Raw genomic sequence first — 144,179 nt, forward strand, 5'->3', positions numbered from 1 at the left:
AGGTCAGAGTACTGGTGCCTGACCTGCTCACCAGTCTGAGGAGCGCCAGTGGCACTGGTGAGATCACGAGCTAGACAGTTCCAGGCCTCCGTTTTGTATTGGGTGCCCTGGTACTGGCCCTGCAGGAGTCTTTCCTCATGATTGTGGACAAGGAGCCAAACCATTACTTTGGTCTCCTCAATGCCCCAATGTTGTGCTTGAAATCAAGTGCCTTCTCCAACACCAGCCATGCTGACTGCAGAAGGGAGCTACAACCAGTTATGGCAAGTATTCCCACCTGTGGAGCTTAAATATGCCTCATTTCCCACACTTATTTGTGATTGGCCAGTTTTGAAAAAACTCAGCTGTAGGCAGACCTGCTTAGCTGATGTTAGCAATGTTTAATATTCCTTTTATAGATATGTGTCTGTTAAAAGTGCAAGGTTATGAAATACTGTCATGGCTTAGTTGTTATGTACTGTGACTATAGTGCACAGTATCCCGGGTTCGAGCCCTGTCACTGTTTTTTATTTTCCTACTGGCCAGACCTGAATGGTTAAGGTACAGTAAAGGATGTGTGGCCATGTTTAGCCGACTTTGCTCAACTTTGCCAGACTTTGCTCAGCGTTGCTCGTTGTTGCCTGCCATTGCCCGACGGTGCTCGATGTTGCCCAACATTGCGCTGGTTAGCGTGGTGCGCAGCTCCACGCAAACATTTTCTGTTTGTGCTAGTTTGCGCAATGTGCAGCTCCACGCAAAGACATTGCACTAGTTAACGCAGTGCTCAGCTATGAGCAATTAAATATAAATATGCTCAATACTGGTAAAATATGCTTAGCAGTGCTTTACATTGCTTAAAATAAGTTACTCATGCATCAGTATGCATAACCATTTCACCTTCCCATATATATATATATATATATATATATATATATATATATATATATTAAATTCGTTCACTAATACATATAACATTTAAATGCTTTTTTATAAAACTTTAAATAATACATGTCAGGAAATATTTTTGTATACAGATTTCCAACAGAAAATGAAAAGTGTAGTGGTGGGACTCGAACCGGGAATTGCCTTCTCTTTGTGCGAAGGCTCTAACCACTACTCTATCGCTATTTCACTTAATTTGCATATATTTTTCTTATTATCCTCTTCGGTGTCTAAACTGCTAACTGTAGCTAAGCAATGGGCAATCCCGAGCAAACACGCGCAAATACGGGCAGCTATATCAGAAATGAAAAAAAAAACATCTCTTTTACTTTTTATATTTGTACTGGGTTTACTATATGGGGGAGTGTAATGTTAGAATGTACAAATGTGAGCGGACTCGCTCATGTAACTAGACATTTCCCGAGTTTCAAACTTGTAGGGGTGTGGATTTTTGGACTGATCAGCAGTCCGACACGTCCCCTACACTCGTCCACGCTCCGTGTTAGTTTTAGAGTTGAAGCAGCGTGCCCTCATTAATATGCATGGTGCGCTGCCATCTTACTCTTAGACTGGCTCTTCAACGTAAGACTAATTTAGTCTTACATGGAAGATTAATGAATCCTGGGGGTATACTTTCCAAGTAACAAAGTCACAAAAATATTCTTAAGAGTAATGATTCTTGTGTTAGCTCCAAGAACTGAAAGGCACACATATATGCAAGTAATAATGCTCCCCATGCCATCACTTTTTAAGCTGGAAGAGCTGATGGCATACTTGCTGCATTCTAAAAGTATTCACAAAAGTAATCATTTTGGGAGCATGTCAAAGTACTGAAGAATTACCTGGAGACCGTATGTTCAAAGAGAGATGAGTGATTTTCACAGTTGGAACACATAGTTGCTGAAGGTGGAAATGAGGGATCCAGTGTTGTAGACACCACATGGCAGAATATACAAGCACCATATCATGTACACATAAGGTAAGCCGCACAAGCATACATGCACAGTGCTAAACTGTTGAAAGAGATTCGGAAAACAACCATGCAGGAAAATAAGAACAAAAGACAGGCAACAGCCTACTGCACATCAGGTATCTCAAAATATGGTGTAGTTATGCCCCTGTAAGCAACATTCACATAATGGTAGCTAGGCAGGCATCATCCCAATAACAGTAATAAACAACATTGTGAGTGGTCATGGTGCATGAATACACATGGTGGGAAATAGATGCAACATTAAAATGGAGGACAAGAAAGACATAGAAGATGGGATCAACAAATATTGTGAACCAACCAGGGGCCTCCAGCACAAATAGCCACATATACAGCTTTTTTGAAAGCTAGAAGGAAAAACAATTACCCCACATTAATGGATACTTTTGTAACAAAGTAAAAAAATAGTGAAGGGTTAATCCTACTAGGCCTATCAGATAAAGGCCTCAGAAAAGTGCAAAGAACAGGCAGTGAGCATAGTGGCAGAAGCACTAAAAATACCATATATATTTACCGCACAGCATCACTCATCTGATGCTAGTGAAGCATCCTCATACATTCTCCCAGCTAACTAGAGACAATTAGCTGTTTGTAACTAAGATCCACCCTTTCAGTTGTTGCAAGACCTCTGTGGTCCATGGGATGCAGGAATCAAAGTACACATGCCACCACATACAGTGCTTGTCTAGAGAATACACTACTTTTGTAGAGCTGCCAAAGTGGGTCCACTTGGAATAGATTATCATATCAGACATGTTCATACACCAGTACCATAGGGAAGATCATAGTGAGGTGAAAATCCTTCTCACAACATAAGACAGCTTAAAGGACCTTAGTACATCAGTTCAGTGGTCTTTGGATGGCACATTCTTGACAAAGGGGAAGATAATGAGACAACTTTAGAGTTTCCATGGACTGCTGTCATTCCAAGACACTATCATACCACTGCCTTTAGTTTACATTGTCATGTCACACAAGACCCCGAGGGCAAGAGGAGTATGCTGCTTAATACAATGTAGTTGTAGCTGTCAGCCTTAGTTCAGTACATTCTATCTGAATTCAGAGCTTAGGCATTCTGTAGTATAAATGCAAACTTTTAGAACAGCAGGTCTAAGGGTTGCCTATTCTGCTGTTTGCAATGGGTATGGCCTGATATACATGTATGAGTCCAATACAATGTTTCAACAAGGATGGCAGTATCTGCTTGTTTTTGCCTTTTAACAGCCCAAAGGCATTCCATTAGACTTTTCTGCCCTGAAGGGGTTTTTCTCACATAGTGCTGTACTCCTTATATTTATCCTGAGTTGTAAGACATTTGTCACATGGTCCTCCTGTGCTCTTCTTCTGCTTCTTGCTTATCATCTAGATTTGTGGTGTGTGTCCAGTATGCACTCCGGGATTGTTGAGGCATGACATTGGCATGCTCAGTGCCTATTCAGGAAATCCATGAAGATCCCCATGTAATGTTTGGCATCTTGCAAGGAAAGTAAAACCCAGTACATTTGTTGTGAGGAGGGTGGTTACTGGGATTTCCTGTACACTGACACATCATTTTATCCATGCTTTGAATAATTTGCTCAGAATTATTGATCACACAGAGGAATATGAGTCCTTGGTCTTTTTTTTCTAAATGTTGCCACCTGTTTAAAGTCATAATTCACTGTCACTTGGACACTGTGGTTGTGGCTTTCTTTTGGTTTTGGGGTTAGCTATGTGCTTCTTTGTGCAGTAATGAAGTCACAACCATACTTTGTGATGAACTGGACATATAGGTAAGCAGTGTTAGGTGCTTTACTCTATACTGGAACACTATTAGTCTATGGGCCATCCTTTCCCAACCTCACTAATTATCTCCTGTATGTTTCTGGCACTGCCTGCAAACTGCTTACATAAATAAACCAGCATGTTCTATGCCTTCTCTATTCTGCATTGTTTCTTCCACTCCATTTTCCTCCTCCATTTACTCCTTGTTCCATTTTTGCTGTATATTATCCTGAGAGTTTATCCTTACATGCCCCTTCTTGTCTTCCTGTACTCCTTTTTTTCAGCCACCTTCACTGACAATCTCTGATTATAAAGTGGTATGTCTCTCTTTCTGCTAATTGTGTTCACAATGATGCCTTTGTGATCTGTGACATCCATGTTACCACTCACAAACATGTTTTTGGTCTTTGCAACAGGAGAGATTTTTCTTTAAGTTGAGCAGCATGATTCCATTGTTTTGCTGGTAACTCTCAAGAAATAGAAATAAAAACATATATGGAAGCAGAAATGTTCCACTCACCCATTATTTTTCTTAAGATGGTTTAGCTGATAGAATGGTTTATACATTTAATTAACTGAGTTTCTATATTCAATGTGAGCCTTTTTTTTCTATTTTAATATGCATTTCCATTCCTGCAGTATTTTACTTTTGTTTTCTGTATCTTTGCCTCCTTAGTAGAATAATGTCTAACAGAGTTTTTCTACTGTATTAGTTTGTGGTATATGTGGGGGGGTGTAATTTGACTCTTAAGTTAGATGCGCTGTTTTCTGTTGACACAATGGCTGTTTTTGCTACATGTTATTCAAGTCCTATCTCTTCCAGCACTGCTTTATTTCCTGTATGAAGATAAATGCACCCATTTTCATCAGGAGGTTATTTCGTTCTTTTTTTTTACCTTTTTGCCTGTGTTTTACTTTTCCTGATTAGGTGATATACTTACATTTTAGTTTATGTGCTTTTATTGCTGCAAAATGCATTTTATTTCTGCCATAATCCTGATTACAGTCTTATTCCTTTTCTTCTTTATTATTAATTTGATACATACTTATGGATGTGCTCAATTTGGAGTGTGTTTCTGTTTGTTTTTTTATTTATTTATTTACCTACCTTTTGGGGCATTTCTGTGTTTGGCAGTCTATCACTAATAAATGGCTTTTCAAGTTGATGGCATTTTGTTGGATTTTGAAGTTTGTGAGGGACAAGGGATCTATGACTGAATGGGAGGTCTAGGTGGCACCAGCTTTCTACTGTGCATAGAAAGATTTGATGCACAGGTAGTTGTCACTCTGATTGGTCAGGTTTCCTTGTCAATTTTATTATGCTGTTTTAATGATTACTTTTAGCTTAAGTTATTATCTCATAAAAGGAGAATGCTCTTCTTGATTATCTTTTTATTAAAGAAAGAGAAAAGGGACCATGAGCTGAGAATGGTTGCAGGATGTAGGCAATCTGTGTGTACAACTTATGTACCTGTCAGCAGAATAACATTATAATGATAGGAGCAAATTCATCTGCTGATGTAGAAAAGAGCTATAAAGAGATTCTGAAGACTTTGCAGGTCAAAATGATAATGATATCACTAGGTCTTAGATTGTCTTTCACAAAAAGTTTTTAGATATGATAAGTAAAACAGAGATGGGTTAATTCAGTTTTACTTGGATTATAATTTTGCTTGCCAAGTTTATAGCCTACTGGCCTCCAAGAAGTTTAATTGATAGAACATCATGTTGTCTTTGAAGGAAGTTAAGTAATTGCTTGTTCTGATTGTAAGGACTTTATTTCATAGTCTTGGAAGACACTCCAGGAAGCCTGTCATTTTGTTTTCTATTACTGATGATAATTTTTTGTACTAGGCTACAATTCTGGGGTTAGTTCCCCAGTGATACATTCCGCACATGAACTTAACAATAGAACTGAATCCATCATTGCATTATGGACCAAACAGAGGTCACTTTTATGTAACCTATAGGATGTACAATATAATAACACTTCCTGAAATCTTTCCAAATAGTTAAAAGTTTTTCAGCCTTATGATTTATTTTCAATGGGATCATTGTAGAATTTTAAGTAATTTCAGGATGTTTTGCTAAGGTTGCAAAATACTATAATATTTTAAATAATGTGCCAGATTACTGAGGTATAAGATGGTGTAGCAATCCTCCAGGAATGACTAGACATGCTTAGAATTACAAAGGCTACAGAATGTGCTTTTCTGGCTTTGGTATATGCTCTCTACTCTATGATTAAATTATTGTCTACCCTTGTCCCTAAATTGTATTTGCAATTATAATGTATAGCTTTTTGTGTGAAGTTACATGATGGTACATAAACTGACATTAAATGTAAGGTTATTACTGGTGAACTAGGTAGATAATTCTGTATACCATCTTGGAGAACTTCTGTATGTTTCAGTGAAGTAGCTATGATAAACCAATTTGCAATTATTAGTTATCCAGATCCAACTTCCCATCTTTATATTTAAACAGAATACAACAAAAAGGGAGTCTCAGTACAGACTGCAGAGGGACACCACTGGCAACCCCACTGAAATTGGTAATCAGAGCTGTAGCTGGATCATCTAACACCCAGTGCTGGTCCCCAAACTGGCACCCCTCAATTCTATGATGAGGAGCAAAAAGCAAAAAAAGCCAATTCTCCAATAAGGCATGCCAAATCTAATGTGCTGCTCAACTGGAGGAGAAAAGAAAAAAAAAGAAGTATATTACTTTGAAAAATTACAGTAAACTACTTGTTACATGTTATACCACACACAAAATAGTGAAGAAAGTGCTTTTGTCCTGACCACAAAAGCAGCATTCTGAATGATGATATGCAAATACATATAAGCAGATAGTCACCGACTGGCATGTGACAATTGCTCCACTTAACAGCTTGTGAGTTGGGGGGGTGCTCCTTCACCCCAACCTAGCAATGCCTCTGTGAGCAGGTAATATTGCCACCTTGACTTTTTGCATCTTTTTACTTAAACAGTTTTTCCCATTGACCCTTGCATGGATTGACACATACTGAGTTTAATTTATCAAATATTTCTTTATGTGTCATTATGCTAAATACTTTAGCAAGGCCAATGTAAGGAGCTTATACTGTCAGTCCTTCATAAAGTTATATTTTTACATATTCAAAAAGCACCATGACTTTTAAAAGGCAAGAAACTCCTTAACAAACACAAATCATTCCATACCTTAAAGAAGCAGACCCTGATGTCATAGAGAAATTCTGTTATTAGCTTTGCCATGATTTGACAAAAACACTGGACAAGTTGATGTATCTATAATTATTTTGGTTAGTTGCAGCACCATCATTGTGAATTGGTACTGCTACATCTATCATTGTAAGTTAGGACTGTGTCTATGCACTAACATTATGTGGATTTGTTTATTTGTCTGTTTCTCTGTCTGTTTGCTTGATGTGTTGTTGGTCAGGTTAGTCTCACTAGGCTTATGGCCTATGCTTAAGGGAGATAAAGATGGTAGTCATACTAATTATGATTATGACTATAACTTTAATAATGTTGATAGGTATTTTATTATGTTTTCCTTGATTCTGTGAAGCTAAGCACCCAGTATGTTGTCTGGTACATCATGGACTTTGATTTTAAATTTATTTCTGGCAAAAGTTATTATCTTAGTTACATAAGAAATTTCTCTTCTGTATAAAACACTCTGATTTATGTCTAGGTTTATAGTAAAGTTTACATTTTCTACAAGTAAATGTATTATGTCCTACAACTTCCTTCAGTAATTATTGATAACATGTAATGTTCATTTTTTTTTCTTTTAATTTTTGTGTAATAATACCACATTATTTCTTTCAACTTTTCAGAGCAGGCTGAATTGCTATTTAGAACAGGAAGTAGTTTCTATACTGCATTTTTATAGCTAAGTTAATTTATGAAAGCAAAGCAGTCACTCCTTTTCTTTTATTTATTTATTTATTTATTACTCGGGGTAGAAAAACTGATTTAACATGTCATGTTTTTCATTCTTATTTCAAACTATTAACATGTATATAAAACTGTATTTAAGCTATATTTAATGTGTAATATGTATTTCTGGGTCATAGGTGTGACAATAGGATAGGCGGTTCTGCCAGCCATGCCAGGAGAGTGGAAGCATGACTTGTGCCAGCACACCTAGCTGGAATTTTGTAAATAATTATATGTCATGTGTATATCAAACTGATTTGTACAGATACTTGTGCCGAAAATGTATTTGTGAGGTTTGCCTGTGTTAAAATGTATCAACAGTGCAACCTGCTGGAATGAAAAGAAATGTACATGTATTATTGTAACTGAATTAAATGTATATGGTATAATAGAGGATACTTGGACAGCAGAGGTTAACCAGCTAGCTTACTTTAAGAAAAATAAGGGAAATGTAAAAGAGCTACTAAACCATTAAAATGGTACCCCATAGTACTGAATAGGACTAGAGACTGTGGGTCTGGAAGAAGCGTTTGTTAATTAGCTCAGTAAAAAGAGGGGAAGCCCCAGGCATTGCCAGAAATATTTAGATGTGTATTGTAGTCATCTATGCTAAATTCCTGTCTCAGCTACAAAAAAAAAACTGTAAAAACCTAGAGTTGGGTGACCAAATGAGGTCATTCTGCACCCCATCTTAAATATTATATTTTACAGGGAGTAATCTTTCATTATTGAGTATTCTTTTTGGGAGAACCTGACTAGAAAGACTACTCACATATTTCACTGTGCCTTACTCTATCAAGTAATTTATTAGGGAACATTAATACTCCTAGATTCAGTCAGGAATATCATGAAGCTTAGTTTAGAGATTGTTTTTCTTTTTTTGTATGAGTCTGTCCATCAGTGTTATTTTCAATACTTCCAGTGATTTGAACTCTGTGGTTTAATGTAAATATATATTTAATATTTTCTTGTACTTTTTTATTATCTATTTATTTATTTTACATTTGTTAACTGGGTTAGTCTGTCTGAGCCAGTGGCCCGTTTTCACTGGAAACCCGAAGAGAAAAGCTCCAGAATACAAACATAAAAAGAGAACATAGTAGGCAATATACAAAATCTAAGAAAAATAGTGCAGCAACACAACATAAACAACAATTACATATACAGTAATCAGTGAAACAAATAACTGTAATAAAAATAAAATTATTATTAACACTATTAAATATTAAAATTATTTAATATATTTAAACTTTTTATTGTGACTGGTCCTTTTTAGAATGTACTTAACCTTTGAGAGTGCTTATATTTATTTGGTGACAATGTGTGGGCCACTCCAGAAGGCCTGTCTTGGTCAACGGTCAATGGTAGTCCATTTGTATTAGTATTAATATTACACAGTATAATTAGACACTCTTTATTAAGGGACTTAAAGTAGCTGATTGTGAAGTGTCTGGTGGCAGTGATAACTACCTTATACCCTGGGTGGAAGGGGGCACAGCAGGTAAATCTGTACCAGCCTTTCCCATATATTTGTGTGTGTGTGTGTGTGTGTGTGTGTGTGTGTGTGTGTGTGTGTGGAAAATCAAATCTCACAGTGTGCATGTGTCAGCTACTTAGGGCAGGGACACAAAGCACTGCTCTTGCAGAGAGGGTGCTGGAGGACTTGGCTTGGACAATCCAGCTGAGGACCTAATTCTACTGCTGTACCAGTGGGGAGTCTTACTGAAGACCTGGAGGGAGACAGGTATAGAAAAATTCAGACCCCATGCTGAGTCTGTTCCTTGTGTGCTCTTAAGTGAAATTGTTCTTGTTGCAGAGAGGTCTGCATCTAGAAATACTGACTGTATCCATTTATATTTTAAGTGCACATCCTTCTCTCGTTTCAGTGATGAGGATTCAGGCACCTTGATTACTGGCCCAGTGTGGTGACATCACGATAGGAACATATGACTTTCTGACTTTTCTCTGTAAGTGGAAACAAACAACAAAACGATGTAAGGAAACTGCATGACATTTGCATTTTAAAAGTAAAAATGCCGTGTCTTGGTTTTCCTGTGTCAGGAAACCAGGGGTCATAAAAATGCAATTGAAAGACTCTTCAAAGAACCTATGTGCCCAGAACTGCGAAAGAGCCAGATGTAAACAATTGATTTTATTTTATTTATTTATCTGAAGTTTGTTTGCCATGATGGTCCATTGGGCCAGAAAAGCCCATTTTCAATGGAGTCCTGGGGAGAAAACTCCATAGAGACAATGTATATAATAACAAGTTATTATTAATATAGTACAACAAACGTGCAAGTAAAAACATAGCATTTGGTGATACAATTTAGTAAAATGCAAAAACAGAAATTATAGAAACCATAAGTAAATATTTACAAATATGTAGTTCCTATCATTGAAAAACAGAAGTTAAATCTATTACAACTATAAGTAGATATTTAAAAATATATATGTTCCTACTGAGGAAATATAACAGTAGGGGGAAGGGTTATATAGGTTACATGTGGCAAGGGAGAGATGAGTTAGGGGAAGAGGAGAGTAAAGAAAGAAGTGGGGAGGTAGATAGTTTACAGTAGGGGGAAAAGGAGAGAGAGGGAGGGTAAGAAATAATAAGGTGAGTTACTGGGGAATGTATGTAGGATGGGAACAGGAACATTCCCAGAGGGATGTTAAGTGTGAATGAAGCAAGGTTTTAAAAGTAGAGAGGCCGCTAGTGGTGCAGATGTGAGGTGGCAGGTAGTTCCAGAGATGTGCTAAGAAGAAGGATAGTAGAAATTTGCCAGGTGGATGGACAGGCTTGTGCAGTTCAATCAGATTATGGGTATTGGTTCTTAGAAGTCTATTGGTTAGGTACATTTTAAAGGTTGAGACAAGGGAGGGGCAAAGAGAGGGAATGAAGATGAGTTTGTGAGCATGGGTGAGTTGAATGTAGGTAAGATAATTGGGTAACTCTAGCTAATTTAGTTTGTGAAGGGCAGTACAGTGTTGGGTGGAGGATCTGTAGCCAATGGCAAACTTGGTGATTTTGTTGTAACAGGAAGAGAGTTTTGTCTTGAGAAAAGATTGCAGGTTAGTTAGGTGTGGGGCACCATGAAGGAGAGAAGGGATGAGATATGTGGTAGAGAGAACAAACCTGGTAGAGGGAGTGAGGTAGTGATTGTGGCGGTAGAGCATACCAACTTTCTGGTGCTTTTTTTAATATTAGTTTGTAGGTGGGTATCCAGCTTAAGCTGATCATCAGTGAGTACTCCTAGCAATTTTGCACTGGATACTATTTTGAGAGGTGTATTATTCCGACTGGTGATGGAGAATGAGTTTTTATCAATGACTGTAGTTTTAGAAGGGGTGCATATCATAAGTTTGTTTTTTGATGCATTGAGTGCCAGGTGGTTTTCTAACATCCATTGTTCAGTGAAGGACAAGGCATCTTGGATTCATTTTATGAGAGTGGAGGTGGAGGTGACAGAACAGATAACTGTTGAGTCATTGGCGTATTAGATATTTTTTTGTATTAGTGATGGTGCGGTGAAAGTCATTTATGAAAATATTGAACAGTAGGGGACCTAATATGGAACCCTGGGGTACACCAATTTGAGTGTTGAGGAATGGGGAGATGTTTTTTTTTCCATTTGACTGCTTGTTGCTGATTAGATTTGAGAGTTTAGTTAGGAGAAGGTTGTGAAGGATGGTATTGAAGGGCTTAGAAAGGTCTAGAAGGTGGGTAGACACAGTACAGCTGGAGTTACGGGCTTTATTCACAGTTTTGAGGGAGGAGAGGAGGGCAGTAGTGGTGCTTTGACCAGGCCTGAATCCATGTTGGATGGGTGTTAGCAGGTAGTTGTCTATGAGACAGGGTAAACGATGTAGGTGGATACACTTTTCAAGAAGTTTAGAGGTGGGGGATAAGATGGTGATAGGTTGGAAATTAAGGATATTATTGTTGTTCCCCACTTTGTGAAGGGGAATAATAAAGGCCTTTTTCCAAAGTTGAGGTACATGGTCTTCTTGGATTGATCGATTTATAAGAATGCGGCTGGGGAAGGCAATGGCTTCTGCAGCTCTTTAGAAAGTAGGAAGAAATATTATCAGGGGCATTGGAACATAGTTTTATGTTCTGAAGGAGTTTTTTTATAGTTGATATGGGGATGGGTTTCATAGAGAATAGAGGAAGTTGGGAGGAGCTTGAGGAGGAAGATATAGGGGAAGGTAGAGGTGAGGATGTAGGATTATTTGTGAAGGATGATGTTAGTTTAGTTATGGAGTCAATGAAGAAAGAGTTAAATTGGGCAGCTAAATCCATGTCGGAGGCATTAGGATTGGGGCAAGGGGTTTCCTTTCTACCTGGGTTAAAGAGAGAGGTGATACCATCCCAGAATTTGTTAGGGTTTGTCTTATGATTATTTTGGAGTGTGGAGAAATAGGATTTACAGTCTGAAGTAATAAGATTTTTAACTCTGTTACAAAGTATTTTGTATTTATTTAGGGTGATGGGAGTTTTATTTTTATGGTGATGTTTCAAGGCTTTGTCTCGGAGACGCATGACAGCTAAAGTATCTTTGCTTAACCAAGAATGGTGTTTCTTTTAATTCTTTACTAATGCAAACAGTAGTTAGAAGTAAGGTGAGAAATTATGTGTCTTGTATATTCTATTACATTATGTGTGTAGGGAAGGACTCGTAAATTGCCATTAGTCAGTCTAATCACACCTGTTTTTCTGTATGAAAAGATCGATGTGCTAAAATATATATATGTTAACTGGGGTATAGCTTTGAACCACATAGACCTTTTTCAGTCTCATCTCAGTAACATTATCTAATTAAATGACTTGATGAGAGTCACACAGTTGGGCAAAAGGATGTCTATGCAATCAAACCCTGGACTACAGGAAGTAGCTTATTAACACTTGCTTGTATACTTTTAGAACTTAGAGCCATAAAGATTCAGTATTATGCCAATTAGATATAACTAGGTTACTTAATAAGTTTAATTAGACACTTTCTTTAAATATTCTGTCTTATACAACTGATTATTATTTTTCTCCTCTATTTGAAAACTATTTGTGTCTGAATGTTTAATCTGTATTAGCATTTTCTTTCTTCTGTAAGTAAAGATTTATTTCTTCAGTTTAAAGATCTTGTGGCTGGTATTTATTTATTTAACTATTATTCATTATCTGAGGTTATGGTATTATTTATCATTGTGGCTTGGCAAGCTATGATGGCTATCTTCAGCAAAGACAGGTTTTCTAGCCCATTACTGGTGAGCTATATATTTTGCGATTTACATTTGGATAAGTCAAGAGTGGTTTGGAAACTAGTATGATTAGTCATATCTTGAGTGTTGGCAGAGCTACTTTGCCAGGAAAAAAGGCTAGCGTGTGTGTGTGTGTGTGTGTGTGTGTGTGTGTGTGTGTGTGTGTGTGTGTGTAAGTAAATAATTTATTTGATTGGCTGTTGCCATGGGTAAGGGGCACTGGAAGACACTGTGATTCATAGGGAAAGTTGTGAAAATGTCCTGGGGTTCTAGGCCAAAGACTCAACTTTGCATGTTGTCAGTGTGTTGTCAAAATCTTCCTGTGGATGCTGGATGACCTTAACCAGGACAACAGTCCATATTCCCTTTTTGCACTGGATAAAGGTTGCATTTGATAAACTGTTTTTTTTTATTCAGATTTTTATGTACTTTTCTTTTTTCACTTTAACTTATTAGGTACCAGTGATGCGACTTGTGAGACGATCTCTCTAGTGCCCAGCTGACAGATCTATTGGTAAGCAGCAGAGTGGATCCAAAGTCCATAGACACTGTCCCACATACACCTGGATGGTATACTATTTAGAAGTGTTGGGATTCAATCCCCTCTTCAGTGGTAGCCAAGGAGTTCACCTTAGTGGCAGTGGTGGGATGATTCAAATACCCTACAGTACTTGCCTAGTCCTCCATACTGAGTGTAAACACATCGCAGTCACTAACAGATTATCTAGGTTTCAGTTTCATCAATATTTTTATACTATCCCAGTTGAGATGTTGAATTTGAGTAGTGTTAGGATATTTTGTCCATGAATGATGTTTTGCATGGGAGATAGGAACTTCACCCCGGGATCATGTCAGTCACCCTGCTAGACAGGGGACCAGGGAAGTAAATATTCTGGGAAGAAATATACAGGGAATTCTTATGGCTAGGCTTGTATAGGCCCTAGGGCCGATAGCCTACCACCATGTTATGAACCTATGTAGGAGCATTTAAGGATTTGGGAGTGAGTAATACATGCTGGTGTGGAAGATTTAATGGAATTACTTGATGTCCCTGAGATTTTATGAATGTCTCTGTGGGTCCCTGACAAAAGACTGAATGCTCAAACAAGTGAATACTAAGAATTCAAACCCACATAGCCAAAATCCCAGAGGCTTGAACACTGTGCCAGGATCACAAAAGCTGCACCTCCTACACACCCTGCTAATTATATATACAAACTCTTATATCGCTTTACAGTGCGCAAAGGGGCAAAACCCCAATGGCCCATGCAGTTCAAGCTTCCTGTCTTTTGATAATGTGGGTTTGGTGTTTTAACATACGCTGTTATGAACATTTGATCTTTAGTCAGGGATCCATATACATATATGTGTGTGTGTGTGTGTGTGTGTGTGTGTGTGTGTGTGTGTGTGTGTGTGTGTGTGTGTGTGTGTGTGTGTGTGTAGAAAATTTAGTGCAGCCAGTTAACCATCACGGTTTTGGAATGTGATGTGGGAGGAAAATGGAGTATTCAGAGAGCACCACATATGCACATATGCAAAACTCCAGACAGAGACTCACCAGACATCATGATTCAATCCCAGGCTGTGGAACTGTGCTACTAATCCACTGTATTGCTGATGAAATAGAAACATTCTATATAATTATGTCTTTTCAGACTTGCTAGTTGTTGTTGCTAGTTGTTGCTGAAGTACCTACCAGGGGGAGAAAATGCTGAGAGAAGAAAAGGAGCCACTTTTGTGATTTTAAGTATTTTCTTCTGATTTTTTGTTAAGTTTTACTGCTTTGCCGCCTACTTTTTGGCATTTTCCGGCTTGCTAAAGTTTATATCTGTAACAGTAACAGTACTTGGAACACATCTAGAGCCTGTTTACTGCATTTCCTGTGTTGCACTTAATTTAAAATCGTTTTTTTCTCTAAAAACTACATTTTACCTGATTTTGGCCTAGCACTCAAGTGTGGGGTCAGTTATTGCACTGTTGTGATTATTTTGCTGCTTGTGTATCTCTGCTACCTTAAAACTACAACAAAAAGAAAAAAAAAATCTTGCTTTTTTTCCCCACTTTCTGAAAGTTAAGAAAGTTCAGTTACAGATTTGCTGTTCTGAACTGTTTGGAAGTTTCTAGAAGGCCAGTGCTTGCTTGGGCTAAAGGGAAGTCTCTGTGCTCACCAGTGGGAGTGGTTAACACTGAACAGCCTGCCTGTCCCTGGAGGAGTGGTTACTACCTAGAAGCTGTAGTTTTATTGGCCATTTTGGGTCAATTCTAAACTCCTTGATCTCTCTCTTTTAAAACCGTACAACTCTATTTTTGCGCGGTTTTGCGCACTGAGCAGCGTCGGGCAGCGCCACCTAAACAGGTTTAAACTATTCCAGGCTCCACAAAGTCTGCTCTTCACTTTTTCCCTTAGAACTGTTCAAACTCTCAAAGTAATCACTCTATTCTCTTTCTAATGCCCTGCACTTGTTCAGCTCTTATAAGGAAACACTAACTAACTAAAGCACTACACCCTCCTTGACTTCTCATAAGTATTAGGCTCCCGATTGGTCCTTCCTGATCAAGTGAAAAATCAGTTCCCTTCCCTAATCTGATCAGTAAAAAACAGTTCCCTATACTAATTTGGTATGTCCAAGGGTAAGTTTCAAGGTTAATCTCCAGTCCAGCTGGTGAATCTGGGAATTTTAAGGCAATGTTACAACTGCCTTATGTACACAGACAACCCTCTCCTCCTTCCAACAAACTCTAATACATGTGAGAGATGCAGTTATACAGCCAAATTGGAGGCAGAGCTCTCACAACCCAAGACTGGCACAATCAGTCAGGAGGAAAAGGTAACCACCCACACCACAAATCCAGTCTCACACAGACCTATTGCATCTGCATACCCAACACATAAACACACAAAAATATACTCGGAGGCTCTAAATAAAAATCTGCCTAAACAACAAAGACCTCCTAAGCAGATATCCAAGCAACAGCCACCCCTCAACAATACCCATGAATCACATATCTCACAAAATAAGTGTGCCTCACAGTCACAGCCCTTAAGGCCAAACAACACACCAAATACACTTGTTATAGGGGACTCTTGTCCGGCACACTGACGTCCCACTCAGCAGAATGAACAAGGAGAAGGTCACTGTAAGCTGCCTGTCGGGTGCCAGGATCCGCCACATAATGCAAGCACTCAGGTCACTCCAAAGCAAGTATAAGTATGACTCCGTCATTGTCCATGCTGGTGTGAATGACCTGAGATGTACCTCCCTGGACTACATGAAAAGAGACATAGAGGAGCTCTCTGACCATGTAGCCCAGGCTGGTATGACCCTGACCTTGAGTAGCATCTTGCCCTCACCAAGAATGATGCCACAGTATAAAGACAAAATGATCAGTTTCAAAAATTGGCTAAAGTATTGGTGTCATTCAAAAGGGACCCAGTGTCTGTCAGCCTGGGATGACATGCTCGACAAGCTACGTTGCTTCGCTAGGGATGGCTTGCACCTGTCACCCTTAGGCTTTCATATACTGGCCAAGGCTCTTGCCACCCCCATAGTGCCTTTTTTAGGCAAGGCTCAAAGGACAAACCCACCTCCATAGACAATCCAAGGATAAAAAAACTAAATGTAATGCTACTCAATGCCAGAAGTCTAAACCTCAAGATGCATGCACCTGAGGCTCTCCTCAGTATGGAGAAAATCGATGTCTGTGCAGTAACAGAAACCTGGTTCAAGGCTCCTGAGAGCACCCCAGCACTACCAGGTTATAACTCATACCATGCATTTCGGCCCCAAAACTCGGACCGAAGCACAAAAGGAGGGGGAGTATCTATATTCATCAAAGATACCTACACCTCCAGGTTAGTGGCACTGCACGAAGCATCAGAAACCATCCATGTGCAACTAACAGTGGGCAAAACTGCCTTTCAGTTTGTAGCCTGCTACAGAATACCCTCCCTATTACAGGAACCCCACTTGGCATTCTTGAGAACACTGGAGAATATGAAGGTCTCTCAAAACACTATGTTATTGGGTGGCTTCAACTACCCAAACATTGACTGGGAAAACTACTCAAGCCCAAACACCCTCGCCCAACGGTTCCTTAAATTTATAAACTCTAATGCAATGGAACAACTGGTCACTGCTCCCACAAGAGGGAACAACATATTGGACCTGGTCATCACCAACATGGGGACTCTATGTTCCACACCAGAGGTAAACCCCTCATTGGTAAGATCAGACCATAAACAAATTTCCCTGGACATCCATATCCCGTCCCCACCCCCAGCCAAGGAAATCACTGTAAAGAATTTCTCAAAAGCCAACTTTGCACTTCTCAAGACTGAGGTGGAATCCTTCAAAGCCCCTGGGCCAGAGAATAATACAGCCCAATCTGCAGAATCCTTTACAAATGCATTCTATGAGCACCTGCAGGTATGCATGGATCATGCTATCCCAAATAAAACCAAGACTCACTCCTCTAAAAACAGGAGACTGGTCTGGTGGACCCCGGCCATAAATAAACTATACAACAGAAGGAGGACGCTACTACATGACAGAGCAAAATCCCAAAAAGGGAAGGCATCTCTGATCAGTATTAGCAAGAAACTTCGATCCCTCATAAAATCATCAAAGGCCAGTTTCGAAAGAAAAATTGCCCTAGACACTAAAGATAATCACAAGGCCTTCTTTAGTTATGTCAGGAACATGGGCTGAAACTCCCAGATATGCTCTGAATTGTTGCATAATGGTACAAAATATACCAAACCTACAGACATAGCCAACATCCTGGCAGACAGATTCAGCACAAACTTCTCCCCCTCTTCCCCCCAAAGGAGCAAATGCCTATCCCAACTGAATGTAACCTCCCTGACATCACAGATGCACAGGTGAAAGCTGCCCTCTCCAAAGCAAAAAACACAGCATCTATGGGACCGGACAGTGTCCCAGGCTGTGTGTTACATGAGCTCCAAGAAGAACTGAACCCTCACATTAAGTCACTGTTCAAACTTAGCCTTACTACAGGATATTTACCCAAAGAATAGCGTACAGCTACAGTGGTCCCACTCCACAAAGGTGGTGCCACAACGGACCCCGGAAACTATTGCCCCATAAGCCTGACTAGTCTGGTCTGTAAAGCTATGGAGCATATTATCATGGAACTCATAAACAAAGACATTGGGAGCCTCCAGACACTGGACCCTACCCAATTCGGCTTTGTTAAGGGCAGATCTTGCCTCTTAAACCTAGTTGATTTCTTTGAAGCAGTTACCAAAGCCATAGATGAGGGCAAGGTAGTTCACACAGCCTACCCAGACCTCACAAAAGCCTTCGACACAATATCCCACTCGGGCATCATAAATAAGCTTACCAGCTTAAATATCAACCCCTATATCACAAGATGGGTTGCAAACTGGCTCAGAGATAGAACCCACATGGTCAGAATCACAGGTGCCATGTCCGAATACAAACCAGTTACAAGTGGCATCCCACAGGGCTCAGTTCTGGGACCTCTCTTGTTTGGTATATACTTCTCTGAGATTCAGGCTAACACGGGAGGGATTATGGCTGACAAAGTTCGCAGATGACTGCAAACTGAGGGCCATAATCGAATCTCCAGCTGACACAAGCATCCTCCAAAAGGGTCTCGCAGAGATGGATGCTTGGTGCCAGAGCCACGGCCTCAAGCTAAATGCTAAAAAGTGCATAGTCATCCCCTTTGAGAAAAACAAGGTGCCCACAAATTACCACATAGGTGGTAATCCATTAAGTACGGAAGAAGTAATTAGAGATTTGGGGACCAACATAGATAGAAATCTCTCCTTTGATAATCACGTTGCCAAAGTGGTTAGAAAGACCTTCTATATAGCCCACCTTATCATGAAAGGGTTCGCATCTAAATCAAGAGAGGTCATTGTGCCCCTCTACTCATCACTCATCAGGCCCATAATTGAATACAATGCCCCTTTTGGGATGTACTTTACCCGACACCTGCAGCAACTGGAGAGACCCCAAAAGTACCTCACCAAGAGGATCATGGGCTACAAACAGATGTCCTATGCAGCTCGACTAAAGAAACTCCAGCTCTACTCAGTTGCTTACCGCCTACTCAGAGGCGATCTATGCCTGATGTACAAAGCCATGTCAAACCCAGAATTAATGGACATGCTCCACCTCAAAAAATCCAAGTCCCTTAGAGCTACACGCTCCAGGGACCTAAACCTCAGCACAAAAATAAATAGGACATGCTGGAGGGACAGATTCATTTCCCAGAGGCTCCCCAATTCATGTTAGACATAGCCCCTCGCTGACCCTCTTCAAGCAAAATCTGGACGCGTGGATGGGAAATCGCAAATTCACCCCTGGGATCTCTTCTGTGTCCTTGCTAGACAGAGGCACAGTAAACTAATCTTAAAAGGGTACCTTCTGAGACCTACTTTACAGAGGCACAGTAGGCTAATCTAATAGGGAGGCGGAAGCCAAATACACTCTGGCTAGACTTATAAATGCCCTAGGGCAGATAGCCTAGTATCTACCTATGAACCTATGAACCTATAAGATATTTATGGGATGTGCGAAATGTCAGCCTAACTAGCGTGATCTGCAAGGCCATGGAATGGGTTATCATGGACCTCATTAACAGGGACATTGTCAACCTCTAAACACTTGACCCCACATAGTTAGGCTTTGTCAAGGGCAGGTCATGTCTGTTAAATCTAGTCAACTTTTTTGAGACAGTCACCAAAGCCATGGACAAGAGGAAGACGTTGCACACCGCCTACCTTGACCTGACCAAAGCCTTTGACACTATTCCCCACTCAGGCATAATAGATAAACTCTCTCAACTAGGCATCAATCCATATGTTACAAAAAAAAAGTCCAAATGATACACTGTGAAGTAGTAGGAAACACTTTCAGTGAGCCAAACTCTTCAATCCAAGCTTTTTTATTCTTCCAACTTACACTGTGAAGCAGAAGGAAACACTACCAGTCAGCCAAACTCTTCAGTCCAAGCTGTTTTTATTCTTCCAACATACAAAGACACAGATTGAGCACTTTCATCCACTAAAACTGGGGACTTCATCAGAATCTTACTGCACTTCATAGTACAACCTTTAAATACTAAAAAGAAACAAAAGGCAGAGAAACCAAGGTATAAATTCAACCAAGCTCAAAAAAATAGCGTAACCAATAAATTTTAATATCCGCTTTCGTCCTTGGACTTCATCAGAATAATTAAAACATAAAAAAACTCACGTTTAAATACAAAACTAGTAAATCACTAACAGTAGCTGATTGGTCAAACAATAAAATTGCTAAATGAAAAGAGCCATGATTAATAAAAAGCTGATTGCTAAGTTAAAAACATTAAATTGTTTTATACAAAAAATGTAGAAATAGAAACATTATCTTTGTTTATACTAGACAAGTCATTGTTTAAAAAACATTTAATGTTGACTGCCTCATTTAGACCAGGGGCTTGATCAGCAAAAAGTTTTATCTGCCACCTGGCTTCTCTCTGTTCAACCAACTTTTTAAAATCCCCCCCTCTCAAGTCAGAATGAACTACCTCTAACACTGTAAACAGAAATTTTCTGATATTCATGAATATGTAACATGTAAGACCAAGGGGGTAGTTTATTTAGGTCTTTGTAGTTCATGCCCTGCATTTTATGTAGGGATGACTACAAGGAGCTTACACACCCGTATTACGGAACATGTTTATAACATCAAAACAAAAAATGAAAACAGTGCACTTTTCAAACATTCCATTCAATGCTTGAATTTCAGAAAATTTCTGTTTACAGTGTTAGAGGTAGTTCATTCTGACTTGAGAGGGGGGGATTTTAAAAAGTTGGTTGAACAGAGAGAAGCCAGGTGGCAGATAAAACTTTTTGCTGATCAAGCCCCTGGTCTAAATGAGGCAGTCAACATTAAATGTTTTTTAAATAATGACTTGTCTAGTATAAACAAAGATAATGTTTCTATTTCTACATTTTTTGTATAAAACAAATTTAATGTTTTTAATCTAGCAATCAGCTTTTTATTGATCATGGCTCTTTTCATTCAGCAATTTTATTGTTTGACCAATCAGCTACTGCTAGTGATTTACCAGTTTTGTATTTAAATGTGAGTTTTTTCATGTTTTAATTATTCTGATGAAGTCCAAGGACGAAAGCGGATATTAAAATTTATTGGTTACGCTATTTTTTGAGCTTGGTTGAATTTATACCTTGGTTTCTCTGCCTTTTGTTTCTTTTTGGTTACGTGTATTTGTGGTTTTCCGGTAACCTTTAAATACTGTTAAAATTGAGTGATGTCATTACCCTTCACAATCTTTTAAGATACAACTACCTTAGTGCTCAAATGAAATGCACTACAAACATCTTTTGACACAAAACATTTTAACTAACATCATTTATAAAAAAGAACTTTTCAAATTCCAAGACATTCTTCAAATGTAAACTTAAAATTGTTTAAGATAAAAAAATCTACCACATTTTATCCATTGACTTACTTTAAAACATATATAAACTGTGCAGTTAAACCACCCCTGACAGACACACACACACACACACACACACACACACACACACACACACACACACACACACACACACACACACACACACACACACAGACACACACACACACAAACTAAGATACACAGTACTTCTGAGGTAGCTTTCATCACTAATATTGGTTTTAAGGATACCATTTCATTATGACCCGGTGCATTGGTCACAACTAGTTTTATTTGCCACTTAATGTCCCTTTCCTCTATATAATTTCTGTAATCTCTCCCTCTAGGATTTGCCCCCAGATTTACTATTTTGCCATGCAGGACTAGCTTAGTCCTGCATGGAAGCAGCCATTTAGGAGCAGGACAGCAGTGCGCCATGCATATCAATGAAGACATGCTGCCCGAGCTCCTAATCTTACATGGAGCATGTAAGAGTGCAGGGGGCATGTCTGAGAGCAGAACTCTCAGAATATACACATCCCCACAATGAAGAACAACAGAAAGGCCAAAGGAATGAGTGAGACTGTTCATAGGTGTCCGCATATCCCCAGCAACATCCCCCCAGGTATAGAACAGCAATAATAAATACATATAAAATAAACAAACCATTTTTTTTTTTTATGAATCCGATTAAAGCTAACCGTAAGTGCGCGGGTGTGCCCATCACTTAGCTTTGGTTAATGCAGCTTAAATGACTGAAGATGATAACAAGGAAGATATATGCAAATGAAGCAGTACAGCAATGGTGTAGTGGCAGAGCATTCGCCTTATAAGCAGGTATTCCCGGTTCAAATCCCACTGCAACTCATTCTATTTTCCATGGCAAATCACATTATGACCAATATTTTAGTTGCATAACCTACTAAATAACATATATTTGTGAACTGGAGTACTGCATTAAATGCAGATGTGAGGTATCAGTGTCATAATGTTGCAAAGTCCACAGATAAGCATATGTATCCCATACAGTATATGTACACAGGAATCATGGATACAAATGGAAGGTAAAATGTGTAATGAATGACAACTCTATACAGTTTCCAAATCCTCCACTTTCTCAAGAACAATTAGATATGACTGTCTAAATCAGTGCAATTCTAAGCTGGAGTAAGCACTAGTAAGCAAGTGTAAGCACCAATAAGCAGTTGTAAGCATATTTAAACACTAGTAAGTGGGTTTAAGCCCATTTGTTTGGGGGTAAGCAATGCGCACACAGGTTAAGCAAGTTTTAAGCTAACTCTCTGTAAGCATATTTAACCAGAGGTTAGCATTGCTTACCATCGCGTAAATCCATGCAAACCCACTTACAACTGCTAAAAAGTGCCTTAATCACTCTGTATCCAATGGCCCTTGTTCTGCCCATCCACAAAATAAACAGCCCAGCAGGTCCTGAACCCAGGACCCTATACACTATAGTCACAGTAGTTAACCACCAAGCCATCACAGCAGTACAGAAGAATGAGGTATCACCAAACAAGTCCCCAGTATAGTAAAATCAAACTGAATGTGTGAAAGGAATCAGTATACAGTCATATGTTATATAACCCACTTGTTGTTGTTGTGTCTTTCAGCTTTTCCCGGTTAGGGTTCGCCACAGCGGAACTCCGGTCCGCTAATGATTGGCAGTAGATTTTTACGTACTGAGTTGCCAGCTCTGATGCAAACCTTCAACGAAGGCATGCCCACTCATGGATGTCTCCACACAGAAGATGCTTTAGCTGAGAATCGAACAGGACAACGTCTTACTGTGAGGCGACAATGCTACCACAGCACCACCATTGCAGTAGGCATGTTATATAACCCACTACATAATGTAAATATGTGAAGTGGAGTACAGCAGTAAGCCCAGAAGTGAAGTGCAATTGTAATAGAGTGTTGAAGTCCCCAATAAAACACAAGGACCCCATACAGTGTACATACACATGAATCATGGATACCAGGCATATATTTATATATATATATATATATATATATATATATATATATATATATATATATGTATGTGTATATATATATATATATATATATATATATATATATATATAGATATATATATAAGATGTAATGAATAATAAATCAATGCCAAAAAGAAAATATAATGCAAAACCTAATGTAAGTGATGCTAAGCATAGCACAAGCCAGCTTGGGAGGTGTAAACAATGTGTAGGCCAGCTAACTCAATATGCCCAGTGTTATACCCCTTTAAACAATGCCAACCTTAGGTAAGCAGGTTTGCCCATAGCCTAGCCTTTTCAAAACTGGCCAATCACGGAAAAGTTCAGGAAATTGGCCCTACTTAAACCCAACAGGCAGGAATACATCTCATAACTGGTTGTAGCTTCCCCTTGCAGGCACAATGGTAGTAAGGGGAGAAGGTGTGCACTTCTGAGCGCAGCGCTGGTGCAGGAGTCCAGAGTCATGACAGGACTCCTTATCAAAGACCATGAGCAGAGACTGCTGCAGGGCCAGTACCAAGGTTCCCAATGTAAAGCGGAAGTTTGGGACTGTCTAGCCTGTGACCTCACCAGTGCCACTGTTATACCCCAAACTGGTGAGCAGGTCAGCCATCACTATGCTGACCTGAAGTGCCGTAAGGGGTAGCTCTTGGAGCAGTTGATCCAAGAGGCTAGAACAGCAGGGGCTGTCCCAGCTGGGTGTAAGTATCACTCCACTATGTGTGTAATAATTGACAGCTCATATCTATCATGGATAGGTATGGCTAAATATTCCTCTTATCTCCTTCACAGCAGCAACTGAGCAGGCCGAGAACCAGGAAGCCTATGGGTGTCACCTGAAGAGGTTGTGACACGAGGCAGGTTAGTAATACTCTTGCATGTACTGTCATAGGAAATAAATCTAAGAGTATTAGTAAATTAATTGCCTGTATAAAACCTGTACTGTGTAAGGCAAGTACTGCATACACTGGAGAATATGGCAGGAAGAGTCCCACATAGTTTGTATGTAAATAAAAGCATAATAGCCTGACAACAAAGGTCTAATTGCTGGACTTCATGTGTATACTCTGGTATCATATGGTAATGTAGATTTGCAATCACATAATAGTAATGTTGTATTAAGCACTGTTACTCACTCTGTGGACCATAAATAGAATGTGTAGGAATGCCTGTATATGACTGGTGTAATCCACAGGGGCCATTTAGTACAACCGAGAGACACATAGACAGAAAACAGGGAAAAGGCAGACAACAAAACCTGAATAGCACATGCAACTGAGACATGAACTGTTTTAGCACACACAGCCATGGTTCAAATTCTGGCAGTGGTAGTAGTCTGCATACAGAAGCATACCCCACAGCTGTACAGATATGTCCAGAATGTCCAGTAAAGTGACCCATATCTGTTGTCTGTCAACCTGTGCCCCTGGGAAATCAGTGGGATGATCCCAGATGTATAGACAGCAAACAGGAAATACAACTGATTGACACACATCTATGAGAACAAAGGTGGTACACTAGCAACTCCCCAAAACCTTATGAGAGCAAGAAGCCACGTATGTCCCATTTACACCCCCATTTTGTCAAGCTGTGGCCAGAGTGTGTACAGTAACAGCGTGAGACGTATGTGCATAATAGTAATGTGAAATCTGGTACTGTGTGTGTGGCAGCATTCAGGTAGTGCTAACAAACATTCCTCCCACAGGTCTGTCGTATACCAACACTGTGCTCAGAAATACAAGAATGACACCCTATACTGGTACTGTTTACTTTGGCATTGTATGACATTGTGACTGATGCAGTTGCTCTGAATAATAAGGTATTACTCTTCACTGTTGCCCACACTGTCCTACAAAATATAACTGTCTAGGAAAACCTGTATAAGAGTGCTGCAATACAAGGTCAGAATGCAAAACTGCAGGAGAATTATAAGACAGGAGGCAGATAGGAGATATACAGCATTATCTATATAGCCCACACAACTCTGATGGACAGTGTTTAAGTTGTAGCAGACACAGCCATGGTCTGACTCCTGGGAGTGGAAGTTGGCTGCATACAGAATCATACCCCACAACTATACAGATAAGACCAGAATGTCCAGTATATGGGCCCATATCTGTGGCCTGCCACCCTGTCCCCCTGGGAAGTCTGTGGGTTGATCCCAGATGTTTAGGAAGCAAACAGGGAATACAACTGATTCTCACACATCTATGAGAACAAACCTGGCACTCTAGCAACTCAAGAAACAGTTATGAGAGTAATAAGCCAAGTATGTCCTATCTACACCCCCATGTTGTCATGCTGTGACCAGAGTGTGTATACTAACAGAGTGAGATTTATGTGCATAATACTAATGTGTAATCTGGAACTTTGTGTGGCAACATTCAGGTAGTGGTAACAAACATAGCTCCTACAGGTACGATGGATACGAACACTGTCCTGAGAAATAAAAACCTTGATACCCTGTACTGGTACTGTTTGCTCTAGTATTATATGGAATTGTGAGTGTTGCAGTTGCTCTCAATAATAAAGGATCACTGATCACTGTCACCCACACTGTGCTACATAATATGACTGTGTAGGAAAGCATGCATATGTGTGTGGTAAGTCAGTAAAGGTTGAAGAAGGAAATAGTCTAGATATGTCCTGGTACACCTGCATGTGGTTAAGACATGGCCAGAGTCTGTGCAGAAAGAGATGGACAGCTATGTGCACAACATCAACCCAGAATCTGGGAGTATGTGTAGAAACAGTTAGTGTTAACAAAAATTTCCTCCACAGGTATACTGTATACTGCAGGTAAAACCAGTTAATGTATAACATTGATGACAGCCATATCACTGTCCAAACTAAGGCTATAGGGCAGTGTAGTAATACTTGTACAGAAAACATCACTGACTAGGAATGTAATGTGGACTACAGGAATATACTAGTTGTTAATTGACATCTTTCTCTTCCCCCACCATATCTCCAACAATAAACCTCATACCCACCTCAAATGGTATGTAATGACTCCACTGTTCTGATTATGTCCTATTGGTTGATAAATATTTAAATTTGTTTCCATGCATGTGTATATTGAATTATTCCAATATTGGTAGCATGGTGCCATCAACGTACCTGCATGCTGTTGATATTACCACTGTGGTCCCATATATGCATGTGTTCCATTTGCTATGCAACTGTTCCATATCTGGTGTCTGGGTTAATGGGAATATCTATGCATGCTGTTATACCTAATCTTGGAATGTGTTGATTATTACTAACCCAAATATGATGATAAAATCTAAACACTATAGCATGTTTGGGAAGGCCGCTCCCAGCGGACCCATCTGGCCCACCTCAGCTGGCCGTGGCACCAGGCAGCAGCATGTCTGGGGCCCAACCCGGGACCTTCTCATCTGTTGGTCCTGCACCATCTTCAGGTGGAACCACCTCAGGCAATGGGGCTTGTCCCCCCAGGGAGCGGGCACGGACAGGAAAGTCACCAGTTGCCAGGTCCGGGTCGTGGTGTGTAGTGAGCTCAATCAGCAGTTTGGTGATCTGCTAAGCCAGCTTGAGGGCCATGTGTTGTGACTAGAGGGTCAGCCTACCTCTGTGACTCAGCTCCCAGCACAGCCACCTTCAGGGCTGTGAAGGTGCAGTGATGACTGCCCATGGGTGGGGACCTCAGTCCCACTGTTTCCACTAGGGGGATCCTGGGCTTCCGATTGTCCAACACCCCTCCCCATCAAAGTGTTTACCCCCACATGTGTCATATACCACCCCTGTATGCATCTTGTTTGTCTTGACTGTTAAACTACCCAACCTACCTCCTCAAACATACCTACTATCCCTCCCCAACATCCCACTCTCACCTGAAAAAAAAAAGGGGGGCAATCTGTTCCCCAAAAAAAATCTCACCTCATACATAGCTGTCTATTTCACACACATGCCCACTGGACACATGTAATCTGGTCTAATTGGCATCACAACTTATTATTGTTGTCCTCACCCATCTCCCAGGGGGTTGGGTGTCCAAATCTACCTCCAAATTCAGTATATATGCACAGCTGTTGCTGTAGAAGAAATGGGCAGCTATGGACCTTCCCTACACCCTTCCTGCACATCCCTAGCTATTTTCCCTACTGTCTTTCCCTCTTTGTGCCATTTTTTCACCACTTTCCTATCAACCCTTTTTTCTTTACTTTTAAATAAATTAGCACAGGGGTAAGTAGGAGTAAGTACTTTTAAGCAGCAGTAAGTGGGTTTAAGCCTGTTTGCGTGGGGGTAAGCAATGCCTACACAGGTTAAGCAATTTGGAAGCTGAGTATAAGAAACTGTAACCGGAAGTTAGCAGTGCTTACCTCCACGCAAACACACGCAAACCCACTTAAAAGTGCCTTAATCACTCTATCCAATGGGCCTTGTTCTGCCCAGCAACAAAATAAACAGCCTCTACAAGGCTCAAACCCAGGATCCTGCATGCCATAGACAAAGTGATTTACCACCATGTCCTATATACATAACTCTGATGTTTTCACGAACATATCATCCAGCCCAGTCATTCAACAGTGCAGGGAATGTATTCCAACATGTAGATGTATGTGTGTGTGTGTGCATATATATTAATATCTAAATAGATATAACATATCTATATATGTAGATATAGATATATATAGAAATATATACATATATATATATATATATATATATATATATATATATATATATATATACATATATATATAAACATACATATGCATGCATCTATAGATATATATGTCTACATCTATATATATATATATATATATATATATATATATATATATATATATATATATATATATATATATATATATACAGATATATATATCTATATAGGTATATACAGACATACATCTTTGGATAAAAATGGGAAAATAACAAAAACATATATGTCCACAAGCACTGTTAATGGGGTTTAGAGGCCTCAAACAACATACATCTTGTATGAATAGGTATTCCCCCCACAGACAAACACATCTGCCCTGCAGTACACTACCAACTGTTGCAGACCCTTGTATTGCCTAATGAGCAGGATTCAAAATAAAGACACTTTTCACCAAAAGTTAACTAATACAAACTTTATTTCTACCAAAAAGACTAACAAGCTAATAAGCTTTATTTGTCTGTTAGAAATAGAAAAGTAAATCCACTCTATGCTATTAAAATAAAAAGTTTAACAGAAAGAAAGATTAGACAATACATTTAAAGAAAGTTATACATCACCGATAGAGGGAAAACTTCATCTTGTCTTCAGTCTCGACTGGGAAGCCCCGTTGCAGTCAGGCAGGAGTCTTCATCGAGAAAACAGTCCTGGGCAGTGCGTCCACTCCACAGGTGAGGCTTCTACCTGAATGCAGAGAATCCCGTCTATATATAATCAAGTTGTTTACCACAAGTCATGAGAATCAGTACTTTCCAGTGTAAGCTGGATCTTGCTAGAGCATTCTGTGATGTTGGCCACCCACCCCAGAAGGAACAGCAAATCCTGCCAAGTACAATGATTCTGCAAATTTCGAGTACTACACTGGAATATTCCAATAACCTTGTAAGTTTTAGTACATTACTAGAAAATTCCAGACAAGTCATGTTTCATAACTAAAAGTAGTAAACAAAGTATGTTTCGTAATCAAATGTAACTTGCTGAAATCATCAGAATGTTCGGGAACAGAGTATCATCACTTATGCCTACCCAGAAGACTAGAATGTTTCAGAAAATAACATCATTCTATATATCAAAAAGAAATAAGAAAGAATAAAAGAAAGAATAAAATAAATGTCGAGGTATAGTGAGGCAACAGTCAAAATAATCACACTCTCCCAATGTTCCCCTCTTTCGTATCACATTCGGCCCCTTAACTATTTACTCACTTATATCCGACATTTAAAACCATATTTGCCTTATTATAAACACAATATGTTAAGCCACAATTCCAAAATGTCAACAAAATCAAAACAATCATTAAAATTAATATTGGACGTATTAACCAATTCAACAGTTTGGTACCAGATGTTGACCATCCACAGTAAATATATCCCACCAATTGTGTGCAGTGTCGGATTCTGTCTTCTTGGCCAAACTAACCAATTTATTCTCTATAATAATGCTTGTCATTCCATGATGTAAAATACTATGATTTACTACCTTTAAATGTTTTTCAAGATGTTGAGTATTATTTAATACTTTCTGTAAAGGATTTAAGCTAAATGTCAAATTATGATATTTCAGCTTGTCTGGTAACCAAGTATGAAATACATTAACATGTGTCTCAGGAGAAAATACATAAGTTTCATTGTGCCAATGTAAATGAGTTACATTATCTAAACAGCCTACAAAAGGATGCATTAAAGTATATAATAATGTTTGGTTTATTACTAAGCATATAAATTGTGGTGCTATTTCTACAAACATTTCAAACGTAGGAGGTAATACAGTCCATTTGCAGATGCTGATGGAATGTTGAAGAAAACACGGTTCATATATAGGAGAAAGCTGTCCACAGATAGGTCCATCCATTGTTTCAGTACAGCGTTCCAGTTTGTGCATTTGGTTTGAGAAATCAACATAATTGCCTTCTACGTGGGGTAGCCAATACTGGAATGGATACACAGGAGGTCCGAATACCAATGGCAAGGTTACAAATTGACACATCATTTTCGCATTTGTGATATTATAATGCATGATATAACCTGTACAAAAATCATCTGTGAATCTTGTTTTTTCAGAAAACAACCTTATCCAATTAGTATTAGGTATCCATTTGTGAAATAATTGTCTCCACATATGTTCATTATTAAGCATTAACTTTGTCTGCACAAAATTCTTCTGTATTGAAACATAAAAAGATTGTAAAGTACATGTTGTCCAGTTTACAAACTTAGTAACATTTTTATCAGTTTTTAAATTATGAGCTACAGAAGCATTAAATTGATCCAAAAATTATTTTTCATAACTAACTAGCTGTTTTTGAGTATGCCAAACTGGAGGATTCCATTGTGCTTGCAGATGTATAATTTGTGAAACATCCTGAACTACAGTTTTGATCGTATTAGCTAAAACGTCAACATCAATGGCATTTAAAGTTCCTAGTCCTGTACCAATCCCCCCCATAAGGTGCTATACCAAGCTCGTTTTTGTCTACATTTGCCTGTTTTTTGGAAAAGTGACATTAAAATATAATACAGTTTTTTGATATGTTTGTCCTACATATTTACATGTGGAAGGCACTTTACTTATTTGGTCAAAATGAGCCTCGGGGTGGTTGTTCAATATAGTTATTTGAGAGGCCCATATTCCATTTATAATCTGAGTTGCATTCATGCAAAACAGTACTGTAATGTTCTGTAAATCAATTGATTTATTATAAATATCAGTTCCGTTCTGGCAAGAATAGTAATTTTCTCTGTATGTCTGTTCATATTTACAATTACAACATCTTACGTCTGTGTAATTTTGAATTATTACCATAGCTTGTCTGTCGTCTAATAACTGGACATAAAGATGCCCCCTTCTTAACCTCCAAATGGTTAAATTTCCTTCAAAAGTCAAATTGATAGTAGGATATCCTTGCCCAGCGGGACAGGTAAAATTCCCTCGTGTTCTATTTCGTGTACTAGCAGCCCATCCCAACTGGAGTACCGTTGAATTAATTTTAACTGCTTTTACTCCTGGTGTTACGCACTCCATTGAAGGGACTCCATACAATACGAAAGCAGCAACAATTAGCACTGGAATTGAAATCTAAAATCAGGAATAAAAGTAGTATGATTATTCTCACAAATAACACCAATCCACTGGTATATATTCCCATTTTTCCTTTCCTGGTTTGATAATTAAAACAGTATTATTGTTCCCAGCAGCAATAACTTCTGCTTGTTCAGGTTGTTTATTGGGTTCATGGACCCATATTTTTGCACCTGAATTGATTTCATGCATACTAGATATCTGCTCCCTCTCGAAGGTGGTAACAGGCGGTGACTGCTCTCTGGTGATGGAACCGCCTAACTCAGGTACAATAAATATTTGGGCTACCCTATCCTTTTTCTGTACATGAACATTCCCATCTGAAGTATTTAACAGAATAATTTTAAGTTCCCCTTGATAATCTGCTTCAATAACTCCATTTACAATCTGAACACCATTCAAAGCAAGTGTTGTCTGAGGCATTATCCAACCAAAATGCTTTGTTGGAATTTGAATTCCAATCCCAGTCTGAATCAGCTGAACTGTCCTTGGCAGTATTTTACAAGCATTCATTGAATATAGACTCAATCCCGCAGTCTCAGGTGTAGCTCTAGTAGGAGCTAATGCACCTACTTGAGTTTCCCAGTATTTAATTGTTTCATTCGTCACATATGGTTTGATCTGCAACGCTGGAGTTAACATTCTCATTAATGGTGTTTCTGTTTCTGAAATCGGTCTATTATTTAAAATCTATAATGCCACATTCAAATTATCTCTCCAGTTTTGCAGAGTTCCATTTCCTAATTTTCTTAATTGATCTTTAAGTAAGCCATTCATTCTTTCAATTAACTCTGCTTCCTGCGGGTAATAGGGTATATGAAATACCCATTCAATATTATGTTGTTTTGCAAAATCCTGTACCATTTTTCCCTTAAAATGTAATCCGTTGTCACTCTGTATTTGCAAAGGCATTCCATAATACAAAATGATTAAATCTAAAGTTCTTAAAGTACTTCCCTGTATTGCTCGTCGGCATGAAAAACCAATAAGATACCCAGAATAAATATCTGCCGCTGTACATATATATTGACAGCCTTTATTTAATGGTAAAGGACCAACATAATCAATTTGCCATATGTGTCCTGGCAACTTTCCTCATCCTATATGCCCCTGAACTATATGAGGTATGGATCTTTGTTGAGTATGCTGACATATCGGGCATTGTAATATAACAGTTTTAATTAAGTCTAATGAAGGCGTAATTCCTCTTGTTTGTGCCCACCTGTAAGTGGCTTTTTCTCCTAAGTGTCCGCACTTCTGATGTGCCCATTTTGCCATCCCCATTTGCTCAGAATCATCTGGTATATTAGCTTCCATTCTAGAGAATCTGCAGAACAATGTGCATCAACATGATAAACTGTTACAGTACCTTGATTTTTCATTTCCCAAATCAATTGCCATAGTTCTTTTCCCCAAATTTCTTTTGAATGAATTTTCCAGTCATTCTTCTGCCAGGTAGGCAACCAAGTTGCCAATCCATTTGCCACTGACCAAGAGTCAGTATAAATATGACATATATCTGGCATCTCCCGTTTCAGTGCTTGATATAAAGCATATATTTCTGCATACTGACTACTTTTACCACTCCCTGAAGATATTAAAACTCTCTTAGTCACTGGATTATAGGCTACAGCTTTCCAACATCTTTTATTTCCTACATATTTTGCTAACTCATCAGTAAACCAAACATGTTTGCGTTGTTCTAATGGCATACCCCATTGTACCGGAGACTCACTGACTGGTTCAGCCTTGTCAGTAACAGATAGTTGTTGCTCTATTGGTATTTGAGCCACTTTTTCATGTAGCATCACCACCCCATTAATTCCAGGTTTGGCCCTATCCTGAATACACCATTTCCATTTAATCATGCTTGCTTCATGCGCATGACCTATTCTATGTGTCTTGGGTGAACTCATTACCCACTGCATTATAGGTATTTCTGGTCGCAAAAGTACAGTATGTCCTATTGTCATTTATTCAGTGTCTACCAGTGCCCAGTAACATGCTTGTAATTGCTTCTCAAAAGGAGAATACCTTTCTCCTGCATCTGGTAATTTCCTAGTCCAGAATCCTAGTGGCACCCGCTTTGATCCCTGTTTCTGCCAAAGGCTCCAATTAGCATAATGATTCTGCATGGATACATGTAACTCTACTTCCCCGTCCTGTAGGGGCCATAAATCTAAAGCCTTTTGAATAGCTTGCTTTGCTTGTTCAAAAGCTTTTTGCTGATCATCCCCCCAAACAAACTCATATTTTTTCCTAGTCACTTTATACGATGGGGAAAGTATTTGACTTAAATGGGGAATATGCTATCTCCAAAATCCAAATAATCCTTTAAAATGCTGTGCCTCCGTTTTGTCTTGAGGGGTTGGAAATTCTAAAATCTTTTGCTTTGCCTTAGGTAGAATTTCTCTTTGTCCCTGATGCCACTGAATTCCCAAAAATGTTACTGTTTGAGCTGGTCCCTGAATCTTATTGGGATTTATTTCCCAGCCCTTTATTCTCATATGATTTATAAATACTCACTCACTTCTTGTTCAGAATTCCCTTGAATAAGAATATCATCAATGTAATGTGAAATTTGCATATTCTGAGGCAACCTTATTTCGTCTAAATTTTCTGCCACTATTTTGTGACAGATAGTAGGGCTATGCAAAAGTCCTTGTGGTAACCGAGTAAATGTATATTGTCGTCCCTGCCAGGTAAAAGCAAATTGATCATAATTCTCTTCTGCGATTGGTATGGTAAAGAAAGCATTTGCAAAGTCTATTACTGCATACCAAGTACCTTGGTGTTTCTGTATATTTTCTATTAATGTAATTGTATCTAGAACCACCGCTGTGGCGGAGTATATTTATTCAATTCTCGGTAATCTACTGTCTTTACCCAAGAACCGTCCGACTTTTTGACAGGCCAAACTGGATTATTCCATGCTGTCATAGTAGTTTTCAAGACACCTGCATTTAATAAATCCTGAATTGTTTCACCTATCTCCTTATACACACTAGGGATTCTATATTGCTTCAAACTAATTACCTTCTCTGCTGAAGGTAATTCTACTGGTGGCATTTTAACTTTCCCTATTATAACTGTTTTGACTGAAAAATATGGCTTAATGCCAAGTTGATACTGTCCGTCCGATAAATTCAATGTCAACCCTTTTAAAATGTCAATTCCTATTATATATTCAGGAACAGGTACTGTTAGGACAGAGTACTTTTTCCGTGGCAATTGACCTATTTTCATTTCTAACATTGTCTGAACAGCTTTAATTTGCTTTCCACCAAGTCCTGTAATAGTAACTTGTCACCCTTTAAATAAACTCAGATTCCCATAAATTAATGAGGCCTTCGCTCCAGTATCAATTAGAGCTCAGACCTAATGTTCATTTTTATTTTTCCAGAATATTGTCAAATCTACATATGGTCTAAAATCCTGCCGAGCTGATCCACTTACTGGAGCTTGGCCAATTTCCTAATCGAAATGTAAATCTGACAAGTTAGGATATGTTGCAGGTGGAGCAGAGGGAACTGCTGAACCTTCTTCCATATTCTCAGTTTTACTGCCTAATACATTCTCTTCCTGTTTTTCTACACTCCGAGTTTGCCTACCTTTCTTATTCAGACCTTGTTGTTTGTACATTTCCCACATTGTCGGAGTGTCTATCCCATCAATTTTATCCTTAGATACCCCATCTTTCAATGATGCAGTAAACATATCTTTTCGGGACACTCGAGCTTCTTTTTGTCCAGCACTTTTGTTTTCTCGTTTATCAGTATTTAACTGCTTTGGTCCCCATTCTCCTAGCTCTCCCAACTGCTGCAATTCCTCAATAATGTGAGACATAGGATTTCCCATCTCACTAATTAAATATGTCACTATTACCATTTTATAAGCTGGAGGGGCTAATTTAATAATCTTATTTCTAACAGAAACTGTCAAAGCACACTGTAGTAATGCATCAGCGCCCCCTACAAGTAAAGCAGTTTTCATTGTCTCTTCTTTAATTCTTTGAATAGCATCTCGTAACGTATACCATGACCTATCATTAGAAGGACAATCTGTTTCTGTTGGATATTTTTTGGCACAGCAATCTGCTATAATTTTGAAAAGACTTGCCATTTCGCCTTTGTTATAATTTCAAAATGCATCTTGCACTGATGGATCATTACTTAACATACTAAATCTTTTAGTATCTATTTGATCTATTTCTACTCCAGCAGCCCCAAATTCATACAGTCTCACTATCCATGCTATTAATGATTCTCCAGATTTTTGTTTAAATCTTTCAATCAAATCGTTTATTTCCTGTTCAGTAAAATCTTTGTAATGAAGTTCTTCCTGCCCTCCTTGGAGCCCTTGTGCCCTGTTAACCATTTGCTGCCACCATCGAAGAATTGGTTTTACCTTTACTGGTCCCCCTTTATTCCATTCTTTCTCTCCCGGGAAAATACTATTTTCATTATCAGAGTCTGAATGGGACGGAGAATCAGAAGAATACCAGATATCTCCATTCCAGTGATCTGGGTCCCAGTCAAAACCTGCCTTCGCTATTGACATTTGTACTTTCTTTTTATTAACTTTGTCTCTTCGTTTTCGATATTTGTATCTTGCTACTTGCATTGCAGCCTTTTTGGCTACATGCTGGTACATGTATGTTTTGTCTGCTAACAATTTAATCTGACACTGTAAAATTACATTTTGTTTTTGTAACTCTACTATCCGTTTCTCTAGTTGTTTTATTTGTTCACACTTACGTATTTTATCGTCATGTGATTTTCGGTATGCAGTCAAGAGGATCCAGCCCCATCTGCATACGGCACTCAATTCTTTCCCTTTTTCCACAAAAACCTTTTGTAAGCATGCTTGCACCAAACCAGGTTTGGCATCTTTTAAACAAACATCCCAATTCTCACTTAATCCTGTACCCATTGACCATTCCAAAGCTAATGCGTTGTACAGGTCCTGGTCCCATCCTGGAATTTCTGTCTCAAAAACTTCTATGTCCTTCTTCCTTTTCCTTTTAAACATTTTGAATTCTGCTGACTACGCCAAAAATAATGTGTTGCCTAATGAGCAGGATTCAAAATAAAGACACTTTTCACCAAAAGTTAACTAATACAAATTTTATTTCTACCAAAAAGACTAACAAGCTAATAAGCTTTATTTGTCTGTTAGAAATAGAAAAGTAAATCCACTCTATGCTATTAAAATAAAAAGTTTAACAGAAAGAAAGATTAGACAATACATTTAAAGAAAGTTATACATCACCGATAAAGGGAAAACTTCATCCTGTCTTCAGTCTCGACTGGGAAGACCCGTTGCAGTCAGGCAGGAGTCCTCATCGGGAAAACAGTCCTGGGCAGAGCGCCCACTCCACAGGTGAGGCTTCTGCCTGAATGCAGAGAATCCCTTCTATATATAACCAAGTTGTTTACCATATGTCATGAGAATCAGTATTTCCCAGTATAGGCTGGATCTTGCTAGAACATTCTGTGGTGTTGGCCACCCACCCCAGAAGGAACAGCAAATCCTGCCAAGTACAATAATTTTGCAAATTTTGAGTACTACACTGGAATATTCCAATAACCTTGTAAGTTTTGATACATTACTAGAAAATTGCAGACAAGTCATGTTTCATAACTAAAAGTAGTAAACAAAGTATGTTTCGTAGTCAAATGTAACTTGCTGAAATCATCACAATGTTCCGGAACAGAGTATCATCTCTTATGCCTGCCCAGAAGACTAGAATGTTTCAGAATATAACAGCATTCTATATATCAAAAAGAAATAAGAAAGAATAAAAGAAAGAATAAAATAAATGTTGAGGTATAGTGAGGCAACAGTCAAAATAATTACACTCTCTCAATGTTCCCCTCTTTCGTATCACATTCGTGTCACAACCCCATAATCAGGACCTGACACGACATGGGCACAAGATGTTAACTATACTCCTTCCCACCTGTATGATCTCAGGCTGGTATCAGTAACATATCAAACTGCCTTAACCACTTTGTATCCAACAGCCCTTGTTCTGCCCAGCAACAAAATGAACAGTCCTTGAACCCAGAACCCTGTACACTAAAGTCACACCACTTAACCACTACGCCATGACCACTGTGATGATAGCTGTTGTTTTACCAATATAGCTGCCAATGCACATATTGAGTAGTATTGAACAATTGCCTTTAGTTCCTAAATTGTGTAGCCCTTTTTATCAATATGACTGTTGCATCACGTATGTTGTTTTATCATAATGTACACATAGCAGATACATACGGTGAGATACATCTGGGAGGGTACACACAACCGTGAGGTTTACACATGACATGAATTTGGTTATATACATATAATAAGTCTATATATTTCTACATGTGCATGCACACGTATACCCATACATATGTCTGTATACACATCTGTATAGTGCAACATATATATGGCCATGTGTACAGCTCTTCATATGTATATACACACACACACACACACACACACATATGTATATATAGATATATGTATATATAGATATATGTATATGTATATATAGATATATGAATATATAGCTATATATGTATGCACATCCTATGTGTACAGATATGCCTAGTTATATTGGTATATTTGTAGATATCTATAACTATATGTGCATACATATCTATTCTGATATATCTATGACTGTCAATAAATATGTAGATATCTATACGTATATGTGTACATGTATCTCTATATGTATATGTGTAGACATATATTGCTCTTTATATGTATATATCTGAGTGTTTATATGTATATCTATGTACATATACATATCCATCTATGTATGTCAATATGTATATGTGTATATATCTATATAGATATCTGGATAATTATATATACATATATACTCACCATATGTTCTGAACATGGAGTGGAGCCCTGCCTCAGTCCCTATAGTCCCAACTTCATAGTGCAAGGGGATGTCAGGTATGTATTGCAGGTATATATGTAGACTATTTCTACTGTAATAGGGATTGTCTTTACAGATATGGTGTGTGGGGAGATCACATCTGCTTTTAACATGTGCACCATTGGCTACTGAGAGACATCCTAAGAACATCATAGTGCAGTACCACTGCTAGCACAGTAATGCTCCTGTGAAAATAGCAGAGATATTGGCCAATATATGTGGACAGTCTGACACACTCTGGATAGTCCAGAGGTATACACAGAACTCCTTAGTGCAAGACGTGGACCAAGCCTGTCAATGTGGATGTTAACAGCCATGTAGATGGGTATAACACGTACCTACTGGTATACATTTGCCCCTACAGGTTATGCATTCACACACACCTGTCTGTCCTGACACATAATAACCACTGGTACAGAGGTGCCATGGCCACATACTACCCACTAGTTATTGACATACATCTGTACAGCATCCCACTGCTTTGTCTGACATACATGACTGTTATGGTGGCCCAGCAGCAGTACATCTGGCAAGTGTCTGGACATGACATCTCACTTTGTAAGTACACTAAGCTGCTAGGCATGTAACAAAGCACTGTGCAGGCTACAGGCAGACAGGCTCGACATTGGCCTACATTTCCTATGGGGGAATACACATGTACCTGCATATATAGCAGGCTCTACAGGCATGTCACAGCACAGAGTATCAGACACCTGTGTAAAAGTGCATAACCACAACCAATGTGAACACAGCCACAGCCACATATTGTAATATAGTGTAATATTACAGTATATTGACTATCTGTTCAACACCATCCTCATATGTGCCACTCACCCACTAATCCTACATATACTGGCCCGATACACAGTGTGGTCTGATGGCTGTCTGTGGTATGGGACATGTGCGTGTTTGGCCCTACAGACATGTAAGCCGATAGGGTAACTTACAGTGAAGCAGCATGTAACATCAGATAGACCAGGACCAAAGACAATGATATCTACCACAGTCTATACACAGGCCAAGGTACATATTAACAATACACGCACTGTCGACAATCACCATAAGTACACAGACCTCAGTACTGTACACACAACCACAGAATGTCCAGGTTATGTCATCAAATATAACTCCTACTATACATAACATGTAGCAGTCTGATATCTCACTGGCTTGTTACAAGATATGATGTCACTAATTATGGTGTACAGCAGATTTGCACCTCTTACTGCATGACATATGTACAAAGGTTGACAGAGTTGTGGCTGGAGGCACAAACACAGGGCCAATATTGACATGTTGGTGTGATAACCTCATACATTTACTGTTGTAACAGGGTTTGTTGCAACATATGTTCTATGAGGGATATGAAGTCAGTAACTCTCACGGCTGTCACCATCTACAGACCACAATCCTCACACTACCTTTTGCAGTTCACAGATATGTGCTCTGTGGGTAACATATGAAACAAAAGGCACCACACACTGCCCAGTCTGCAGATGACCCTACAGATGGGGGTTTCCTCATAAACATAGCACTGACATGACAGGTATTAAAACATGTAGGACAGCCATATCCACACACACCCTGTTAAACCAACATTATTCAAAATGCAGTATAGCAGCACTTACAGTCTGTAGTCAGGTCAGGCACATCCCCCTCCTGTGTGTTGGCCTGTTTCCACAGAGTATGTTGTTAGAGGTAAATCCCAAATCCATCTGTGATGCTGTTTGCCAAGTAACAGATCAAGTTCCTGCTCACAGTGAATGAAAAGGCCCAACACCAACATGATGTTCTTAGATATTGGAGTGTGTCTCCATGCAACTGGGGATGGGAATCTTACCACAGCTGTTCCACATGTAATCAGAAGAGGGCTGCAATTCATGCAGAGGTTATCAGCTGATCATGAGCATCACTTAAAATACATGTGCTACTGCCTAAGCAAAGCAGGTGTAAGTCTCCACATCCACCAAAGAGGGAATGAGAGAGGCAGACAGAGGCAAGGATAAGTCAGGGAGGGGTGGGAGAGTAAAACTTATGCATGTTTGTGTCACACACCTACCAGTACAGGGTATCAAACCCCTGATGACTATGTAGTGTTATCACGTCTATGCAGTTATTAGATGTACCACATAAGTTACATGATGAAGAGCCCTCCAAACTTATATGTGATGGTGAGTGACATCTGCAACAGTGATATGGTAGCTATATGGTGGGTGTAGTACATGTGGCTGTCCCCATGAACAGGTGTGAGCATCAACACAGCCACATTCTCATGTGGACGCACACATATTGACACACTTGGCAGGGCCAGGAATACAACTCATCACTAGTGATATTGCCACAGCACAGTACTGTGCAGGTATCACATGCATCACAGGGGTCATACGGAGGTTATATGGGCAAACAGGTATGTGGAGGTGTCTGACATCAGACAGCATACTTCAGTATGCCAGTGGGCAAACAGGTATGTGGAGGTGTCTGACATCAGACAGCATACTTCAGTATGCCAGTGGGGGTTGTAGTGAGTGTGAATGTGGTCATAGGCATCATACAACACACACAGACACAGGGTGCCAGTACTGACATGCATGGGTGCATTGCTTCATGGGTATGTAGTGATTGACTGTGCCAAATGGCTATACAAGGCTAGGTGATGGGTATACCTTGGCATCAGGCCAAATGACAATGGTCTGCAGTGTGGCTTGGGGGTGTAGTGTCTGGATTTGCTCACACAGGTGAGTATTGTATTCACCATCCAGTCACCTGGGTAACTATTGTGTGTGGCCAATGCTGTGCATTGCTTGCCATGTATGTGTTCTGTAGTCCATGACATGGATGGTGTCTGGGATGTGCACACCTCCCACATGTATGTACAGTGACATGTAGAACTGTACCTGGGGTGTCTAGCCCATGTTGTGTACACAGATTGTTATCATCAGACGTGCCAGTCCTGGCCTCATGTGGTGGAAACTGTTAATGGACAGCAGGTTAACCCTGCACCTACATTGATAGCATGATACCAGTATTACCTGCTGTCAGTGACATTTGTCCATACAGGGCATGTTTTTCAAGCATGGTATGCATTTGTGGGTCACATTTGATGGCACCACAGGTGTTTCAGGTGTTCAGTGGAAAACATAGGGAAGGTGCACTGTTGGCATGTGTGTGCCTATTGGACTGATGGACAGGGTGCCATGCCCTTTGTAGCCCACTACAATCACACCATGGTTACTATCAGTGGGCAATATGCAGGGTACCACCAACACAGAGGCTGTTGTCTAGGCACGTGTGTGTGTATGAGACATGGGTTGAGACTGTTCTCTGGGTAATACAAGGGTTGCTAACATTGTTTGCCTAGCCTTGATGTCACTTGTAGGGGTATGGATTTTCACCCCAGTCTCTCGGCTATTTCACATCTGTTATCCCTGAACGGTGGACATTGTGATGTATACTAGGGCCACCATATAAGAAATTTGCAAAATCCACTCTACATTGAGTCCAGTTGTTACACACTCACAGCCACCTCCACACAGGATATGAATGACAGACAGACAGGCGCACACACACACACACACACACACACACACACACACACACACACACACACACACACACACACACACACACACACAGGCACACACACAGGCACACACACACACACACACACACACACACACACACACACACACACACACACACACACACACACACACACACACACACACACACACACACACACACACACACACACACACACACACACAATTGTCATGTCTGGGATTTGAACTCCTAACTAGTTTATTACACTACAGCAATATGCAGTTTTAGGATGCATCATGGAAATTACTGGGCTGCAGCTTTCCGAAAGGTGTATTTTACAGTGAATGACATCAGCAGCCTTGCCAATGTAGGACATTTGAATTGTAGTGAGTGTGACTAGCCTAAAAATCATTGTTCTCTACACAGAGCTACACAGTTGCCATTTCTGGGATTAGAACTCCAACCTAACTTGTTTATCACACTACAGCGGTACACAGTTATAGGACATGCCACGGAGATTCCTAGGCTACAGCTTTCTGAATGGTGTATTTCAAAGGGAATGACATCAGCATCCTTGCCAAAGTAGGGTATTTGAATTGTAGTGAGTGTGACTTGCCTAAAAAGCATCGTTTTCTACACAGAAACACACACACATGCAAACAGTTGCAATGTCTGGGATTAGAACTTCTACCTAACTAATTTATCACACTACAGCAGTACGCAGTTACAGGACGCACCATGGAGATTACTGGGCTACAGCTTTCCGATTGGTGTATTTCACAGTAAATGACATGGCAGCCTTCCCAATGTAGGGCATTTGAATTGTAGTGAGTGTGACTAGCCTAAAAAGCATTGCTCCCTACATAGACAGAGACACACACACAGTTGCCATGTCTGGGATTAGACCTCCTACCCAACTAGTTTATCACACTACAGCAGTACGCAGTTATATGACACGCCATGGAGACTACTAGGATACAGCTTTATGAAAGGTGTATTTCACAATGAATGACATCAGCAGCCTTGCCAAATTAGGGCATTTGAATTGTAGCGAGTGTGACTAGCCTAAAAAGCATTGCTCTCTACACAGACAGAGATACACACACACACACAGTTGCCATGTCTGGGATTAGACCTCCTACCTACCTAACTAATTTATCACACTACAGCAGTACGCAGTTATAGGACATGCCACAGAGATTACTGGGCTACACCTTTCCCAGGGGTTTATTTCAGAGTGGATGACCTGAGCAGGCTTTTCATAGTAGGACTATGGGGAGGGCAGTGTGTGTGCATGGGCCATAACCCATTCATCTAATGGTTGACTCACCACATGCAGGCACATGCAGGGTTATATTCCACAGGTACATGTATACAGCTGCTAGATGACTACTACCTTGTACAGTCATGTTGCATATCTAGCACTTGCACCACATAGTCTGTAACGCTAATATATAGAAACAACAAAACACAGTAAAGGTAGCAGCTCATATCTAATCTAAATTTTAGTCTGTGATGCTGGCGGATACCGGTGGCTAATGTCTACCATGAGTGACATTTACACCTCATGCGGTTGTAGCCATTTGGCTGTGTGCTGGGTGGGACAGGCCTCATAATGGATGGCTTCTTGTCACAGTCACTCTCTTCCACACATCTATGTCCGTCTACTTTTGGCTGTTTATAGTGTGTTGTCCTTGGATATGTGTCTGTATTCCTATCCTCTGTGTGTGCAAGACATGACTGGTGCATACTGAGGAGTGCATGTACTAACATCTGCAAATGACAGATATGTATGGTCCACTGTTGTTTGCAGACATGGGCTTTATTTGTTTAAGTGTGTAAGCATGCCCAGTATGACCTTTCAGTATGTTGTTGTCTGACATTGCCTTCATTTCTCTAAGTGTTTGAGCATGCCCAGTATGCCCTTCTATATTAAATGTGTGGATCAATTCCAGGTAGTTTGTACTCCAGTGCAGACCTTTGTGTTGTACACCTACAGGTAGCAAACTGTTTCTGCAGGGTATCCGTCGATTATTTGGTAATATGGGGACAAACTGTGGAGGGGATAGTGTGCACTGTAGGTGATTGTGTCTGTGCTGCTTCAGCTGCATGGTATTGCTGTTAGCAGAGATATTCAGACATGTGTACTGTTATACACTAAGATGTTTTTTGTCCTCATGTACTGTCAGGTGGACATTCTTGCTCACAGTGATGTCTGGGGGAACAAAGGTGACTGCAGCTGCATCCGGTATTGTGTGCAGACACCTACGTATTCATGGTAAGTTATGCCATTCTGGAGTGGGAGCTGCAGACACTTGCTGCTGGGTCTGTGTATCCAGTTCAGCACCTTGGTACAGTGCTGGCAGAGTATCCCATACATGTACACCAATCGACATGACAGTATGGCCTTATCTTGCTGTGGCAATGCCTCACAGCTGTATAGATTTACATAGGTTACCCAGATGCAGGGGCCATGAGTCAGAATATTACCCCTATTGTGGTATACTGGCAGGTGTGTAGCAATCCATGTATGTGTTTGTAGCCAGGGATAGTGTGTACACACAGCTTAGTGACAGACCCTGCACATTACATGCTGCCCATGCTCTCACCCCCCTGCTATTCTAACTTCTTCCATACATTATGCACACATTCTCTGATACTTTCCCTAAAGGTATCACCACATCACAGGTGTGTGTTAGTGTTGGAACACAGTTCATGCAGTGGGACATGGTGGACATGTTACTGTGGTTTGTCCACATGGCCTTGCATATGGCTTATGTGGAATGTGTTATGTTTTTATTTGGATGTCCATGACATAACATGCATTGGCAGTACATGTGAGACATAGGCCTTTGGCAGAGGCCTGTGGGTCATTAGGTGTTTCTGTGGACCACATGGGGCAGGCCATTGCATTCTGTCAGTCCTTCAGTCTCAGACCACCATCCAATATATTCCCCTGGGGTGACAGGGTAGGTGTGATAGGTGTTAATGCCAATACCTTGTATCAGTCTTGATCAGGTGGTGTGGATGCTGGCAGGGTGCTACCTACAGCTAGGGACACACCTCCATGGGACACCTGCACTGCATGCTGCATTCTTCCACTATTGCCATATACAGGTGGGGTCATATTATACCCATTCTCCACAGCAGGGATATGACCAGAGAGGTACCTGTGGGTGGTGTTTGCATGATCTGGGTACATGTGTGCTATGGACACTACTTGCATCTGACACACAGATATGCATGGGGCATTTCAGTTATGCTGGCATGTGCAGGTACATCAGCTGTTTCCTAATACATCAGTCCTACCTCCTTTGTGCTCTGCAAGTGTTCGGGCAGACATCAAAGGTATTCCCTACTACAGGACCAGTTAATGTGATGCATACCTGTATGTACAATTCCAAGGGCGTCTTCATTTCACAGTGACACAATATATACTGTATGTCTGGGGTGCTTTCCCCTGTGTACTGCTTGTATATCTAGCCCAACAGCCATGCCATGTCAGTCTTTCAGATGGTGACAGGGACATCGGGAGGCATACGCACTGTACTGATTTCAGTACAACTTATTTAGAAGGGGGTAGCTTTTTAAAGTTTCTTTTTCGCGCTTTACTAGTGCACAATGACGTCAGCCAATCGGAATGGAGCTCACCGCATGCATGTCAGTTCAAATGCGGTTTCAAGCGGGAGGATGCAAGCGTTATGTTGGCCGAAGCTGGAGGATTTGTTGGTTGGTCTCACTTCAAGGACATCGGGAGGATTTGTTTTGTTGGTCTCACTTCAAGAGGATTTGTTGGTCTCACTTCAAGGAAGTCGGGAGGATCAAGGACTTTATGTAGAACCGAGGGTCAAGGACATTGGGAGGATTTGTTGGTGTGACTTCGGGAGGATTTGTTGGTCCACTTCAAGGAAGTCGGGAGGATCAAGGACATTATGTAGAACCGAGGGTTGGTGAGTAATATGAAGAGTGTGTGTGTGTGTGTGTGTGTGTGTGTGTGTGTGTGTGTGTGTGTGTGAGTGTGTGTGTGTGTGTGTGTGTGTGTGTGTGTGTGTGTGTGTGTGTGTGTGTGTGTGTGTGTGTGTGTGTGTGTGTGTGTGTGTCCTGATTTTGGGATGAGGCTGCTGTACCTGTTACCAGGTTGTGGAAGCTAATGTGGAAACTTTTTTTCTTAGCTTGTTCCACTCCTTTGAGCATCCATAACAACAGTGATCCCTGCCCTCATCCTTCCCTAGTTCATAACCTCTCAAATTTCTCTGCACAGGGCAAGGCCAGTGAGAGAGCAGCTAAGCTACAAAGTATGGCATCATGTGGACAGGGGCCTCCATCCTATGTCACATATCCACAGCTACAGAGCAATGCAAAATGTCATAGTGCCATTTGGGACACCATGCCCACCCTTAAGTCATACCTCCGCTCAGAATGGTACAGCTTAATTAGAGCAGAATAACATTTATTGCCACAAAATAACTTTATGTTGTTAATGATCTCTCTTCCATCTGACAAAGTGCAAAACAGAATGCCATATCTCCAGCTAGACAAGTACTACAGTAGTAAATGCGGATTTCTAGAAATGATGTGCCTATGTGCACTGTTGCTGTAATGTCACAGTTCCAGCTAAGACACCACGAGCCCCCAGGCATCTTTGAATAGGGCATTTTTAGTTCCCATTAATGCAGTGCTGCTGATAATGCAAATCTCAATTTCCTTTTTTTTAGTATGTTAAATGTAGACCTCTGCAGATATTTTAAAGTGGAGTAACTCAGTTTATGTCACAGCTCCACTACAATAACATTATGTTGTCATGCTAACAAAGTGTGTTGCACCGTTATAAATTGCGATACCAAATTTCACAGCTACAGTCATTTCAGAGGACCATTTACAATTAAAGCACTGCATTGACAAATGTTGCTTTCCCCAGTGCTGGGCAGGGAGGAGCAGAGAGGGTAGGAGGAGATATGTTAAACTCCAGGCATCAAACATTCTTTTAACACCTCTGGCCTCAACAGCTCTCATAAGGATTCTGCACAGCACCGCAGCATAAGGACCCTGAACTACGTCCCATCTTATTATCTATGCATGTATTTCTTTGGGTATCACTTAATTTGCGCAGTCCCCACTTCTTCTAACAGCTCTTCCAGAGAGGTAGCTTGCCTTTTCTTTCCCTACTGATCATCAATAAGTGCCTTTTGTGTGGAGTCTGCATCTTATCCCTGTGTTTGTGACATAGTAAAACAACGTTTTATTCTAGCAATAAATATATACTAACACAACCTTTTTTATAACAATTTTTTTAAGTTTATGACTATTTGAAATGTGTCCTTATTTTTGGGACTGTAATACCCTGTTATTGGCTTTGTCCAGGTTTTTTGTGCTAAGGTTGACAGCTATGGCAAGAACTGAATTCACTGAATATGTTTGAGGGCTGTATTCCCTCATTACTGGGTTTGTCCAGGTGTTTTGTGCTAAGAGGTTGACAGCTATGGTGAGAACTGAATTCATTAAATGATAGCCATTTAAGTTTCAGTCTTCCTCTCTTTCACAAAGCAGGTGATTTGGCATAGTGGTATATTGTTCTGATTATTTTGCACAGTGACCTTGGCAGTAAAATGTATGATGGTAACAGCATTTTATTGTAGCAGCTTTCCAAGATTATACAAGCAATGTTTAATGTGTTCCTGTTTTTTGCCCTTTTGACCCACCCCAATAAATTTGGCGTTTTCCAGACTTCTTGTGCTGTGAAGTTGAGATGTAGTTGAGTATTGCGTAGATTTTACAAGGAACTGAGAGCTGCAGGGGAAGAGAAGTTTAGTGCTGATTATGCTAAGTCAGCTCACATTGCTAGTAGCACAAAATGTTGTGTACTTGCTTTTAATGCAGAAGGTTGTTGGTTCTACTCCCATAAGGGGTGAATGCTACTGTACTGAAAGTTAAGACACTAACTCTGAGCCTGTTATCAGTTTGCCATCCATTTCCTATTGCAATATTACTAGCTTATTATTAATGTAATTTAGGCAATTTATTCCTCAGGGGCATCAGACACTATTTTTCGGTGAAGTCATGAAATATAAAGGTGATTGCTAGCAGCAACCTCTTCATTAGTTAGATTTATTTAACGTGGAATTATTTAGATGACTTTTTTTACTACTTCAGAGATTGTGCATATTATTTACTGATAATGGTGGACTGTAGAAGTTTGACTAGACTTTTATGATGGAAATGTTCTGAATTGGGCAGTCTTATTTCATTGTTTACTGGAAAAATGTTCAAAGCTATAGGAAGGTGTATCAAAGAGCACAAGTATGTTTCATATGCAAGGGGCCTATGATTTAAAAGCAGCCCAGAATTAATTTTTATCTGCCACGGGTAAAATTTATTTTTCTTTGAATGAGGGTTTTAATGTTGTTTCAATGAATGTGAGTTTCAAGGGCAGAGAAGTTTTAATGTTTGTTTAGCAGATGTCTTAGTGTTTGTGCTGTAAAATGCAAAATAAAACTTTCAAATGAAATTCAAATCATCATAGAAGTAAATCAGTATGCACATTAGTGTTTATGGTAAATGGAGTGAAATAGCAAAGTAATGGATCATTGGAATGGCTGCAGGGGGAGGCTCCATTCGACCATGGTTTTGTGAGGGGGAAGGGCAGCAAACTTAGACAGCCCCAGCTGAACTATACCTCCCAACTGTCCAGATTTTCAAAGAATGAATAGATTTTTTGCTTCTTATTTTTGGTTTGTTCCTCAATTTGTGGTTTTCTGGCAAATGATTTAGGAATTGAGTCACTAAATAATGACACACTAGTTTCAGACTTTATAACCTTCAGAAAAATGCATGCTAAAATAATACCTGTTCTATCAACTGTCCCAGTTTATACAAGAGCAATTTTTAGTACTGTTTATATGTTCCCTCAATATATTTGGCCTTGTCCAGATTTATTGCATTAACAGGTTGAGAGGTACATGCAAATTGCTTTATAGAATTAGGCATAGCCAAACCTCAACTGTCCCTGATTTTGGCTCAAACTGTTGCTCTTCCCCTAATGATCCCTCCACAAATTAGCAATTTTGGAAGAAAACATAGAGGGTTTACTTTACTTTTATAAATAACTGTAATGATCAGAGTTGTACATTACTTTTCTTTCAGAAATGCATGTAGATTCTCTAATTTTGTCAGCTGCTCTAAGTTAACTGTGCTCATATTAAAATGGTGTCCCTCCTTTGACAGGTTCCCAGCTGTATTGTCTGGCAATTTTATATTTTTGCATCACATTTTTGGTCCGTTTTCATAAAGTTGCAGTTTTCTGGCAAATTAGTGGCAAATTGTTAAAGACTGAAGTTAGAAAATAATGCAGACATTTCAGTTTCAGATTTCATACCTTTCAGAAAATTCGTACTGATGCAAGACCTACTACTATTCTATTATCTTTCTAAGTTTATAAGAGCAATATTTAAAAAAAGTCCTTATTTTTGGGCCTTTGCCTCAGTTTTATTAATGAGTTTGTTGCTGTAAGAGGTTGAGAGGGTGTGTGTGTGTGTGTGTGTGTGTGTGTGTGTGTGTGTGTGTGTGTGTGTGTGTGTGTGGTAGGTAGCATACCTCTCAACTGTCCAAATTTTGCAGAATGTCCAGATTTTTGCCCCATATTTTTTGTCTGTTCCTCATAAATTTTGTGATTTTCTAGAAAATCATTGAAGGCTGAAGTTGCTAAATAATGACAGACATTTGAGCTTCAGACTTCATGTCCTTTAGAAAAATTCATACTACCACAAATCCTGTTATTCTAGCAACTTTCTAAGTTCACGAGAACATTATTTAATATCTGTCCCTGTTTATTTTGGGCTTTGTCCATATTTCTTGCACTAAGAGGTAGGTAGGGGTGTGTGTGTGAATGAAACATCCTAGTTGGTGGTAGCAGGTGGTTACAGAAAACAAAAGCATAAAGTCTCTACCCCAACTACCATGCTGCATTTTTCAAAGAACTGACATTTCAGGTTAATTTTCAATTCAAGGAACCGAGTTTGAGTGAATTTATATTGTATTACTGAAGAGGCATTACAGCGAATGCCTCTTCATCGACACTAAAAGAGCGAACCGTGAATTACGAGAATGGCCGTAGCTTGGCTGGGGAGGGGGGTAGCAGTTTGAGAGCTGTCAGTACAAATTTGAAAATCCTAGCTACACCCCTGGATGGTGACACATATTATCATCATACATTTACAATGGCTTACTGCTAGCATGTGTTATACTGGTGGAAATTGTCTTTGGCACTGCAGTTGTGAGGGCTTGTCCCTGTCATCAGCGGTAGTGGGCATTGTCCACCAGGTCTTACTTCAACATGCATACATACTGACCACTCTCACACAAAATGAAACACACACACCAACCTAACACACACTGACCTGCATATTGTGCAAATGCTACAATCTATCCTGCTACCTTGGTCACCTCTAGGCTTCTGTGCTCCACTGGTATTATACCTACTCATACATGTTACTACATTTCTATACTGGATTGGGGGAAGGGGCACACCTGACTGTTTCTACATGTTTATATAGGAGTGGGGGAGGCACACCTGACTGTTACTACATTTCTATGTAGGATTGTGGGGACACACAACTGACTGTTTCTACATTTCTACACAGGACTGGGGGGACACACCTGACTGTTTCTACCATGTCTGCATAGGAGTGGGGGGGGCACATGACTGTTGCTACATTTCTACACAGGATTGGGGGCCACAGCTGACTGTTACTACATTTCTACATAGGATTGGGGGGTCGCAACTGACGGTTTCTAAATTTCTACACATGATTGAGGAGGGCACACCTAACTGCTTCTACATGTCTACATAGGATGGGGGGCACACCTGGCACTTGTACACATTTGCTATGACTGTGCTGGTATGTCAGGTACTCCATTTCATTCTGTATTCTAACCTATCATGCTGACTAGCGGCATAGCAGTGTACTACAGGTCATAGCTTTGGTTGACCTTCATATTAGTGTCTGCCCTCCTACCCTTCAGAACTAACATCCCACTGCTTGACCTGCTGTAGAGTGTCTGTGTAAGCCTAGGGGGGTTACCCACAGGCATCATTCAGAGGTCATAGTACAGCCTCTGTTTGTGTTTGTCTACACCTGTCTTGCTGGCTGAGACTGTTGTTGGGTATGTGCACCTCCCTGACTGGCATGTGTGAGTCATATGGACACACATGTCACCCAGCACATTTCCTGCAGTGGGTTTTGTCGCTCTGTGTGGTACTGGCTACTATGGTGCCTCCAGTATTTGTTACAGATCTCATAGTTACACTACAGCTGTCTATTATCTGGTGGCATACCATTCAGCCACCTGATTCCCTTGCATGCTCACATCCGTACCATAGATACAGGTAACAACACATTCTACTCCATTCGGCAATTGGTAGGTTGATTGCCTTACCTTGTGGGTGTGCCAGTATTGAGGATGGTGTTGGAGGGCTGCCTATGTCAGATGCACATAGTACACTCCCTATACATCACAGAAAAACCAAAACCAAGCCAATAAGTCCGTAAAGCGAGGTCCTTGTTCAGCAAGCAAAACCTAACACAAGTACTGCCTTAACGTGTTTATTTTAAAAACCAAAACGTTTTCGCCACGGCAATCCGTGGCTTCATCAGAGAATAGAACAAACAATTCAAGCATAAACTCCATTTAAAAATCAAACAAGTAGGAAATGACATCATCTAATTTCCTCCAGACAGCAATCAAAATTTTAAAATTATAAAACTTTTAAAATGACAGCATTGATACATATTCAAGCATCACAGTCCTCCCTATTACTTAATACAATAACTGGGCATTGTGTAATATATATGAAAAAACCTTCATATTGAAATAAAAAATATTGACATAATAAACAACATACTAATTAATGGCTACAACTTACAAAAACCGGACCAACTAATTCAACCACAAGTACATGCAAGGTGTATATATATTAATACCTTTACAGGAACCTGAGGACCGCCTATTATTATCACTCAGTGATGTCATTCAAAAAAGGGGGAAAGAAATTGTTGTAACTATTTTTGACCTAACACTAATATAATATATTATAACAAGGGCTTTTATTTATATGTCTTTTTGTCTTAAAGGTTAAACATATTTATTTCAAGTACTACTACCTACTCACTACAACTGTTAAGAACTTAGAGGTCTACACTATTCTTTACACTATTCTTCACAAAATACTAAATCTGATAAGATTATTCAAAGCCCTTGTTATAATATATTATATTAGTGTTAGGTCAAAAATAGTTACAACAATTTCTTTCCCCCTTTTTTGAATGACATCACTGAGTGATAATAATAGGCGGTCCTCAGGTTCCTGTAAAGGTATTAATATATATACACCTTGCATGTACTTGTGGTTGAATTAGTTGGTCCGGTTTTTGTAAGTTGTAGCCATTAATTAGTATGTTGTTTATTATGTCAATATTTTTTATTTCAATATGAAGGTTTTTTCATATATATTACACAATGCCCAGTTATTGTATTAAGTAATAGGGAGGACTGTGATGCTTGAATATGTATCAATGCTGTCATTTTAAAAGTTTTATAATTTTAAAATTTTGATTGCTGCCTGGAGGAAATTAGATGATGTAATTTCCTACTTGTTTGATTTTTAAATGGAGTTTATGCTTGAATTGTTTGTTCTATTCTCTGATGAAGCCACGGATTGCCGTGGCGAAAACGTTTTGGTTTTTAAAATAAACACGTTAAGGCAGTACTTGTGTTAGGTTTTGCTTGCTGAACAAGGACCTCGCTTTACGGACACTCCCTATACATGCTTGAGCACAGGCAGTGTCATGTTTGGCATCCCTTTTACTGTATGCGTGAGTCAGAGAGCAGTATCATTCCCTGGGTCTCTACTGTGTCAGTGTATGTGCTATGCGTTGCCCCTTTGCCAAAGCCAGGGCAAACTGGGCATGCCTCCATCTGCCTACTGGGGCAAGTTCAGGTTGTTCCTCCTGTGAATCACTATGTGCCTGTGCAGGCCTTGGCATTGGTGGGGGGGCTGTGTGTTCCTGCCCCATGCTGTTCCTGTTGCAGCTGTTTCCGCAGGATCATATTGTATAGCATGGCACATACCATAACAATTTGAGTACATGTAGCTGGTGAGCACTGCAAGGCTCCACCGGATGTGTCCAGGCACTGGAACCGTGACTTGAGCATCCCAAACACATGCTCTATTATAAGTCTGGTCTGTGCATGTGCTTCATTATGGCATTCTTGTTCGGGTGTGTGTGCATTTCTGATGGGTGTCATCAGCCATGGCTCCAGTGCATAACCAGCATCCCCCACTAGGTGACCATAAGGGATGTCCCTATTTGCAAATCTCTGGTACAGCTGCATCAGATGCCAGATGTGGGACTCATGATAGCTTCCAGGGCAGCCAGCACACACATTCTTTATAATGCCCATGGCATTGCACACAAACTGGCAGTTGATGGAGGAGAAGCCCTTGCAGTTGATGTAAACCCTACCCTGATCACCGGGTGGTGCTTTGATGCATATGTGCATGCAATCTATAGCACCCACTACCTCAGGGTATTCTGCTATTTGGCTGGAGAGATGCATATTGCTAGCCAACACCTCACGGATGTTCAGGAAATATATGTGCTCACCAGCATGTGCTGACATGGCATCTAGGAACTGATAGAATACCCTGGATGCTGATGTCTGTGAGATCCCCATGATATCACCAGTTGAGCTTTGGGAGGTACCTATGGCTCGTATTCCTTGGCCTAAATTTACCTTGGTATCCACTGGGATGGGTTCCCTCTGTCAGTTTGATGTGTCAGGCGTGGTCGGCACAGCTCAACAATTTGCTGTAGGAGGTCCCTGTCCACCCTATAGTGGTCCACTATCTCCAGCTCATGTAGCCCCTGGTAGGTTACCCTGGGTCTGTACACTCTTCTCCTCACTGTGGGTTGGTCAACAGCATTCACATCCTCACCACCCTTAGCCTCTTCCACATGTTGTTGTTTGATGTCTGCAGCAGCCCCTATCATTTTGTTGTTTTGTTTGTTAAAACTTCCCCACTTGTATACACCAGTGGTGTAGAGTATGGGAAAAACCAGAGGGGAAGGTGTTTGCATAGTTTATAGTAGTGTTCTGGGCTGGACTGGTCTGCTGCCTGTGTAATTAGCTGATTCTGATACATTTCACTTGCCAGTTATGCTAGTTCTCCTAGATTGCCTTCCTACTAGTGTTTCTACTTCACATTGCCTTCCTGTTTAAGCCCTGGGGTCTGCTGCGCAAACACAGTGCACAAATGTGCACAGAGCTGCTATTTCCTGGTTTACTTTTTTTTTTCTTTAAATCATGGTGTGTGGCGCGCACACCCGCTTAGGCAATGTAAAGAGTGCTAGGCAGCCTCAAACACACCCCCTTGCCTAGCTGTGCTAAGCTAGGAGCAAACCTGAGCCACAGGTCTCCAGTCCGCATACAGTATGCCTGACATACCCTCTGTGATGTCAGCTAACTCCTAGGCTTGCACCAAGCTATTCCTGCTTTTACACTGCCGGGAGCTGACTAGTATGCAGGGGAAATCTGGGATTCACTATCATTCCACTCATTTGCATAGGATTGCCTGCTAATGCATAGTTACATGTCCCACACTGAGCCTCCCCCTTAGCAACCACTATTTACTAGCCATGTTGTCTTCTGCCTGCCATTGACTATAATGGCAGAATAGTGATTTTGGTTAGAATGCTTATTTTAGGTTTATTTTCTTATTTTCCCCAGATCCCGTTTGCACACCTCTGCCCTACACTTAAACAGCCAAGATCGGCTAAAACAAAATAAAAGTTGATTTTTTTTCAACTGTTTTCCATGCCAGTGGCCTTATACTTGATCATTGACATGCTTTCTAAATGATATCCACCCTTTATTTGGAGCTGTCATGGCTCTGTTTTGGAATTTGCAGAAATGTACTCTGTTACAGGTGGAGTACATTTCTGCAGATTACACTAGTCCTGCACAGCCAGTTTCCAGCTTCCTGGATCACAATTCACCTCATTTGGATGGATTTCTCCTGCAAATGGGGTAATTTGCATACAGGGGCTGAGTCTTTGCAGGACTAGTGCAGGAGCACTCGTGCACGCTCCCACAGGTTATTCTTGGATCGCACGGCAGACATATTGCCTGTTGGAGCTCCAGCACTAGTCCTGCACACTGTGCATTATTTGCAGAATCCGGGGTTTGGTCTTACTCGCTCCACAATACCAAATAAAAACTGAACAAAATTTGCACATACTAATGAATGTTTATATAAGGCATTATTTATATTTCTTTTAGCAATCTGGTACTGGTGCTCATATATTCTGTCCCTAAGATGCCTTTCTGTCTTGCCTATGTAGCAAGCTGGACAGGTTTTACAAGCTGCCATATATATCACCCCTGATGTTTGACAATTTCCTTTTTGAAATAAAACCTTAGACTTCAAAATGTTTTGCAGTGGCACCATGTTCTTAGATTGTATAAACTTGCATTGTGCACAAGCACCATGTTTTGTTTTACCACTATTACCCACTACCTGACTTTTGTTAGTAAGTTCAAATGCCCCTTTTAAATTGAGCCCAGTTTTATATACAAAAGTGGGTTCCTTCCCAACAACCGAAAATATTCTAAGGTTATTTTCAAGAATGGACCAATTGTTCTCAAAAATCTTTTTCACTTGTTTAACTTGTCCACTAAAAGGAATAACCATAGCCCTATGAAATTGTTTCTCCTCCTCCAAATTTTCATTTTCCTGTAGTACATCACCTAACAGTGGTTTAAATTTTTTACCCCACTCACTTTTAACATATTCTACATTTTTCTCCACTATGTTAGCTAGATACCCTCTTTCGTAAAATAGTTGTAATACTTTTTGTAACTTTCCATCTACATCTCCCACATCAGAAGTCATACAGGCAACTCTAACTAGTTGACCTTTGACTATGTTATTTTTTTGGTGGTGGCGTGATTACTAATATACTCTAAATAAGAATTACTAAATGTGGGTTTTCTATAAATATTGGACTTAAATCTTTTACTGACTTTTTGTATAAATGTATCCAAATAGTTAATACTTTCTACACTACTGGTGTATGTGAATTTCAAAAAACTAGATGAATTATTCAAAAATTCCACAAAATCTCTCTTATTTACTTTTCTTTGGATGTTGGAAGAATCAAAACAACTTGGAATGAAGAGTTAGGCTGACTGGTAGTGTTTCCTTCTGCTTCACAGTGTAAGTTGGAAGAATAAAAACAGCTTGGACTGAATAGCCTGGCTGACTGAAAGTGTTTCCTACTACTTCACATTGTATGTTTTGGACTTCTTTTTAGTTATACTTTACACTGTGGTTACTTTTTTTAATCAATCCATATGTTAAATGCAATATCCCTGGAATCCAACAATCCTACGAAATGAAAACACACCCAAATGTATCCAAGGAAACACCAGGATCCAAGCACTATTCAATTCTCTTTATTAAAACCACGAAAACAGATGTAGGTTAAGCGCTTTCATCTACGTAAAAAGACTTCATCAGAACACAGAAATGTAAAACCAATGCCCCTTTATACACAAAAAGCTCGCCTTTTGCTTATGCCATTAATTAATCAATTATCAAAAATTCTTATCACACTAAGCAAAACGTATTTACCAATTCCAATCTATCTCTAAAAAAACATACAAACACAAAAAATATTAACAAAAAATAAAATAAAATACTGTCTGCCCCTCTCATAAGAGAAAATAATATATATTAACTACTACGAAATAGTACTACCGAAGATTGCCTCAAGTAGTATACTTCGCGATTTAAAATAAATAAGGTTGTTGAAGTCAGAAATTGTTCCTCAAATGGAACCACTTGTTGGTGTACCATAGTAACTGTGTGTGTATAAACAAAAACCCAAAGAAAAAATTGTAAAACCATATATATGCCTAACATACATAATACCATAAGTATATGTTTTATAAAAAAAATTTTGAAAAAAAAGAATTATTTAAAAACTTGTTAATAATAATAAATAATAATCCAATAGGTTTGCCATTACTAGATACATTAACTTCTAATAAGAGGCTTGGTGGGGATGACTTCATTGAGTCCAGGCAGACAGGCTGCATTGAGCTTAATCTGCCACTTGATCTCCTTTTCCCCAACCACAGCCTTAATATTACCACCTCTAGGGTTAGGTGATATCACTTCTAGAATGGCAAACTTAAAGCCACTACATTCAGGGCTGTTAGCTAAATGACGATAAAGTGCGTTGTTAACATCCTGTTTCCTGATACAGTAAATATGGTCATAGATTCTATTTTTTAACCGACGGTCGGTCTTCCCCACATAAAAGCTGGGGCAGGACCTACATAAAGCCAGATAAATCAAATGTTGTGTCTGGCAATTGCCATAACTGAATGTTATCTTGCTACCAATGTAGTTTTTCAATTTAATATTGTCCACTTCAAGGATATAACCACATGAGGTGCAATGACCACATTTCTTAGTCCCTACTCTATTGTGCATCCCTTTGCTTGTGTAATTTGATTTCAATTCTATAATTCCTTTTAAGTTAATACCAGTTTTATAAACAAACTGGGGTCTTTTACAAACTTTATGTTTAATTCCCTCATCACTCATTAATATGTTCCAGTTGGAATTAATAATGTCTTTAACATCGTTGGTGTATCTTCCATGTTTCAAAATGCATGCCTTGGAATAATCACCATAATTGCAAGCTCTATTACTAGTATTAGAGGGATGTTTCCTACTGTTAGCAGTCAATCCTATACCCAAAAGGGGGGGGGTATTTTTTACCCCATTCATTGGTAACATACTGTATAACATCGTTGATCATATTAATGGGGTACCCTTTGTCTCTAAATAACTGTCCAATAAAATTCAATTCCCTCAAAATAATGTCCTTCTCAGAGGTAATTCTGGCAGCACTGATACATTGCCCCTTAACAATAATACGTTTAAGTGATTGGGGATGTGCACTATCAAAATGTAGGTAGCCATTACTAAAGGTTTCCTTTCTGTAAATCCTAGATTGAAAGGATTTCCCATCATTGTAAATATATGTATCAAGATAGTTGATACCCTCACCATTGTATTGATAGGTAAACTGCAAGTAACTAGTAGTTTGATTGATGTAATCAATAAAATTTTTCAATTCTGCCTCATCACCCTTCCAAAGGACAAATACATCGTCCAAATACCTGACATAACATGTCAGGTATTGCATCCAGGTGGAGTGTAGAATATACTCCTCCTCCCAATCTAGTAGTACTAGATTGGCATATATGGGGGCACAAGCTGCCCCCATAGCTACACCTGAAACTTGCCTGTAGTACTCTCCTTGAAAGTATATGTAGTTGTTATCAAGAACAATGTCCAAAAACTCAGAAAGTAAAATAATGGTGTCTGAGTTAAGTCCACTGTGTTTACGTAGACTATTAACAAATCTGTCTGTACCATCTTCCTTAGGGATACACGAAAACAGATCCTTGATGTCTATAGTGACAAATAACATATCGGGACACCATATTTCCTGTTTAAATATGCCTAAAAATTCCCACGAGTCCTTCATAATATGTTCTATGGAACTATACATGTGTTTAAGGCGATGGTCAATTACCTATCCGAATGGGAAAGCCTTACTATGGCTCCCAGATATAATGGGTCTAAAAGGCGGATCCGTGAGGTTTTTATGGACCTTAGGGATCCCCTTAATTGTAGCTAGAATGGGGTATTCTACCCTGAGGAACTTATACAGATCTTCACTAATTCTTTCATCAAGTAAAAACTCCTCCGGGTATAAATCTATTCTACGGTGTGCAATGTTGACCTGATTGAGAGAAGAGACCTCATAATGTACAGAGTTGTTAAGGAGGTCAAAAATCTTAGAATTGTACTTTTCCTGATCAAATAAAACAATACCACCCCCTTTATCAGCTGACATTATCCTGATGTTTTGTTCACATAAGGAATCAATAACTGCAAATTAAGTGATAAATTCAGTCCTAAAGAGGGACAAAAGGGTACACTAAAAGATATGATTTATAATTCTGGTAACAAGTTAAATAAAATTAAGACTTTACAAGTGGACAACCTGTACCTACGGAAATGCATTGACAGTGACATTGTACCGATGGGACTAAGATTTTTTAAGCAACCAATAGGGGTTGACTTAAATGTTGAGAACATTAAGACCTGCACCAATATGTTTAATAGTTTTGGGAAACAATTTATGGAATTTATTATGACGTGTAATGATACTAAAATTAGCGGGTTGTTAAATGAGGCTGAAAGTATGAACAAATCTATTACCAATGACTTACTTTTTCCACAATGGGAAAAATTGCATGCTAAACAATTTGACTATGCAGAAAATAATTGCAAAAAATCATTTGAGAGAAAAAGTAAGAAATTTTTAAGAGACTTGCATCAATATGAAAGTGGCACTGTCTATAGATGGAATACCAGACAAGAGAGGGATCCCATTGGGGAATTTACCACCGTTAGAAGATCAGATGAAACAAATAAATACCTTTGTCAGGATGATTTTTTTAGAAGAGGGGAGGGGACATTACAGGTGGCAACCTGTAGGGCGGAACAAACAGGGTCAGAATCAATGGTACAAACCGAGGAACTTTTAATGAATTTTTCTAACATTCTAGCTAACAGTTCAGAGACCAGGGATTATGACATCTATGATCAGGTTCTTTCCCCTAATATTGTTAATACTGTTGGGATTTTTCCTGATAGTATAGTTCATGTTTCAGGTGATGTTAAAATTTATAATTACAGTTCCTATTTGGTTTACCCCGAGCTATTCAATATTTTTTCTAAGGGTATGAAATTCATCCCAGATAAGTCTTTTGATTTAACTGATACTTTAACTGAGGTTAAATTATTCTTAAGAAAATTGAACCTTGGGGTTTTCTTTCATGATAATCAAGTGCAATTGTCAACAACTAATGGATTGAGAAAGAAAAGTACTTTTACCCCCTCTATGCATAAAACGTTGGTTTCTTTTGAAAACGTTGTTAACCAACAGTTATATGATCTGTATAACAAACATAAATATAATAAGAACAACATCAATAATGAGAAAGAGGTTAATGCAGTTATTGATTCCTTATGTGAACAAAACATCAGGATAATGTCAGCTGATAAAGGGGGTGGTATTGTTTTATTTGATCAGGAAAAGTACAATTCTAAGATTTTTGACCTCCTTAACAACTCTGCACATTATGAGGTCTCTTCTCTCAATCAGGTCAACATTGCACACTGTAGAATAGATTTATACCTGGAGGAGTTTTTACTTGATGAAAGAATTAGTGAAGATCTGTATAAGTTCCTCAGGGTAGAATACCCCATTCTAGCTACAATTAAGGGGATCCCTAAGGTCCATAAACACCTCACGGATCCGCCTTTTAGACCCATTATATCTGGGAGCCATAGTAAGGCTTTCCCATTCGGAAAGGTAATTGACCATCGCCTTAAACACATGTATAGTTCCATTGAACATATTATGAAGGACTCGTGGGAGTTTTTAGGTATATTTAAACAGCAAATATGGAGTCCGAACATGTTATTTGTTACCATAGATATTAAGGACTTGTTCTCTTGTATCCCTAAGGAAGATGGTACTGACAGATTTGTTAACAGTCTACGTAAACACAGTGGACTGAATACGGAAGCCATTAATTTACTGGCAGGGTTTCTGGACATTGTTCTTGACAATAACTACATATACTTTGAAGGAGAGTACTACAGGCAAGTTTCAGGTGTAGCTATGGGGGCAGCTTGTGCCCCTATATATGCAAATCTAGTACTACTAGATTGGGAGGAAGAATACATTTTACATTCTAGATGGATGGAATATCTGACATGTTATGTCAGGTATTTGGACGATGTTTTTGTCCTATGGAAGGGTGACGAGGTGGAATTAAAAAACTTTATTGATTATATTAATCAAACAACCAGTTACTTGCAGTTTACCTATCAATATAACTGTGTGGGGATAAATTATCTAGATACATATATCTACAACGATGGGAATTCCTTTCAATCTAGGATTTATAGAAAGGAAACCTTTAGTAATGGCTACCTACATTTTGATAGTGCACATCCCCAATCACTTAAACGCAGTATTGTTAAAGGATAATGTATCAGAGCTGCCAGAATGACCTCTGAGAAGGACATTATGTTGAGGGAATTGAATTTTATTGGACAGTTATTTAGAGACAAAGGGTGCCCCATTAATATGATCAACGATGTTATACAGTATGTTACCAATGAATGGGGTAAAAAATACCCCCCCCCCCTTTTGGGTATAGGATTGACTGCTAACAGTAGGAAACATCCCTCTAATACTAGTAATAGAGCTTGCAATGATGGTGATTATTCCAAGGCATGCATTTTGAAACATGGAAGATACACCAACGATGTTAAAGACATTATTAATTCCAACTGGAACATATTAATGAGTGATGAGGGAATTAAACATAAAGTTTATAAAAGACCCCAGTTTGTTTATAAAACTGGTATTAACTTAAAAGGAATTATAGAATTGAAATCAAATTACACAAGCAAAGGGTTGCACAATACAGTAGGTGCTAAGAAATGTGGTCATTGCACCTCATGTGGTTATATCCTTGAAGTGGACAATATTAAATTGAAAAACTACATTGGGAGCAAGATAACATTCAGTTATGGCAATTGCCAGACACAACATTTGATTTATTTGGCTTTATGTAGGTCCTGCCCCAGCTTTTATGTGGGGAAGACCGACCGTCGGTTAAAAAATAGAATCTATGACCATATTTACTGTATCAGGAAACAGGATGTTAACAATGCACTTTATCGTCATTTAGCTAACAGCCCTGAATGTAGTGGCTTTAAGTTTGCCATTCTAGAAGTGATATCACCTAACCCTAGAGGTGGTAACATTAAGGCTGTGGTTGGGGAAAAGGAGATCAAGTGGCAGATTAAGCTCAATGCAGCCTGTCTGCCTGGACTCAATGAAGTCATCCCCACCAAGCCTCTTATTAGAAGTTAATGTATCTAGTAATGGCAAACCTATTGGATTATTATTTATTATTATTAACAAGTTTTTAAATAATTCTTTTTTTTCAAAATTTTTTTTATAAAACATATACTTATGGTATTATGTATGTTAGGCATATATATGGTTTTACAATTTTTTCTTTGGGTTTTTGTTTATACACGCACAGTTACTATGGTACACCAACAAGTGGTTCCATTTGAGGAACAATTTCTGACTTCAACAACCTTATGTATTTTAAATCGCGAAGTATACTACTTCAGGCAATCTTCGGTAGTACTATTTCGTAGTAGTTAATATATATTCTTATCTCTTATGAGAGGGGCAGACAGTATTTTATTTTATTTTTTGTTAATATTTTTTGTGTTTGTATGTCTTTTTAGGGATAGATTGGAATTGGTAAATACGTTTTGCTTAGGGTGATAAGAATTTTTGATAATTGATTAATTAATGGCATAAGCAAAAGTCGGGCTTTTTGTGTATAAAGGGGCATTGATTTTAAATTTCTGTGTTCTGATGAAATCTTTTTATGTAGATGAAAGCGCTTAACCTACATCTGTTTTCATGGTTTTAATAAAGAGAATTGAATAGTGCTTGGATCCTGGTGTTTCCTTGGATACATTTGGGTGTGTTTTCAATCCATATGTTACCAGATGGGTAGCAAACTGACTCACTGATAGATGCCACCTAATCAAAATAGGGGACGTCACCTCAAGCAGTAGACCCGTAATGACAGGCTTACCCCAAGGATCTTGGGGCCTCTGTTATTTGGGATACACTTCTCTGAGGTACAGACCAGAACTAGTAGGCTATTGGCTGACCAAGTTTACAGATGACTGCAAGCTGGGTACAGTCGTCAATTCCCCAAGTGATGTGGATGTCCTCCAAGATGGTCTCACCCTAACAAATGACTGTTGCCACTAACATGACCTCAAGCTGAATGCCAAAAAATGCATCATCATCCCCTTTAGGGAGAGTGATGTCCCCACAAATTATTACATTAATAACAATGTCCTAAGCACGCAATCAGTCGTTAGGGATTTGGGCACCCAGGTTGATAGCAACCTGACTTTTGACCACCATGTTGCTTCCACTGTATGGAAAGCTTTCTACGTGACCCACCTCATAAGTAAGGCTATCTCATCCAGGGACAAGGAGGTCATAACATCCCTGTATTTCCCATATAAGGTCAATTATTGAGTACAACACCCCCTTTGGCATGTACCTTGCAAAGCACATGTAGCAGCTGGAAACACCACAGAGGTTCCTCACCAGGACAATCGAGGGCCTCAAACATCTACCCTACACAGATAGGCTAAAAGCCCTATCCCTCTACTCAGTTTCAAACAGACTCCTCAGAGGTGACCACTGTCTGGCATACAAAGCAATCTCAGACCTGCCTTGATGGTACTGCTGCATATCTGCAAGTCAAGCTCCCCTCGAATAACCCCCATGTGTGACCTCAACCTGATCTATGACATCAATAGGACTTGTTGGCGGGACAGATTTGTATCCCAGAGACTCCCCTCTCTGTGGAATATACTCCCTCTCCACATCAAGCAGAGTACTTCATTTTCCCTTTTTAAGTGCAACCTGGATAACTGGATGGGGAACAGAAAATGCACCCCTGGGATTCCACCTGTGTCAGCACTGGACAGGAGCTTTGGGTGCTGACTTGTTTAAACATGGGCTAAATGCTTGGCTAGGCTTATAAGGGGCTCATGGCCAATAGCCTAGTAACTTCCTATGATCCTGTGATCCTATGTATAATGGGACATGTGAAATGTATTGGAGAGATACTCAGAGGAGTAAAGAGGCAGATCATGCTGTGTACTTTAAGATTCAGGTTAATGTGTAAGGTGACTAGATTCCCTTAGTGATGAACAATAGCTAGTTAGAATGGGCTAAGATGATAGTTATAGCTGATGTAGTATATAAGACCAATAAGTATCAAGTAGGACAGGGTTGATTAGAATTGGGGTGGGTGAATTTATTGTCCCACAATTTGTCTAAAGTGAAACAGACAAAAAAGGCAATGGATGGCTTGGAACTGCAACCATGGAACTATCTTAAACATTTTACATAGATTTTAACATTAGGTAAAGAAAGCCATATTATTAATGCCAATGTATAGTCTGATTTTCTATTTAACAAGCATAGAGTAGATTCACATTATGGTGCCAACAGTACAGCTTTACTAAAATCTGGAAACATTATTTAATTGTTTATTCACTTACAGAAGTAGGTAAACTAAGACAAACAAAACATACTTGTAGTTCAACCAGTTGCACTACATAGCCAATCCCTTGCCAATACTTGTGAAGCACTTTGTTATGAGATTTTTTTCTGCGCAGTTCAACCTTCTACACTCTTCATCATCGATTGGTCATCCCAATTATTAAAAACCACTGTCAGTTGAATGCAGTAACTAAGGAGGATTTGTGCCTAAGAAAATGGTTAATAGGTGTTATTCATAAACAGTCTGATTACACACCATTAGCAAGATGTCCACACATACAGTACCTAAGTCCTTCACAGAAAAACAATTTTTATGTTAAAAAAATAATTTTTATTTTCCCCAAACCACATTTAGTGTACTTTTGTAATTTGTAAGGGAATATGCTATAAACAGGAATTCCACTCAACAATGCAGTAAATCTAGCCCTTCTCTTTGGAGACTTATACATGACTTGTGTGAGACAATCTGACAGGGTTGCACAGCATTAGATAATTCAAAGTAATTTGTTATCGCATGAGATCAGTGATTCCTTCAGAAAAACACAATGCTGCAATAACTATATCCGTGGTGGAATTCAGAGTGCTTTTACTGGGCAATGTGTATTATATGGCTGGAAAAGGATGAGTTGGGCAAAATGTAAGCAAGTGGAACAAGGTGGCCCCAAGGTAGCTATCTGTCATTTTAACAATAATAAAGTGCATCCCTTGGTGAAGGAGTGCATTACACTGGGTGGCATATCCTTGAGTCGACTGTAGAGAAATACTGGATTAGTGAAAGTTAATGGTGAAATCAGAAAGCATTTCATTGTCTTTTTTCTCCAAAATCATATAAGTCCTTAGTGACATGCTAGATACTGGATTCAAAGCTACATACTGATGCACTTATTGTACATTCTGAGGTAGTTAAGATGGGTGAGTATGTCATGTATATTGCTTTCCAAATTGCTTGAGAATTGTATAAACTACCTGGTGACAAAACTAAACTGAAGACTTATAATTTTTGTAGGACACCAATTTTGAAACTTTTTTTTCCTCCTCTTTTAATCCAGACATCTGACCCTCCACTCCACATATTTTCTGGGTCTGCCAGTACTCTAATTAGGGAACATATTGTCAGACATCCATCCCTGTTTTTTTTATATTTTAATTTTATGGCCTAACCCCTGGTACCCTCCCTTCCCTTCTGCAGACCTTGTAGTATGCCTGGTGGGGGATTGTGCAATACAGATGCATGGCCTATTGCCCACCCTCTGCAGCAGCTCAGCCATGCCTTCTCTCTATTCCCTTGTTTTAGATATGCCTGTGAATGCACCAGTGATTCAGGAGATGCCCACAGGTGTGCCCACCTACTCTGAGATGGTAACGCTAATCCTTACTTGCGCTCCATCAGTCACCTGAACCTGTAATTGAACCCAGGTTGCCTGGCTTTATCCCTCTACAACAATGAAACCAGCTCAGTCTTGAGACATTAGGTATGTGGCAGATATAATAATTTAAGTTGGTTGCTGGTTAGGGGACACATAAATGTTAGATCCTCCCTATCCTAACTAAAACCAGCTAATTGTAATTGGATGTGTTCCCAGAATTTTTTTTCAGAATGGTATTTTCCTCCCATAAACTCTGAATGATTTAAATAATGGAACAAGAGACATCTGGATGGATTTAAAATGGCTTATTCCTTTGCTAACCTTCATCTCCAGAGAACTAGGTTTCTATAATGGCTGATGTGTCGGCTATTTCACATGGGAATTCAACAAAGCTGATGCAGAGTGTGAAGACTGCCAGCCTAGCCAGATAGAATTATCTATCATTTGTAAATATGAATGTTGAACTACAGACTTGTTTTCTTAATTGAACGAAAATACTGTGAAATGTTCAATTGAAAGGATATGCTGTGAAATGTTGAACTTAAAACAATGTAGCGACATTGCCCTGTGCTGTAAAGAAAGCTAAGGCAAGCATTTCATGTCTGTCCTTTGAAGTTAAAATTACTTCATGTCTGTCCTTTGAAGTTAAAGATTCGGAGTCATTCCGTCTGGGCTAGCACATTCTTTCTATTGTTTTAACCAAGAGTTAGATTGCTAGATTTAAACATGCAAATGTATTTTTATTGCTCTGGTTTCTGCCTAGGTGTAAAAGAATGTAGATGCAGTTTCTGTTGGCCTGGGAACCCCTGGAAGTTGTGAAGAATTATGTAATGTTTATCATAACTGCAATTTCAATTTAAACAGAGACAGCCAGAGATTATTAAGGATTTTTGTCTTCACCATCCAACTCACAGCACTGTCTTGCTCATATGTAAGTTATCTTAGACTTGCATTTTCTTTTAGAAATAGCTAGAAACTAGAAATATTAGACTTAGTGTTTTTCTATGATGTCAGAACTGTACTACTGAATTATTTTATGTATTTCTCTGTAATCATAGGTTCATAGGCCAATTTCCTTTCTTGGATAAAGGGAGGCTTCTTTGTTCACCAGTGGCAGTGGGGAGCTTGGAGCAGCCTATCTATCCCTGGAGGAGTGTTCCCAGCACAAGAATCCGGTAGTCTGTTTGTTGCAAAAAAGAAAAAATAATAATAATTTATCCTTGTTTCCCATCTTTCCTGACCTAGAGTAGTCCAAATACAGGCTTTGCTGCATTCTGGACTTTTGGAAAGTTCCTGTTTTGCCCATTTCCTTTCTTGGATAAAGGGAGGCTTCTTTGTTCACCAGTGGCAGTGGGGAGCTTGGAGCAGCCTATCTATCCCTGGAGGAGTGTTCCCAGCACAAGAATCTAGTAGTCTATTGGCTGTTTTGGGCCAATTTTTAGCTCTTTCAAGTCCCCCTGTATAAAACCCACTTTGGCGTGTTTTTTGCACTTGTTACTACTCAGCCAAGCTCCTTGTGGTCCTGCAGAGTGGTGCTAGCAGCAGAGAGGCTAAAAGAGCGACTGCTAACCTGATAAAAGTGTTTGTTTTCCTGCTACTACCTGGGTGACTGCCTAATCTAGCTAAACTGCAAGTATTTCTGCTTGTTGAATTGTTTTAAACTGTTTAAAGTTGGTTTTGAACCTGCACTTTTAAAGTTTGTCCTATTTGTTGCTTTTATCTGTTGAGGCTACACACTCAAGTGCACTAGCCTGTGTTACATATTTATTGCATTTTTCTGCTGTTTGTTGCAAAAAAAAAATATCCTTGTTTCCCATCTTTCCTGACCTAGAGTAGTCCAAATACAGGCTTTGCTGTATTCTGGACTTTTGGAAAGTTCCTCTGTTGCCCATTTCCTTTCGTGGATAAAGGGAGGCTTCTTTGTTCACCAGTGGCAGTGGGGAGCTTGGAGCAGCCTATCTATCCCTGGAGGAGTGTTCCCAGCACAAGAATCTGGTAGTCTATTGGCCGTTTTGGGCCAATTTCTAGCTCTTTCAAGTCCCCCTGTATAAAACCCGCTTTAGAGCGGCTTTGCGCGATTTTGCGCTTAATTGGGTTTAAACCATTCTCGGCTCCACAAAGTCTGCTCTTCACTTTTTCCCTCAGAACTGATCTAGTTCTCATAATAAACACCCTATTTCCACTCTAAAGCCTGGCACTGGCTCACTAAAGCAATTATATAAGTCAGCACTAAAAAATTAAAAGCACTACACCCTCACAAACTCCCCTTGAGTACTTTGTTCCCCATTGGCCCTTTTTTCAATTATAAAGGAATTCCCAATACTATTCTAGCATGTCCAAAGGTCAGTTGTCAATCTCCTCTCCGGTCCAGCTGGTGAATCTGGTAATCTTGAGGCAATGTTACAACTGCCTCATGTACACAGACAACCCTCTCCTCCTCTCAACAAATTCCAACACAGGTTGGAGATGCAACCATATAGCCAAACTGGGGCTAAGCTCTCTCAACTCAGTAATGGCGTAACCAGTCAGGAGGAGAAGGAAACCACACTCACTACAATTCCAGTCTCACATAGACCTACCACGACAGCAAACCAAACACATAAACACACAAAAACATACTCGGAGGCTTTAAATAAAAATCTGCCTAAGCAGCAGAGACCTCCAAAGCAGACACCCAAGCAACCGCTACCCCAAAACAAAACACGTGCAACACATAGCTCACAAAGCCAGTGTGTCAGCCCCTAAGGCTAAACAACACACCTGATACTCTTGTAATAGGTGACTCTATCATCAGGCACACTGACGTCCCACTCACCAGGCTGAACAAGGAGAAGGTCACGGTGAGCTGCCTGTCAGGTGCTAGGATCCGCCACATAACACAAGCACTCAGGTCACTCCAAGGCAAGTACAAATATGACTCAGTCATTGTCCATGCTGGTGTGAATGACCTGAGACGTACCTCCCTGGACTACATGAAAAGAGACATAGAGGAGCTCTCTGAGCATGTAGCCCAGGCCGGTATGACCCTGACATTGAGTAGCATCTTACCCTCACCAAGAATGATGCCACAATATGAAGACAAGATGATCAATTTCAACAATTGGCTTAAGTATTGGTGTCTTTCAAAGGGGATCCAATGCCTGTCTGCCTGGGATGACATGCTCGACAAGCCACGATGCTTCGCTAGGGATGGCTTGCACCTGTCACCCCTGGGCTTTCGGATATTGGCAAAGGCTCTTGCCACCCCCATAGTGCCTTTTTTAGGCAAGGCTCAAAAGACAAACCCACCTCCATAGGTATCACAAAGAATAAGAAACTAAGAGTAATGCTACTCAACGCCAGAAGTCTAAACCTCAAGATGCATGCACTTGAAACTCTCCTTAGCATGGAGAACATCGATATCTGTGCAGCAACAGAAACCTGGTTCAAGGCTCCTGAGAGCACCCCAGCACTACCAGGTTATACCTCATACCATATTTTTCAGCCCCAAAACTTGGACCGAACCAGAAAAGGAGGGCGAGTATCAATATTCATCAAAGATACCCACACCTCCAGGTTGGTGACACAGCACAAAGCATCAGAGACTATCCATGTGCAACTAACAGTGGGTAAAACTGCCTTCCAGTTTATAGCCTGCTACAGACCACCCTCCCAGACCCAGGAACCCCACTCAGCCTTCCTGAGAACACTGGAAAATATGAATGTCTCTCCAAACACCATTATATTGGGCGACTTCAACTACCCTAACATAGACTGGGAGAATTACTCTAGCTCCAACACCCTAGCCCAAAGGTTCCTAGAATTTATAAACTCAAATGCTATGGAACAACTTGTTGCCACTCCCACAAGAGGGGAAAACATACTGGACCTGATCATCACCAACATGGGGACTCTATGCTCCAGACCAGAAGTGTATTCCTGACTGGTAAGATCAGACCATAAACTAATCTCACAAGATATTCACATCCTGACCCCAGCCCCTGCCCAGAAAACCACAGCGAAAAACTTCCCTAAAGCAAATTTCACACTCCTCAAAACCGAGGTGGAATCCTTCAAAGCCCCCGGGTCTGTGGAAAATATGTCCCAGACCGCAGAATCCTTTATAATTGCATTCTATGAACACCTTCAGGAATGCATGGATCATGCAATCCCAAATAAAACCAAGACCCAATCCTCCAAAGTTAGGCGTCCTGTCTGGTGGACCCCAGTCATAAACAAACTATACAATAGAAGGAAGAAGCTACTACATGATAGAGCAAAATCCCAAAAAGGGAAGGCATCTCTGATCAGTATGAGCAAAAAACTATGGGCACTCATAAAATCGTCTAAGGCCAGCTTTGAGAGAAAAATTGCACAGGCCACTAAGGATAATCAAAAGGCTTTCTTTAGTTATGTTAGGAACCTGGGTGGGAATTCCCAGATATGCTCAGAAGTAGTCCAAAATGACAAAAAATACACCGAACCCACAGACATTGCCAACATCCTAGCTGGCAGGTTCAGTGCAAACTTCTCACCCCCTTCCCAACCAAAAGGGCAAATATCTATCCCAGCAGAGTGCTGCCCTCCTGACATCTCAGATGCTCAGGTAAGAGCCGCCCTCTCCAAAGCAAAAAACACAGCATTAATGGGACCAGATGGTGTCCCAGTCTGCATCCTACATGAACTCCAAGAAGAACTAAACCCAAACATAAAACTACTGTTCAATCTAAGCCTTACTACAGGATATGTACCCAAAGAGTGGCGTACATCAACAGTGGTCCCTCTCCACAAAGGTGGTGCCTCAACGGATCCTGGAAACCATTGCCCCATACACTTGACTAGCTTGGTCTGCAAAGCTATGGAAAGGATCATCATGGCCCTCATAAATAAAGATATTTGGGACCTACAGACACTGGATCCTACCCAGTTTGGCTTTGTTAAGGGCAGATCCTGCCTCTTAAACCTGGTCAATTTCTTTGAAACAGTCACCAATGCCATTGACGAGGGGCAGGTGGTCCACACAGCCTACCTGGACCTTGCAAAAGCCTTCGATACAATACCCCACTCGGGCATTATAGATAAGCTCACCAGCTTAAATATAAACCCCTATGTCACTAGATGGGTTGCAAACTGGCTCAAGGACAGAACCCACATGGTTAGAATTGCTGGAGCCATGTCAGACTCCAAACCAGTTACAAGTGGCATCCCACAAGGCTCAGTCCTGGGACCTCTCTTGTCCGGTATGTATTTCTCGGAGGTACAGGCTAAGACGGAAGGACTGAGGCTGACCAAGTTCGCAGATGACTGCAAACTGGGCACCATAATAGACTCTCCAGCCAACAAAAGCATCCTACAAAAGGGCCTCATAGAAACAGACAACTGGTGCCAGTGCCATGGCCTCAAGCTAAACACCAAAAAGTGTATAGTCATCCCCTTTGGCAAAAACAAAGTGCCCACAAATTACCACATAGGTGGTAATCTATTAAGTACAGAAGAAGTAATTAGGGTCCAGGGGACCCAAGTTGATAGCAATCTCTCATTTGACAACTACGTGGCCAAAGTGGTTAGAAAAATATTTTATATAGCCCACCTAATCATGAAGGGATTCACATCTAGATCAGGGGAGGTCATCGTGCCTCTTTACTCATCCCTCATCAGGCCCATAATTGAATACAATGCCCCTTTTGGGATGTACCTTACCAGACACCTGCAGCAACTGGAAAGACCCCAAAAGTACCTCACCAAGAGGATCAAAGGACTCAAACAGATGCCATATGCTGCCCGGTTAAAGAAACTCCAGCTCTACTCAGTGGCATACCATCTGCTCAGAGGCGATCTGTGCCTGACGTATAAAGCCATGTCCAACCCGGAATTAATGGACATGCTGCACCTCAGAAAATCCAAATCCCATCGAGCTACGCACTCGAGAGTCTTGAACCTCAGCACTGAAATAAATAGGACATGCTGGAGGGACAGATTCATAACCCAGAGGCTCCCTTCACTCTGGAATAAAATCCCAGTCCAGGTTAGGCAGAGTCCCTCAATGACTTTCTTAAAGAGGAATCTTGATGAGTGGATGGGAGATAGTAGGTTTACCCTGGGTATCACTTCTGTGTCACTGTTAGACAGAGGCACAGTATACTAACCTCGAAAAAGGGCATAGCAAAATGAATTTAAAATGGGTGGCGAAAGCCAAACACACTCTGGCTAGGCTTATAAAAGCCCTAGGGCAGATAGCCTAGTATGAACCTATGAACCTATGAACCTATAGATAGGTACTAGGCTATCGGCTCTGGGACCTATACAAGCCCACCCAAAAAGGTACCCTGGCTTTTGCCACCCATGAAAATTATTTTCCTGTGCCACTGTCGAGCAGAGCCACAGAGGTGATCCCCGGGGTGAATTTCCTATTTCCCATCCAATCATCTAGATTTTTCTTGAAGAGTGCTAATGAGGAGCTTTGTTTGATATAAATAGGTAGTTTATTCCAGAGTATGGGAAGTCTCTGGGACAGGAATCTATCCCTCCGGTATGTTCTGTTTGTTGTGGTGACAAGGTTTAGGTCCCTAGAGTGTGTAGCTCGGAGGGATGGGATTTCTTTAAGTGGAGCATGTCCAGCAGCTCTGGGTTTGACATAGCTTTGTATGTTAGGCAGAGATTATCTCTGAGTAGGCGATATGCAACAGAGAAAAGCTGCAGTTTTTTGAGACAGTCTACGTAGGGCATCTGTTTGTGGCCGATAATCCCCTTTAAGAAGTATTTCTGCGGCCTTTCCAGTTGTTGTCTGAACTTTTGACTAGCACAGTATAGTAAGAAGTATTACCTTGTGTTTCTATTATTTATTATTAAATATTTTAAAACCTTTCAACCGTGGCTGTTTTGTGTAGAGATAACTTAAGCTCTAAGAGTACATTGCATGTATATAAGGATCCTGTACCAAGTCACTCTAATAAGCCTTGACTGTTTAATCACACTACCAATCGGATAATAATATTGCACAGTAATAATTGGACACCCTTTTAAGGGTCTTTGAGTAGCTGATAATTATTAGCTGGGTGGTGGCAGGACTTCTACCATATACTCTGGGTAAAAGGAGCACATCCAGAGAACCTGTGCCAGCCTTCCCCAGAAGTGTCTATGTGGTTGTATAAACTCTCATCTCAAAGTGTGTGTGTGTCAGCTACTTGGGCAGGGACATGAAGCACTGGTTGGACAGAAAGGGTTCTGGAGATTTTAGCTTGCCCAGCTGGCTGTGATATGGACCGAAAACTGAGCTAGTGGGGAGTCTTATTGGGGACCTGGAGAGCAAGGGAGCGACCAGCCCCGGACTGACTGTGATCTCTGTGTGCTCTTAAGGGAAATTACACTTTACTGTGTGTATTTGTTATCCTTTCCTCATATATGAGATGCCCTCTCTGGTGTTAGTGGTGAGGATTGAGGCTCCTTGATTGCTGGGCCAGGGCACAGATATCACATCTGTGTTTGGCAGCAGTGGGATATCCACATCACATATTAATTAGTTGGCAAATACTAATTGGCTTGTAGTGGTGTAGGTAGAGTGATTCTTGTAGCTTGTGTACAGTGAGCTTTGAAGGTGTTTTGTACTCTAAATCAGCCACACAGTGAATACTGAGAGTTCAGATCACAATTGTTTTATTTCTTTTGTTAGCTTAGTTAGTCAAGGTGAGCAGGCAGCATGTCAGCAGAGGAGTATGGAAAGCTGACAAGGAGCCAGCTGGAAGAGATGTGCCAGGCTAGGGGACTGGTGCATGGAAACCTGACTAAGGCAGAACTGATTGCAGCCTTGGTTATAGCTGCATCAGAAAACAGCAACCAGGAGGACAATAAGACTGGCAGTGGAGATATAATACCCTCAGAGAATGGACAGCTCAACTTTTCTGCAATGTACATAAAAATCCAGCTGGAGCTAAAGAGACATGAGTTGGAGGCCAAGCATGTTGAATTAGAAGTAGCTAAGAGACTGAGGTGTCTAAAGAATGAGGAGAATGAGAAACTGATATGCCTAGAAGCTGAGAAAAAAAGAGAGGCAGAGGCAGCATGAAAAGGAGATGCTGGCTCTTTGCCAGAGTCATGGATGCAATTGGGAAAGGAATAACTGGACCCGAGAGGCACAAAAGGTCAGTAAATTTCTTCCGCAGTTTAAAGGGGGGTGGGTAATTTTGATAGCTTCATTCATATGTTTGAGAGGGTATATAAACAGTATGAAGTTGACCAAGGGCTTTGGGTACAGTTCCTGATCCCTTTACTCCATGGTAAAGCTGTAACTGTATTATCTAAAATGTCTGACATTGCATGTTTTGATTATACTGCTGTAAAAAAATTGTCTATTAGAGTTTTTTAAGCTAACACCTGAAATGTATGGGAAAATGTTTTGTGAGCATAGACGCAAGGCAGATGAAAGTGTGTGTGAATATGTTGCTGAATAGAGCACTTATTTCCATAGGTGGGTGAGTGGATGTCAGGTCACCACTTCTGAAGGGCTGGCAGAACTTTTGGTGAGGGAACAAGCCCTTAGCACTTTGCCTGAGGACATGAGGATCTGGTTAGCTGATAGACAATGTGCTACTTCAGATGAATTGGGGAAGAAGGGAAACCTATACCTGGCAAGCAGGGCAGCCCTGCACAGGAAGGAGACCCTCAGTACTACTCATGGGTCTAAAGGAACCCATGGTGGGCAGCACAGACTGCTCCAGCAGAATCTGCCAGTAGCAGGGGAAGCCACTAGTCCAGATACACATCCAGGAGCTAGGGTTAAATGTTTTGAATGCAACTAGTGGGGCCATGTGGCATACAGGTGCCCACAGAGGCAAGGTGGGGAATCAAAGGTGAGGGAGCCAGTAAGTGGGAAAGACAAAATGCCAATTGTTGATTGTCTTGAGACAACAGGGGTACTAAACTACCATTGTGCAGATGTCCTGATAGGGAAGGATTTGGATGAGGCAGTACCATGTGCTTATGCAGTTACATGCAGTCAGGCTAGCAGACAAGCATGTGGATCTGGTAATCTGGGGGATACCCAGACAGACTGCATACTTGCAGCCAGGACTAGTGAGGTGGTTACTTCAAGGAGGGAGCTATTCTGTAGCAGTGAGACTGAAGGTGAGCCACAGCTGCTTGGGGTACTGATGGTCCCTTGGACAGAGTGACTACAAAGGTAGAGGTGAGTAGTAGTACCCAGGCTGACAGTGAGGCACCACTGTGAGAGGATGTCAGACTTCCTGTGGAAGGGGAGCTGGGAAGGGTTACAAGGAGAGAGTTGAGACAGGCTCAGCTCTCAGACCCTACATTGCAGGGCCTGAGGCAGGTAGCTAGGGAGTCACTTGATTTGCAAGGAAAGGGGGAATCTGTATATTGGGACAAAGGGTTACTATACAGAGAGTGGACCCCTGAGGGAGGGATAAAAGGTGAGAGAGTACAGCAGTTGGTAGTGGCTAGGGCCTACCGTCTGGTGCTTTTAGACATAGCCCGTGATATTCTCTTTGCAGGTCATATGGGCATAAAACATACATAGAGGCATATTATGCAGAGCTTCTATTGGCCTGAAATTTCTAGAGATGTAACAGGGTACTGCAGGACCTGTGAGCAATGCCAAAAGGTAGGCAAGGCAGGAGACAAGATGAGAGCTAATTTGATGCCTTTACCTGTGTTTGAGGAGCCATTTCAGAGGATATGTATGGATATTGTATGTCTTCCGAGTACTCCAAGTTCCACAGGAAAAAGTATAACCTAGTGGTAGTGGATTATGCTACACAATACCCTGAGGCAGTGGCTTTTTCCTCCATTGAGGCAGAGAAAGTGGAAAATGCTTTGTTAGAGATTTTCAGGAAGGTAGATTTCCCAAATGAAATACTGACTGACAGAGGTGCCAATTTCATGTCAGATCTGCTGGCCCGTCTGTGGAAGTCCTGTGGGCTGAAGCACATGAAGACCACCCACTACCATCCCCAGACTAATGGTCTTGTTGAGAGGTTAAACTCTACAATCAAGTCCATTCGATGGGCATTTGCAGATCAGTTTAAGAGGGCTTGGGCCAACTATTTGCTCCATCTGTTGCTTGCTTACAGAGAGGTTCCCCAGGAATCCACAGGTTTTTCACCCTTTGAGTTGCTGTATGGGCATAGGGTGAAGGGACCTCTAGATTTAATTTGATATGAGTGGGAAGGTGAGTGTGAGTCTCACAAAGTGTCTGTTGTGGCATACGTCCTAAATCTCATGGCAAGGCTCAGGGAACTCATGGTCTTGGTCCAGGAGAATCTGGCAGGAGCCCAACAACAGAAAAAGGTGTGGTATGACAGGAATGCTCGAGCTAGAAAGTATGCTGTGGGGCAGCAGGTGATGGTTCTCATTCCTGTCAGACACAACAAACTGCAAGCAGCTTGGGAGGGACCCTACAAGGTGGTAAGAAAGGTAAGTGATGTTAACTACATGGTGTAACTACCAGGCAGAAGGCAGGGGCACACATTGTACCATGTTAACATGATGAAACCTTACCATGATAGGGAGGCCCTTGTGCTGAGCATTTGCAGTGAGTTGCAGGAGGAGTCTGAGGGAGATCTGGGGACTGATCTCCTCAGTGAGGCTTGGGTTGACACCTCAGTAGTAGGGGTAGCAATGTCCCAGCAGCTATCTCCTACCCAGGTATGATAAATCCAAGCAGTGTTGCAGGAATTTGAGGACATGTTCACTGGGAAACCAGGGTGCACCCACCTGGTGCAGCACCAGGTGGATACAGGACCCCAAAGGCCTATTAGGCAGGCCCCTAATAGAGTGTCTGAGAGAGTCAAACAGTCTCTGAGGGAGGAGGTACAGGAGATGTTGGAACTAGAGTGATTCAAAAGTCCAACAGTTCCTGAGCCTCCCAAGTGGTGCTGGTGCCAAAGAAGGATGGCAGCACCAGGTTCTTTGTGGACTACAGGAAATTAAATAGTCACACAGAGTCAGATGCTTACCCCATGCCTAGGACAGATGAAGCCTTAGAGCAGCTCGGTGGGGCTAAGTATTTTGCAACCATTGATCTTACCAAGGGTTACTGGCAGGTGTCCTTGACTCCCAGTGCTAGAGAGAAGTCAGCCTTTGTGACTCCTTTTGGCTTGTATGAGTTCACAAAGATGCCCTTTGGGATGAAGAATGTCCCAGCGACTTTCCAGAGGCTGACAGATTGTATCCTAGCAGGAGCAGGAGGGTTTGCCCATGCTTACCTAGATGCTATTGCCATCTATAGCCATTCCTGGCCAGAGCACCTTTAGCATGTCAGGGAGGTGCTGGGCAGAATACAGAGGGCAGGGTTGACCATTAAGCTGAGCAAACGTCAGGTGGGTATGGCAGAGATCTCCTACTTCGGACATAGAGTGAGGAGTAGTAAGATAAAGCCAGAACTTGCCAAAGTGGAAGCCATTCAGGCATGGCCTGCACCTATTACTAAAAATGCAGATGAGAGCATTTTTAAGGAAAGCAGGGTACTCAGAAAGTTTGTCCCCAGTTATAGTACCATAGCTGCTCCCCTTACAGACCTGACAAGGACGAACAAGCCAGATAAGGTAGTGTGGACCCCAGCATGTGAGCAGGCATTCCAGAAGCTTAAAGAAGCTTTGGGAGCACCCCCTGTGTTAGCCAGTCTATATTACAGCAAATAATTTGTTGTGCAGGTGGATGCTTCGAACTATGGGGTGGGGGCTGTACTTAGCCAGATTTCTTCTGAGGGAGAAGAGCACCCAGTGGTTTATCTCAGTTGTAGGCTCCAACCCAGGGAGGAATGCTATGCAGCTGTAGAAAAGGAATGTCTAGCCATAGTGTGGGCATTGCAGACACTTCAGCCTTATCTGTATGGAAGGAAATTCACTGTTATGACAGATCACAACCCCTTAACATGGTTAACTAGAACCAGCCAGCAAAATTCACCACAGTGGGAGTAGGAATGCCAATGCAGATGGGCTCTCAAGACAGGGAATGGGGTAGGTATGCTCAGATAGACTTGTCCCTCTCAAGCAGTGTTTCTCAAGTGTCACTTGAAAAACTTACTTGAGTTCTCTGTGGGGGGTGGGTGAAGGCTGCCAGCCTAGTCAGATAGAATTTTATAGATAATTCTATCATTCGTAAATATGAATGTTGAACTACAAACTTGTTTTCTTAATTGAAAGAAAATACAGTGAAATGGTGAACTACAAGCTGGTTTTCTTAATTGAAAGGATATGCTGTGAAATGTTGAACTTAAAACAATGTAGCAATATTGTCCTGTGCTGTAAAGAAAGCTAAGACAAGAATTTCCTGTCTGTCCTTTGATGTTAAATTTACTTCATGTCTGTCCTTTGAAGTTAAAGATTTGGAGTCATTCTGTCTGGGGTAGCACATTCTTTCTATTGTTTTAACCAAGAGTTAGATTGCTAGATTTAAACATGTAAATGTATTTTTATTGGTCTGGTTTCTGCCTAGGTGTAAAAGAATGTAGATGCAGTTTCTGTTGACCTGGGAACCCCAGGAAGTTGTGAAGAATGATGTAATGTTTATCAGAACTGCAATTTCAATTTAAACAGAGAGAACCAGAGATTATTAAGCAATTTTGTCTTGACCATCCAACTCACAGCACTGTCTTGCTCTATATGTAAGTTAACTTAGACATGTGTTTTCTTTTAGAAATAGCTAGAAACTAGAAAGATTAGACTTTTTCTGTGATGTCAGAACTGTACTACTGAATTATTTTAAGTATTTTGCTGTGGTCTCTGAAATCTTGATGAGCCCTGTGTAGTAAGATGTATTATATTGTGTTTTTATTGTTTATTATTAAATATTTTAAAACCTTTCAACTGTGGCTGTTTTGTCTAGAGATAAGTTAAGCTCTAAGAGTACATTGCATGTATATAAGGCTCCTGTACCAAGTCACTCTAATAAGCCTTGAATGTTTAGTGATACTACCAATTGGATAATAACATTGCACAGTAATAATTGGACACCATTTTAAGGGACTTTGAGTAGCTGATAATTATTAGCTGGATGGTGGCAGGATTTCTACCATATAGTCTGGGTAAAAGGGGCACAGATGGAGAACTTGTGCCAGCCTTTCCCAGAAGTGTCTGTGCGGTTGTATAAACTCTTTTCTCAAAGTGTGTGTGTGTCAACTACTTGGGCAGGGACACGAAGCACTGGTTGAACAGAGAGGGTGCTGGAGATTTTAGCTTGCCCAGCTGGCTGAGATATAGACCCTATAGCTGTGCCAGTGGGAAGTTTTAATGGTGACCTGGAGAGCAAGGGAGCGACCAGCTCCAGACCAACTGTGATCTCTGTGTGGTCTTAAGGGAAACTGGACTTTGCTATGTGTATTTTTTATCCTTTCCTCATATATGAGACACCATCTCTGTTGTTAGTGGTGAAGATTGAGGCTCCTTGATTGCTGAGCCAGGGCATGGGCATCACACAGAGATGATAAGAATATGTATAAACCATGTTTGTTGAGTGACTTTTGTGATATGACAACAACTAACATCTCTAGGCAAGTTCTTATTTAAGAAAGGAAGGCACTAAGGAAAAAAACAGTTGCTCTAGATGTTGTTCACTTCTCATCCATTCTGACGCAGGTCATAAAAAAAGCCATGGGGCTCTGGGGAATCATGAAATGTTGGGCTAAAAGTCTAATTTACTTATTCATGCTCTTACATAAGCCTTGTCAGGTAACATTTTTCTTTAAAGGAAATCAGAGCTCTGTCTGTTTCTCAGAAACCTGATGTTGTGCATATGGAGCATATTAAATGAAGGCATCATGGCTAATGACATGATATCTGAACTTGAAAAAAGTTCTTAAATATTTTTGAGTGGTACAGTCATATCATGAAAGGAAAATGCTTTTAAACAATAACTCTTGATTAGGAGATGAGCAAAAAAATGTCAGAACTGCTGAAGTTGGTGTTTAGTATTGCAAGTTTCTAAAAGGATTTAATCATCTTGTGCAAAATATACAATATTATTCTCTGGTTGAAAAAAATGTTACTGCCATCTGTAATGGAAACCTCTACCTCTCCAACCCAGATACATTACATATCAGCTACAACAACAACAAAAGACCTGATGACCAGTTCAAATATGGTAGAGGATGGGAAAAGCTGCCTAATTTTGTTGGCACAAATAAATGGAAATACAATGTGTGAAATTCCTTCCTACAGAATGATTATGCCTGAAACTATATCCAAGATTCTCATCTCTATCATCAGTAAAGTCAGAGACATCAGTTCTATGGAACAAAATGGGATACCATAAATCCTAATTTGTGCAATCAAAAATAGAATATTATAACCCCTCATGTACATTCTTAAATAAAACATTAAAACCTTGCTATGTTATTGCTAACTGGAACAAGGCTATAGTGGTTACATTTCTCAAAGGAGGCCTTACAGAAACCCCAGTAATTACAGACCTATCAGCCTCACAAAACATACAGAGAAGGGTGATGTAGAGAATCATTATTTACTTTTTCAGACAAAAAAACAGAAACCTTCTTCATCATGACCAATCCCGCTATGGTTTTACCAAAGGTAGATCCCATATGCTTAAGGAGATGTCCCCACAGTGGGCCAATAATCAAAGAGTCTCAATCGTCACCACTGACAGTGAAGAGGGACATGCACTTGAAATGTAAATGGATACACTCAGTATTTCCAGATAGAGACCTGTTGGCATTAAGCACAATTTCACTTAAGAGCACGCAGAGAACACATTCAGTCTGGGGTCTGAATCTCTCTGTCTCCCTCCAGGTCCCCAATAAGACTTCTCACCTGTAGAGCTGTAGGGTTAGGTCCTCAGCTGAGTGTCTAAGGTAAGATATCCAGCACCTTCTCTGTAGACCCAGTGCTTTGTGTCTCTGCTCCAAGTAGATGACACGCATGCACACTGTGAGATTTGATTTTTCACACCTGCACACACATGGGAAAGGCTAGCACAGATTTACCTGCTGTGTCCCCTTCTGACCAGAGTTTGAAGTAGTTATCACCACCACCAGATACTCCACAGTCAGCTACTCTAAGGCTCTTAAAGGGTGTCCAATTCTACCATGTAATATTAATACTAATACAAATATTAGTTGTTGACCAAGACAGCTAGGCCTTCAGGAGTGGCTAGAGTTATCACCAAATAAATATGTGCAAATACTCTCAAAGCTTAAATATTTTCTAAACAGGACCAGTCACAATTAAAAGTTTAAATATATTTAATAATAGATAATAAAAGAAGAAGAAAATATTAAATATATGTTTGCAGTAAACCACACAGTTCAAATCACATGAAATACTGAAAATAACAAAGATTGACAGATTCATACAAATAAAGAAAAACAGCCTCTAAACTAAGTTCACTATATTCCTGACTGAATCTAGGAGAATTTCTATTCCCTGATAACTTACTTGATAGAGCAAGGCACAATGGAATACATGAGCAATCTTCCTAGTCAGGTAATATCCCACTGAACTGCCACCAAAATAATGTGATGTCCCTTAATATCTTGTGTCAGTAACTAAAGAGCTTCTACTACTGACTCCAGTGTGAGACTGTCACTTAAACAGGAATGATATTTCACAATTTCTCCTAAGAGCACAACAGGAACATGCTCTATAGCCTGGGACTGGACTTATGTCTGGCCCTAATGTAACTCCTTATTACACACTTTGGAGCACTGTGTCCCAGTTTAAGATCTCTGATACACTCCCACTTAAATAAATTAAGTCTCACACATCTGAACACTTCTGGGAAAGTCTGACACAGATTTCCAGCTGCATCCTTTCCCCAAAATAATACAGTAATGCTGCCACCATCAGAGTCCCTTCATACCCTTTTAAAGGGGTGTCCAGTTATGAAAATTAAATATTAAAACAAATAGTGCCAAATGACCTAAGCAGCCAGACTTTCAGACTGGCCCTGGGAATTATCAAAGCAAGTATAAGCACTCTGAAATCACTAAAGAAAAACACCGATTGACCAGTCACAATGCAAGTTAATACAAATATTTAATGTTGAGCAAAACAATTAAAAATATAAAACAGTAATCTCCAATAAACAAACAGAGCTCAATTACCAGGAAATTGAAATCAATACTGAAGGATAGAAATCCAACATTTAGGAAAAACTCTAACTAAACTAACTGATTAGTTATAATTGCCCTATCTGACTAATGAACACTGTCCCTGATCTAAACTAAATTACTACAACAGAGCAAAGCAGGCTTACAGTTCTTGGTAAGTCCTTTTGGGTATCCACTGCACAGTACATCTGTCACTGGCTGATAACTGACAACAACTGACAACTGTATCAGTTCTAATTTTCAGTTAATCTTTTTAAAATTAACCAACAGTTATTTTCTAAAAGTTCCTTCCTGACTTTCAGCTTCTGGCAGTAACACATAGCAACTGTCAGCATTCTGATAACATCAACTGCAAATCAGCTGAATCTAAGACAGTTTGCCTTTAGAATCTTTCTTCACAAGCATGCACAGTTAGAAATGTAAAAAGACATTGTTGAAGTCTTGAAAACATTCTGTGCAAACATATTATAAATAAATATAAGAAAAAATTATACTTGGTGACGTCAACATTGATTGTAATTCACTCTCCTACTCATCTCCAACTCTTAGCCTCAATCTATTTGGATTCCACCAACTTATATCCTACTCAACCAGAACCAATAAAAACTTTACTACAGGTTCTATAATTGATTGGATCCTTACTTCCGACCCCGGTCTCTATCATAGCCCTGGCATTCTTCCAACTCACTTAGCGACCATTCTCCTACCTATATTTATAGAAATTTCAAACAATCTCCCAAGGAACACCACTACAGAGAATGTTGCAATCTAACTCATTTTGACTCCAATACATTCAACTCCATAGTGTCCAACATCAACTGGACCTTCCTCCATAACCTCCCTCTTAATGATACAGTAACCACTTTCAACAAAATATTCCTGGATGTTCTAAACTCCATGGCCCTAGCCAGAAAAATTAGAGTAAAATCAAGCTGTGGCCCCTGGTTCACTAAGCAAACTTACTCTATTATGCATCAGAGGGATGCTGCCTGGAAAAATTGGATCAAAAAAAGAACTCCTCCCCTATTCCAACAGTACAATGAACTTAGAAACTTGTGTAAAAAACTAGTCATAAAATACAAAAAAAACTTTATTTAGCTCCAACAAGGCAACCCATACAACAACCCAAAAATGTTTGGTCCACAGTTAACAAAATTCTCTATCCTAGCAAACCTCCAACCCCCAACCCCTTCCTTCTCAACACTGCCACTGAGACTGCTGAACTACTAAACAAACACTTCATAGAAACAATTCAAAAGCTAACTCAACCAAGTCCCAGTGCCTTTACTTTACCCATACCTCCCAGTCCCTCTCCCCCCCATTTCATTCTACTTTCAACCAGTCCCTACTTCTTTCATCACATCACAACTGAGTAAACTCTAACCCTGCTCTCCCTCTGTTGATAAATTACCCCCCCACTTCCTTAAAATCACTGCCAAATCCATTGCTTACCCAGTCTCTAACCTTATAAATTACTCTATTACAGAAGCCCTTGTCCCAGACATTTGGAAAGCCTTCTTCACAATCCCTCTCCACAAAGGTGGTTACTCCACTGACCCATGCCAATACTCTCCCCAGTTTCCAAAATTCTTGAAAAATGTGTCTACACCCAACTAGTTAAACACTTGCTCGACAACAATCTTCTCCCACCCAGCATGGATTTAGACCTCACCACAGCACATCTGCCGCACTACTCTCATTCACCCAAACTGTAGCAGAAGCCCATGATAATAACCACCTAGTTTCCTGTCTATTCCTTGATCTCTCCAAGGCCTTCGATACAGACTCTCACCCCATAACACTAACTAAACTTTCTGATCTCCATCTCTCTACCCCAGCTATAAATTTGTTCTCTAGTTACTTATCTAACAGTCAACAATCTATATGCTAGCAATCCATCACTTCCCCGTTTCTACCCATTAACACAGGTGTTCCCCAAGGCTCTATCCTGGGTCCCCTCTTGTTCAATATCTTTACAAACAGACTACACACTGCTACCAAGCTCTCCACACTCTTACAATACACCAGTGATTCAACCGTTATCACCACCGCCCACAACATTCTAGAACTCCTTGCCCATACCCAAGACACCTTCACCTCCATTGAAACCTGGCTTGCCAATAACCAACAAATATTAAATCCCCAAAAAACTAAGCTTATTTTTCCTGCATAAAACAATGATACATCTTAAACCCTCCTTCTCAATTACCTCACTCAACAATACTATCATCACACTAGAACCCTATACTAAATTACTTGGTGCAAATATTGATGACTGACTAAAATTTGACATTCATATCAACCAGTGCATAAAAAAAAAAAAAACAATCAAAAACTTGGACTACTGTATCGTAATCATAAACTACTCTCTCCCTCCACTAAACCCTCCCTTGCTATGTCTCTTCTCTTTCCCTGTCTTCTGTATGCAACCCCCGTCCTTACAAACCTTCAGTCATCCCTCCTCTCTAAATTAGAACAAACTTACCACAAAATAGCTAGATTCTCCTCCAGTCTACCATATAAATCCCACCACTGTCTCACTCTTACATCTTTATTATGGTCCGAATTTCAAAAACAACTTCTTCTTCTACAACTACACACAACACACACTATTCTCTATAACCCCACTTCCTGTTCCTCCATATCTAACATCATATCACTCTATAACCCTACACGTCAGATTTGCACATCTGAAAAACATATTCTAGACATCTACAAACCCACAATAAATATAGGCAAGTCCCTCTACAAATTCTCTGTCACTCATTCCTGGAATGCCCTTCCCCTTAATATAAGAAGTATCCCTCATAAAGCCCAATTTAAACATGAGCTTAAAAATTACCTACTAAACACCTGGTCCTGTCCATGTTAAAATCCTACCTGACATCATGCTGATCTCGTCCTAATTTCCTCTTCCTTACTCTAAGCATGTATCTTATTTTTCTACTTATCTCTGTAATACTTCCTTTACTTCATGCCTACTCCCTGTCTTTTGTTAATACTGATGCACATGGAATCTCTAGCCATTACCTGTATATATTTTAACATATTGAATTTATTAGATATTATGTACCTGATTTTTTTCTGCATCTTGAACAAAACTGTATAAAATGTGGTTGCAATTCTTCAATATATAACAACTTGAAACTTTATCATTGTAAAGATAACTATTTTCTGTGATATTTTTATAATACTTTTGTGACATTGTTAGTTGTATCTGGAGCTTTTCTCCTCAGGTCTCCACTGAAAATGGGCCCCTGGCTCAAGTTAACAAATGACATAAATAAATAAATAAAATAACATAAGAACCTAATTACAACATCATAGCTAGTAATGTTGGCATATAATTCAGAGGTTAATCTGAAATTATGTACAACTCAGCCAGACGTGCTAGCACAAATAACAATGTCTAATTTTTTCACATCCCTCCCATGACTCAAGCATGGTTTTCAAGTGACCATTAAAAAAAATGGCGCTTGAGAAAAATGGGTCTGTCTGTGAATATCAACCCATTCCTCTTCTAGGCAATCCATTTACATTGGCATTTTTAACCCCACTGTAGTGTTCTTCTCCTTCTGAGGAAACTTGGCTGAGCCCTCACCCCACAATCTGATGCATCTACTTGCACAACAAACAAATCACTATAATCTGGGCTGGCCAACACAGAGGTCCTCCCAAAAATCTCCTTAAGTTTTTGGAATGCATGTTGTTAGTCTGTGATCCATATTACATTATCTGGTTTATTTTTCCTAGTTGCATCAGTAAAGGGTACAGCCATTGTACAACAACTGGACACACATTTTCTATAGTACTCTACTGTCCCTAGAAATACTCTCACTTGCCTTTTAGTAACCGGAACTGGCCATGCTTGAATAGCTTCCACTTTGACAGGTTCTGGCCTAATCTTACCACTCCCCACTCTGTGTCCTAGGTAAGTGGCCTCTGTCATACTCACCTGACACTTGCTGGGTTTAATGGCTAGTCCTGCCCTTTTAAACTGGTCTGCAAATGCCCATAGCATAGTCTTTAATGTAGAGTTTTGCCTCTCCACAAGACCATTAGTCTGGGGATAGTAGGGAGTGGTCTCTAAATGTTTCACTACAGAAATAAGTCAGCAGGTCCTCGATCTGTCATTATCTCCCTCAGAAGATCTACCCTACTGAAAATGTCTAGCAAAGCATTTGCTAACTTTTCTATATCAATGTCACCTGCAAAAGGAATATTACGGTCTATAGCTAGAAGTGGCAGATGGTAGGCTCTAGGCTCTACCAACTACCGTACTACCTCGCCTTCCAGCCCTCCATTAGGTGTCCACTTTCTACACAGCAAACCTTCATTCTCTGCCACAGTATCACCTGCACAATGAATATTAGGGAATATTGCTAGAAATGGCAGACGGTAGGCTCTAGGCTCTACCAACTGCCACACTACCTCACCTTCCAACTCTCCTTTAGGAGTCCACTTACTATACAGCAAACATTCCTTCTCTCCCTCAATATCACCTGTACAAGGAATATTAAGGAATATAGCTAGAAGTGGCAGATGGTAGGCTCTAGGCTCTACAAACTGCCATACTACCTTACCTTCCAGCCCTCCCTTAGGAGTCCATATTTCATACAACAAACCTTTATTCCCATATCCAGACTCCCCTCTTCCTTGAGCCTCAGGTGCTTCCTTAGCCATCCCTCAAGCTTTGTAATCTAGGGTCCATAAGTTGAACCTGTCTCAACTCTACATTTGTGACCCTCCCAAGCTCCCCTTCTGTAAGAAGCCTAGTAACTTCTGATATTTGTGCCTCAATGTCAATCTGGGCACTATCACCCACCTCCGTCCTTGCAGTCACTGTGGCCAAGGGAACAACAGTACCTACTAGCAGCTGTGGCTCACTTTCAGACATACTGCTACAGGATAGCTCCTTCTCTGAAACAGTCACCACACCAGTCCCAGCTTCAGGTATGAGGTCTGTCTAGGCCTCCCCAGGCTACCAGACCTACATGCATGTCTCCAAGCTTGACTGCATGTCACTGCATATACACAAGGTACACTTAGGCACTGCATCATCAAAGTCATTCCCTATCAAGACATCTGCAGGAATATCCTCAAACCCACTTATTTGCTTGCTTCCTCTTCCACCCACCCAGTCAAGATGAACCCTAGTTAAAGGTATTTGGAATGGGGTCCCTCCCAAAGCTATGACTAAAGTTGATATGTCCAAGCAAGCACTGCTCTTCTCTTACCACTGCAGGCCTCATAATGGTTATATCAAAAGCTGTGTCTCTCTTAGCAGTGACCTGTTTACCATCTACTAAGATAGGATATCAATTCTGGTGATAGATTGGCACCCCTGTTGTTTCCAAACAACTTACCACTGGCAGTTTGTCGTCACCACTTGCTGGCTCCCTCATCTTCTGTTTCTCACCTTGCCTCATTCGACATTTGGCTGCTATGTGTCCCCTCTGGTTACATTTGAAATATCTAATCCCTAACTGTCTACTTGGACAAATAGTTTCCCCTGTTACTGTTGTAATCTATTGGAGTGGTTTAGACTGCCCCCATGGGTTCCCTTATGTACATGTGCAACACTGGGTATTCCTTTCTTATGCATTTGTGCTCTACTTGCTAATTAGAGATCCCATTTTCACCCCAACTCCCTTCTCAGAGTTACACTCTCTGTCTGCTAACCAGATTTTCATGTCATCAGGAAAAAGTACCAAACATTCTGCCAGTCCCACAAAAGTGGTGATCAGACACCCATTCACCCATCTGTGAACGTAAGTGCTTAAATCAGCAATATAATCACATACACTTTCATCTACCTTGTGTCTATGTTCACAAAACTTTTCCCATAAGCTTCAGATGTTAGTTTAAAACAATCTAGAAGAAAATTATTAACTTTAACATAATTCAAACAATCTACATCAGACAATTTTGACATGGCCTGAACAGCTTTACCATGGAGTAAGGGAATCAGGAGTCAAATCCAGAGCCCACAGTCAACATTATACTGTCTACATATCCTCTCAAATATGTAAATAAAACTATTAAAGTCATCCCCATCCCTGTATTGAGGAAAAAACTTACTGATTTTTACAGCCTCTGGGGTCCAGTTATTTCCTTCCTTATTACCTACATGACCCACTTCATGCCAGTGCTGTATCTCATTTTCTCAGCTTCTAAACATTTGGCATTCAGTTCATATTGATGCTGTTTCTCCCTTTCCTCAGCCTCCCATTGTTCAGCTTTGAGGTGCAGTCTCTCTTCAGTCTCCAGTTGTTTGGCTACCAGTTTAACTGACACTGTTTCTCCTCAGCCTCCAGGCACAACCTCTCTAACTCTCGACAGATTTTCATGTCGTCGGAAGAAAAGGTAGATTATCCTGTCTCAGCAGGTTTCCTATCCCTGGATATTCTCTGAATGGCTGGTCTGAGCTGAAGCTGCAATGAAAGCTGATATCATTGCTTCCTTAGTTAGGGTGGCATACACCATTCCACTGACTTCACACTCCTTGGCCAACTGGTTCTTCATTATCTTACTATAGTCGTCTGCTGACATCTTTGCCTTCTGTCCCTGAACAACTAACTAAAAATAAATAAAACTGTGGTGGACTGAGATTCTGCATGTTTACTTTGTGGCTGCTGAGAGGGCAGACCTTAATGACACCTACCCACAGGCTATTCAAGTCCAGTTAAAAATCCCACACCACTGCCACCAATTAATGTGACAAACAGATAATATCCCATTGAACTGCCACCAAAATAATGTGACGTGCCTTACTATCCTGGGTCAGTAACTAAGGAGTTTCAATCCTCACTACTGATTCCAATATGAGACTGTCACTTAAACAGGAGTAATATTTAACAATTTTCCCCTAACAGCACAACAAGAACATGCTCTATAGCCTGGGACTGGACTGTGTACTTTTGTCCACCCTTAATGTAACTCCTTATTGCACACTTCAGAGCAATGTGTCCCAGGTTAAGACCTGTGATACACTCACACTTAAATTAAATATCACACATCCAAACACTTCTTGGAAAGTCTGACACAGATTTCCAGCTGTATCCCTTCCCCAAAATAATATGGTAATGCTGCCACCAATCAAAATGTCTTCATGCCTTTTTAAAGGGGTGTCCAATTATAAAAATTAAATATTAAAGCAAATAGCACCAAATGTGGCCAGGCTTTCAGAGTGGCCCTCGGAATTATCAAAGCAAGTATAAGCACTCTGAAATCACTAAAGAAAAAGACTGATTGACCAGCCACAATATAAGTTAATACAAATATTTAATATTGAGCAAAATGATTAAAAATATAAAACAGTAATTTCCAATAAATAAACAAAGCTCAATCACCAGTAAAATGAAATCAATACTGAAGGATAAATCCAACATTTAGGAAAAACTCTAACTGATCTAACTGATTAGTTATAATTTTCCTGACCAAAAAAAACTGTCTCTGATCTAAACTAAATTACTACAACAAAGCAAAGGCAGGCTTATAGTTGTTCATGAGTCCTTTTGGGTATCCACTGCATAGTACATTTGTCACTGGCTGATAACTGGCAACAACTGACAACTGTATCTGACAACTGTAACAGTTCTAATTTTCATTTCATATTTTGAAAATCAACCAACAGCTGTTTTCTCGAAGTTCCTTCCTGTCTTTTAGCTTCTGACAGTAACACATAGCAACTGTCAACTTTCCAATGGCATCAGCTGCAGATTGGCTGAAACTGAGACAGTTTGCCTTTACAATCTTTCTTCAAAAACATGCGCAATTAGAAATGTAAAAAGACACTGTTCTAGGGTTTAAAACATTCTGTACAAAAAGATTATAAATCAACATGTAAGAACCTATTTACACTATCATAGCTAGTCATGCTGGCATATAGTACACATGTTAATCTGAAATTATGTAGAAAAACTCAGCCAGACATGCTAGCACAAATAATAGTGTTACATTTCTTCACATTCCCCCAAACAGAATACTCCATACTCAGAGATTCCTCCATGTAAAATATAATATCTAAGATGGCTTGCAGAATGACATCATCTGGTCCCTGACTCTAGGTTCTCACAGTATCCCCCTTTGAAGCTGAGACAGGAATTTAGCATAGACAGCCGCAATAGGTATCTGAATGTTTATGGCTGTGCCTGAACTTTCCCTCTTTTTACTGAGCTAATGAATAAAGGCTTCTTCCAGACCTACTGTCTCCAGTCCTATTCAGCACTGTTGGGTGCCATTTTAATGGTTTAACAACTTATTTACATTTCCCTTATTTTTCTTAAAGTAAGCTAGATGGTTAACCTCTGCTATCCCAATATCATCTATTAAAGCATATACATTTCATTCAGTTAAAATAATACATACACATTTCATTCCATTCCTCCAGGGTACACTGTTGATACATTTTAACACAAGCAAACCTCACAAGTACATTCTCAGCACAAGCATCTGTTAAATCAGTTTGACATATAAATGAAATATAATTATTTACAACATTCCATCTAGCTGTGCTGTCACAAGTCATACATCCACTGTCCTACTTCTCCTGGCAAGGCTGGCAATATATGATATTGTCACACCTCACCCCCTTTGAAGCCTCAGGCTAGTTTTTCATGAGACCCTTGAGAAATTGGCTTGAGAGAAATAAGCCTGTCTGGGAATATGTTACCACATTCCCTGTCTAGAGAACCCATCTGAGTTGGCATTGCAGACTCCACTATGGTGTTGTACTGTCATGTCATATGCCTGCAATTCTAAGCTCCACCTTAATAACTTGGCATTTTGCTGCCTGGCTTTATGTAGCCATATTAAGGGAGTATGGTCTGTAACTACAGTGAATTTACTTCTATACAGATAAGGCTGAAGTTTCTGCAATGCCCATACTATGGCTAGACATTTTTTTCTACAGATGCATAACATTTCTCCTGGGGTTGGAGTCTATGGCTGAGATATACCACTGGGTGCTCTTCTCCTTCTGAGGAAACCTGGCTAAGCACAGCCCCCACCCCATGGTTTGAAGCATCCACCTGCACAATACATTCTTTGCTGTGATCTGGATCGGCTAACACAGGGTGGACCTTCCAAAACTCCTTTAAGTCTCTGGGATACCTACTGACATGCTAGGGACCACACTACCTTATCTGGCCTGTTTTTCCTTCTCAGATCTGTGAGGGGAGCAGCTATTGTACTATAATTGGTAACAAACTTTCTACAGCACTCGCTGCCCCTAACAATGTCATCATTTGCTTTTTTGGTAACAGAGGCAGACCATGCCTGAGTGGCTTCCACTTTGGCAGGTTCTGGCCTGTTCTTACCACTCCCCACTCTATGTCTCAGGTAGTAGAGCTCTGCCATACCCACCTGGTAATTACTGGGCTTAACGGTCAACCCTACCTTTTGCAGTCTGCCCATCACCTCCCTGACATGCTGAAGGTGCTCTTGCCAGGACTGGCTGTAGATGGCAATATCATCAACATAAGCAAGGGCATAATCTCCTTCTCCTCCTAGGATATGATCTACCAGCCTCTAGAAAGTTGCTGGAGCATTTTTCTTCCCAAAGGGCATATTCATGAACTCATACAAGTCAAAAAGAGCCACAAAGGCTGACATTCTCTAGTGTTGGGAGTCAAGGGCACCTGCCAGTAGCCCTTGGTCAGATCAATAGTGCTCAGATACTTAGCCCCAGCCAGCTTCTCTAAGGCTTCATCTGTCCTTGACATGGGGTAGGCATCTGACTCTGTATGATGCTTTAGTCTTCTGTAGTCCACACAGAGCCTGGTGCTGCCATCCTTCTTTGGTACCAGCACCACTGGGGAGGCCCAGGGACTGCTGGACTCCTGGATTACTCCCAGTTCCAACATCTCCTGTACCTCTTCCCTCAGAGGCTGTATGACTCACAAAGGGACCCTGTAAGGAGCCTGCTTGATAGAGCTTTGGAACCCTGTATCTACATGGTGCTGCACCAGGGGGTGCATCCTGGTTTCCCAGTGAACATGTCCCCAAATTCTTGTAACACTGCTTGGATATCTTGAGACTGGGTAAAGGATAGCTGCTGGAACATTGCTACCCCTTCCACTGAGGTGTCAATCCGAGCCTAACTGAGAAGATCAGTCACTAGATCTCCCTCAGTCTCCTCCTGCCATCCACTGCAAATACTCAGCACAAGGGCCTCCCTATCATGGTTATTCTTCATTATGTTAACATGGTACAATTTGTGCCCTGCCTCTTGTCTAGCAGTGCTACCATCTAGTTAACATCACTGACTTTCCTTACCATTTTGAAGGGTCCTTCCCAAGCTGCCTGCAGCCTATTGTGTCTGACAGGAATGACCACCATCACCTGTTGACCCAAAGCATACTCTCTGGTTCAAGCATTCCTGTCATACCAGACCTTTTTCTGCTGCTGGGCTCCTGCCAGGTTCTCCAGTGCACACCCATGAGCTCCATAACCTTGTCCCGAGGTTTAGGACATATGCCACAACAGACTCCTTCTGGGATTCACACTCACCCTCCCACTCATCACAAATCAAATAAAAAGGCTCCCACACTCTATGCCCATACAGCAACTCAAAGGGTGAAAAAATGTGTATTCTTGGGGTCCCTCTCTGTAAGCAAACAACTGATGGGGCAAATATTTGTCACACTCTCTCCTAAACTGGCCTGCAAATGCCTATAGCATGGTTTTAGTGTAGAGTTTAACCTCTACAAGACCATTAGTCTGGGGATGGTAGGAGATTGTCTTTAGGTGCTTTACCCTACAGCATTCTCACAGACCATCCAGCAGGTCTGACATGAAATTGGTACCTCTGTCAGTCAGTATTTCTTTTGGGAAACCTACCCTGCTGAAAATCTCTAGCAAAGCATTTGTCACCTTCTCTGTTTTGATGGAGGACAAAGCTACTGCCTTGGGATATCTAGTAGTGTAATCTACTACCACTAGGATATGCTTCTTCCCTGTGGAATTTGGCGTACTCAGAGGCATCACAATATCCATAGCTAACCACTAAAACAGCTCCTCAGTCACAGAAAAAGGCACCAAAGGAGTTTTGATCTTTTCTCCTGCCTTGCTTAATTTTTTTGGCACTGCTGACAGGTCCTGCAGTACCTGGTTACATCCCTGGCAATCCCAGGCCAATAAAAGTTCTCCATAATACGTCTCCTGGTATGATTTTTGCCCATATGACCTGCAAAAAGAATGTTGTGGGCTATGGCTAAAACTGCCAGATGGTAAGTTCTAGGCATTACTAACTGCTGTATTATCTCACCTTCTAGCCCTCCCTTAGGAGTCTACTCTCTATATTGTAACCCTTTGTTCCAGTATACAGACTCCCCTTTTCCTTTAGAATCAGGCACCTTGCTAGCTACCTCATTCAAGCCTTGTAATGTAGGGTCTGAGAACTGTGCCTGTCTCAACTCTATCTTTGTAACTTTTCCAAGCTCCCTTTTCACAGGAAGTCTGGTATCTTCTGACAGCAGTGCCTCACTGTCAGCTTGGATGCTACACCTCACCTCTGCCCTTGCAGTCACCCTGTACAAGGGAACATCAGTACCTATTAGCAGCTGTGGATCATCTTCAGGCTCACTGCTACAGGGTAGCTCCCTCCCTGAATTAGCCACATCACCAGTCCTGGCTTCAAGGATGTGGTCTGTCCGGGTCTTCCCCAGGCTACCAGACCGACATGCTTGTCTCCAAGCCTGACTGCATGCCACTAAATGCACACAAGGTACTGCATTATCAAAATCATTCCCTATCAAGACATCTGTAGGGATAACCTCAAACACTCCTACCTACTTGCTTCCTTTTCAACCCTCCCGGTCAAGGTGAACCTTGGCTAAAGTTATTTGGAATGGGATCTCTCCTAAAGCTCTGACTAGAGTGGACTGCCCAAGCAACTACTGCTCTTCTTTAAGCATTGCAGGTTTTACAATAGTTATATCAGTGGGTGTGTCTTTCCTGGGAGTAGTTTGTTGTCTATCCACCAAGATAGGATACAAACTCAGGTGGTAGTTTGGTACCCCTATTGTCTCCATACAATTTACCGCTGTCATTTTGTTATTCCAACTTGCTGTCTCCCCCATCATTTGTTCCCCACCTTGCCTCCTTGGGCATCTATATGCTACATGGCCCCACTTGTTACAATTAAAACATTTAATCCTTGATACTGGTGGTGTACCTGAACTAGTGGCTTCCCCTGTTACTGACAGACTCTGTTGGAGCAGTTTAGTCTGCCCACCATGGGTTCCCTTATATCCAAGTGCAGCACTGGGTATCCATTTCCTGTGCAGTGATGCCCTGCTTGCAAAGTAGAGATCACCTTTTCCCCAGCTCATCTGCAGAGTTGCATTCCCTGTCTGTCAACCAGACTCTCATGTCCTCAGGCAAAGTGCTAAGGGCTTGTTCTGTCACCAAAAGGTCTGCCAGCCATTAAAAAGTGGTGGCCTAATACCCCCTCACCAACCCATGAAAATAAGTGCTTAACTCAGCAATATAGTCACACATACTTTTATCTGCCTTCTGCCTATGTTCACAAAACTTTTTTTCTGTAAGCTTCAGGTGTTAACTTAAAACATTCCAATAAACATTTTTTTTAACTGTAGCATAGTTTAAGCAATCAGTATCAGACAATTTAGAAACAGCAATTACAGCTTTGCCATGGAGGGAAGGGGTCAGGAACCATACACAGAGCCCTTGGTTAACATTATACTTTTTACATTCCCTTTCAAATATATGAATAAAACTATCAAAATTATCACCCTCTGTAAATTGTGGAAGATATTTACTGACCTTTATTGCTTCTGGGGTTCAGTTATTCCCTTCACCATTATCTCCATGACCCTGGTGAAGAGTCAGCATCTTCCTCTAATGTTAAGGCTGCTTCTGCTTTTCTTTGCCCTCAAAATGCAGCAGTCTCTCATTTTCTTCTGCCTCCAAATGGTGCACTTTCTCATTTTTGTCAGCCTCCAAATGCCACAGTCTCTCTGATGATTCTAGTTCTAAGCATTTGGCCTCCAGCTCAAGTTTCTTTTACTCCAGACGGATTTCTAAGTCCTCTGAGGAAAAGTTGCACTGTCCTCTTTATGAGAGCTGTACATCCCCAGTGCCAGACTGGTTGACTTCCTGGTTGCTGGTCTGTGCTGCAGCTGTGATTAAGTCTGTGGTCATTTCCCCTTTAGTCAGTTTGGCAAGCACCAGTCTTTTGGCTTGGCACATCTCAGCCAACTGATTCCTTGTCAGCTTAGCATAATCCTCTGCTGACATCCTTGCCTGCTCTCCCTATCTAACTAAGCTAACAGAAAGTAAATAAATAAAACTATTGTGATATGAAACTCTGAATGTCTACTTTGTGGCTGCTTGAAACTACACCTTTTTAGTGACAACTGCTTACAGGCTAAAGGAGTTTATTTTTATTATTTTATTTTACATTTGTTGACCGGGCTAGTCTAGCTGGATGCATGTCCATTTTCAGTAGAGGCCCGGGGAGAAAAGCTCCATGTGCAATACAACAAGCAATATACAATAAAACAATATATAATAAGAACCAAAATTAAGTACAGACTTGGAAACATATACAGAAGAACATTTGCAGAATACAGTCAAGAAAGAAATACAAATAAGTTCTATACAAAGACAGTATAGATTAGAGCAGATTTGAATAGAATAGGGGAAAAACAGTTTATATAGATAATAACAAAAAAACACCACGGTAGAGCAAAGGTGCCTGCACAGTTCCAATAAAAATATCATGAACTGTGAATGTAAACGAGTACTGTGCAAGACTCACCCAGGCAGTTTTGAGTCCCAAGCATAAACTGTGCTGCAAATGTCTGTTCAGACCAATATTCCAACAAGAACAGTTTCTTTTCCAAAAAAGTGAGGTTGTTTTAAATCCCAAACATAAACTGTCCTGCAAATGTCTATTCAGACCATTACTCCAACGAAATCAGTTTCTTTTTCAAAAAAAACAATGTTGTAGAATGATATATAAAACTGCTTTTTATTAATAACAAGGAGGTGATCGCTTTCACTTTACAGCTTCTTCAGACCAGGATAAAACTGAGCTAAAAACTTGACTTATATACACACACTCATAAATGATTAATCAAACAATTAAACAATTAATTCTGCTGGTAAAAAAATCAGCTTGTGAAAATAAAGTCATTCATATAAGCTACAATAAATTCTGCGACTTCAATAAATGTTTATATTCATATAAAATCATATAACAAATTGATATAAAAAATTGATATAAAAAGTTTACACAAATATATATAAAATAAAGTATGTCTCATATAAAATATAATCTTGCATCTAGTATTTAAATTTTCTACTTTTTAACTTGGGTTTTAAAGGAATCTTGTCATTCAATCCTGGGGGGATGTGTGCTTGCAATCTAATTATCCAGTCTGTTTCTAACTGTTCAGTTCGATTCCTTACATCTCCCCCTCTCCTACTAAGTAAGTTAGTTTGTAAAATCATAAACTTAAAACTATGTCTGGCCCCTTCCTTTAGGACATGCTTGGACAAGGCATTCACTTCCGATTTTATTCTAATTTGGTACACATGCTCCCTAATTCTGTTCCTCAACTGCCTATCTGTTTTTCCTACATAAAAACCATTACATTCCAGGCAGGTAGCTAAATAAACTAAATGTTCTGTATAACATGAACCAGTAACCTTGAATGTATAAAGTCTTGAAGTTACAGGATGTACAAACATGTTACTACTGTCTATATATCTGCAAAAATTACATTTACCACAAGCTGCAGTGCCTCTAAAACTTGATGTGTTTAGTGTGGTACTGTCTGGGAAACATAATAGCCAATGTAAATTCTTTTTGTTTCTATATGTATATCGTGGGTATTCACCTACTAGTTCCTTTATATCAGAGTTTGTGGTAAGAATTTCCCAATGTTTATTTAGCACATCCTTAACCAAACCTACATCTTGGGTATAGAATAAAGTTATTTTCTGTTGTCCACTATCAACTGTATCCTCTGTTCTATCTAAGTTTCTATAGTAGTTGTTGTCCTTATCAGAGAAATAGGGGCAAGCTCCATTTTCTCTCTTCTGCACAACATTAGTAAAGCAAGCTTCTACTTCTTTATGGTTATAACTACGTGTAGTTAGTCTATTACTTAAAACCTCAAGTTCCTTTTCAAAATTATTCTGCCTAGGATTTAATCTAGATGCTCTTGTAGCCTGTCCTGTAATAATATTTCTAAAGACATGTTGGGGGTGCATACTGTTTCTATGCAGTAATGTATTTTTATAGCAGTTTTTCCTGTGTACACCTGTGTTAAAAACTCCATTATGCATGCGTTGTATAGTTACATCCAAAAAGGCTATACTGTCCTTAGAACTAATCATGGTAAATTTTAAGAAAGGGGTTAGAGAGTTCATTTCATCATAAAATAAATGCAGGTCTTCTACTGTACCAGCCCAACAGAAAAAACAAATCATCCACGAACCTCCTATAAAAACAAACAAATTTCTTAAATGTTTCAAGTTGAAAGAGTTTTTCATCTTCCCATGAAGCCATCACTAGGTTGGCATAGCTATTGGCACAGGGTAATAGCAGTGATATAGTAGTGCGTAGTAAAACCACTTTTTTACCTAATATTAATGCTGGCTCAGATAAACATAACCCTTTCCCCATAGCCGAGAAATCGCTCTATGAGCAGAGGAAGACAGAAGAGGAAGGCTATAGGAACAGACTTGAGAGAACCAACTATAAAGAAAATATGGGAGAAAATGACTTAGTCTGGAACCTGTCCCTTAGACCTATTGACAGGTTTGAAAGGGATTTATTAAATAGAGGTCTTTCATTTATTCCGTCCAGAGTCAGTAATGTCACTGAAACTATCCTTGATGTTAAGTTGTTTGTCAGAAACGTACAGCTGAAGATGTTGTTTAAGAACAGTGAAAGAGGAATGGCTGATGGTCATTTTAGGAAACCTAGCACATTTGTACCTGTCTTACACCCTATACTTGATACCCTCAGCAAAATTGTTGAAAAGGAGTTATTTAATATGAAAGAAAATAATTATGGCATTAGTAACAAGCGAAATTTAACACCGAAACAGTTTAATGCCCTCCAGAATTTAAGAAATGACAGAAATATATCCATAAGGCCGGCAGACAAAGGTGGACCTATAGTTATTCTAGATAAAGACATATATAATAGAAGTATTCTTGAGATGCTTAGAGATACAAGCTATTATGAATCTATATCTAGACATAGAGTACAAGAATTTGTCTTAAAGGTGCATAATGTCTTAGATGAATTGTACAGAAAAGAAACTATTGATATAAATCTGTATAACTTCCTTTTTGTAGACACACCTGTCACTCCGGTTATCCAAGGATTACCGAAAGTACATAAAAACTCAGAGAATCCTCCAATGAGACCTATTGTCTCAGGTCAAGGATGGGTGACAGAGTATTTATCAGTGTTCATTGAGAAGACATTAAGACCCATAGTTAACTTAAATACTTTTATTTTGAGGGATTCTAAACAATTCCTGTTGGATTTTTATGACATAACTACAAAATGAAAGAATATTGAGTTAGTTACAATGGTGACAATGGATGTCACCTCATTGTTCACAAATATACCCAATGATATAGGTGCTAGGAATATTAGAACATATTTAGAAAGACATTGCAGTTTAAATGCAACTAAAAGAGAATTACTTTGCTTATTTCTTAAACTGGTATTAGACAACAATATTTTCTTGTTTGAGGATTCTCTATATTTACAGAAGGATGGTGTAGCTATGGGCACTCCTTGTGCCAATAGCTACGCTAACCTAGTGATGGCTTCATGGAAAGATTAAAAACTTTCAGCTTGAAACATTTAAGAAATTTGTTTGTTTTTATAGGAGGTTTGTGGATGATTTGTTTTTTCTGTGGGCTGGTACAGTAGAAGACCTGTGTTTATTTTATGATGAAATGAACTCTATAACCCCTTTCTTAAAATTTACCATGATTAGTTCTAAAGACAGTATAGCCTTTTTGGATGTAACTATACAACGCATGCATAATGGAGTTTTTAACACAGGTGTACACAGGAAAAACTGCTATAAAAATACATTACTGCATAGAAACAGTATGCACCCCCAACATGTCTTTAGAAATATTATTACAGGACAGGCTACAAGAGCATCTAGATTAAATCCTAGGCAGAATAATTTTGAAAAGGAACTTTAGGTTTTAAGTAATAGACTAACTACACGTAGTTATAACCATAAAGAAGTAGAAGCTTGCTTTACTAATGTTGTGCAGAAGAGAGAAAATGGAGCTTGCCCCTATTTCTCTGATAAGGGCAACAACTACTATAGAAACTTAAATAGAACAGAGGATACAGTTGATAGTGGACAACAGAAAATAACTTTATTCTATACCCAAGATGTAGGTTTGGTTAAGGATGTGCTAAATAAACATTGGGAAATTCTTACCACAAACTCTGATATAAAGGAACTAGTAGGTGAATACCCACAATATACATATAGAAACAAAAAGAATTTACATCGGCTATTATGTTTCCCAGACAGTACCACACTAAACACATCAAGTTTTAGAGGCACTGCAGCTTGTGGTAAATGTAATTTTTGCAGATATATAGACAGTAGTAACATGTTTGTACATCCTGTAACTTCAAGACTTTATACATTCAAGGTTACTGGTTCATGTTATACAGAACATTTAGTTTATTTAGCTACCTGCCTGGAATGTAATGGTTTTTATGTAGGAAAAACAGATAGGCAGTTGAGGAACAGAATTGGGGAGCACGTGTACCAAATTAGAATAAAATCGGAAGTGAATGCCTTGTCCAAGCATTCCTAAAGGAAGGGGCCAGACATAGTTTTAAGTTTATGATTTTACAAACTAACTTACTTAGTAGGAGAGGGGGAGATGTAAGGAATCAAACTGAACAGTTAGAAACAGACTGGACAATTAGATTGCAAGCACACATTCCCCCAGGATTGAATGACAAGATTCCTTTAAAACCCAAGTTAAAAAGTAGAAAATTTAAATACTAGATGCAAGATTATATTTTATATGAGACATACTTTATTTTATATATATTTGTGTAAACTTTTTATATCAATTTTTTATATCAATTTGTTATATGATTTTATATGAATATAAACATTTATTGAAGTCACAGAATTTATTGTAGCTTATGTGAATGACTTTATTTTCACAAGCTGATTTTTTACCAGCAGAATAAATTGTTTAATTGTTTGATTAATCATTTATGAGTGTGTGTATATAAGTCAAGTTTTTAGCTCAGTTTTATCATGGTCTGAAGAAGCTGTAAAGCGAAAGTGCTCACTTCCTTGTTATTAATAAAAAGCAGTTTTATATATCATTCTACAACATTGTTTTTTTGAAAAAGAAACTGATTTTGTTGGAGTAATGGTCTGAATAGACATTTGCAGGACAGTTTATGTTTGGGATTTAAAACAACCTCGCTTTTTTGGAAAATAAACTGTTCTTGTTGGAATATTGGTCTGAACAGACATTTGCAGCACAGTTTATGCTTGGGACTCAAAACTGCCTGGGTGAGTCTTGCACAGTACTCGTTTACATTCACAGTTCATGAAAAACAGTTTATGTTTTTTTTTTTTTTTTTTTTAAATGTTAACTGCTATACTACCAATAAGCATGGCCAGAGCAGTAATCAATGATGAGATATAGGTGTATATAAGAAGAATTCAGTCAAAGATACATAATAAGCAGATCTCTTAGGGAAGGATAGCTGAGGCAGGAGGTAATTAGTGAGAAGAAACAGCAGTTAGTCAAGGATAGAACAGGAACATAGCCAGTGTGTCATGAGATAAAGCTTGAGCTTCTTTTTGAAATGTGTGAGAGGGGAGAGTTGTGAGTTCAGTGGGTAATAGATTCCATAGCTTACCAATGGTATTACAGAAGAGGGAGTCACCTGCTAAATTGTTGGATCTACAGGTGTTAAACAGAAGTTTATTAGAAGAGCGTAAGTTTTTAGGATTGTGGTAGAGGGTAAGTAGGCTTGAAAGTATAGGAGTATTGGAGGGTTGATACAGTGTTTTGTGCGCAATAGTAAGCTGTGAAAAGTGCAGATGGTGTGGAAACTCTAACCAATCATGTTGTTTAAGATTTAGACAGTGATGGGTACAGAAAGGAGTGGCAGCAGCAAATCTGGCAATATTATTATAGGATACATTCAATTTGTTAATGTTGGTTTTAGAAAGGTTTGTATAAATGGGTGAGGCATAGAGTAGGGTAGAGATGAGATGAGTTCTGGCTATAGCAGTCCTGGCTGCTTGAGTAAGAAAGGGTTTGATTCTATAGAGGGATCCAAGTTTCTTGTTGACTGTTTTTATAGTACTGTTAATATGTGTGTCAAAGTTGAGGTGGTTGTCCATAGATATTCCTAGGAGTTTGGTAGATAGGTCTGGAGAGATAATAGTACCATTGTTAGATGTGAGTGTAAAATGTGTAGGGGTGGACTTGCGGGTTGGGGAGAATAGTAGCAGTTTAGTTTTCTTTGGATTTAGTAGGAAGCAGTGGTTTGTAAACCATAGTTCAACAGTATTAAATGCTTTCTCGGTGATGGACTGCAGTTCAATTTGAGAAGTAGCTGAGCAGATAATAGTGGAGTCATCTGCGTACTGAATGCAGGTTGAATGTGGAATTGCTGGCTGAAGATCATTAATATAGATGGAGAATAGGAGCGGCCCTAATATGGAGCCCTGAGGGACACCAAGGGAGATGGGGAGGAGATTAGAAAGATTATTGTGCCAGAGAACCGCTTGTTTTCTGTTATCAATGTTAGATTTGAACCATTTGATGGCTAATGGGTCTAGTGATAGAGATTTCATAATATGCAAGAGCAGCTGGTGATGAACCACGTCGAAAGCTTTGGATAAATCAATGAACACTGCAGAGGAAAGAAAGCCGTTATTACAATTATTGTTAATACAATCTGTAAATGATAGCAGGGCTGTGGTGGTACTGTGGTGAGGTCTGAAACCATGTTGGCAGTTTGCCAGTAGCTTATTTTGGAGAAGGTGGTTTAGAAGTTGCTTCTGTATACATTTTTCCATAATTTTTGCCAGAGGAGATATCAAGGCTATAGGACGAAAGTTCGAGAATTCATTAGAGTTCCCACCTTTGTGTAAAGGAATAATATAAGAAATTTTCCAAATGGACAGGATATTTCCTTCACTAATGGTTCTATTGATAAGGATAGATATAGGGTAGGCAATGGATTTGGCTCCAATTTGGAGGTATTCTCCTGGGAGTTGGTCAGCAGAAGGGGTAGAAGGTTTAAGTTTTAGTAGACGTGAGCATATACTGGAAGTAGACACTGGTTGCATTTGAAAGGATGGAGGAGGATTTAGAGATGAATTGAGCAGATTTGTGGTGTCAGGTGAAAGATGGCTAGCAAGAGATTGGATGGCATTGGTAAAGAAGGAATTAAAGGAGTTGGCAGTGTGAATGGGATTATCTGGGTTGGAGCCTAGAGGGTTAGGGGTGGTTGATTGTCCTGGGTGAAGAAGTTTGTTGATACTGTTCCAAAACATTTGAGGTTTATTTTGATGGGTTTGCTGTATTTAGAGGTAAAAGTTCTTTTTATCTAGCACTATGGCTTTTTTAGTAATATTTCTTAGTTGTTTGAAAATTAAGTGATCTAATGGATTTTTAGTAGAACGCCATTTGACCCAGGCTTTGTTTCTCAGATGGATTTTATGCCATATAGTATTTGAGAGCCAGGGTGCTGGTTTAGCTTTGCATCTAATAGAGCGTAATGGTACATGGTGGTTTAGGATGGTTAAGAATGTAGTATTAAAATAGGCTACAGCTTCATCAAGTGAAAGATATTTTAGTGGTGTCCAATTACATTGTTTAAGTTCTGTCAGGAATAGATCATGGTTAAATTGTTTTTTGCAGCGAACAGTTCTGGCAGTGCTGGGAAGAGTGAGGTTGGTTTTAGATCTAATAAAGTAGGTTAGGGAATGGTCACTTAGATCATCTGGGAGGGTCCCTACTTTGTAGGTTTGTAGAGGATTATTAGTGAGTATCCAGTCCAAGGTAGTTTCTTTGTTGTTGGGTTTGTGAGTTCTGGTAGAGGAGTTAATGGTTTGTGTAAAGCCATATAAGTTAATATGGGTGGAAGGGTGTATACTATTACAGGACTGCCAATCAATATTGACGTCTCCTAAAATTATAGTTTCTTGTGGGAGGTTGATAGTAATAAAATTCAGGATATTTTCAAGGGTATTTATATTGTTTCCTGGTGGAAGGTATAAACAGATGACATTAATAGCTTTACTAGGGTTGACCTGAAGTTTAGTGATGAGTATTTGGCTTTATTGTCTAAAGGTGGGTTAAGGTCAATGGTGCTGATTTGTAGTTTGGTTTTGTGGAGGATTGATACCCCTCCTCCCTTTTTAGTAGTATGGTCTTTTCTGATGATATTATATCCTGGAGGGGTTACTTCGTTATCTTTGATTGAAGGTTTAAGCCAAGTTTCAGAGAGGCATAGGATATCGATTTGGTGGACATCTAGGAGGGCATGTAGGTATGGGATTTTATTATTAATGCTGCGTATATTAAGATGTGCTATAAGGAGAGAGTTAGCTGGCTTGGAAGGGGTTATGGAGCTACTGGTAATTAGAGTACATTTATCAGTGGTAGAGGTGTGGTTAGGACCAGGGTTTGGGTGTATGTCTCCATCTAGTAGGGAGTGAAGGTATGTGATGTGTTTATGGTAAAGTAACTTGTAAGAATAGTTAGGTAGTTTTTTATTATTGGGATTGGTATATTTAATGGGTGCTAGTCTATGATATTTGGGAAGTATGTAGTTGGGTGTAGATGTAATGTTATAGCAATAACCCACACCTGGGTGTGGGTAATGCGGGATTTAACCACGGTTGGCATAGTTTGGTCCTGAGGGTGAAGCCCGACGGACCAAACAAAGACAACCGTGGTTAAATCCCGCATCACCCACACCCAGAAGTGAGTTATTGCTATTATACTATGACATTATTTAAGAAAAGAAACAATTACTTTTCTTAAATAATGGCATTGTATAATGCCTCTTTGCTGCCCTTCCACAGCTGTCTGGAATCCGCGGCAGTTCTGATGTACTGCGCATGCCTACACAGTACATCAGAGCTGTGGCCAAAAGCAACGGAGAAAGCAAGATCTCCGTTGCTTTTTTACTGTTTTGCTATGTTAAATGGGTTTAACATAGCGAGACAGCTTTAAAATAAGCAACGAAGATATCCATTGCTTATTTTAAAGCTGTCTCGCTATGTTAAACCCATTTAATATAGCGAGACAGGTTTAAAAAAAAAAGCAACGGAGAAAGCAAGATCTCCGTTGCTTTTTACACACTGTGTCGCTATGTTAAAGGAGTTTAACATAGCGAGACAGCTTTAAAAAAAGCAACGTAAATCTCCGTTGCTTTTTTTTAAACCTGTGTCGCTATGTTAAACTCTTTTAACATAGCAAGACAGTGTTTTAAAAAAAGACTTATACTAATGGAAAAAGTCCGGGCGACCGGACCTTTTTCCATTAGTATAAGTCGATTTACAATGTGCACGCTGGCCAATCAGTGTGCACGTTGTGGAATATTAATAGGGGGTCATGGTATAATTAGGGAGTTTGGATTAGTGGCTAGTGGTAATGTAGAAGTATGTTTAGAGGGAAAGGGGGTGGAGGAGAGAAGTGGTTGTTCATAAGAAGTTAAGAGATAGGTAGTAAAAAGAGAAGGAAGTAGTGTGATTAAGAGAAGTAGTTGAATTAGGAGTAGGGTAGGAGATGTTGGCATTGTAGAGTTAATAGATGAGAGTTGAATGAGGGGTGTGGTAGGTAAGTCGATGTAGTGGTGTCTATGGAGGTGGGAGTGAACAACAGAGTAATTTGGAGGTGGGTGTGGCTAATATAGTGTTATGAGAGGTGTGGTGTGATAATGATGTGAGCAGTGGTATTGGTGCAGTGATTGGAGGGGATGTGGTGTAGGAGGAATAAGTGTAGGAGCAGTGGGTGGGAATTGGGGGCAGGGTAGGGGAGTGGAGTGAGCCTGCAGGGCGAACGGAGCGGGATAAGACAAGGAGTCCTGTGTCAAGAAAAACAATCAGTGAAATAGAGAGGCAACAGGTGAGTATAAAGGTAGAAAGTGCAGCAGGGAGGAAGAGGCTTGGCAGTGGGAGATTTAGGATGCTTAGAGGGGTAAGTAGAGATAAGAGACACTTTAGGGCACAGTAGGATAGGAAGAGAGAGAGTTAAGCTAGTGTTAGGAATTTAGTAGGGGGTAGCCTAGTACAACAGAAGCTTTAGTAAAGAACAGAAGGTAAAGCTAGTAAGATGTGAAAGAAAAGTGTAAAGATGTATAGTAGACAGTGAGTAAAGAGGCGCCACCTAGTGGGTAGTCACCGTGATTTCAGAATATGTCACACCTGAGGTAATGCCAGGCTGAGGGAGATGAGGAGATGTAGGAGAGGATGCAGTAAAGGTATGAGCAATTCAGGAGAAAGTATTGGGAAGTAGAGTGTGAGAGAGGCTAGAAGTGGGGATATAACAGACTGCTATGGAGAGGGGATTGGTTGCTGCCTTACCTGACTCAGGAAACTTGCCTACCTTGGCAGTGTAGTAATATTTTATTATGAATACAGTCTTTCAACTGAGAATAGCAGACATACTTTCTCTTTTAGTGTTCCTGGGAAGTCTCCAGGGAGCAGCAAAATAATGGGTATAGTTCCCCATACTAAAGGGGTGGCGTAAGCCACAAAACTATGGGCTAGGCTTGTAAATGCCCTCGGGCAGATAGCCTAGTATGAACCTATGAACCTAAGCAGTATCCTTCCTTCACCAAGAATGATGCCACAATATAGAGACAAGATGATCAGCTTTAACAATTGGCTTAATGTCTGGTGTCATTCAAAGGGGATCCAGTGTCTGTCTGCCTGGGATGACATGCTTGACAAGCCACGCTGCTTCGCAAGGGACGGCTTGCACCTGTCACCCCTGGGATTCCGGATATTGGCTAAGGCTCTTGCCACCCCCATAGTGCCTTTTTTAGGCAAGGCTCAAATTCTAAACCTACCACCCTAGAAAACAAAATGGGAAGAAACTGAGGGTAATGCTGCTCAATGCCAGAAGTCTAAATCTCAAAATGCACGCACTCGAGGCCCTTCTCAGTATGGAGAACATCGATGTCTGTGCTGTAACTGAAACCTGGTTCAAGGCTCCTGAGAGCACCCTGGCACTATTAGGTTTTACCTCATATCATGCGTTCCGGCCCCAAAACCCGGACCACACCACAAAAGGAGGGGGTGTATCCATATTCATAAAGGATACCCACACCTCCAGGTTGGTGGCAACGCACGAAGCTTCGGAAACCATCCAGGTGCAACTAACCATAGGCAAAACTGCTCTACAAATTGTAGCATGCTACAGGCCACCCTCTCAAACTCAGGAACCCCACACAGCCTTCCTTAAGACACTGGAGGGTATAAATGTATCTCCAAACACCATCATATTGGGTGAATTCAACTACCCGAATATAGACTGGGAACATTACTCAAGCCCTAACTTTCTAGCCCAACGGTTCCTGGAGTTCATAAATTCAAATGCCATGGAACAGCTAGTCACTGTTCCCATGAGAGGAGAAAATATACTAGATCTCATTGTCACAAACATGGGGACAAAATGCTCCACACCGGAAGTATATCCCTCATTGGTGAGATCTGATCATAAACTAATCTCACTGGAAATCCACATCCCGCCCCACCCCAAACAAAAAGACCATAGTGAAGAACTTCTCTAAAGCAAACTTCACACTACTCAAGACTGGTGTGGTATCCTTCAAGGCCCCTGAGCCAGAGGAAACCACAACCCAAGCTGCGGAAGCCCTTACAAATGCCTTCTATGAACACCTCCAGGACTGCATGGATCAGGCAATCCCAAATAAAACCAAGACTCTTTCCACAAAGGGCAAACGTCCAGTCTGGTGGACCCCAGCCATTAACAAACTTTACAATAAGAGGAGAAAGCTATTACATGATAGAACAAAATCCATAAAAGGGAAGTCACCCCTATTCATTATTAGTATAAAAATACGAGCACTCATAAAATCAACTAAGGCCAATTTTGAGAGAAAAATTGCCATGGATTCAAAGGACAATCATAAGGCCTTTTTCAGCTATGTTAGGAACCTGGGTGGAAACTCCCAGATATGCTCAGAATTAGTCCAAAATGATACAAAAATCACTGAATACACAGACATTGCCAACATACTGGCAGACAGGTTCAGTGCAAACTTCACCCCTCTCCCCTAAAGGAGAGATAACTATCCCAGCCGAGTGTAGCCTCCCGGACATCTCAAATGCGCAGGTGAAAGCTGCTCTCTCTAAAGCTAAAACACAGCATCAATGGGACCGGATGGTGTCCCCGGCTGTGTGCTACGAGCTAAATGAGGAATTAAACCCGCACATAAGGCAGCTGTTTAATCTCAGCCTTACCACAGGATACGTGCCCAAGGAGTGGCGTACGGCAACTGTGGTCCCACTCCACAAAGACGGCACCTCACGGACCCTGGCAATTACACCCCATAAGCTTAACAAGTCTAGTCTGCAAAGCTATGGAGAGGATCATAATGGAGCTCATAAACAAAGATATAGGGGACTTGCAGACATTGGACCCGACCCAGTTTGGCTTTGTCAAGGGAAGATCATGCCTTTTGAACTTGGTTGACTTCTTCGAAACAGTCACCAAGGCCTTTGATGAGGGAAAGGCAGTCCATACAGCCTACCTTGACCTTGCAAAGGCTTTCGACACAATACCCCACTCGGGTATTGTAGAAAAACTTACCAGCTTAAATGTAAACCCATATGTCACAAGATGGGTTGCAAACTGGCTTAAGGACAGAACCCACAGGGTTAGAGTTGCTGGCACTGTGTCAGACTCCAAGCCGGTCACAAGTGGTGTCCCACAGGGCTCGGTCCTTGGCCCCCTATTGTTTGGCATCTACTTCTCAGAAGTACAGGCCAACATGGGAGGACTTTGGCTGACAAAGTTTGCAGACGACTGCAAACTGGGCCATAGTGGAAAGTGCATCGGACACGGATATCCTTCAGAAGGGACTCACGGAAACAGATAACTGGTGCCAGAGCCATGGCCTGAAGTTAAACGCCAAAAAATGTATAGTCATACCCTTCGGGAAAAACAAGGTAACCCCAAGCTACCATATAGGTGGCAATCCACTAAGCACAGAAGAGGTTATCAGGGACCTGGGGACCCAGGTTGACAGTGGCCTTTCGTTTGACACTCACGTTGCTAAAGTGATTAGAAAGACCTTCTACATTGCCCACCTGATCATGAAGGGATTCACATCCAGATCTAGTGAGGTCATTGTTCCCCTGTACTCTTCACTTATCAGACCAATGATCGAGTACAATGCCCCATTCGGGATGTATCTCACCCGACATCTGCAGCAATTGGAGAGACCCCAAAAGTTCCTCACCAAAAGGATAAAGGGACTCCAAAATCTGTCATATGCTGCCAGATTGAAGAAACTCCAGCTCTATTCAGTCGCATACCGTCTGCTCAGAGGTGACTTGTGCCTGACATACAAGGCCATGTCCAGCCCGGAATTAATGGACATGCTCCACCTCAAAAAATCCAAATCCACCAAAACCACTAGAGCAAGCGACTTAAACCTTAGCACGGATATAAATAGGACGTGCTGGAGGGATAGATTTATCACTCAGAGACTCCCTATGCTGTGTAATAAAATCCCAGTCCATGTGAGGCAGAGCACCTCGCTGACTCTGTTCAAGAGAAATCTAGACCTGTGGATGGGAGATCGTAGGTTTACCCCGGGAATCATCTCTGTGTCACTGCTGGACAGAGGCACAACAAACTAATGGGCACAGTATTTTTTCATATAAGGGGTGGCGTAAGCCACAAAAATTTGGGCTAGGCTTATAAATGCCTTAGGGCAGATAACCTAGTATAAACCTATGAACCTATGAACCTATGAACCTTCTGTAAACTGGGAGTGTTTCCTTGGGAGTCAAGACGGGCAGAATCAGGCAGTTGGGCTAAGGGATGTGCAGGAACACAGAGCTGGTGTAAAGAGAGAGAGAGAGAGAGAGAGAGAGAAACAGGTAGTGTGGGAAACAATACAATTGCTAGACTACACATGTAAACCTTATATATACATTCTAATATATTCAATCTCAGCAGGTAAAACAATAGTGTACATATTTGACAAATAAATAACGATAGCACATCTGCACAGAAGGGAGATACTATTAAGGATAGTGCAAACTGTTCGGTCCCCTGTGCTGGCAGTTAAATGCAAGTGCAGCAGGTGTGATAGTACAAGTTGTTTTCCTTTCTGCTCAAGCAAAAAAAAGGCTATACTCGCTGCCTTTTTATTTAATGCTAGCAGTTGAGAAGAGTTAAACAGGATGGGTTAGCTAATTATTGATAATGAGAGAATGATCCGTTCTAGCAGTCCAGTAATCCGGCTAGTTATAATGCTCATTTGTGGATGGCCCAAGTGCAAAACGCCGATAGGTATTAGCATGGGAAAGAGGATACCATAAAGCGCACACTGTTCGCTACTATCGATCTAAACAAATAGCGTACACATTATACATTACTGGAAGGAGAATAGATTAAATTATGCTGGCAGTCTAATAAAGGTTGCAGTTTAGCATATGTTACAACATACACGCCCGTATGTGGAGGGCCCATGTGCACAACGCCGAAAGGAATTAGTGTAGGCAAGAGGAATTAGCAAATGGAGCTCACTGATTGCTACTGTTGGTCAATATCTAATACCCTACACAATATGCATCCTACACAATATGCATTCCTAGTGAGTAATTAAGTTAAATTATGATTGCAGTCTGGTAAAGGCTGCTGTTTAACATATGTTGTAAAATAAACCATGCCATTGCTATCGGCTTTATCAGTAGTATCAGACTATAAAGAGAGCCAGGTAAAGAGTAAAACGCACATCCAGTTACAGCGTAAAACACAACTAATACTGATGAAACTAGTACAGTGCTAAGAGTTCAAGCAATACTAACAGAGTTAAAACAGCCAGATGCAGAGTAAAGCTCACATTCAGTATGAGTAAAACGCACATCCAGTTGAAGCGTAAAACACAACTAATACCGTTGAGACTATGCACAGTGCTAGAGTTCAAACAATTCTAACAGTGTTTAAAACAGCCAGATACAGAGTAAAGCTCACATTCAGTTTGAAAAAAACATAACATTTCAATAAACATGTTACATAATACAAAATGTATAAATAGGTCAACTTACTGCAGGTGGGAGCGCCTGATCGGGGTGGACAGCAATCAGGTCTAGGGTGAATGTGGAAAAGATGGCGTCTGCTCCAAAGTTGGGTATATTTATAAGGTAAGGTAGGATGTTAGGGCAAAGGGGGAGGGGAGATAACAAATATAAGAGGTAAAGAGCAGAATCCGCGAGATAGGCAAGGTATGGTCAGAGGATGGGGGGGAGGTGTCTGAGTCTGGGGAAGAGCACAGAGTAACTAGAAATACAAAAGGAGGGCAACAGGCTACGGAGTACAGCGGGAATAGAAGATAGGTATTACAGGAGTTCAATTAATATCCCCACCACTGCCACCGATATGTGACATCCCCACTTTGGGACAGTAATCAAGTAGTTTGAATCCTAACCACTGACACTGGAGAGGGATGTGCACTTGGAAAACAAATGGATACACTCAGCATTTCCAGATGCATACCTCTCTGCATCAAGCACAATTTCCCCTTAAGAGTATACAGGAAACACACTCAGTCTGAGGTCTGGATGTCTTTGTCTCCCTCCAGGCCCCCAATAAGTCTCCCCACCAGTACAGATGTAGGGTTAGGTCCTCAGCTGAGTGTCCAAGCTAAGACCTCCAGCACCCTCTCTGTAAGCCCAGTGCTTTGTGTCCCTACTCCAAGTAGCTGACACAAACACACACACACACACACACACACACACACACACACACACACACACACACACACACACTGTGAGATTTGAATTTTCACACTCGCAGACACCTGGGAAAGCTTGGCACAAATTTACCAGCTGTGTCCCCTTCTACCCAGAGTACAAAGTAGTTATCATCACCACCAGACACTCCACAACCAGCTACTCAAAGGCCCTTAACAAAGGGTGTCCAATTCTACTCTATAATATTAATACTAATGCAAATGGTAGTAGTTGACCAAGACAGCTAGGCCTTCAGGAGTGGCCAGAGTTATCACCAAATAAATATGTGCAAATACTCTCAAAGCTTAAATATTTTCTAAAAAGGACCAGCCACAATGAAAAGTCTAAATATATTTAACAATAAATAAAATAACAAGAAAATGCTAAATATATGTTTTCAGTAAACTCCAGAGTTCAAATCATATGAAATATTGAAAATAACACTGATGAACAGACTCATACAAATAAAGAAAAAAACAATCTCTAAACTAAGCTTTACTATATTCCTGACTGAATCTATGAGATGCATTATTTTTTAATAACTTATTTTATAGAGCAAGGCACAATGAAATACATGAGCAGTCTTTTTAGTCAAGTTCCCCAAAACAGGATACTCCATACTCAGAGAGTGTTTTCTGTAAAATATAATATCCCAGATGGCTTGCAGAATCACGTCATCTGGTCACCCGACTCTATATTTTCACAGTATTCCCCTTTGAACCTGAGACAGAAATTTATCATAGATGGCTACAATACACATCTAAATGTTAATGGCAGTGCCTGGGGCTTCCCCTCTTTTTACTGAGCTAAGGAACAAAGGCTTGATCCAGACCCATCATCTCTGGTCCTATCCAGCAATGTGGGGTGCCATTTTAATGGTTTAACAGCTCATTTCCATTTCCCATATTTTTTTAAAGTAAGCTAGCTGGTTAACATCTGCTGTCTCAGTATCCTCTATTAAAACATATACATTTAATGCAGTTACAATGGTACATGCACATTTCTTTTTATCCCAGCAGGGTGCACCGTTGATACATTTTAACAAAAGCAAACCTCACAAATACATTCTCAGCACAAGCATATGTACAAATCAGTTTGATATATGTGGCCACTTCTTTTTTTTCTCATCTTGCTGTTAGTGATCCACTGTCTGGCTCATCAAATATGCACATGACTTCCAACTTCCAGGCATTTTCTATAACCATGCTGAGGTCAACTCCTTCCAATAGCATTTAACATTACTTGTGAGGTGTAGAAGAAATGACCTGCTGTTAATGTCAAAATATAGAATTCTGACACTTGGCTAAAAAAAACACAAAGAGCTACAACTTTCTGCACTACTGAAAGGCTGATAAGCAACATATAAAACTAACAGAATAGTAAAAGACCTTGGTGTCTTTGTAGTTGATGAACTTTAATTAGATTGCAATATAGCTGCTACCAACCACAAAGCATTCTGAGGTGCCCGCATGATCATCTATAGGACTAGCAGCGAACAATAGATCCAGCGGTCCCACTTTATACAATGTACCCGTTATGGAATACTATATCACGTTCTGTAACCAACTGACAAGTCACCTGGAGAAGGTACAAAGGTTCATCAAAAAGGCAATCAAAGAGCTTCAGGTATTATCAGAGTCAAAGACTACAGACTACAGATACACTCTGTTCTCTGTATATACCTGACACATAGAGCTTTAGAAGATCATTTATCTAAAAGCATTTTCTTGGAGTATTACACTGATTACCTCAACACAAAAGGCTTTGGGTTTGTTCATAAATCTTATGAAAGTATGTACCTACATTTCCTGCCCATAGTCTCCCCAAAGCTGAGTGACACTGCAGGAAAATGGACTGCAGTGTTGTCACAGATAATACTAATGACTTTACTAGCTTCCAGCAGTAACTCCAGTGCATCTTTTTTCCAAAAATGATAAAAGCAGCTAGACAAGAGTTCTGCCAACTTCATACAATGTAGGAAAAATTCTAATGATAGGCCAAGAATAGTCTATGCATAGGTCCCCTATGATACTTGCTGCTAATGATGGGTAAATCATGTCCCTGTGTATCTGTTAGATTCTGTTAGCCCTTTTGCATTAATTTTTGTATCTATGTGTCTCTTAGTCTGTAGATACAAAAATCAATGCAAAAATCAGGGTTAATGGACCCTATCATGTTCTTGTTTACTTTGTTAGAGTCTGTTAGTCCTGACTTTTGCATTTATTTTTGTATCTACAAGGTAAGAGACATGAGTCTGTGGCTACTAACGTACACTGGCCTCATCCCAGTTTTGGGCAATAAAGTAATAACTGTCTGATCTATTAATGGACCTGACTCTTCCTTCCCATGTATACAGCGTCCTGTAAAATCCTCAAGACTGATTTTTGAAACAAGAGCAATACATGTTTGTGGCCTTCTAGTGAAAAAAGGAATTTATTGATTTTTTGATTTCTGGTTTGGTTCCTTTTCACTGGCTCAATAAAAACTGACACTGTTGCTTTGTAAAAAGATGCAAAGAAGGCCTTGTGGCTCTTTGGCACATACTTTACAAATATTTCCATTAAATTAAAGGCATCTGTGATAATAACAGTTACCAGCACTGTAAAATATCTAAAAGGTTCAGGCTTTATCATTATTCTTGACATTGTAAACACTCCCTTGAATAGGTCATTCAGTGCAAATACATGAGAGTCTTGCTTGAACGGTGCCTCTCTTTAATATGTTTGATGAAATGTCTGCGGATCCCTTTATCAACTTATATTTTGCTATTAGATACCTAAACTCCAAACAGATCTGTGTCATAATCCTTTGATTGTTAAAATTGAATAAACCCTTCCAACTGTCAGACTCGGTTCATCTCATACCATTGGGCTCATTCAGATGATTCTGAACAACGCATGCACATTTATCTTTCAGTCTTTCAAAAAGCAACACCTTTGCTTATTACTGCAGAATACCATCTAGCAGGTACCTGTGACTGTTAGTGACACTCACACTGTAACGTTCCTTATATTTATGTTACTCAGTTCAGAATGCAGGCAATGTAATGGCTAAATCATCATTTTCAGAAAAGAAAAGTGTGCTAAGAGATGAGTGACTACCAGTGAGATATATTGAGAAGTTAATTTTGTTACATATACACAAAACAAATAGCATCAGAAATTCCATGAGGACCTCAACCTCATCTGTGATGTAGAAGGGACACGTTGGAGGGGCAAGTATGTATCTCATTAATTAACCCTTCTCTGGAAAATGTTTCCCTTCCATGTGAGACAAAGCTTATTCCTAACTATATTGAAATGTAACTTGCATCAGTGGATGTGAAATCACAAATCATAGGCTCACAGGATAACAGAAGGTTACTAGGCTAACAGCCTTATATCCTTTTTCAGCCTAGTCATTCATGCCCCATTTTTCCCAATTATCAATGGCCATAGGCTAGGAAAATTCACGGTAAATCTGGGGTGTAAATTTAACACTAATTTGACACCTATGGCCCTAATGGACAGGGGCAACCTGTGAACATTTGAGTTATACAAGCCGATATCTTAACTGTAAAATTATGTGGGGTATTGATACATGACAGCAAAATTTTGGTAAATTTGGGGTAAGCTTGGCGAGGTTTAAAGTGACTCTTGAGCTGATAACCTAGTAACCACCTATGAATCTATGAACTGAGCTCCAGATAAGCTGGTTTTACTAAGCTATTTTAATTTTCAAAACAGTCATTTCATTGAATGTCAGCCTATTACTCCAAAATAGTCATTTTTTTTACCAGAAATGTCATGTTAAACCATACTGAACCAAACATCATAAAGCCATTTATATAGACATCATGGAGGCAGAGGTTTGCATGTTTTCAAATTATAGCTAAAAAAAAGTTATAGTTAAACTAAGTAAAGGAAGTGAATACATTTGAGTAAATACTTATGAGCAAAGAAGTGGAAACAATTTACAGTTCATTTTCATTTTCTCTGGAGGCCATAGAGTTACTTATGAATATGTAATAAGCAAGCTCAATGGAGCTTTTGTGTAAAAAGGAAATATTATTAATGAAAAGTCATGGCTTTATTAATGTCTTCTAGGTAACATGGAGTGTTGAAGTTTTACGCATGCTTGTATAAACTAACTGGAAATTGTGGGCTTGCCTAAATTAAAGAAGACAAAATTAAAAGAATTGTAAATGGACTGGTTGATCCAAAAGTGTCTCAAAAGTTACAACTATGGGGCGTGGCCAAGGATGAACACAGGATAGCAGCAGATTTCTTCAGCTCCACCAACTTAACTGCACTGACAGGAAATAATTACTTTAAAAATCAACTAATGAAATAATTTTCTTTCTAAATACATTTGGAATATCAGTTTCTTGAATAATATCTAAAAAAAGAAAGAAAATTTCAATAATTTTCCTGTCAGAAATCATCTTGGAAATTTCTCTTTCATCACCTCTGTTCAAAATGAGTTCCAGTAAGGCAAACAGTCAGGATTCCTGCATCAAGAAAGAGCTTCAGTCTCTGATATCTACTATTCAGCAACTAACAACCAAAATGGACAAATTGGATACTAAAATTGATAACTTCATAGAAAAAACTACAAAACAAATGGATTTGTTACATCAAGACTTGCAACGACAGAAGGCTCAGATTACAGGCATAGAATAGACTGTTAATGATATGGAGAACAGAATCCAGGAAGAAGAAATTAACATTGAGTTTTTGCTGAAGCAGAACACACACCTACAATCCAAACTTGATGACCTGGAAAACAGATCTAGACACAATAATATTAGGATTTTTGGACTGCCAGAAAATATAGAAGGTAACAACATGACTTCCTTTTTAAATACTTGGCTTCCCAAAACTTTAGACTTGTCAGAAGCATTTTCTTTTGGTATTGAAAGAGTCCATAGGTCCTTATCTAATTTTAACTCTAACAAAAAGTATCCTAGATCAGTTATAGTAAGATTTTTATCATCTTATGACAAGGAGATGGTATTAAAATCTGCATGGGCTAAAGCACCTATTAAAATTAATGAGGCAACTGTGCGCTTTGACAATGACTATTCTTCCTTGGTAATAACTAAAAGTAAAGTTTTTTTGCCATTAATAAGAGAGCTTAAGAAAGCACAGTTCAAAACTTACCTTTTGTTTCCTGCCAAACTAAAAATCTTTTACCTGATGGCCCTAGAATTTTTGAAGACTTGGACTCTGCTTTGCTGTATATTAAAAAAAATAAGATATTAGATAAAATAGAAGATATGGAATGGGCAAGTCCTTCGTTAAAGAGGATGGCAACAGGAACTTCTTGGAAGACGTCAGAGAAGCAAAAAAGACTAAAAAACAAATGACATGTTCTATATTTTTTTTTCTTTCTTTCCTTCTCTCTTAATCTCTTCAAATACAGTTACTGCATCTCCAGAAAGTCGCAAATATTTTAAAGATTTATTCAAAGTTATTTTTCTGTGTGCAAAGAACTGTTTTTGTTTCATAAATAGTCAAACTCTCTGAGGAACAAATAACATGCTATCAATCAACTTGTTTCTCTTTGTGATAAAGAGACCTAAGGTTAGTAATTTGATACATTTTCTTTCTCTTCTTGTTTTAAATAATGGCATTCTTTATAAACCATGCATTTAGTGAGGGGTGGGAGAGGGCAAAGAGAGAAGTATGATGTAAAATATGGAAAAAGTGAAATAATAACTTATTAGTTCTTTAAAACTATATATGCTGTTTAAACACTGTTGCTAAATATTATATCATGACTTTATTGCTTATACATGATTACAAATAATATGTCATGATATAATTGCAAATAATTAGAACTAAAATAGTTGTAAGTAATATGTTTCATGTTTAACCTTATTAATACAAACAGCAAGTAATATTTCTTTGTAGATACTCTTTGAAGCTTCCTTTTCTTCTTTCTTCTCTCTCTCTTTCTTTTTTTTCTCTACTCTTCCTTTCTTTTTTCTCTCTCTCTTTCTCTCTTATAAGTACAGTTATATGCTTCTGATAATACTGATATATGTATATAATAAGATTTGTATGAGAAAATGAAATGGGGCATATAAAAATAAGTTATATAATATGTTAAATAACTGTAGGCTTGGTTTCACTGACATAAAGACTGTAATGACTTGTAAAATACTTCGCGAAGGTTTTGCACTGTTTAGTTTCATTTGTATTACTAAATGAATGTCAGTCACTTGTATTTACTAAAATTCCCGCCAGAATGTTAAGGGAGGCAATTTGGGATGTGGGTTACCTCGTGAAGAGTGTCCTCGAGTTGTTTTAAAAGCTTCAACACTCAGAATACACGCAGAGGAGCTGAATGCAGTCATTTTGAACTTTGACCCCTGATTTCACACTGACACATCGCAGATTCAAGAAGAACACTGTTCCAGGAAGTAGAACTGCTGTAAATGCGACTTTGTGATGAAAAACGAACTTTATGACATCTAAATGTGAGTTATTCTTTATAACAACTTACTTATTTAAGATGTAATTTATAAAATATGAAAGTTATAATGATTTTAAATGATTCAGTATGCCATAGTAAGCAAGTGAGATATTTTAGAAGGCATATAAGGTAAAACACATGTACACATGTTTTTGAAAGCTTACATGACTGCAGCATATTAATGTATATAATCTTATTAATGTATATAAAAACTTATGATTTAAACATATATAATGTTATAACACTCAACCTATCCTAAGCAGCAGTACCTCAGCTGCCACCATATCAATTCAATACTAACTATTATTAACTAAAGTTAACCTCATTTAATTAGATTATCTAGTAAGACAAAGCTAAACAATTTATAAATCAGCTTCATATAAACAAATAAGAACATTTAGAAACAGCTCATATTACTATGTACATCTATTTTGTAAAATACACTCATAATCAAAATAGCATTCTAATAAACTTGATAATGGGAACCGAGACGAGAGAGAGAAAGGAAGAGAGAGAGAGAAAGAGAAAGAAAAAAAAAAAGAAGCATATCTATATATTAGTTTATTAAAAGTTTATAAAAATAAGTTATTATGTTCATTTGGATTCAATAACTTGAGTGGTATGTGCTACTCAAAGTTGGAGTTCTTAACTCCAGGCTGGGTGCAATGTTTAATCCTAATATTATTTTCACCTGTTTATTGTTGTTTGTATATAGTTCTGACATCCACAGCACATTTTATAAACTTATTGTCACTACAAATAAAAGTGAAGCTTATACAAAATCCCATAAGATTTTCAATAAATACAGCTATAATTAATGGTACACCTAAAGGAGGAGGTATAATATCATTTATTTTGTTAATTGTTATTCTGATTATATGTTTTATATGTTTATAAAAGCTAAATGATTTCTCTAACAGGAATTTCTTTAAACATTAATGGACTGAATAACCCATGTAAAAGGTCAAGTTTAATGAGATACATTAATTTGCATAGGGCCAACTTAGTATTCCTTCAAGAAACACATCTCCTGAAAAAGGATATTGATAAATTAGCCACTAATAAATATACAGTCTTGGTTAGTTCAGAACACACTCAGAAAAGAAGAGGAGTGGCTATTTTATGGAATAAAAGTATGCCCATACCTAAAACTATTAAGTCTTATAAAGATGATAAAGGAATGTTTTGTATGGTTACAATACAGATTAATGGAAAGACATATACATTAATCAATGTATATTGGATACCAGGAATTGGCATTAATACAGTGAAACACCATCTCAATAAGATCATATCATTTTCTATAGGAGATATTATTTTAGCAGGTGACTTTAATTGTATCCTACATGAAAAAGATACTACTACTATAGGAAAAAGGAAAATTACATCTAATGCAAAACATTTAAAGGATTTTGTTAATTTATATCATTTGAATGATATTAATAATCAGATAGATTCAAAATCATTACCATACACTTTTTTTCTAACAGATATAAAACTTATTCAAAAATAGTTAGAGTCTTTATCTCTAACCAGATGGTTACAGACTTAATTAATTCTAAAATCATTTCGTGTCCTATATCAGATCATAATTCAATTGTCTTTGAGTTTATGATAAAAAGTACTTACAATGTTCAGATCAAAAGGATACCAGCATACTTAACTCAACTAAAAGACTATAAAGATTATATACTTTCAGAAGTGCAACATTTTTTTAGACTTAAACAATACACCTGAAGTCTCCATTGTTTATGTTTGGGATGCTTTAAAATCATATTTATATGGACAAAGTATCAGATGGTATAATAATAAAAGGAAATCTTGGGACAAGGAATTACTAGATATTCAAAGCAAATTAGACTCATACAAACATAATAATAAAGAAAATATTATGGACAAAAAAGTCATTGAAGAAATAAATAAATTAAATGAGAAATACAAAGAAATTGTAACTCATAAAGTTAAAATAACATTAGAGAAATATAAGTTTTTGTCTTACTCAATGAGTCCCAAATACTTACATAGACTTAAAAATAAAACAAAAAGGTTGAATAAACAAAATCATATCAAAGAAATTTTCTCCAAGGAAAAAGAAGAATGTTTCTAGTTTACCAGAAATATTAGATGAATTTAGAAATCACTTTCACAAAATTAATCATAATAACATTAACATGGAGCCTAAAGATAAAATAAAGAAATTTATAACTACAAACATGAACAAAAAACTTAATAAACAACAGACTAAACTAATGGATAAAAATATTTCATATACAGAGGTTATTACACAAATAAACAAGCTTAAATCAAACAAAGCACCAGGTAATGATGGTATTATACCAGAGATCTATAAAATTCTTCCCAAAAGTACTTACTCATTAATACATAAGGTTTTTATTTTGGCCCAAAATGAGTTAATAACTCCCCATCTTGGCAATACACATTTATTTCACCAATTTTAAAACCCAATAAAGACCCAACCAGATGTACTTCATATAGACCTATTTCATTACTTAACGTTGACTATAAAATGTTTATGAGTATTTTTGCTGATAGATTAAAGACAATCATCCCAGGCATTATAGATATAGACCAGACAGGCTTTATTGTAAATAGAAATACTTTTGATAATATAAGGAGAACTTTAACGTTAATTGATTTTGCAAATAGGAAAAAGAAAGATTTAACACTTATTAGTCTCGATATAAGTTCAGCATTTGATTCAGTAAGTTGGGACTACTTGTTTATCTTACTGAAGTGCACAAACTTCTCAGATGCATTTGTAAATCTAATTGAACATCTATATAAAGGAGCATTGGCTTACATTAAGATAGGAACATATGTCTCACAAAAAATACCCATTTTAAAAGGTACAAAACAAGGGTATCCACTCTCTCCACTATTATTTACTTTAATAATGGAGCCTTGGGCTAATTTGATCAGAAACAGTACTGATATAGAAGGATTTGATATAGATGAAAATACAATATCTAAAATTCAGCTTTTTGCAGATGATGTTCTAATTACATCAGCTGGATCTAACTCTTCTATGCAGTCCTTTGTTTGATAAAATGATGGATTTTAAAAATATCTCTGGTTTAATATTCAATGAAGAAAAAACTAAAATATTACCAATATACACACGAAAAAATGTCCTCATTAATGATTTTAACAAATATATACCCAACTCAGGTCAGATAACTTACTTAGGTATAATATTAACTAAAGATATCAAATCTATTATACATAATAATTATAGTACCTGTCTTCTTAATATACAAAATCTTTTCAATAGCTGGAACAATATGTTTTTTACCATGGAAGAGAGACTCACAATTATTAAAATGATAATATTCCCTAAGATATTATACTTAATACAATCAATAATACTCCCACCTACAAAAATAATTATTAAAAAATTGAATTCACTAATGTTAAATTTCTTATGGGCACCTAATAGATTGCATTAAAGAAACATACTAATAGCTGGTCTCAAGGGGGCATTTCATTTCCAGACTTTAATTTATATACTATCTCTTCTATTATAAACTGGTAAAGTAAAAATACACGAACCCACAATAATCCAATTACCGAACCCAGCACGGAGGCTCGACCAGAACAAGAACCAAAAGCTTGACCTTGTTCCTTAAGTAGCACAGCTTCCCCAACACAAAAAGTTTGTTAACGAAGGTGGTAGTGCAAAAACAAATTTATTCCATAAAGTGCTTCCACAATAGATGCGATCAACAAAATACGTAACACTGACTACATAAAATAGATCAACACAGAGGGTTGTTGATCTATTTTATGTAGTCAGTGTTATGTATTTTGTTGATCGCATCTATTGTGGAAGCACTTTATGGAATAAATTTGTTTTTGCACTACCACCTTCGTTAACGAACTTTTTGTGTTGGGGAAGCTGTGCTTCTATTATAAAAGTTATTACTTTGTTAATAGATCAGTCATATGTTGCAAGATGGAAAGATTACTGGGAACTAATTAGCATCCACTTCATGAAAATCTCTTTAATACATAAAAATATTATTGTAAATAACCCCATGTTATGGTTACTAAAAGAATTTTGTACTTCATCCATTACACCAAAATATGTAGTTAGTTACCCATGAAACATTATTATCAGTTATCGTAATTTTATATTTATGCATCCTAAGTATAAGGAATGGAATTTTAATATATTCCCTATAATGTATACACAAGGTATGCTTTTGTCAACCACCTCTGAAAGAACTCTTTTAGTCACAGAGAATAATCTAAAGTATTGGTATCAGTTGCTGTCTGATAATAAAGTAAAAAATTTAGACTTCTTAAAGCAAGAATTTGATTTGAGAGAAACATGTTGGTTAGAAATTTAGACTTTTGGACAACATCTTATTAATAAAATTGATTTAATGTCTTTAACAGTTAAAGAATCTGTTCCAATACTGATTGATTACTTGATATTAAATTTACAACATAGAGTTTCTGATAAAGGTAAGCTCTCATACATACATAAAATTATCAGAGAAGAAACTCATTACAGTTCAGATACCTATTGGAATTATTTCATTTCCATTAATGGTGAATCACCAAAACAACAAGATAAACAATATATATTGGAATCTGCTTATAAAACTACTTCTTCCATTAATTGGAGACTTTTTACTAGGAAATTTTTACATAGATCCTTCTATACACCTTTAATGATGAATAAAATAAATAATAAAGACAACTTATGTAAAAGATGTAATGTAGAAATAAATGCTGATTGGGCACATATGTTTTATGACTGTATAAAATTGAAGGAATATTGGAAGTTAATCAATGATTTTTTGCAGGCCCTTTTCACAGATGATTTCACTGTTTCTAAATCACTTATATTATTTAACACACCTGTTCCTAAAAGTTTTAAAAAAGTTAAACTTCCCTTATTATGGTCTATTCTAGCAGTGGCTAGAAACATAATAACCAGAAATTGGATTTCAGATACCCCTCCTTCATTTAATGAATTTAAAAATGTTATGACTGAAATGTGTCATATGGAATTGATGACAATAAAATCAAGAACTACTAGAAAAACATCTTATTATATTATATGGGATACTTTACAAAACCTGTTAAAAAAATCTTAGTCTCAATAGCATGACATTATAGTTTAATCAATTGATTTGATTTGTAGTGGATGTCTTTGTAAATAATTTGGTTATTTTATTGAATGTTATAACTATTTCTATTTTAATTGCTTGTATAAAATTGTTATGATATTTATTTTGTATGTTAAAAACAATAAACTTGTTTTAAAAAAAAAAAAGTTACAACTATGAGTGAATTTAACTTTGGTAAGAAGCATTTCAGCTTACTAGAAAAGCTGAACTAGAAAAGAGATAAAATGCTACTATGAATATTATAAATTATGTGTAAGAGGCAAAACACAAAGAAAATGGCACATTCAGTAAAAGTTATAATGCTAGCCAAGTATGCATGTGCATGAAAAGTAGAGTGAATGTAAGCCTGGCAAACACATGAGATGTAGCCTTTCATTTACCGGGGTTAGAGCAGTGTGCTGCAGAGGGCAGAATGTGTAAGACATGCAGCAAAATGAGGCATTTAATAAGAGAGTAAAAGAAGCAGTCAGTGAGAATAAAACCAAGAAAGGTATACAAAAAGCATTTTCCTGGGTCCTGCAACTGCTCTGCTAAACATTATATCAGCCTGGCAAATCAAATTCCTCATTCTTGGAACCCCAGTAATTTATGAGATTAATAGAAGGGGTAATGTTACTGTAATACCTAATGTTATATCCAAAAACGTCTTAAAGCATTTGCAGTTGCATGAATCAAAAAACAAAAATATATAGTCCTGTAGGTAAACTCTTGTACCTTGATAGATTTCTAACAATGTTTGAGTTGAAGTGGCAAAATGTTGAGTTCTGAGTTTTATATTACTGTAAGGTCTGTACATAAATACTGGGATCAGTAGAGCTGTGGCATATGAGTTGGGGATGTTTGTCAAAATGAAAAAGTGAATGTGGATGTGTTTGAGGAAGCTGGTTTGCTTAACTGTGAGTCAGTAAAAATAAAGTTAAAGCCAAATGCATTGATCATGCCCAAAAGAGAATTTCCTATACTGTCAAAAGTGGGGAAAAACTCAAGCATATGGAAGTACTTAGCGTAATAGAAAGTGTAAGTTAACCTAGTGAATGATGGGCTCCTATCTTGCTTATTAAATAAATGGGAGTGTATATGAACTGACATGAAAAAGTTGAGTGATGTAGTTATGAGTGAGACATTTATTCTACCTTCTGTAAAGATATTGCACCTAATCTGGCTGATGTCAGAGTGCTCTCATTAGATTCTTCATGTGGGTTTGGCAAATACCACTACAGAAAGATAGCAAAAAGTTACCAACATTCATTTCACCAGCTGGAAGGTTTCGTTTTAAGACACTGAGATCTTGTACGACTTTGGCACAAGAAATATTTCAATGTGAGATGAGCAGGTTGTTGAAAATGTATAAAGCTGTTATTGTTGTCATGGGTGACGTTCTTATATTTGGTCATGAGAAGGAAAGAAACATGACCTGAGACTGGAGGCAGTGTTCCAAACTATAAAAAGTTCAAGTCTGAAGCTAAATAGAGGCAAAAGCTGTTTGGAAAGTTTGAGGTTCAATTTTTGATCACAATATAAGCTCTTGCAGAATCACAATTCACAACAAAGTTCAATAAAGTCACACAATATTAGAGCTAAAGAGTCCAAACTGTGTCATCAGGCTGTAGGCATAATAATATTTGGCAAATTCTTACCACCTCTAAATACAGTACTATATCCACTGACAGATTTAGTAAAGAAAGACGTAACCCGGTCAAGGAGAGATGTTGAAGCTCTAAGCTTTCAGTAAAGTTAAGTAAATGCTAATGACTGCTACAGTGTTCAGTTGCTGATATGCTACAAAACTAACAGTTATGACTGCTGATGCCAACAGCTATGGCCTAGGTGCCATCTTACTGTAAATTAATGAACAAGTACTGAGATCTGTTGCTTATTGCTCCAGAATGCTAAATAATGCAGAGCCAAGACATTTGCAATGCGGCCATGTGAAAAATTATCATGATGTCTGCTGTGGCAAGAGAGTTTTCAACTCCAGATAGACTGCAAACCATAGGTTTCACTGATCAATTTGCACAATTTGGATAAAGCATCACCTAGATTCCAAAGAGTGCTTATGAGACAGAGATGTTTCAGTGCCAGAGCAATCCATGTTCATAAAAAAGAATTAATCATGGATGACATGGTATCCAAAGTCCAGTGCATGACCATTCACAATCTGATAACAAGGAAGACATTACTGCCTAGGTGTAGGACATTATGACAACCAGTGGTTACAAAAAGGCTAGAAATGAGAACAAGCTACCAAACATGATGAACACTTGCAAACATTCATAAAATATGCCAGGAATGGATCACGTAACCATTGGACAGAAAGAAAACATCTGATATACAAATTTTACACTGTCAGATCACGGTTTTCCACATATATTTTTTTACTGCAATAAGATCAAATTGTTGCACTGTCTTCACAACATGTCAAAGTGTTGAAACAAATACAAGCATGTTACCAAGGCCTTACTAAGTGTTGTGAAGGAACCAAGATATTTGCATGGTGGCCTAACATTAATGTGGCCACTGCATCAAAATGTTTGTTTTGCATTATATGCAAATCATTCCAGAGGACAGAGCCTTTAGTACCAGCTCTTTTAACATAGGATCCTTGTTAAAAATAGCTATTAACTCAAATGAATTCAAAGGTTAGAGCTACTTGTAGTAGAGGGCTATTACTCTTGAGACACAGAAAAGATGCATGTGCAAACCATGACTAGCCAGCAAATCAGTGCCAAATTTAACACTATATTCACCCAATATGGCACCCTTACTTACAGATAATGGTACCCACTTCATATGATCTGAGTTTCAGCAAATTTCTGAGGATTATAGCTTCATACATATTACATCAAGGTTTTGCTATCCACAGTGCAATGGATCTATTGAGAGAGAGAGGTCCAAACTGCTAAGAAGACCCTTTGACACCTTGATCCTCACTAAGTTCTTATATTTTGCTATGCTACTGAAGACAGGAAAAGCCATACCCAGCTAATGCTTGGAAGACAAATGAAAAATAACATATGGACGCCAACATCCAAACTTAAATAAAAATACTCTATTTGAGTGTGTCATGAAGAATGACAAGAGAGCAAACAATATTTGTCCCAAACCATATCAGTCCTTCAATCAGTCCAACCAGTGCACCTTATGCTTGAGAACAAGAGAAAGAGGGAGACAGCAGATGTTGCAGTGCATAAAAATAAAAAATAAAAACAATGAGCCAAGATCCTATGTGGTGCAAACCTAAGATGGTACCATAGTGAGGGATAACCTGAGACATATGCAGGGCATTTCTAGAGAGTCTTGAGTTGAAAATCATATTCCATAGAGCCATACTTAGATGCTGAAGTTAAGGATTATAACAGCTGCAGCCAATCAAAGTGTTCCAGTTTCTTCAAAGGCTCTACCACAACCCGCTATCCAAAACAAAGGTGGAAGCCAGAATTAAAAATTTGTTCTCAAGATGCAGAAAACTGTCTTGGCCTAAGTGTTACTGATCTGAATGTGGTTGTTTCTGATTCTGCCTAGACTATCCCAATCAGAAACAGTGGACAAAAGTCAAAATACTTTCTCTAAACTCCTTTTTTCTCCCTCAACAGGATCTATTCCAGTCTTCTTCTTTCAGCTTTTTTCCAGTTAGGGGTTGCCACAGGAGATCACCTGTCCACACATGATTGGCAGTGGAGTTTTTATGGTGTCAAGTTGCCAGCTTGGTGCCCAACTTCCACAGAAGACACACACACACACACACAAACACTCATGCCTAGGGCCAGTTTATATTGTCCAATCCACCTACAGCATGTCTTTGGGATGTGGGAGGAAACCAGAGCACCTGGAGGAAACCCACATGACCACAGGGAGGACATGCAGACTCTGCACAGAAGGCACCCCAGCTAAGGATTGAACCGGAAAACCTCTTGCTGTGAGGTAGCATTGCTAACTTCTGCACCACCATGGCTGCCTAGGATCTATTCCAGTCTGAACTACTGAAAGTGATTGTGAAATCTGAATTCATTTATGTTATGAACACAGTCTAATTTATTGTGCAGAAAACTGATTGACTTTTTTGCATATACATGTAATTGCATTGCTATTGAAATTGTTTTGATACCTCAAATCCTGCTATTAGAAGATATATGAGTACAAGATGTATATTGCATTTTTACAGTTCAGTTGTATTCAGGAGTATTAAAAATGTACACCAGAGCTTAGCTGTGTTTGATACATTTTGATAGACTTCTTTCTCTTCTGGTGCAGATTTGATAACAAAAGGTTGTGCACAGATTGTTGCATGTATTAAAATATTGTATGTTGTGTACTGCATTCTCATTAGCATGTATGCAGTCCTATAATACATTAAGTCTGGTACACAAGTTGGTGTAAAAAGTTAACTGTCTTTCTGGTATGTTATCTTTTTTTTTGAGCTAATAAAGTTGCTGCTTACTTCAGGTGTGCTAAACAAGATGACTGGATAACCATTGGTCTGTATCTCAACTGTTATCTTCCAAATGATGTCCAAGATGGGCCTAGGTAGATAAAACTTCTAAAGACTGTTAAATACTTCTAGAAATTTATAATATTTTGGGTCTGGCCAAAAGGTATTAAACTCCTGTCACACTACGTGAAAGTTTTGGAGAGGATGCTTGATAAATTGATACACAGAGTAGTAGAAAGTAAAATAGGAGATGAGCTATTCAGATTCAGATCATGATGCAGCACAAGCAGCCTAATGCTTGCAGTGAGACAGATAGTTGAGGAAAAGCTAGAGATGATGACAGAGTCCAGCTGGGCATCCATAGACTTGAATAAAGCATATAACAAGTTCCCAAGAAAGTTGGTATGGGCAGTTATGTGGTGATTCAAAGTTCCAGAAACATTGCTAGAATTAGAACAAGCTGTGTACAAGGACCCAATGACACAAGTAATAATAGCATTTAGACTTAGACAGTGTTCCTAGTGGAAGTATGGGTGCATCAGGGTTCAGATGTGAGCCCATTACTGTTCATACTGGTGATGAATTACATTAGCAAACAGGTTGGAGGGGACAGATCAGCAACGTTGCAGTGTGCAGACAATGTGGCATTACAGGCAGACTGTGGACAAGAACTTCAACAAAGGATAGAGGAATGGAATGCAAAACTGAAGGCAATTGGGATGAAACTGAGCACAGATAAAACAATTGTAATTGCAGCAAAGTGGGGGGGTCAGAAGAAGCTAAGAAATGAGATAGAAGGGAAAACAGTGGAGCAGGTTAACAGCTTCAAGTATCTGGGAGGGTTGGTTGAAAAGGGAAGTCTGAATGAGGAGGTCAAAGCTAGAATCAGAGGGCAGCAGCCAATTGGCACAGAGAGCCAGGGGTATTATTTGACAGAAGAATGCCAAAGAAGATGAAAAGTAAGGTGCATAAAACAATGGTGCAGCCAGTACTACTGTATAGTACAGAAACCTGGACAGTAAATGCAGTACATATGAGGAAGCTAGTTGTGATGGAGATGAAGTGATTAAGATGGGTGGTAGGATGACAGATAAAGATATTAGGACATCAGAGTAGAAGCCAAAGTATCTTCAATTGCAGAGAAGGTCAAAGAGAATATATTATTGTGTTTCTGGCACAGGTAGGAAAGCAGAAGACAATCTGGTGAAGAGGATTTGGAACAAAGAAGAAGAATGCAAAAGGAAAAGGACATTCAGCTAATAGATGAATGGAATGTGTGCGAGAAGACCTACAACAGGCAGGCATTACTGTTGAAGAAGCCAGGAGAGTGGCATTGAATCGAGAGAGATAGCAACAGCTGGCATGGCATTCTGACCTCATATAGAAAATGTAAAAATGGAAAAAAGGGAAAAAAGGAGGTTGTTAATGATGATGATGCTGATGATGATGCGTCTGGCCAATATATGGGAAATTTTAAGTGGGATTATATACCGTATACATATGATTCAACAGAATGCAGGGCACACTTTAGAAAAGACAGGTCATATTTATCACTGTTAAAATTATATTTGGTGGACAGAGTGGATACATTTCTAATTATATTTTTGAACCACTTCCCAGTAGTGAAGAATGCACAGTTTGATAATTGATTCAGATTGACACATTGAAAATTTAGCAATTTGTTTTTTGTCAGTTGCCTTACTTTAAAATAAATGGTTGTGAGGGAGGTTAGTTCAATTGCTGGTGAAAAAAAGCTTGGAGTTTGGTACTATTTGTCAAGAATAGCATATTCTTAAAATGGACTCTATCGACAGATAAAATTAATAACTGCACTACAAAAGCTCGTAGCAGAATGGTTTTGCGCTAAGATAATGGCAAGAAGAGACCAGGAAGAAACAAAGGAAGTGAGTTAGAAGAGTAACAGGCATTAAGGAAGGTATAGAAAAGGGTCATAAATAAGTTAAGAAAACCATGCACATGATTTGTATTGACAGATCAGTAAAAGCAAAGATTTTTGCTGATAATATATGTCTGGTGAAAGACAATTCCACTTTTATGTCAACATATAAATAATTTTTACTCCACATTTACCCAGCTCTGTACAGATATGTCCTGAGAATATGTTGTATTCTCCACCTGAAATAGATGTGATTTAGCTACCCCTTAAGGCTTATATAACATTCTTCATCATCATCATCATCATCATCATCATCATCTTCATCATAAACAACCCCTTTTTCTCATTTTTACATGAGGTTAGGGTCTCATTTCTATTGCTGCCATTTCTTTAGTTCAGGGCTATTCTTCTTCCTTCTTTGCTGGTTATGCCTGTCTGTCATAGGTCTTCTCTAATAAAATGTATCAGTTTCTTTGTTGGATGCCCTCATCTCATCTTACCTTTTCTTATCTCTTCCAAATTTTCTTTATCAAATAAAATTCAGTTTTCCTGCACATATCACAGAACCATAGTCATTTTTTTCTTGACCTCTGTAATTGGGACTGCCTTAGTTTCTGCTCTGATGTCCTTATTTGTTCATCTGTCCCACACTACAAATTCTACTAACCATCTCTGACATTTCATCTCCATCATCTCAGGCTTCCTCAATTGCATGCAGTAGATTTCTTTATCTCTCACCTGTAACCTGTTTGCTGATGTAATCCATCAACAGTATAAATAGTAGAGGACTCAGAGCTGATCCATGATGCACACCCACTCCCACTGGAAATCCCTTGGTCAGTCCGAACACTGTTCGTACTTGTTTTATTGGATCCTTGTACACAGTCTTCACTACTTCTGCTGATGTTTCTGGGATTTCAAACTGTCACAGGACTGTCCAAATCAGACTTCTTAGGATCTTTTAATATTCTTCCTCCTATTCTAGGAATGCTCAGTTTGACTATTTCCTTATCTCCAACATCTTCTCCACTATCTGTACCGCTTCAAATATCAGATTGGTTGTACTGCATCCTAATCTGAGTCTGAACTGCTTCTCCTCAATTTACTTTTAACTAATATTGCACATTCATTTATAAGTCACCCTCGCCAGCACTTTTATGCCATGTATCAGACATGCTATACCTCAGTATTGCCCACAGTTATGAACATCTCCTACATTTTGCACATTGGCACTGGAATGTTTATTCTCCACTTATCTGGGATATGCCTCCCTCCCTCTTTATATTATGATGAATGCACTCGGTAGCCATTTCTTCCCTAACACATCCAACATCTTGATATTATCCATCATGATGTAATCTAAGCCTACCACTTTTTCCTGACTTCCTTAGTGCATTTCTAAGGGTGGGTTTTCCTTCCTCTTTCACTGTAGGATGTGCATGCAGCCCTATAGCTTATGTGGGGGTTTCTTCATTTGGAAGCTTCTTGAAGTTTATCTTTCTTGAACTTTCTTTTCCTTTACATCATTAGTGCCCTCTGAAGATTGTTGCTTGCATTCCTTATTAGTTGTGTCTGTTGAATATCTTCTTTATATTTTTGCCATTACCTTGTAGCCTGTTAGAGACTCATTGTGCCATCTGCTGAGTCAATTTCCAGAATTTGATAGTTTCTCTGACACTTTGCTCTTTGCTAGTGTTACTGCCTTATTAGCCTTTTTGTTATCCCAAAATTATGATCCATCATTTATATCTCCCACTTCTTCCTGTACATTTTCTTTCAGTAACTTCTTGGACTTTTGCATTCCACCATCAGCACTAGTGTAGCAAGGGTGGGACAAAAGAGAGCAGGTGCAGAGCATTTGGGGGCACAATTGAGAGGAAATGCAGTTTTTGCATTCCTTATGTACTTGCATTTCTGAATGCTGGTACAGAAAGGTAACTCTGAGCTTCCCTGTGTGAAACTGTAACAAGCCTATATCAGAAGAGTGATGGGAAGTTGTGTCTGCAGTAACTGTAGTGACAGTGATCGGCTTGACTTGATACAGTAAAGTGCTTTTTTTTTGCTCTTCACACTTGAAAAACTGAAATCAGTACAGATCTTCATTAGGGACCAGTGCTAGGCAATAGAAAATCCAGCTATGGGTCTGACCACCATCTTATTTATGTATCTTAATGCCATATATGGCTTAACAGTACATCAGTTTTATTGTCTTCACACATGCTGTTTTGAAATGCAGCCATCTTTTTCATCTCCATCTATTTCCTTTTTTTCCTGAGGTGTTAAAGTATTGAGTATTACCTTGAACTCTTGTGCTTTCACTGCATTCAACTTCCAGGTCTACAGACTAGTTTCTGTTGATCATAGGACCTACTCTGACCACTGCTTGCAGCTGATTGTGACCACCAGTGATTTATGCTGGGGCCAACTGTTTCACTAGGAATAATTTTGTAATCTCTGACTTGACCTCAATGCCTTTTCCTTTCCAGGAGGATGTCTACCCAAGTTGCATGCTGACCATTTCTGTATGTAATCCTGTGACCGTGTCTTTTGGTAAGCCATGTGTTGGCTGCCATTTTGCCATTTGTCAGTAAGAAGTCTAAAATGGGTTCACATTCATTATTTCTGCTGCCCAAACCATATGGACCAAGAAACTTCTGATATCCCATTCTGTCTGTACTGATATGAGCATTCAGATCCCCTGTTATAAAGGCCAAATCATTCTGTCCTATTTATTAAACAGATCTTGCAAATGCTGTTGCTCTGCTCATAGACTAAGACCATGAAGACTGGCCTATCTTTATACTAAATTCTGATTGTTATGAATCTGCAACTGGTTCTGATGGCATCTCTCACTGTCTTCAGAAGAATCTCTCACATCACAATTCCTAACAATTTACAGTGCCTGGGTTTCACTACCCAGAGGATTCTACTCACCATAGCTGATGGCTTAAGCAATACTTTCATATAACTCTTTCTCTAATGGGCAGCACCTAAAGTCTGTGTTGCTGTCCATAGTACTATACATTCCTGGCTGCCTTTCATTGACATACCTCTCAAGTTCAGCTGGGGGGTGGGTGATCAGGCTGGATTTAATCCATGTCATCAATGAGACAGAAACACCTTAGCATCATTTTTGGAAGGTGGGATGAGTCCCACAAAGACATGTGGACAACAAACAAAGTTTTCAACAACCGTGACCAGAGGACAGGATTAAACACCGGACCCTGTGCCTGTGAGGCAAAGATTTTAACCATTATGACACTGACACACAAATACACAGAAACACACACACACAAACACACACACACACACACACACACACACACACACACACACACACACACACACACACACACAGTCCTTGACAATCCAGCTCATTGGTCATTTAGCTGTGATCAATTAAAAGAAGTAGTCAACTGCTTTCAAACAAAGATACTATCTCATGCAATAATCACTTTCTGAGTAGGGCCACTTTCATCAAATGAAAGAAATTCTGCTCATATTGCTACATTTCAGTGTAAGAAACAGACTCATAGATAAACACACACACACACACACACACACACACACACACACACACACACACACACACACACACACACACACACACACACACACAAACACGGGTGCACATTTCATGGTAAGCCATATCAGTTCTTTATGCACAGCTAGTAGAATAAATTCATATATACCTAATAAACTAAAGAATGGTTTTATAAACATTTACAATTTAATGGATGTTTAGGTAAATATGCAGGAAGTTCAAATATAAATATTTTATATATACACTGAGAACTGAAGATAATGAGGATGAGTTGCTTTCACTTACATGAATCATCTACCTCTCTATCTCTCTAATTATCAAACATCTGGTTTACTATTTTCTTTTTATTCCTGACTAGGTCAGATGTTATCAGATGTTCCTTAGACCCTGCTCATTATGTACATTCTGTAGCTACATTAATAGCACAGCTTCACTAAAGCCAACCCAACATTAATTACCTTCCTAACACAATGAGCAGCATTGCTAATCAGACATGCATGTGGCCAAGCCAGTGTCCACAATGAGGAACCTCTCATAGCAGCCACAGTACAGGTTCATGACTAGATCATGGTAAGCCACGTTGCAAACACATCTAAATACAAAAAGTAAACAATGAGTGTTGTCAAGCAAGCCCAGTAGTCAATGTGAGTGCCTATGCATAGGTATTTAATGTTGATGTATTCAGTAGCAGCAAATACTTACATAAAGATATGTGCAATGGAAAGGCAAGTAACAGAGACACTGAGTCTGTAGTTGAGGTCACTAACAGAATTTATGGAGAGGATGAACATAAAAGTGAGTTGTATATCAAAACATTACAAGGAAAGGTAGACCACAGAATGTGTTTGTCAATATGGCCTTGTTAAGAAAGTGAATTATACAAGAGAGATATGGGATATAACATAAAACAGTAATGTGATATAACAACTTGCACAGTACCCAATAAAATGGACTGTTAGTCATAGACTTATACTTTACCATGAAAGTAATTAAAAGTGAAATATATGTTGTTCAAAGGTGGATCAGTGCAACAGTTCAGTCTACATGCCAGTATATCCATGTCGTACTGTCAAGATGAGACACTATAGATGTCAGAGTGCAAGAAGTCCTTAAAGCACTTACCTCTGAAATGTATCATATGTGCATGTGGATTGCAAAAAAAGAACAAGTGATAGCCCTCAAGGTAACTGAGGACCAAACTTCCACACTACAATGCTTTATAGAACTGCATTAGCAAGGGGAGCCACTGAAGCAGTCATGGTGTATGTGCCATGCAACACATTAAACATGCATGCATAAGAACACGGAACAAACAAAGAAGTGATCATAGCCATTAACCACCCAAATCCCCTAATTTCCCATCTCAACAACAGCAGGAGAATCTCAAAAGGTAATGCCAACCTCTCCTACATATAGTATACACTCATTACTGGATGGTTTACATTCAGGGAATGCAACAGATGACAGCAGTAAAACAGAAACACTCATGGTTGAAGTTGAACATTTGCCTGTAACACTCATATGCTCTACAGCACTGTATTATCAGGGCATGCCACAAAAGCAACGGTAGGAAACGTGATTGGAAAATATATTTCAGGGGTACAGCATGATAAAATACACGTACCAGGGTCTTAACTTCTGACCTTCTTCAAGTCTGGATTGATCAGAGCAGAGTATTATCAAGGTATGCCACAGTACCACTTATCAATGATGTGATTGGAAAATATATTTCAGTGGAATAGAATGACTGATAGTATGACAAATAAAATGTGCGTACCAGGGTCTGAAACCCCTGACTTTTCACAGTGATATTGTATATATATTGCCATTAGTAAGTTAAGCCACAGAAGAAGGTGTACTGAAGAGGTGCAAATATATACATTTCATGGAAATATTAGAATAGTGTTGAAGAGTGGAAAATGAAGCAGAAATGACAAAACAGGGATGGGGATTAAAGCACATCTGCCACTGTACTTATCACTATATGATTTGACTGAAGCATACATCATTTTACATATAAGTAACATATTAACCATATTCTATACTTGCAAGGCACATTATTAGCACATCAATGATATCTGTCAACATTATATAAATAAGACAGTCATGGATTTGAACCAGTGCCTGTCTATATGATATTCTACATACCATCACATTAGCAAGTGTTGTCACAGAAGAAGCTATTGCGAAGTTAAACACATTTCTAAGAATGTTAAAATAGTGTTGGAGACTATATACATAAAACCTTGTACATAATGTATAACAGTCATGGACTCACAATCCTCCTCAATGTACTCCCATATTTATTTATATCTATCTATCTATCTACACATATATATATATATATATATATATATATATATATATATATATATATATATATACCCTTATAACTACAAAGATACTCAGAAGTTGTGACAATGCAGCTATTCAGGTTATCTTATGTCACTACTGTCCAATGTCAAACATCGGTGGTCACTTCAGTTGCATGACAGAAACTGAGTACTTAGTGCTTTTGAAGGATTTTTCCCAGTGTTTGCTATACAAGGAGAAGTATCATTTCTCTGTATTTTTTTAAGGACACCAATGGTGTCCTCCACTAACTGCTGGGCAAATCACACTGTAGATAATTGATTTGTCTAGGAATAACACCCATTTTTGTCAGTGTATGTGTTGTCATAATGTCACCAGAAAGTTGACAACTTTACCGTAATTCACTATTACATTATGACTATGTAATACCGAAAAACTGAGTAGGGGATCAAAACCCGGCCTCTACTGTATTGACAGATTTCACAGTAATGACAAGGTGAAACGTATGCTATGCTATCCATGTTACCCAATAAGCATTGTATCTACTTATTGCAAGGTATAGATTGTTTCTCATACAGATACAACTTACACCTCAGTGGATTTAAATGATAACCTGCCTACTTGATATTCACTTGATCTGTGCATCATCTATTAATGCCACAGAAAAAGTTATACAACAGTTTCAGAAAACAGACATTTGAAAGGATGTTACCAACAGTGGGTTAGAATTAAAATGCATAGTGTTAAATAGATTACAGCACTCAGGGGATCACAACCCTCTAATCGGTTTATACATCCCTGTCAAACTGTCATATCCAAGTAGTATACCTTACTTCATACGTGTTCACTGAGTCATTATTGCAAGATACATATTACTTTTCACACCTAAAGTACGTTTCAATGGATATGATCCCTATCTGCTTAACTCATATTATCTTGAGCTTTGTAATAATTCATGGTACCACAGAAGAACTCATACAATTGTCAGCACACATTTGAAGGGAGTGTTGTAACAGTGTATAAAACTGTAAAATGTGCAATGTGAAACATACTTACACCAGTAATCAGTGGATCACAACCCCCAACATGCCTTACTGACAATGTAAGCATCAAATAAGGAGTACATTGAGCCATGGAAGCTGTCATAAGTATACCAATATGTCTACTTATTCTTATATCAGTATTGCGTTCTGTCAGGCATCAAGGGTAGCCAATTCACTCAGCTTTCAGTATATCCTTAGGACATCCAATGTTCTTTTTTCCAATTTCTGCCATAGGACATGAACTGCCTGTTACCATTTCCTAACTATGAGTAGTGAAATTGCTCTCTGCTAAATGTCATGCAGTGGTATACATGTAGAAAATAATTTATCTTTGCTTTAAAACCTATCATCCATGTGTGATGTGATAAATGTGTGATTTAAGATGAAATGTTGATTTAGTGAGTGATACATGTGTGTCTAAGAGTGATGCAAGGTACAAAGCAGTGGAATAGAAACCATACTTGAGTAAATGATATGCAGTTGATCAATGCAGTATCATCTGTAGCCACATTAGGACTTACACTGCATGTGTCTGGCAACTCACAGATGAAGGGAATGTTCAAAAAGGAAAATACATATGTAGTGTAATAAGGATTGAACAAAAGGGAATTATATTCTCCATATGACTGCACTAAAAAGGATTGCTAGTATGTCTGCCTCTATATCAATGAGACATATCAGGTAAATGTATACAATTTGCAGAATGATATCAAGCAGAATATGATAGGCATGTCAGCATTTCATGTACTGATATCAATCTGCAAATGTTATAAGTTTATTGGTTTAATGGAAGACAGTTGCAGACTGAGAAGAAAAATAAGATAAAGCATCCCACCGTCAGTGGATTAGAACCAAGTACTGGGACTCAGGAATGGATTTGTCACATCACCCCTACAATGAGCCATAGAAGCAGCAACAGAGAACAGGATCACCCTATCTTATTTTAATTATGCCAGAATTGCTTGCTGAGATGCACTTGTGCTAAGTTCAAGTATGTGACCAATGGCAAGGTCAAGGTGCTTTTGGAGAAGAACAAGCATTACCCTGTGTTCATCAGTGACTAGGTTTGCTGCTCTATGCCAAATGTCACACAAAATATTAGAACAGAAATAGCTATTTCTGGTTGTAAGCCATTCATGGCCATATGTGTGTTGTTTTTTTTTTTTTTTTTTTTTGTTTTTTTTGGACCACAGTGTGAGATGGAAATGGGAAAAGAGGATAGCGATGAAAACAGAAAGCAAGCATAGGTAAGCAATTTAGGAATAATCAGCATGGTGGTGGGACAAGACCATAGCTCTCAACTTTTTGTCAAGGTAATAATGTTTATCTTTATAATTTAGAATTTGTTGGATAATGACATTAACTATTTTGTTTCAGATTAATACAATATGTAGACTGGTCAATTTTACCACAGCATTTGTGTAAATCACACCCATAGGTAAAGCTGAGAGTTATGTGTGGGGCAGCATTTTTTGACAGGTGCCCTTTTATGTTAGGGGAAAGGTAGGGATGGAAATCAAGGGTGTCAGTGGTAGGTAAGAGTGCAAGGTTAAGCAGCAGGAATAGAAAGATATGACTGACAGGGTGTGTGGTAACTAATCATGGCATGCAAATTCCACATTCTTTACCTTTCCACAGCCATACTATTTACTGTATTGAATGACACTAATGCAACTTTTATTTTGCTGTTTCAATGTAATTTATCAGCATTTTAATTGGTAAACTGCTGCAAACTTAACAATAAAAAATAAAATATAAAAATATAGATGATAATGGTGGGGGGAGAGACATACAAACCTGATGAAATGTCATCCTTATTTTATCTTCCATAACCATAAAATACAGTGAAGAACAAATAATATTTTCATTGTAGGGCATACAAGTTTATTTTAACATCTTATGTATATCAGTTATAATCCAATTAGTTCTACTAGTATGACAGCTAAAATTAGCCAATGAAAACACTAAGGCCTTTATTTTTTGTGGTGGTGGAGATTGAACCCACAGCCATCCTAGCAGTTTCACTGCTCACATACTTAACATGAGGAGTGTTTTCTTCAGTTATGCAGCTCTGTTGATAGAGGGATGGAGGCTCAGCTTTCTACCATTGCACCCTTATAATTCCAATATGCAATGTAGCAAAATGCCAGTAATGGCAGGTGCTGTCTTGTTGTATAAATGTACTTTACCAGCATTTCATTTGTTACCTGTAACTATTGAAACATACACTTTTTACAAAATAACCTTTATTTACCCTGGTGTGCTCTCACCTACTCCAATCGCTCCATATGCATCTCCCAATTCTTTTCCATCTCTTCAGGAGCTAGAGAAAAACAGAGTATGATAAAAATGTGTGTGGTGCCATGCATTGGCAGGCTACATGAATAGATAATTTCCCTGAAAATATGCCTAAACAACCATAAAAGCATCAACCTCATTGTAGTTTACATCCCACCAGGGAATAACCAAGATACCCTGGAACTAACCTTATCTTGGCTAACTATGAACTACCCCCAAGAAACCATTACACTGGGTGACTTTAACATTGACTGGTCCAAGTTCTCTGACCAGAAGAATCCTCTGCCCATTAACTTACATGGCTTCTCCCAAAACATCACTTCTCCAACAAGACTTGGAAACTCTAATCAAAAAGATAGCACCATAGATTGGATTCTTACCAATAAAGATACACCAAACTATACCAGTGGGACCCTCCCAAATGACCTCAGTGACCACCTTGTCACTTTCATCATGAAACATAAAATGACCTGTACTAATCCTCCCATATATAGACATGTTAGAAATAAGAAGAAATTTCTTCCAAGACTATTCTTGGCTGAACTTAAATCCTGCAACTGGTCCATGTTAAAAACACTTCCCTTTGATGAGAGTGTGTCATTCTTCAATGACACATTTCTAAATATACTGGAGTCTCATGCTCCTAACCGACTTATCAGATCAAAGGTCCGGATTGCACCTTGGCTTACCAAGGAAACTAAATTAAAAATTAAGCTTAGAAACCAAGCTTGGGACAAGTGGAGAACCACAAAAGCACCCCTAGACCGCATTAAATTTCAGCAGCTCAGAAATTCAACTAAATCAGACATAACCCGGGATAAAAAGAACTACTTTTGTCACCTCCAGGATAGACACCAGAATAACCCAAAGAAGTTTTGGGCAGGTTTCAATAACCTCCTTTATTCTGGGAAATCCTCTACCCCAACCCCAGAGAAACTTATTGGTAAAGATCCTGTAGAAATAGCCAACACTTTCAACACTTTTTCACTGAGACCATCCAGTCACTAGCCAGTCAGCTACCTTCTTCTTCCCCCTCTATTACTACTACTACTGCCAAAGATCCACCTTCCTTTAACCTCCAACCAATACCCACCTCCTATATCAGAACCCTATTGAAAAACTCAAACCATCCACTCTATCGGCTGATCGACTCCCAGCCGAATACCTACAAATAGCATCAGATGTTGTAGCCTACCCCATTTCTATCTTAATTAACAGGACTATTACAGAAGGCACAATCCCGTCTCTTTGGAAAATATCCTACGTCATCCCTCTTCATAAGGGGGGTTCCTCCACAGAAACCTCTAACTATCGACCGATAGCAATACTGTCACCTATTGCAAAATTAATGGAAAGATGTGCTCACAAACAACTCCTACATTATCTCACTCTAAATAATCTTTTGTCCAAAACTCAACATGGCTTTCGCCTCATCATAGTACTACCACTGCTCTCCTATCCTTTGTTGACACAATCAACAGCAACCGTAACAACAAACTAATTACTTCTGCTCTATTTCTTGATCTGTCAAAAGCCTTTGACATGGTCAATCATCAACTCTTACTACAAACCCTTGAAAACCTTCACCTTGATAAACCAGCCCTAAACTGGTTTAATGCTTACCTCTCTGGTAGACAACAGGCTGTTCAGTGGCAAAGTAAACTATCCCACTTACTACCTAACACAATAGGAGTTCCCCAAGGTTCCATACTTGGCCCCCTTCTTTTCTCTGTATTCATAAACGACCTCCACTCAGTCATCCCTAAAGCCACCTGCATTCAATATGCAGACGACTCTACATTGATTTGCTCTGATCTCTCTCTCAGTAACCTCCAGAAAACCACCCAACACTGCTTTACTGAAGTGGAAAAATGGTTTACTGAACGGAAACTTATCCTAAACCCGAAAAAAACTAACCTACTACTAATTCTCCCCACCTTAGCCTCTTCTTTAGGGCTATACCCTCCACTCCCTAATAATATGACCTTCCACGTTCAGTCCACTAATGGGACCATCATTGAGTCTGTCACCAACACCAAATTACTAGGTGTCACAATTGACCATAAGCTCAAATTTGATATTCACATCAGCCAAACTATAAAGACAGTTAACAAGAAACTTGGTTCCTTGTATAGAATTAAGAACTTTCTTACGCCCCATACTAAACTAACTATCGCACGTACTCACCTTCTCTCCACCCTACTTTACGCCTCTCCAGTACTTTCCTTCCTCAAAAAAACTGAGCTCAACAAACTCTCTGTAGCTTATAACCATATTGCCAATCAGAACTGGTGAACCGTACCGTACTCACCATTGCCTTAACCTAAGAAAACTAGGCTGGTTAGAACTCCCCAATCTTCTTAAGTTTAACCAACTTAATGAAGCATTTAAAATTATCAAAGAACCAGAAAAAAACCCCTCATTGTACAAACTTTTAACCCCCTATTCCAATCTAAATAGTCTTCATTCCTCTAATAGTGTCATGGTCCAAACAACGAAATCCAATAACTCAGGTGGCGATGCTCTCTTTGCCAATTCCATTGGAAAACTATGGAATTCCCTTCCAAATAACCTAAGACTAGCTACCTCTCTCAACCAATTCAAAACTAACCTTAAACTATTCTTTAGCTCTCATTGGTTATGTCCTTGCACTAAACCAGACTAAATCTTTAGATCCCTGCCTTCCTTCTTGGCTGGCTCACTAACTAATTCTTTTTTCTCCTATATATCCAGATCCTACTCTTTCTACTTCCTACTGAACTTTGTCCTTAATTAACCTATCTTTTCTATTATTTGCTTTTCTTCTAATTACCCAATTTAATTGTAAGCATACTTTGTCTTTCCGTGTTTGTTTCCTCCTACAAAATTGTATTTTAGTATGTAATTCAATGTCTGTTTGATCATTGTGGAGCTTTTCTCCCCGGGCCTCTGCTGAAAAAGGATTTATATCCAGTTTGACTAGCCCGGTAAACAAATGTAAAATAAAATAAATAAAATAAATAAATAATTTATGTTATACTTACAGTATGGGGGTGGGGATTGGGCTCAAACCTCTACCTCCCATTGGCCAAGGTGTTAAGTCTTTCAGTGTCTTATATCTCTATAGTGGTGACAGTACTGGTCCCCCGTGCATGGAGTGCCATTATCATGGGTGATAGCCTTAGTCAAACTATTCCAGGCATCAGACTTCTAATAAGACCTGGTATAGCAATCCCTACAGGAGTCTGCAGCTGTGATGCTTCACAAGGAGAAGTAGTGAGATCTTTGCCACTTCCTCAAACCACCTCTGTGCAGTAAACAAAGCACTACTCTCCCCTTCACCAACCATAAGTTTCTCCTTCAGAGATGTCAGGAAATGACACAAATTGGTACCCAAAGCAAATATCACATTTTCCATTCTTTGTTTGACAACCGGAACCATGGAGAACCCCATTTGCATGATGGATGCCAAAAGAAATATAATATATGTAGTTATGGCTCCAGTGACCTTAAGATGTGAAACATGGCAGTTCCCTTTCCATCTGTGCTGCTGGGAATATCAACTTAACAAAAGATGCTAATAATGGAATATCAACTGCATTTAACTTGAAAGATTTAGCTTCCAAAGCATGTGCATATGGCACGATTCACAAATCAAATATTTTAGCATAGTCGCTATGGCCACTATTCACACTACCACAACTTGCATGTTAAGGGATTCAAAACCATGCCTGATTACCTGTTAGTCTCTTGACCTGTCTACTATAAGGAAATGCCACAGAATAACTTGTATTAAACTTGTCAGGTAACACATGTTTGCAGAGTTTTGGGCAACTGTAAGAGAACTGCAAAATGAGTGATGTTAAACAGACTTAAGTAATCAAGGGATATAAACCATCCACATGCTTTACTGCAAATTATATCTCACATCTGGAGTACAATGAGCCATAGAAGGTGTCATTGTTCAAATAATTTAATTTGCGGTTCTATCATAATTGCTTTCTGGCACCCCTCTAGTTTCACTTCACTTGTCTGATGGTCACAAAATCATTATTGTAGCCAAAGGATTTTTCTTCAGTTTTTGTCATAACATGAAAACTGCTGTTTATCCTTGCCCACCTATGTCTATGACTATTTCTTTATGCTAAACTTTGAGATACTTGAACACAAATGTTTTATTTTAATTTTTCAATCCCTTTTGTATGTGTGTGTATGTGTTGTGCTTATTACATTTTGCAACATGTTAGAAGTAACTTTGCAGAGCATTCACTACACATGCCACACTTCTTTCTCATGACATGTCAATAACACACAATTCAAGTTATCATAACTGGACTTCAACAACATGCATAACAGGATTCAAACCCATGCATACCTCAGTCATAGTCTACTAAACAGAGCATTAGCTAAGTATGCCACTGAAGCTCTTACATGAGAGTTGTAAAAATATATTCACTGAAATGGACTACTCTTAAAAATTGAAAACAATGTTGTACAATAGCTGTTAAAAATGATCCTCTTACATGGCATTTATGTTTCTGTTATCTTAGATTTGCTTACAGACATGCATTGATGCTAAGATCAGATGCACAACTGATGACAAAGTCTTAGTGCATGTGTTGGGCTTTACCTCGTTTTTGCCATGGGGTGAACTACCACTACCCTCTGTTCAGTGTTTTCAAAGGATGATGCTTTGTGCCAACCATTATGCAACTTAAAGAGTCCAGAGATAGAAATTTCATTTCATAAGGTATTTTGGACATGTGCCTTTTATGTTTATTTCTTTTTTGACCTGATTAAAGTTTGGTAATGTGAGGATGGGGTAGAGATGTCAATTTGAAGACAGTAGAATGTGCAACACAGAGTAGACTGCAATATAATGCCATTAGGTAGTGCACAATCAAGATTACCAATTGCACTTGCAGGTGTGGCACATGGCAGTCCTCTGTCCCATTCCCTACCACTAAGAATATATGCTCACCATTGATGCTGAATTCAGATTGCTATAGATAGTGTGAAAATTGTTGTAAATATTCCATCTTTAGAATGTGCAATACCCATCTCACCTCACATACTTGTAAACCTCATGACCAATATGTGGACAACTGTACTGAGACATTATTAATATTTACAGTATGAAATCTCACAAACTAATGAAAACATGACACTACACTGTTATTTTGTCATATTAATAGCATTCACTATTCTTTTCCATGGCTATTAATGAAATTAATTTGTAGCACTTGAATGTGTGACACACGATTTCACTGTGTACATTTTAGGAAAATATATCTTAAAGACCTGACTTCTTACTTCTAGTGAGGTATACTTGGAAGTTATGAGCTTGAAAACTTCTCCCACCTTGCTATATGGGCTTCCCATGCAAGTGAAGAACTCACCACGGGTATTTAGGAATGTGAAAACTTGATGAAGAACTCAGCATGATGTTTACCTGGTTTGCTCACTGTGCAACTTGTGTGATTCAGAAACATTAATGAATTGAGAACTAATTAGCATACATATAATTTCCAGAGGTGAGAAGGTCCACAGTATAATACACAGTATAAGTACAACATGGTTCAGGGATCATCATCACACCACACAAGATGAATTACTCATTGGTGAATGAGAAAGTACTGAAGTACGTTGTACCTACACTATGAGAGTGTGACAACTTTAAGTATGTGTTACTTGTCACATCAGCCTTTTTGGTCAATGTTAACATATATTTGTACTTTATACTTGTAGAAGATACAAAGGACTGCATAAGGTTTTCAGTCAGTGCAGCCAAATTATTATAAGCTGTCTGTAGGGGCACATTACTCCCTTGTGTGTACTGGCTGTAGAAGTATGTCAGCATGGTAAACTTTGTTGTGAGTGTAGGTTGCCATGTGCCAGTGTACTAAAGGTTTCCATCACACATGTGTATACAACATAATGAGTGCAATGGTATGTTGTGTGTCTGTCTATATGGTAACCATTTTGCTTGGGAGGATGTGTGCCCGATAACATGCACTCACGCTCCTGTTATCTTTTTTTTTTGGGGGGGGGGGTGCAGTGGTTAGGAAAAATAGAAATGGTTAGGATTTTTGTGACTTATGTGTCTACTAGTAGCATTTTCAAGGTTCACAATGAGTGTTACCTATATAGGACTGTAGCTGTTAATTTCAATGTTTTTCATGTCAACAGGGATATGCCTCAGACACCAACAGCTAAGGGCACACCTAGGTAAAGGCCTGAATTTATTGAGGCTGAGAATGAGGTGGTACTACAGGCCATACATCTCCATGGTAGATAACTTATAACATTGCAATCTACCTACAATCCTGTCTGTGACTATGTCCAGTGACAGGCTGTTAATGATGTAAATGCAGTGGTGTCCAAAATCGTGATTATGATATGGTCTGATACAGAATCAGTGATATGATTCACAATGCCACCAACAGAGTGGAGGCCCTGGCATGGAAACAGGGAGCTTTGTGTAATGGGCTGTCTACTGTGCTAACACTTACAGAGATGGAAGAATTCAAGGCCTCATTCAAAGGTAGTACCACCTCCTCAGATTACCATAGTGCTGTGCTGGATGTCAGAGCACAGATGAATTTGCAGCTATTAGTCACATTACTGTTTATAAAATCTACTTCACCTATTGTATACAGATAAATCTGGCA

Source organism: Protopterus annectens, chromosome 6.part0, assembly GCF_019279795.1.
Source record: "Protopterus annectens isolate FY-2018-M chromosome 6.part0, PAN1.0, whole genome shotgun sequence".
Taxonomy (NCBI): Eukaryota; Metazoa; Chordata; order Ceratodontiformes; family Protopteridae; genus Protopterus; species Protopterus annectens.